We start from the raw sequence: 113261 nt of genomic DNA, 5'->3' as shown, positions 1-113261 counted from the left end.
AAATTATGAGATTGAATTATTGTATCTTTGTAATACGAGACTTTCACTTGTATGAGATTGATGTATTTTAAATTATTAATTATCTTGTATTTTTATTATTATTTCAACAAAATTAACGTTAAATACTAGTTCAAAATCAACATTGAATTTTTATTTTTAATATAAACTTAAAATTATTTGTAATCTAATTTTTTTAATTTTTTAAAAAAATTTAAAATATCCATAAATATCGATGAATATCCGTGAGTATTCAAGAAATTCATGAATACATGTTTAATAGATACTCGTGCGAATATAAAGTAAGTATGTGACCAATTTTCATTAACAGGTTTACTATTACCTGCCCCCATTGCCATCCCTAACTGAGTGGAAACACTTCTTGTTATGTTGGTGCTTAATTTTCTTAACATTTTAAGATTATGTTTATGAATTTAACTATAGTTTCTATATAACATAAACTAAATTCTATAATTTCAGATTCTATAAATTCAGAAATTTGTCAATTCTTAAGCATAAATAATTCGGCTATATGTATAGGTCGAGGAAACTGTAACTCAAGTCATTCGACAGGTTACTGCACATTAAATGAATTAAATCTGGCATTACTATAATTTTACTCGTTTTTAAGAGGCAGCTGTCATTGACATTGATTTTGATCCAAGCTGGTTTTAGGACCCATCAACGGTTAGAGTTGATTTAAGTGTAAACATATCCTAACCCATTCAGGGCATCTATTTATAACCAGGCTCGAACAAATTACGGACTTACACTTGCTTTCTAATACCGTGATACACGGAGATCAGCAATACATTAACCTTGTGGTCCAATTGACTATTACAAAAATAAACTAGTATCCACAAATTTAGTACATGAACCGAAGTGAGATTTTTAATCATAATCTGTCCATGGGCAACACTCCTTAAGGTGTGCTTCAGAACCCACAAAGAGAAATTTGAAAATAATAAATGTTTAAAATTGACACTTTGATTCGCACTATATCACAGAATCGCTATGTAATTAGGAGAAAGACACCTTCATTCCTTGCCAATGAAGAGTCTCATTTAATTATATTTTCAATCAACTTCCTAGTTTACAGGGTCACTTAGATACACTCATCCTTTTACTAGTACATTATATGAACGCATGACCACTTTAATTCTATTCAGCTGCATTCATCTTCTGAGTATCCCCACGTTGCCTCTAGAGCATTTTACATGTGTTGCTGTATATTATACGATTACCACTGCTGCTTTGAAAAGGTAAAGCTTCAAAGCAGAAAAAACTTCCTGGCTTGTATTTATATATTATTTCAGAATAACTGGAAAAACAGGCTAGTAGAGCCGTCTCCAAATGACCTAAGATCTGCGGGTTTTACCAAAGCCCTGCACAATGGGCAGGTTCTTTCTCTCTCAAACCTGGCAAAATAAGATAAATCAGGTGCCAGAAAACACATCTAGAAGCAAATGTCCATTACTAAATAGCAAAAAATTCTTAATCATGTTAAATTTGATATAAAAGACAAATAATATCAACGATTCGTCGGATGGATCAGTAAATCTCATATTCTACATAAAAGTAATTGAACAGTGCAAATGTAAAAGCAGGACACCTGGTGTCAACGATCCCTATCCATATATTTGGGTGCGTGAGTGAATATAAAAACAGGATGTAAAACCTGATAACCTCAATACTAAAATAGATTCACAAATCATAACAAATTTTTTAACAGACAAATATGAAGCGACATATATAACTATATTAAACCTAAAGATTGAAAATTCACATACTGGTAATCAACTGTTGAGCTAATTCTACTCGAGTGCAAATGACATTTACAAATCATTAAGCAGACCAGTACAAAAGAAAAACAACAGCAAAGCAATTCTCACCACTCTGAGACACAGTCTTCACAGAAAATATGTTTACAGCGTAGCAAGATTGGGGCATGCATCTTCTCCTGACAAATAGCACAAAGATCACCAGCTGCATTGACCTGCCATCAGATGAATTACTTACATGAACAACTTTCTGCTCCCACGCATGCATATAGCAGGCTATAAAGTTTTTAACAGACTAAAGTGTGCAAATGCCTATTGCTAAAATAATTGCAAATTCTGTATATAACTAATAAAGCAGTAATTTGCAGTGAAAACGGACAGACATTGAGACTTCAGTGATTGATTGACCAAATCCAAAATCAATGTTCAAAAGAAGATACACAAAGTACCTGCTCTGATGTTGCATAAGCCCCATAGTGCATTTCTTTTCGTGACAATGCCTTCACTGCAGCAAAGAAGGATTGCACCTGACAACCACGCCACAAGGTAAGATAAGAACCACTATATGCAAATGGATGCAACCCACAGATAGTTGACAACAAAAAACTGAGTACTTCATCGTGTCCACAAAAAATGATGTCATTATAGTTAGGGTCCCCCTTTTTCAGGAATAATTAAACAAACAGTAAATTAATATGCATTATACGAGAAAAGCTTCTCCAAACATCTCACTTCGGGAAAAGCTCTTCATTTGCGAGATTTAAAAATCATTTGGAAGTTTAAAAAATCAAGATTCTGAACCAAAAAAAAAATCATTTTCATCTTTTTCTCTGGATAGATTTTTTAGCTTTAGCAAAGAGCTAATTTCTACGGCTAACATTTTCAGCTTGATCCAACTCAAAAAAATGGAAAGCAAAAAACACAACTAGTTTCATATTTATTTAGTTTAACAAACAAAAGAAGTTAGCAGACAGAAAAAGATTCAAATAAATCAAAATATGCACAAACTGGAATAACTTTAGGGTTGCAGGCAGATAAATGTAATACAATGGGTTGAACTTGAATATTATTGTTAATAATTTAAGATTAAGGGGCAGAGAGAGACACTAGGGAGGTCACTCTTGAGTCTTGACAATCTACACTCAAATAAAATAGAATCCACATATATTTTATAAGACCAACACACCTTTTCAACAACAGACGTGAGTTTAAATGTTAGATACAATCCTGTCATCAGTGATGAAAAGAGGCTTCCATATTCTTTGTTCAGGAAGAAACGATACCAAACTGGTGTTGGCAACAAGGCACGGTAAAGCAGGAGGAGGTATTCAACTAAAGTCAGCATTTGGCCCTGACACATAAATGATAGTACCATCAGAATACAATGACATGTTAAAGATGATAAAAAATCCTGAACCAATAACTCTAGGAAATGTTACAAGAGATGGCAGAAACATGATGACCATAATATAACTAAAGAAATGAGCCATCTAAAAATGTTCTTCTATTCCCCCAACAGAAACGATCAGCTTCAACTTCCCTAGTGCTTCAAAATTTATTACCTCACCTGTTTACGATAATTTCGGCCACGGCTATTCTTGTAATACATCAACAATATACACTTGAATACCATTGCAGCCTGGCGCACTAAAGTATCTGACATTTTAAACCACAAATGGCAAAGCAATGAGGTTAATCATCCAATGAGTTTCAACCAAAGAATAAACAAATAATTCCAATATCAGCAACAAGTAAGAACCCCCATCACAAAAGCAGTTCCGTGCTAACATGTTAATTGCAGGCATACATCAGTTCGACAGAATTCAAACCAAAATGAATAAAAAAAGGCACAATTCATGCTTCAACAGAAGCATGGACAAAGGATACAAATTAGTCGCCCAGTTAAAACCCCTCTGCTGCTAATAGTGCCATTGTTAGTATAAATCATTCTAAAAAACTCAATTGCAAAAATATTCAATTGCAAAAAACTCAAACCACAAACCTAACTAGAAAGGAAGACTTCAAGAAAGACACACACATTTAATCTTTTTTTCTCAACCACTCGGCAGCATGACAATCGCAAAGTTGACATAAAAATAACAAGCCATCAACATCAAGCAATTAGCAACCTAGGCAATCGTTTGGGGTTGGAGAAACACACCATTCACCATGATGATGAAAAATAACAATCCATTAACATCAAGCAATGAGCAATGTAGGCAATCATTAAGGGGTTGGAGAAACACACCATTCACCATTATGATGAAAATCGCGTGCCAGAAAGGCGGTATATCCTTAGGAGGAAGCATGATCAAGGGATACATTAGATCATCATTTTGATACCACCAATAAACGCCAACGACATGAAGCGCGAACCCAACAGAAATCCCAATCAAAACCGGTATCTTCCTCTCTCCCTGCACCCACCAAAACAAACACCACAATTCTCAATCTCAAACACTAAAAACACCACATTGCCTCCCCACCCACAAAAAAACAAACGAACCATCACCTTCAGCGCAGTTTGTTTCCTCAGAATATCATTCGACTTGAAAAGCACAGCAGCAATCCAAATGGTCACAAAAAACCCTGCAACAACAACGTCAAATCAAAAACACCCCTTAAAAGGATTCATCAAAACCTTTCACCACAAACAATCCCTAACAACGTCAAATCAAAAACACCCCTTAAAGTGATTCATCGAAACCCTTCACCAAAACCGCACCTTGCAAATGCTGCCTGATGAAGACCACCAATAGAAGCAAGGAAAACGGCAACACCTGCTCAATCCACCTGGCGGCATGCTGAATGTCATATCTCTGGTAAGACGAATCCCTCCCTACACCATCGGATGCCGCCGCCGCCGCCGAGGCGGTATCCCCCTCGGCGTCGCCGCGAGGCGACGTCGAGGCCAACACGGCGTCGTTTCCCCCGGCGAGAGGGGTAGTTTCGTCCTCCCTGGGATGATGCTGATGATGATTGTGGTGGTGCTGCTGCTGCTGCTGCTCCTGCTCCGCGGAGCCGATGATCCTAATGGAAACCTCGCCGGCGTCGTTGTTGACGGCGTCGGGGGTGGGGTGGGTGTGGTGGTTGGACCTGGGGGGGAGGATGCCGGAATATTCGAGGAGCAGCGAGAGCGGGGCCTGGATGATGGTGGAGGGGGAGAGGATGGCGGAGTAGCGGCGGGGGGAGGCGGAGGGGGAGGAGGAGGGTCTGAAGAGGTCGGCGTTGTTCCCTTCCATAACCCTAATTGGGAAGCATGAAAGAGGGGTTAGGGTTAGGGTTAGGGTTAGGGGGAGTGCGGAGTGGGTCTCTGCTGTGGTGTGCAGGGAAAAGCGCCACAGAGAGAGGAGAGGGTAAGGGAGAGAGAGAGAGAGGATATAAGAAAAAGAGAGAAGCAACCATTTCGGATGCTATACTTCCTCTCTGCTTTATCTTCCCCGATTCACATTTGCCATTCGCTACTTACTCCTCAATAATATCTACTCTAATCTAATCTAAATTCTAATCTCTATTTCCACACATTAAATTTTAAAATCTTTGTATTTATGATATTTTTGGATTTCTACTTCTTTTCACTTTTTTTTTTTTTTTGCTTTTTTAAGGAAACTACAACTTTTATTTATTAAAATATTTTCAAAATAAAATTAATTTGCTCTGCAAGATTATGTAATTAATCTTACAAAATTAACAAATTTTGATTTTGATCCTTGTAAAAAAAAAAAAAAAAAAACATCTTTGTTCTCCGTCTTATAAAATTAGAATCGTTGTTTTTAGTCTTTTTTGTGATTATTGTCAATTACTTTTTTTTCGTGTCCATAGATATAATATGTATAGTATTTAAAATTGGCAATTAAAAGACTAATTTATGCATTAGTATTATTTTTATTAGTTAAATATTATTTTAGCATAGACAATAATCAAATTTGAAAGCAACATGTAACTATTTTTTATTTATTAAAAGGTTAAGTGATCGTACTAAGCGTAACTCATGGCTATTAGTGATATAATGTTGGTGTTTGTCACTTTTAATTCTTTTTATAGATCCTTAAAATAGATGTTATTAATCTACATTAAAATGATCAAGGATTAAAATAATGAATTTAGATTTTAGATAGATGAAAATTTTAAAAAAAAATTACAAAGATCAAAATCCAAATTTAATAATTTCACAAAGACCAAAAATAATGTTTATAAATTTTAGAAGGATACAAACAAAGAAAAAAATTTACAATGATCAAAATCAAAAGTCACTTATTTGACGTGAATTATAAACATATTTAAGTTAAAATATTGAGATCAAAAGTGAATTTAAGCCTTAGAGATAAAAAATTAAAAAATATATATATTCTAACGAATGATTGATATTTATTTTATTATTAAACTTCATTTGTATTTTTTTAATTATTATTTCAAAATATTATGAACTTAATGTCTTGTCACATAAGTTGTGACATGTCATGGATCAATGCTAAAATTTAACTGTGAATGGAGATCAAATTAACAATGGAAGCAAAATTTTGTATTTTTTTTAAATTTAGGGGATTAGGGAAACATTTGATACATGAAAAGTTTTTACTTTCTCAAGAATTAAATGTCAAAAATATTAGTTTTTCATGTTGGATTTGTTATTTAAAAAAAAATATTTCTAGGAAACATTTTTTCTCATGAATGGTTTTTACATAAGTTTTCAACAAAATTCGTTAAACTTCAAATCATACAAGTAATGTCTCCATAGTTTTAGTGTAAGATAGTATTACAACTAATTTTAGATAAAGGATATGATAGTCTCTCTCATGGTCTTTAAGTTATTTAAACACATAGGCTATTGCTTTCCATTTTTGCATAAGCACTCTTCCTAAATCCATCTTAGAGATATCACTAATCACCATAAAAGGGTTCATTAAGATTTGGCAAAACTAAGATAGGTGTAAAAGTAAACTTATCTTAAGTTATTTGAAACTATTCTCGTATGTTACATCACACATAAAGACTTGACTCTTCCTAATCAACTTAGTTAAAGATAAGGCCATCCAAAAGGAATCGCTTTTAAACCTTGTATGGAAACTAGGTAATATAACAATCTAAACACATTGAGATAAGAGTGATCCAGAGATTTGCACATGTGTGAGACTATAAGTTGATGATGACTTAAATAAATTAATTAACACTACCTATACCAACAAGATGCACCTATTTTTTGACAACTCATTACTCAAAAACTCTATGTTTAGGCATGCTTGACTTAAAGCTATTTAAGGATGGATAGCCTTCTAAAAATTTTTCCAAAAAAATGTATGAGTGAGAGTGAAGCATGTTGAAAAGTCTTATATTGATTTGTAAGGGGTAGTCGTTGATCCTAAAGGCGGTCAAACATTTTAAAAAGGACTACTCATAGAGGATTTTGATTGATGGAGGATTCTAACTAACGAGTAGTTGTATGAAGTGTCATGAAGTGAAGTCACTGAAATGTTATATATGAGATGTGTTATAGGTAAACCCAAGAAACTCCCTATTTATATAATTGACTTATAGGTCTCTTATTAATAGTTTGTATATTATATGATTTTACCTAGTTGATACCTTGCTTTACTAGATCTAAACTTCTAGAACTAAAGTCACTATTTCTTCATTTTAATTATACCATATTATAATTTTCATTCCTTGGATATATGTGTAATCACTCTCAACTTTCATTTTTTATTAACTACCTACCAACAAAGAAAATATAAGGAATGACACATATTCACAAAAATCAAAAGAAACTTCATAATATTCAACAACATAACTTGGTTAATTAGTTTAGAACAAATAACATTTAAGTGTAACAACATTATAATTTAAGGTTCATCACATAAATTCAAAGAAAACATGTAATAAATAATTTATTACACACAAACAATCACACAAGGCAAGACAAGAAGTTTGGAAATAACTTATCATTCTTCACTTAAAAAAAAATCAGGCTAGTCTTAGATCAAAGATCAAACAAACAATAAATGAGTTTTTCAATCAAGATGCACATGCATATTGAAATTAGGCTTCATAGGTGAATTGCAAAAAAAGAGGGTTAAAGGGTGATTGACTTTAGTCACTAATTTTGATTTTACCAAAATTTTCTACTTGATGAATAATAATGAGGTAGTCAATCTTAATAAATCATAATCAAATAATTAAAATTTATAGCATGACATAAAAATAAAGAGTCTTAAAACAAATCATATAGACCTCTTTAATCAACTTTTCTTTCCAATACCTCCAATAATCTTAAAACAAAAGTTCTTTACAAATTTGCTTTCATTTTAAATTTTTTTTAGTTTTGATATTAAAACAAGTAATCTTGATACATAAAATATTTTAAATTCACATAAAAAGGAAACTCGTCTCTTAAAATTCCACGATTAAATACAATGCTAATTAAAAAATCATTCATCATTAATTAAGCCTATCAAAAAAAGATAAAGAAAGGAAGGCTTCACAATAGTGTTGTATCCTAGAGTGCAATAGTAATAGGAAATGTGGGGTAGCCTCAGCCTGGCCCAAAAGGACGAGAAAGAACTTTGAGGCCTTTAGTTTTTGGTACATTAACCCACAAAATGACACTCCATAATGCCACTCGTCTCTTTAGCACTTGTGGGCTGCAAAAAGGAAACCCTACTTCCAATCGACAATAATGCCTACCATAACACTTAATTAACCCTATTAATACTATTTATTCCCATTCTAAATAGTGAACGTCCAATACCCAAAAAGAATATGTTTGAAAATCAGTTGAATTAAATTCAATTGACTTAAAAAAAAAAATACATTCACATTTTTTTATTAGCACGAGTATTTTTTTTAATATAATTTTAAATTGATATCTAAATATACACTTAAATATCGAGATATTGACTAATTATGATCTTCATTTATTATTATTGCAGAAAACAGATGATCCTCATCACCATAGAAAGAAAAGAAGAAGAAAAAGAAAAAAGATGTCCTCACAAAATTAGCTATGAATTCACGAATTATGAAACAAATCTTCTAAGTGATTCATTTTATGCCGATACGACTGCATTGTACATTCAATTCATTCGATTTCAAATCTCTTTCTACTTTTTTAGGCAATGATTTAACTAAAAGCATTATATATGGTTTGCCTTACGTTGGGTCAGCTCAGGTTATAATTTTTTATAACATAATGAAGAGTAAAATTATTCTTAAGCCAAATAAAACGTGACAAGCAATAAAGTAGTTAAGACATAACTTATTGGATTTACTTTACAAAAAAATCTAAACTGTTGAATGCAGAACATCCAATATATTAAAAATATTGCTTCTGGTGCTTTGGATTCTTTCCATTTCACCAAACAAGAGGGAATTAGGAAAAAAGAAAAGAAATTAAGAGTCCCTTTCCTTCTGTCCTTTTATGTTATTGCTTCGAAAGCATGAGGCTACAATGTCAATAATGTAACAAAAGTTGAAATTTTCATGCCGCGTTAAGTGTTTAATTATTACACTTTGTTGCTGTTTTATTCAGCCAAAACTTTTCAATCACAAGGTCGATATATAGTATTTTAGAAATATAAGTGCAATATAAATCACACAAGTTTAATGAAAGTGTGTATTGTAAATAATAATAATAATAATAATAAAACTTCTATATGTCAATTAATATAAAAACTACTATTAATATAATATTTAAAATGATTATAAAAGTCAATAAACTTATCTTAATTTGTGATTATATAATAGTATAAGTTATTTTACATAATCAGTGTATAGACTTCTCTTTCTTTCTCTAAATTATACACAACCCTATATATTTTTATTTCTTTCCTTGACTAGTCAGATCAGCAAATTTTCATTATTTAATTGGTTTGCAGAATATAATTAAAATGTATTATAATAATAGAATTCAAAAATCTTTTATTTTTACTCATTTATAAAAACAAATTTAAAAGAAGAAGATAAGGTTCAAGATTAATTAGAACCAGAATATAATAGATGCATGTGTGAATATACTTATTAGAATTACTAGTTCTGTGTACCCAAAAAAAAAATATTTGTATGAAAAAAAGTCATACTTTAAGATTTTGGCCAACTTTATAAAAGAAGTTAACATTTTGGAAGGATATAAAAATTATTCATATGATAACACATGACATGAACTCGCGAACAAAAATGTCGCTTTATGTATAAAAAGTAGTAGATTCATTTAATTTTTATATCCCTTCTATTCTAATTTGTTAAGCGTTAAAAAAAAAGTTAAAAACACAAATAATGCATTACAGTTAATCTCTAGGAATTTACTCATTCCTAAAAATAATTAATAAAAAAATTGTTTCTTGACTCTCATGCTATATGGTAAATAACTTTATCGGTCAATAAAATAGTGGAAGATACACATGCATGCATAACATAAATCTTGATAATGCAAATGATGAGTAGCTTCTAATTAGACATGAGATAGTTGGCTCCATGTGCATTGATGGTGGTGAGGGAGAATGGAGTTTATGTTTTTAAATTACTATGATTTTAGTTCAATGGTTTACTAGTTGGAAAGGGAGGTTTATATATGAAGTTTATGTGCAAAACTTATTACTATGATAACACATGACACGAACTCGCCAAAAAAAAAGTTGTTTTATGTGTAAAATTAGTATTTTAGTCTATGTAATATATAAATATATTTATTATATATAAATATAACTAAAATTTATAATAAATTGTATATGAAAAATATAATATTTCAATATATAAATTATATTTAAAATAAGTATACATAAATATTTTTAAATATATAAATTATATTTTAAATTTATGATAAATAATTTGTATTGTAAAAAAAATATTTTTTTATTTATTAATAAATTATTTTAAAATATTAATATTTAATTAATAAATAATCATGATAAAAAAAATGAATTAGATAAGAAATTTAAAAAGTTTCTATAAATTCTCTCGTTGAAAAAAACTTCTAAAAACACTATCGTATAAAATAAATGTTCATATTTAATATGTAAGAATAGATGTTACCACATGATATTGATGTTTATGTGTGAAGAAGTTTATGAAAATTGGCATGAGTTACATTGTTTCATTGATGTGATCATCATGTCATAATAATTTTTCTTGTTACTTAACTTATTTTTTTAAAAATTGTATCGATCAAAATATCGAGTCAATGATCGAATCGATGAATCACTAAATAAATTACATAATTTGATTATTATTATTTTAAAAAATATATATGTTATATATATATATGCAGGTATATATATATATATATATATATATATATATATATATATATATTATACCTATAAATTTCAATAAAATTTATACTATATCTTAAAAAAACTAAAAAATATTATAATCAATATAATATCAAGAGATCGATCAAATTATAAATCAATTTAATTGTATAAATTAATATATAATTTTAAATTAAAAATATACTCTATAAATTATTTAAATTAGTTACATAATAAAGTATATTGATTTAATGATCACTAAATAGTTAAATAAATTTAAGTCTCTACAAAATTAAAACATTGTAATATATAATTTGTGCATTAGTTATTAAATACTATCTTGTGTAAATTTAAAATAGAACTAATAACAGGTGATGTAAACATTAATGTTTTATTTAGATGAAAACATAAATAGAAAGAAGATAATATAGAAAGGTGATCTCAATAAAAAGAAAGAATACGAGAATCTCTCACCACTTTACTTATTGCAAACATGAAAGAAAATATGTATAAATAAGTTATTTTATAAATAAAAAAAATGATAAAAATAAAAAAGTTAATATAAAAACATATATTATTAATACTTTTTTTTTTCTCTAATGAATACCGAATGTAATAATATTTTGAACTTTTTATTAACTCAACTTTTATTATCAAGCTAACTTTAATAATTTTATATGACCCTTTATAGAAAAAAAAAATAGGAGAGTTTTTTATTTTTACTTTTTATTATAACGCTTCTCTCTTCTTGTTTACACGATGTATCAAATACGTGAAGTGATTTTTTTACTTTATCTTTAAAGTCCATTTCTTTTTCTTTTTCTTTCTTTATTTACAGTGTAGTTAAGGAATAAAAAATAAAAATATTAAAGAATATAACGTTTAATATTATAAACATGTAAAGTGCTGTAATTTTTAATATTTTATTATTAAGCATTCAATCATTATTTTTAAAATAATGAATAATAAAATCGATAATATATTACTTGATATTATATTATGTTATATATCCACGTGAAACTAAACTAATACTGTGGCAAGTGCTAAACTTTATTGCCACTTTGGATGACGTGATCTTGGTTTAGTGAACAAAACCTCAAATTCAAAATTAGAATATTCATTTTTCACCAATGTGAAACCAACCTCTTTCAGACATCCAATAGTCCACCACTCCAGCTGCAGTTTAAGGATTTTTTTTAATTAATATTAGATATATCTAACTAACTTATGTCTATCCTTTTTTCTGACTGTTTAATTGAATTATTAATAAAGGTTGGTTTAGTCGATAAAAATCAAACTCATGCTTTAAAAAAAAAAAGATAAGTTTGATTTTGGTCGATTTGAGAATTTTATTGTATATAATTTCTACTTCTTTTTATAAGTATAAAGTTTTGAGATTAATAACTGTATATTTTTTTAAAACCTTTAAGAACTCCATACATTATTCTCGTAGATGTCATTCTTAAAAAATGTTATGCAAATTATTTGTTCTTATTTTTTTTGACACGTCATTAATTCTACACTTTATAGTCATGGAAATTTTATCTTTTATTTATTATTTTTAAAGTATAGAAAATATATTAATATAACTAGTACTAGTGAAAAAAGAGGATATTCTCACACACTTTCTATGTCAGGTATTATCCACGTGACAGAGAAAGTGACGTGGTAACATACTTGTAAATATGTCAAAATATTTTATGATGGGTGTTGACTTATCCGTTATAGAATGTTCTTTCTATGACAGGTAAATCAACATCCGTCATAAAATGTGTTAGTTAATATTTGACTCCAACATTTTATAATGGATCTTGATTTATCCATCATAAAAAAAAAATTCTTTGATGGGTAAATTGTAACACTATAAGTTTTTTGTTAAGACTAAATTATTCATTTGGTTCTTTTATTTAATTTTTGGTTTTAATTTAGTCACATTATTATTAAGTGAGTCAATTTAGTCATAATTTATTTAATTGCTAATAATTTTTGATTTTTCGTTAGCCCCATTTAAATAATTAACAATGATGACTACGTAGATATGACATGGATTTATTGTAATTCTTTTAAGAAAATGTAATAAATCTAATAGTCCCTATGTGGAAACCTTAGAAGAGTCCCTCCCTTCTTCTCCCTCCACCCTACTCCTTCTCCATAACCTCCACCACACTTCTGAAACCCTCATAACATTATTACACCATTTGTCATTCAATCATTTGATATTGTTGGCGTCAAACTTTGTTTATTATAAGGTCCAAATTTGGAATCCTATAACACTACTATATTTTGCATGGGTTGAGAAACAGCAAACAGTATTAATATTAGCATTAACTTTAGACGTTGAACTGAACATATAATAGCCAACAGATGATGGTTAGGGTCAATTCTCAACTCTGTCCCTGGGGCCCTTACATTTGCATATTCTTCTTTTGTGAGAATTGTGCCCTTGAATAACAATTAATGTGTGAGAAGCGACTCTCTGTGTGTGTGATTAATATATGTTAAAATTAAGTTGGGAATAGTGAAAAGATTAGTCTCTTATTATAACATGACCAATCAAGATTTGATTTTCTCACATTCAATATCAATCTGTATCTTAAATACGTACTGATAATAAAAAGCATATTTTAAATAAAATTGTTTAAAGAGAATACATGTAAAAAATAAAATATAAATACATGTTGAATAGTGTAAATGTAAATAAAAATACATGTTGAATATGGTAACATAATTGGCTGTGCATATATTACATACATTTTACATGTTATATATATTATGCAATTTTCAATTGTTTAAGATATTTTTTTTTTTGTGTCGAAAACATTCTCAAGATTTTTTTCTCCTTTTTATAACTATTTTATTTATGATGGAGTCCTTAATATTTGATGAGTGTTAATTCTTTTAACATTGAAATTAGTAGGTGTTGTTATATGTACAATGCTATTTGGTTTTGCATTTAGAATTTTTGAATTCATATAATTTGAATAAAAGTTATATACACGAAATTTTACTACAATCATAATCAAAGTTTTTAAAATACATAACTGAATATACTATTTTATGAACGCATGCAATTTTTTTATTACAAATATTTGTTTGCTTTTTTGAAGAAAAAACAGATATGTAAAATTGACAAGCTAAGAGGATAGATCACATTAATATAAAGTTGTTTTTTCATTGAAAGATGATAAAGTATACATATTTTTACTTGATTCAAAATACACTATAATATTTAAGTCACTGATATTTAGAAATTGGTAGACATGATTAGGGTAGTTTTATTTGGAGACTTTGATCACATGCCAAGGACAAAGGCATGTGCACTTTGGCTCATCATAGTCATGGCATATGCTATTATGCATGTGTGTGTGGACCAGGAAATGGTCAACTTCCATGAGCTGACAATATGTGGCTATTCTTTTTTATTTATTTATTTATTAGTTTCATTTTTGTTTGTTAGTATTTTACAAAACTCACCACAGCCCAAAGCCTTTGTAATGGTCAATTGGTCATACTCATAATGGACCATTTTACATTCCACTTGTGAATACATCAAATTTCCATGAATCCCTTTAGGAATGTCTTGCAAAGGTGGTCTCTCCTCCCCTTTCATCTCTTCTTTTCTATATAAATATTTTAGTAAACATCAAATTTAATTCATGAAAGATAATAAAAGTTATCGATAAGTTTTTAAAATATTTTTTTTGTAAATTCAATTGGGAAACAGGAATTGCATTGCATTTACTGCTACCACAACTTTCCTAATAATTATTCATTTTCCGACCTGATTTTTATAGGCTAAGAATGAGCTCTATGTGGTTGATACCCACTTCTCATGATTAAGAAGCAGCACCAAAGCATCTTACCATTTCCACTTTATAATGCACTTGTTGTGTAACTTGCTTGAAGGTATTCTGATAGGATTCAAGCACAAGAAGAGAATTTAATTCAAAAGACCATGCATGTGAATTATGAGCCTTTATTCTATTCAATGAGTAGAAAGGGTGTCTTTGGTTCTTCACTTGGTAGGGTTTTTGTCATAAGCAACAATACTCCATCTTTGATGGTAGACAGTGTAGAAATTTTGAGACTTAAGACAAGATTTACAAAGACTTTTCATGTAATATTAATTACCAATCTTTATATTAGATTTTATGCCTTTTGAACTTCAAAATCATTTACCGACATTATAACTAAGTAATTATATTATTTCACTCTCAGTACATTAAATGGTTAATTCATATCTTGTTATTATTGATCTTATATAAGATTTTGAAAAAATTAATTTTGATTTTTTTTACAGTAATATTTGTTTTAGGTATTATCAATAAAATCTATAAGCAATGCATAAATTTGAAGAAAAAAAAGTTAATCTTTTGATATAGTTTAATACTTTAATTTAATCGTTAAATTATCTTTTTAACACTTTTTTTTATATAAATCATTTTAACACTTCTTTCACTACTAATTTCAATTATTTTCAAATTATAATTAATATTATAATATTCACTAAATCTTCAAACCAAGATTAATACAATACTTTCTTCTAACCATCCTCACTTTAAGTTTTAATTATTTTTATAATTCAAATAAAAGACGAAAAAGTGGTTTCATATGGTAAATATTGTTAAAGTAGAGACTCAATATAAAAAATAGTTTGATCTACTGGTTTTATATAAAAAAAAAATATTTAATATGAAAAGAAGTTTCAATTAAATGTATATTCCGGTCACTCACATCTTCATCAAAATGTTTTATACGAACTATACATCTTTAAAGAAATTTAGAAAACTCTATCCATTTTAATAGCCAACTTTTACGGAATTTAAAGCTAATGTAAAGTATTTTTTTTATTTATAATTATTAAAAAACAACAATGGCTCCAAAATGATACTTATCGCTATGCATATCACATAGAATCTTATTTAAGAAATTAACAACAAATAATATACTAAATACTTGTCCCAAAATAAAAATTCAAAATTTTTTACTTTCTCTTTTCAATTAAAAATCCTTCCTTCTTCTTTCTCTATAGTTAATATGATGTGATTGATTTAGGAGATTCAAGCTTTTGGAGTTGAAGATCTTAAATTGAAGTCGTGCGAAATTCTCTTCTTCTTAATCTCTTCTCGGTTAATCAACTAGAGGCAAGAGAAACTCGATGATAAAAAATTTATGGTGTATGATTGTTGTTGCTATCTAGAATCATTTGAATTGTAGTTGGACTTTCATAAATATATGAGATGAGAAGTTGTTGTGAGTTGGGTTCTTTAAAAGTATTTTTGGTGGAAATTTGGTGGATCTTGTTTAATGGTTGAATGTTGCTTGTTGAGCTAAATTTGAACTGTTTATGATATGTGAATGCTAAATATTATGTTGCATGTTGGTCCTTTTCTGAGTTTAAGGTGGATTAAACCAAAATGAGATTCTGTTATGTATGGAAATATCATCACGTTAAGCATGCTTCAGGGTGCTAAGAGTTGCTCAGGTTAAGGGCTCTACCTTGATCATGTTGGACACAATGGGTTAGTGAGAAGCTCTCTGACATGGTCACGCTGAGTGTGGAGATTCAAGGAGCTCGCTAACTTGGTGATGTCAAATCCAAGATGAGTGGTGCCAGGTGTGATCGAGATAGCGACTATCTACCTAGATGATGTTGGACGCTAGTGTGATGATGCCAAGTGTGAGTCAAGTAAATATGTAATTTTTTCTTTTTTCTATATTTTTTTAATTCTTTTAACGAGCTAGAGCATCTAGTTTGTTTTGACATGGTGGACCAACCCAACTTAACCTGTTTTCTCTTTCTTTTTCCATTTTTTTCCCCGTTTTGCCATCTCTGGACAAAAAAAAATGTAATACAAAAAATAGGATATGCACTAAAGTATTTTTACACTATTATTTAATCACAAATGATCATATTTTTTTTGTGACAATTACAAACTATTGCATATTTTGAGATATTTTAAAATGTTAATTAATTCGTGAAATTGTTTTGAATTTAAATTTAAATTCAAAATAATTATTTTATTAATTATTGATATTAAAGTCTAATTAATATAAGTTTTAATGAGATATCATAACCTAATCGTTGTAGTTTTAATTAATTTCAGTAACCAAATATTTTAAAATTAATTAATTTTAATTATCATGATTAATTATAACCATAACAGTCAATATCTCCTACTATTAATATTGAAATTCAGTAGGAGTCAAATATATCTAGTATAGTTCTCTTCTTTGTACTCTCTTTTTTGAGTTAAAAACTTTGTAGTTTTAGGACAATGTATTGCACATCTCAAGAATATAAATCGATTCGTGTTCTGAGCATTCATGGACAATAATTATGAAAAAAACATATATCACATTTTTTAATATTTTTATTATGCAAATTAATTAAACCTAAACTTTACAATTTAATAATATAAAAAGAATTTGTATGTCCTAATCTAGCATGCCACATGTCATTCAAATCAATCATATACGTAGAAGAAGTAGATTCATTTATAGCTTCTGAAAGGTTTAAAACAAATAGTCCTTGATCACAATATCCCTTTTGAACAAACACATTATTCTTAGTCATAATAATTTTGTCAAACTCAATGAAAACTTTAACCCCAACCTTACTTAACAGTGCTATAAAAATTAGATTAACTCTAATAGTGGGCACATGCAGCACATCACTTAAAGCCATTATTTTCCCGTATGTGAGTTTCATAAGTACCAAGGTACACATGTTTTTCTCCATTTTCCATAGAAGTGTAGGAGGTAAACACATTCTGTTACCACATATATGTCTAGTAGCTTTAGAATCAACTACCCACTTGCTCACATCGATCACAACATTTACTTAAGAAACGACCACAACAATAATATCATCTCCTTAAACTAGGTTGGCCCTAGGCTTAGGAGGATTGTCATTTTTTTGGCATTTTATATCTACATTGGAGTGCATAATGTTTTGGCTTTCCACAAACATAACAATTTCCTTTTTTCTTAAATGAGGGGTTAGATGCAACATTTTGTGGGACATTATTATGAAATTTATTTTTTGTGTTGTAATTAAATTTGTCATTGTACCTTTTCTGAGTTGGTTTATCTTCAATTAGTAGTTCGGGTACAAACTCATCCAACAATGTAATATTTTCAGCCTTTAAATCCTCAAGTAGCTTATGGTACTTGATAATTTAAACTTTAATGTTTTTGTCTTTGATCATTATCCAATGGTAGTAGTTGCCAGTGATGAATCATTGCCTTACCACATCCTCATCAATATATCTAAGGATGAGAGATTCCCAAATATCTTTGCTTTCTTTGTAGGAACAATACACATTGAACAAATCATTAGATAATGCACTTAGTAAAGTGTGGCAGCATACCTTATTGACTGGATTTCAATCTTCAATCTATTTGGTCGTTGCTGCCTCCAACAACCCACAACGTAGCATGCTACAAATCTTCTTTCTTTGGAGCACCAACACCAATCTCAAAAGGTCAGTGACAACACCAATACTTGTGACTAGTAGCAAATTTGGCATCTTTGTTGCATTTGATTTCTTCGTCCAAATAAATTTAACACCTGTTTTAAATGTTCACATTTGACTTTGAATGCCCCAACAATGGCTGGAGAGATTGCTTGTCTACGCCAATCCCAAATTTGGTTTGAGCATCTTTGACCACGATGCTCTTGTTCCCGACTCTTGCTTTTAAATCCTTGATCAATTTCATCATCCAAACAAAACAAAATTAGCATTAATGTAGCATAAAATCAAAATCAAAAGAATAAATAATTTTATTAATGACATTCCTTTTAGACGTGATCGATTTTAGACAAACAATTTGTGTTGTTGACTTTACTTCTCAATCATATGCCATCATTTAGAATCGGAATTTCAATGAGTCTTAAGATTTACAAGACCAAGTGCACTTAGTTGTGATGATGTATTTTGTTGAGAATTTTTATAGATAACTATAAGTTATTTAGATTGTTGTCCATGAATGCTCGGAACACAAACGAATTTGTACTCTTGAAGTGTGCAATACACACTGCTAAAGAACTTATCTGTAGACTAATATGAAAGTCTCCTCAATATAGTAAGAGATACCGATCATTGTGACTATAATTAATCACGATAATTAAAATTAATTAATTTTAAAATATTTGATCATTAAAATTAATTAAAACTATAATAATTAGACTATTATATCTTATCAAAACTAATATTAATTAGATTTTAATACTAGTAATTAATAAAATAATTCTTTTATTTAAATTTAAATTCAAAATAATTTCACGAACTAATTAACCTTTTCAAATATCTCAAAATATACAACACAATATATATTATAGTTTTTACTTTAATAATAATTATGTTACAAAAATACTAAATAAGTTTTTAATTAGTTAGTGTAAAAAATGTTATTATTGAAAATATATACTCATTAAATTCGATGTAAATACACTTTAACAATATTAAATTAATTAAACTAAATTATATATTTTAATATATAAAGTACATATAATATAATATAATATTTGCGTATTTCAAGAGAAGAAAATATAATTTGTTAAAAATTCAAAACCATTATACTAATATTGCCAGTACCATTGCATATAATATTTAGTTATTTATTTTATTAAGTTGTAAATATTCAAAATTTTCTTCTCATATCCTACAGGGTACACAGTACATGATTTCCCCATTAAATACATAAATTAAAAATATAACATAACGCTCTCAAGAGTCAAGACGCGCTACCGTTGCCCCCACGAATCCGCTTTCTTCAAGACCCTCAAATCCATGGAATTAAGTGCCCATTATTAATTAAATATATCTAATTAACTTCATTTTTCTCCGTAACCTACCCTAAATGGTAAAGATCCTGCCACGTGGCTAAACATTCTTTCATCATCGTTGGACAGGAAAAAAAGTTGTCAAAGATACAAAACTGCTTTTATTTTTGGTTGGCTAAGGTTAATTTTGACATTGATATCTCCTTCTTGTTTCAGAAGTGGTCACACTGTGCACAATGTTTTCTTTATTATCTAAATAAGTTGTTGCAATATTTCTCAATAAAAAAAAATCATTCATTCACTGCATTCAAAATTCAAATAATATTTTAAAAGATATTAAAAGGTTATCAAAAAACAAAAAAAAACCCAGACAGCAACCATGGAACATAATATTTGGAGGAGCCACCTGGTGGTGTGGTTAGGAGAAATTGGCATATTTGCAAATGAAGTGGGGTCATTGCCGTCAAAGGACATAAGTAATCATGTTTAGACTTTTAAGCCTCTATATTATTACATTTTTATTTAAGACTTATACTTTTTCTTAACAATTTTTTTATTCAAGTAAATTACAATTTTACAATTACAATTTCTGTCGTGTATCAAAATTCTTTTATGTCATAATAGAATTAGAGTGTGTCTGGATACACGTTTGAAAACCACGTTAATGGAGAGGTAAAAAATTTTGGCTTCTTATTTTCACGTTTTTGATCTCGGATGGACGTGATTAAATGTGTGAAAACGTATTTCCAAACACACTATTATTTTTGATCCAATAAAGTAGAAAATACATGGGGAAAAAGTGTTGCTTATAAAAAAGATCGAAAGCATTGTTTTATTGGAATCTTCTTGCAGCAAAACAAAATTTTTCACTTTTTTTTTTTTAAATGAGAAAGCCTTCTTATCAGCATTTATTTTACACACCTGATATTTTTGTTGGTACACACTGAAAAGGGGTATTAATGTACTTTAATATTTATATTACAACGTTTTTATTTTAACAAGAAGAACTTGAAACAAAATCATTTATATGTGAATAGGGACACTTTTATTCTGTTTCCCATTTCCCTTTCTTGCTCTTTTCCTCACACTCACAGTCACAGCACATTGCCTTTCTGTCTTTTATTATCATTATCATTATTTTTTCCTGGTTGCTTTGCTGGTGAGTACAAGTGTAGTGTGAATCTAGAACTCCATAAGTAGAAACTCATCTCAAACCACTCTCTCTTTTTTTATCTCACTCACAACTCAAAAAGTCACTAGCAACAGTTGGCATTATACACCAACACAGCACACTACAGCCTATTCTATAACTCATTTGCTACAGAAGCAGCTTGAGGCATTCACTCACATTCACTGTAGAAATCATAAAGAAAAGAAGGAAAAAAAAAATGAGTCTCGTTGTCCTGCGTAGCCATCCACCACCATCAATCATTAACTAGGACTTCACTTCCCATGTCTCCCTCAGTCATTTTCCTCTAGATTTATCAAATGGGGGGCACTCTCATAACCATGCCTCAACCAAGGATAATTTTCTTGAAGATTATTGTTGCCATCCTCAACAGCCCTTCTTCCCTTGTTGCCTCAACTTTGGTGTCGCTTTGAAGTGCAAGGTCTTCGTGTTTTCAGTTCCATCACATAGCTAAAAGAAAACACCTTTTTTTGGTCCAGGTAATAATACCCTTTTTTTCGCCTTGTTTTTGCTGAGTTGTGAGTACCACTGCCAAATCCAAAGGGGCCCTGGATCTTGTCTCTTGGAATCTCAATTTGATGAACAGCATTGATTTCAGCTTCAGGTTTTATTATTCTCCTAAAAATTCTACTTAAAGTTTGCCCAATTATTGCCTTAATTGCTGCAACTTGTGAAAGATTTGGTTGAGTTTGAGAGAGAGAGAGAGAGAGGAATGAAATGCTCAGAATCAGCAGAAGATTGCCAAGTATTGAGTGAATCTTTGCCTCTTTGGCTTTGTTGCCTTTTGCAAGGATTCTTGAGAGAAAAGAGTTTCATTGTAACGGTTGAAACGTTCAAAGCTGCTTTTATACTACTGCCCCGGGAGAATATTTTTCTTTATTACAGCAAAACGTGGCTGCAAGTTTCGATTTTTAAGACCCCTTGAAGAGATTTGTTGCTTATTTTTCCGTATCAACTATTCGTTAGTGATATATTACCCTGGATAACCACATTGAGCTGAATTTCCAAAATTCCCTAAATTTAGCATCCATGAAGCTTCTTCCAAGTCTAATAATGATGCTTGTTCTTGTTCTATACTTTGAATCACTTCCTAGTGTTAGGGCTCAGTCTAGTACTATTTATCCAGGGTCTTCTTCAACAAGGGAAGAAGCAAAGGCTTTGGATGCACTTCTCCAACAATATGCTTACAGGGCTTTGGTGAATCCAAAAACAGGTACCATTTACAACGCAACTCATCTTCCTTCCAATTTGACTGGGATAGAGGTTGCAGCATTGAGATTAAGGAGTGGAAGTTTAAGGAGAAAAGGGTTTCACGCATACAATGAGTTTGAAATTCCCAAGGGACTCATTGCGAGTCCATATGTGGAAAGGCTTGTTTTGGTGTACCAAAATCTGGGTAATTGGTCCACCAGGTACTACTCTTTGCCCAACTATACTTATTTGGCTCCAGTTTTGGGACTACTGGCTTATGATGGTTCAAATTTGTCAGCTACAAATTTATCAGAACTAGAGATAGATGCATCTCAGGGCCCTATATTGGTCAAGTTCAGGGAAGTAAAATCAGCCCCTCATGGTGCTGTTGCAAAGTGTGTTTGGTTTGGTTTGCAGGGTTCTTCCAATTTCAGCAATGTAACAGGAGGCAACACATGTTCTAGTTCCCAACAAGGCCATTTCTCTATAGTTGTTCCATCCAGTGCTACTCCAGCACCTTCTCCTGCTCCAAATGAGGGGCCAGCACCAAGTGCTCAGGGAGAAGGGGAGAAGGATAATAAAAAGGTGTGGATTATTGTAGGATCTGTTGTGGGAGGACTAGCATTGCTTGTGTTGTTGTCACTTCTGGTTTTGTGGATGAACAAGTACAAAAAGAAGAAGAAAATGCAACAGATGGAAAGGGCTGCAGAGGTGGGAGAAGCTCTTCAAATGGCTTCAATTGGGGATACAAAAGCACCTGCTGCAACAGTAACAAGAACACAACCAACCCTAGAACATGAATATGCACCATGACACTATATTTTTGCTTTGCACAATCTTCAGTTGCTCTTCCACTCATTCAAGTTAATTTACTGTGTTCACAAATTCTTCTAATCACACTTTTTTCCTGCCCCCGTTTGTTTGCTTAACATAGGATTTTTGTGTAAATCTGTTATCTCTTTTGTGATTCATTGTTGTGTGAATTAGTAGTAGCCAAAAGTGATTATTATGTGATAAATTCAGTTGTTCCATTGACAAAGAATAAAACTGTAGAACCTACTTGTTGGGTTATTTATCTTGCATTTACTATGCTTTTCACGTGGTAGAAAGTTGATAATTTGGTATAAATATTGTGGGCACGCAATGCTTATTCACTCAGCCACCAGTTTCCATCATTCCTGTTCATCCATTTAAGTGAGGAAGAGACCTCAAGGCCTCGATGCCATCACCTTGTTCCCGAGAAGCACACTTGGAGATTCTATGTGTACTCTTTGCTTGGCCTCTCTTGTCACTGTTTTTGTTAATAATGGTCTTACCAACAAATGGATTTAGGTAAGATGCAGTTTTTATGTTAATTATATAGTGTTTCCTTTCATGCACTATCAGGGCTATGAGAACACGTTTTACACTATCAACTAATTAGAAATCACTGTAGATATAACTTTTAAAAGAATTTAATGGTAATGTATTGATAATGTAAAATAGTGTTACATATTATGAGCCAAACAAATATCACTGGTGGTACTTATTTATTCTAAAAGTCAATAAACTCCCATAAAAAATGGTTTGTGATTGGATGATAGTATTAGAAACCATTGTAGATATAACTTTTAAAATAATTTATTGGTAATGTATTTGATAATGTAAAATAGTTTTACACATTATCGGCCAAACAAATATCATTGGTGGTACTTATTTATTATAAAAGTCAACAAATTTTCATAAATGATGGTTTGTGATTAGATGATAGTATAATTTATTCCCTCTTTTTACAATTGTTATTCTAAAAGTCAACCACATTACTATATATACATAATTTATTCCCTCTTGTATATGCAATATCAAGCAAAAATGTAATGGAAAAGCTTAGAAATTGACCATGAAGAAGCTAATGGCTTAGAATAATTAGAGTAGAAAATATAGTATTTAAGTAGCATCTGGTGATCATTGCATATTAAATTCGGTGTCTTGCATTTTGTTTCCAAAGGGACAAGTGGGCAAAGGAAAGTTACTAAAGAGAGGAAATAAATAAATACCAAAACCTGCTTTTGAGTGCTGGCATTTCAGTGGTCATCTACCCCTGAAAAGGACAATGTAATGCAAGCAAGCAAGTCAGGACAAGAAGTAAATCTGTATAGTTTTTGACAGCAGTGACTTCTTCCTCTTCCAATATTAAAAGTTTTTCTGAAACCATAAAACTTTTCAGCTTGACATTTTATTGTGCAGAGTCCAAAGACTGAAGACAGCACATGGCAAGCAGAACAATTCTTGTGCAATGACTTTCAGATTAGCATGTTTGAATTTCTGTTGTGAAAGTCTATGAACAAAAGACTTGTACTTTATAGTTTTTACTCGAACCATGGTTTTTTAAGTTCTTAATGGGAATCTAAATACAATAGAAGCAGCCCAAACACCCAAAAAGTTAATCACATTTAAATAATAGTGTTTTTTTTTCTCTTTATCAGTTGAAGTGCTACAATCTATATCTCTTCCTTGCCACTTGAGTAACACTGAGAAATATATTATGTAACAACTACTTGATTTGTTTCTATACATACCGTGAAGGGACCATAGTCATCAAAAAGCATAAGAATTTTGGACTTTAATTATAAAAGAAGTAACTTGGCGCCTTTTATTATATGTCAACTACTCAGTCTCTATAATAAACAACCAAACCAAACAAAGAAGAGAAATGGTTCTAGGTCGTATGAGATAAGATGACTTATGAAGGAAGGTATTATATTCACAGCTCAGCGCCACCAACACCTAACTATTAGTTTCAGTCATTGAAAATTCAATAATTTCTGTCTTATAATAGGAATATGTATATTTTTTATTCTAAAATTATTGTTTCACTCCATTCTTTGATGCTTGAATTTTGAGGCCACAACTCCACAAGGAGGGCACATAATGGAACAGCACATAAGAGCAATATGAATGAAACACTTGAACAATATTAAAACCTTTTTTTTAGAAAGGCTTAAATAGCTTTTTAATCATCATCATTATTATTATTTGTTTTAGTTTTACAATTTTATTTATCAGTTTGAATCCTTGAAAAATAGGATTTTTTTTTCCTCATTATTGAATTCTAGTTCCTATAACATATCGCCCATGTTGAATTTGTTCCCTTAATATACAATTTTAGGAATTAAAATTAATATAGTCAACGTATTGGAAGGATTAATTCAACATGGTCATGAATCAAAGTGGCTAAGTCAAATAAGGAAGATCAAAAACAAAATTCTATAATGCAATGATGAATATCGATAAAAAAAAATCTATAAGAACTAAAACAGAAAAGGCAGTATATTACACCATTAGACTAAAATGATATTTAACCTTCAAAAGTAAAAACAAAACATTTTAGAACTCGTGTTATATATGCAATTTTTTTTGTATTCTCCGTAATATTTTTTTTTTCTCATTCGAAAAGTTGTTCCGGATGCACAAAAGTATTTTTCTTAATTATTCATTTATCAAATTATTTTCCACCGTAACATAGTAACATGAGCAAAATGAGAGAGAAAAAAAAACTGGTTGTTGTATTGTGCCCCATGTTTTGCAAACCAGTACCACGAACCACTCACAAGGAAACAGAAAAAATGTGGTTTCAAATGATACGAGATCTTCTCTCCCTCTCTCTATTTTGATAGACCTAGGCCCAAGCATTTGTCACATTCAGAAGGTTTTTATGCTATGGCAAATTTTGGTCCTGTTACTTTTACTTGTTATAATAAGATGAACTTTAAACAGGTAAAATGTCGCTAGCAACATTTGATACCGAATACGCATTTATTTATTTTTAGTTGATCAAGATACCAGATTTCATTTTCCTAGCCTAGCTTCATCTGTTAAGCTTTGTTAAATACTTGCACAATTCTCTGAAAACTTGTACGACTTAAACAACTACGTTCTGAAAACTTGTACGCGTTAAACAACTATGTTGCAAATTCAGTACTAGCACTAGGGGTTAAAAGAACATATAAACCATTCGTGACACGTTTTGATAAATTTATGTTCGATGCCAACACTAAGTTTTCTTTTTAATTAAATTTATTTTCAAATGAGATTTGCTGGTTCCGTGTTGAATAAAATGGCATCATCTCTATCCATACTTGGTACAAATTGTAAACAACGTTGATACTCCGAGGCAAAACAGAAGTAATATAGGAAGAAGTTACCACGAGTATAGTACTGAAAGACATAACTAATCAAAAGCTTAATGTGTTAAAATGATAATAAAGTTGTTTTAATATATTACTTTGAACTTTTAATTAACGTCTAAGTTTTTATTGGCAAGAATTTCAATAATCAATACATTTTTTTTTTGCTAGAATCACATGTATCCGTTACTAATAACAACTCTATTTGAGTAAAAAATATTTCAAGATTTATGGGACTAACTCTTGAATGAAGCAATTTTTTTATTTTTTATTTTATTTTTTTTATATATATACACAAAATTTGAACACGATATTTTGCATAAAGAAAATAAGATATAGGAAACAGCTGAACCATTTACCCATTAAGGAATGGCCTGTAAATGTTTGACACTACAATAACTAGAGCTAAGAACTTTATCTTCCAACTAGATATTGAAAGAAAGAAAGCCAGCTAATAAATAGTAAATGCTTGATCTTTGAAGAGAAGAGAAAGTGAATAGAGGTAAGTAGGTAACTAGCTGCCTTACGAGAAGGGCTGGCTGACAAGTTGACCACTGGTTTTTAATACGAGAGAGAAGCAAATTATTTTGGAATAAGATCCTTATTTCTCAACAAGCATTAAATAAATAAAATTCCATCAAAATTTATGAAAATCCAAGAAAAAGGAAAATAAACATAAACTTCTCATATGACCTATTAACAAACAAAATTTGAAAGACCTAATATCATGGACTATTAATGTCTGTGTAAAAAAATAAGACTATAAAAAGTAAAGTGAATTATATATAGCAAATTGTTAATATAAAGTGTTTAGTGATTGGGGTTTCATTTCAGAAAAAAAATCGAGTTTAGTTTAATTTAATAAATCCTGACACTACTGTACGCATTTGAAGTTAATTAATATTACCTTAATTTTTCTTAGTAGTTCACATAAATACTCCTCATACAAAATGATAATAATAAATAAAAATTGGTTCAACAGTTTTCACTAGGTCTCCTTGAAAGTTGAAACCACATTGTTCTAAGCAGTGGTACATGTTAAATCTTGTGTCACACTGAAGGCCACATTTGCCATTTGGACCATTCTTATTTCCCATGAGAATCACATCCTACTTTAAAAATACTACAGTATGTCAGCGCAAGAGGTTTTACAATGCCCAACTCTAATCACAGAGTTGTGTATCCATAACATTTTGGCATTCATTTATTTGATATAGTAAATACTACTATACTAGTTGCCATGATAGCATTTTTGTTTTCAGAAATTTTTTGGCACTATGGATTAGGAATGTACGCTACTTTACATAATTATTCATCAACCGTTGACATCAACTAGCAAGATTTGTAGTCACAAGTCAAGCAAAAAATAGTCAGATTATAAAAGGCAACAAATATCTCCGAACTAAGTTTTCACAAGCCTATTTCAACCGCGAAGCTTAGCAAAGCAATTGTAATTGGAGCATATATATATTTATAAATCTGATGTTGAATTGCATACAAGAAAACAGACGGAATTTGATTCTAGTGATTCACACTGCTTCCCCAGAAAACAGCCAGAAATCCAGGCGAGCAGTTTATTTTCTTCACAATGACATTGGCAAAACAACCTGCATGTACCAGAACAAATATTATGGTTTCTATTATATATATCCATTATAATATATATATCCAAAACTTCAAGTACAAAGCAAATCAAATCTCTAGCTCAAAGTGTCTGTTAGAGCACTTCAAATTAAAGCTCTATAAACAATAATCCTTAATCAAGAAGGATATTATTATTATTGGTGAGAAGACAAGAAGAAATGATACAAAATCTCATACTGTGTTTTCAAGATAAGGGTGGAGGACAAATCCATACAAATTTTATATTCATCCATACTGATGCATGTTTACGTGAGCATTAAAAATATACAAAAATTGTCCTTTTAGTTATCAAAGTTATTCGCTACTAATTCTTTCCAAATGAAAAGATTTCACGAAAGAAAAATGAAGTACAAGGGCGTAGATGTTGTATAAAAAACCTATAGGACAAAGAATCACATGAATGACACAAATCTCAGAAAAAATGGATAATGAAACACATCCACAGCCACAAGATAAGAACTATGAAGGAGCTAGGAACACTAAGGATGCACAGACTTCTGAATAGCCATAGTGCCATACGCATCATGGGTACTTCTAGCTATATTTCATAACAATTTTACTACTACTTTTTATAATTTTACACACATTGGGATATCACAATAATAAGATAAATGATAACATTTTATTATATCTACAACAACAATAACTCGGTAAAATTTTGAAAACACCAATTTTCTCTTTTGATTTAAGATTTACATCTTATTGTTATTTCATGTGTTTTACTATGGCCTGTGTTGCATCCTATAATCTTAAAATGAATTTGACTTAACTAAGGCGACATTTGGATAGATGGAAATAAATGGAATAGAGTGAAACGAAACAATGAAATAAAACCTCCATCTCATTGTTCTGATATGTTATGATGAAAGGAAACAAAAATATTATTTCATCTCATTCCTCTCACCTGGGGGGTAGATTCCATTAGTTCCCACTATATTCCATCCTCATTTTACCAATCCAAACAATGAAACATATTACCATTATAATTCATTCCCTTCCCTTCCATTCTCACCCACCAATCCAAACACATCCCAAGTGTTGAATGGACTTTAAAAAACAAATAGCAAAGTTATAAGTATTGATTCAACAATCAACATATAAAATTGTAATAGAATCCGAGCATATATATACAACAAAATCACGAAACTATTAAAATCTCAACCACGAATTTTCAAACCAACAATCATACTTCCACATTTCCTCCCCTAAAACCCACCCTTCAAATCAGCGGAACCAAATTTAAAACAAAAAAAAAAAAATCAAAAAATTGACACATCCCACATCATAACGCGTATGGCATCCGTGCTTCCTAGAAGAAGACTCTACCATAACCTATAACCTCACAAACTCAGTAACCTCAATCATCTAAATTGTTTTGCTTTTGCATTACAACAACATCGCAAAAACCCCCAAAGTCCAAAACTAAACAAAATTTCTCCCGATCTAATTTCTTCTCCTTGAGGAGTTCGCATTGAATATTGATGGAAACCCTAGCGCAGAGTGAAATATGAAAAACGAGAATGGAGCTTACGGTGTCAATCGGAGGAAGAGGCATGTTCGACAAGCTTCTTGTCCCTTCGCTCCATAGCCACGTCCCACAAATCGTTCCCGATGTGCTTAGGCTGAAACGATTTCACATGAATCAGCAAGATCCAACCTAATTTCACGACATTGAAAAATAAAATAGAAAAAAATTACTCTGCCATGCGCGGCTCTGTGAATATAATACTGAGCGTTTCCCATAACGCAGAGCATTCCCGCTATGATTCCCAGCGGCAACACCGCTTCCATCCATCTCAAATTCATCTCCTCTTCTTCTTCTTCTTCTTCCTCTTCCTCACTCTTCTTCCAACTTCGCTCTCACCCTTTTCTTACTTTTTACTTAATGGGCCTCCTCCTCCATTCAAGCCCATTCATTCCTTTCTCTTTAATGGGCCTATCCCATACCCTGTTTGCACATGTCATCAAAATAATAATAATAATAATAATAAATATATATATATATATATATATATATATATATATATTAATTGTATTTATTCAATAATAACCTATATTAATCTATACTAATATATAAAGAGATACCTTTTTGATAACTACCTTGATCTCCACTTTTTTTTTTATCATTATACCCTTTTATATTAAAAAATTAGAAAAAAAATATCAAATTTAAGAATTTGAAATTAATAAATCATTTTTACAGGAATTACTTTTGGTTTTCATTTTTACATGAATCATTTTATTATGTATATTTTTTAATAATTATTTTTTTATGAGTAACTTCTTATTTTTTTTTTTATTTTTTTAATATAATACAGACACAAAATGACTTTTTCCTGCTAGTAATTAATAATAAATATTATTAAAAAAATTCCTTGTAGGTAATACTAGTCACTTAATTATATTAAAAATATTAAATTAAAATATAAGCTTTTATAAAATTTACACGAGCATCTCATGAATTAAATCTTCAATTAATACTAACATAAAGGACTCTTGAATTTTGTAGAAACCGAAAATGAAGAACATGACCAGGGGTCAACTTATTAATCCTTACTAATTTATATCATCCATTAGTAAGATAACATTCATTGAATCCTCTAACACATTCATTAAGACTATAACGATAATTTTTTCTTCTAATATTCATTTGTCTAATTAGTATAAATCTTTGACATTGTATGCACGAATATTGTGCAACTAAGACAAAAATTATATTATATTGGGATATTAGGAGTACCCGATTACTCTTTAAATGCAATATATAATTAATAATAAAAGACTATAAAATTAATTTCATTTTTTTTAAATATCCTACTGTTGCTTCTCAAATTAATTACATCATAAAGAATGATTTTTTCGTCACTAAAATGTTCACATGTTTAACTTTTCAACTGAGAAACTATACGTTTTTAATTAAGATAATGAAATATATATATTATACTATTTGAAAATTAAAATTTTTACCATGATTAAAAACTTAATATATATTCTACTATTTTAAAAGATAACGCGATATATATATATATATATATATATATATATATATATATATATATATATATATTCATATTTAATTATAATTGTATTTTCTTATATTAATGATAGAATATTCATACGAAATGATTATAATTATATTTTATTATATTAAAATCAAAATATTCATTTGAATGATTATAATCATATTTTTTATATTTGAAATTTAGTTAGAATTATATTTTCTTATGTTAAAGACAGAATATTCATACAAAATGATTACAATTAAATTTTCTTATATTAAATACAAGATATTCATATGAAATATTTATAATTACATTTTCTTATATTTGCTATAGAGTATTTCTCAAACCTTATAGTTGCAATAGATATTCATATGAATGCTATATTATACTTTCTCACGAAATAATTATAATAAATAATTAAAATAATATAATTTAAGGAAATAATGAAATTGATATAATTTTTTTAATTAAAATTGATATAATCACGTTGCAATTATTACGAAATGATTATAATAATTAACTAAAAAAAGTAAAATCATGAAAAGAAGTTGCAATTAGACAAGAAATTTCGCACTTTTCCTTTTATTATAATATATATATATATTAGAAAAAAAGCATTATGTGCTTTTTTAGAAAGTAAAACAAATGATTATTTTCATAAAAAATAGATAGTTATTATTTTTAAAGAGAGTAATTATTACTTTTATATATTTTTCCTATTTTAACCTTAAATATAAATTGATAGAAAAAAATATAAAGATATATTTGTCTATGAAAAAGTGAACATCAAAAAAATATTTCTTTTTATATATTAGAATAAATAAATTATAATTATAATAAAATAAAAATAAAGATATTATAGTATACTTTCTTACGAAATAATTAAAATAATATAATTTAAAGAAATAATGAGAACAATATAATATATTACAATTATTTGGAAATGATTATAATAAATAATTACAGAAAAAGGCTGCAATTGGGCGTGAAATTTCGTACTTCTCTTATTATTATAATAAAGAAAAATTAAAATATTTTTTTGAAACTATATAAACTTAAAGTATATATATATATAATGTTTTATTATTTTAAAATTAAAAATAAGACTCAAAATTATAGAAACTAATAGAGTATTTTAGAAAAAAGTAATAGAGTAATTAAATCTATATTGTATTACCATTTGTCTTGCACAAATAAAACACAAGTCATTGGCATAATGATTTCCCAAATGACACTATAAAAGTGAATTTCCCTTCATCACAAACCCTGCTTCAGTGATTACCCTACTCTATTGCTTCTACTTTCCTCAACTTTCATACATTAAAAAAAGGGTTTTTCTTCCAAAGGTTTAAGCTTGGTTTCTCAAGCGGCCATCATTTATTCCCTCACCAACCCACCATCCAGATCCAGGTAAGCCTCACCCTCTTCAAAAATCTCATCTTTGTTTCCAAATTTCCTTTTATTTTTTTATTTATTTATTTATTTTTATTTGTTTATGTATATATCTTCTCATGTTCATGAACCAACAATGATCTGTTGTTGTGATCATGACTGAATCATGCGAGATTCGTTAATTTGATCGCAAAGTTTCTCTCTTTGATCATTCCCCTTTCGCAGATCAAATGGCATCTATGGCTATGTTGCGTTTTTCTCCACTCTCAGGTGAACACCATGCACTTTCTTTCCCATCATCGCCATCACCACCACCTAAGCTTCAGAATCGTCCTTTGTACCTCTCCAATTTCACCCATTTGCCTCAAAGGTTGAAACTTTCCGTCGCCGGGGGCGACGGCGGAGATGGGGTCGGACGGGGCGGTGGTGGCGGTGGCGGTGGCGGTGGCGGAGGTGAAAGTTGGGGAGAGGGTGAAAATTCCAAAGATTCCTCTTTTGGGGTTTTGGGTCTGTTTCTGAATGGGTGGAGATCAAGGGTTGCTGCTGATCCACAGTTTCCTTTCAAGGTTTTGATGGAGGAGTTGGTGGGTGTGAGTGCTTGTGTCTTAGGTGACATGGCTTCGAGGCCTAATTTTGGGTTGAATGAACTTGACTTTGTCTTTTCAACTTTGGTAGTTGGGGCAATTCTGAATTTCACTCTCATGTATCTGTTGGCACCTACCATGACATCATCAGCATCCAACCTACCAGCCCTCTTTGCCTCATGCCCCAAGAGTCACATGTTTGAGCCTGGTGCCTATTCCCTTCTTGATAGGCTAGGAACCCTAGTGTACAAAGGCACCATTTTTTCTGTTGTTGGTTTTGGTGCAGGGCTAGTTGGAACCACACTCTCAAATGGTTTGATCATGATGAGGAAGAAGATGGATCCCACCTTTGAGACCCCCAACAAGCCCCCACCCACCATTTTGAATGCCCTCACTTGGGCTGGCCACATGGGGGTTAGCAGCAATTTGAGGTACCAAACACTGAATGGTGTTGAGTTCATGTTGGAGAGGGTGCTCAACCCCTTGGCTTTCAAGTCCTCAGTGTTGGTGCTGAGGTGTGTCAACAATGTTCTTGGGGGCATGTCCTTTGTGGTGTTGGCAAGGTTAACTGGTGCTCAGAGTGTTGGGGGGGAGCAGAAGGAGCATGAGGTTGCTTTGATTGCAGAGAAGAAGGTGGAATCAGAGAGGGAAGAGGGGTTGCTGAATGATAATAACAACAATAATAATCAATGAACAACACCATCAAACTGATGCGTATGGCATCACACACTTTGGCTTGTTTCATAGCGGTTTGTCTTTTACTGTGGCCAAGGTCGGTTGGAGAAGGTAAGGTTTTTTGTTTTGTGAAATTGTGTGTAGGGTTTACTTACTAAGGTTATGTGATGTGATGCACCAAATAAGTGAAGAGGGTGATTAAGGTTTGAGACCAAGATTATGGCATTTGCTGCTTGTATGTTGCTGAAACCTGCCTACCTGAAACAACAATAACATGCCAAATTAGTCTGGCCATGTATTGGACCCCCCTCCCTCCCTTTTGAAAACAAAAAATATGTAGGCCATGTAGATTTTTTATTTCAGCTCAAATAGTACCCTTTTGTTGTCTTTTTATAGAGACCATCCTTGTAAAACTTTTAACAATTCTAGTTTGAGGCATTGGCTAAATAATGATATTGAATTGTGTTGCATTAATTTTCTTTTCAAGTCAAGTTGAATTTTTCCTCTTTATTTCAATATGTAATTTTCCTCTGTCAATTTCTAATTTTACTAAAATGGATTAGAAAAATAAGTATAAGAATTAAAAAGATTTATTTTAAACATAAAGTGAAACTGTTGACAGTAAAAAGGTATTTTAATCTTAAAAATAACAGTTGGTCAACGTGTATGGAGTTTGTGGAATTTATTGGGAGTTTAATGGTCTTTAAAAAGCAGAAAAGATTAATGGTACGAATTATTTTTTGACAAAAATCTTTACGAAGAATTACAACCGTCATAATAGGTTTAGAGTTTATTTAGGGACCATCGTGAATTTATTACTTCTCAATTCGTACGGACTCGTGCATAATTTTTCGTCATAAGTAGCAAAGAACGTATCGTAACAGCAATAAATTACTTTTAAAGATTCTTAAAATATAACGGAAGTAATTGTTGAGGGTAACGATGTATTTTAAGATTTTGTAATTTTATGGATTTGTTTGAAACACAATTGAGGCTGTAATGTCAAGGTGTTTGAAATTTTTGTATTTGCATGAATTTGTCTACACTGTGCTTCTAGTTATATTTGTTTGCAATTTTGTTTTGTAATACCATGTAATTGTAACTTACTTCGTTTTAGAAATAAGTAAAGAATTATAAATTTAATATATTTAAGAAATAATATGCAATGTTGTCAAATATGGTGATAACTAAGAGTTAAATTCTAAATTTAAATTTCAAGAAAATATCTCAAACCAAGTAACTTAATTATATTTAAAATTATTTAATTATAGTCATTTCTCAAGGGCGTTGTTTAGTCTCACACTAATTAAAAATATTATTCAAATAAAACTTATATAGTTTACACAATTTCCATTATTCAAAGTAATCATGTGAGAATGAAGAAAATTTATTTATTTATTTTTAAAATAACAGTTCAAAATTATAATTGTAATTGAGGCCATAACATCTTGCTATTTGAAATTCTATTTATTTGATTAACAAAAGGTAGACTTGGTACTAAGAGGTCTACAATATTCTTGTAACCACGTGATTTTGTCAAAAAATAACTGCAGTGCCATTTATTTGTAATACCAAAGTTGCAGCATATATGCAACAATTTAAAATCTTGTCTTATAAAAAAGGAAACAATTATAAATTTAATGTTTTAAAGAATTAAAATCTGCTATGTTGTTAAATACCTTAAATCATGTAAGAAACTTATTTCTAAAAGTTTTTAAGAAATAACGATTTGGAACTGCAATTGAATTCCTATAATTCCATGAATTTTGTAAGATTATTTGAGTCATTTTCCATGAGTCTCTTTATATTAATATTAGATTTTTTATTTAGAGCGTTATAGTTTAGACACTTTTAGTAAAGTGTTTATAGTTTTAAAAAAAGAAAGTTAACACCATTGATCCTCCATTGAATATTGTGAACACGGAGGGTATTTTTCATATGATTCTCGTTCTTTTAAACAGCATTTGCTTTAAAGTTTTATTCCAATATGATAATTTTGAAGTAACTTTCATTTATTTTTATTTTTACTTTTATCATTGGTGTTGCGGGTTTATTCATGTTCGACTTAAAGTTATATTCCGATATGATAATTTTGAAGTAACTTTCAACAATATTTTTCTGGATTTATTACAGAAATCATTTCATAGAGGCATAGAGCAGTACAATTCTACCCTTTTCAAAATACCTATTGAGTCTAAAGTCTAAACCCCAAAGAACCAAAAAAAAAAACATAGTGATTAATACAAACGACTATTATGAGTATATGCAAATATTAATAAATTTTTTTTACCGTAATTATAAACACAAATTAATCTTTATTTATTAATTTTAAAATACAACATAAATTATATTAATAATTAAAAAAAATCACTCATAAATATGTAAGAAAAATTTGCTTACCTGATTGATTATTATTTTTTTTTGTAAAGATTGTGCATAAAAATTAAATTAAACTTTTATTATTAGCAGGTATAAATTTATATTAATCAGTCTGCAAAATTTGACCTAAATTTGTTACCTGAAAAATAAACTAAAATTTATAATTAAAGAAATGAACATTTGATTTTTGAAGGAGCATTAGTTATTGAAAAGCACCCAACAACCCAAATCATAAAGACAGTCCATTCCTCACTGCTTCCATCATTTTCCATACGTACCCCTTCAACGTCCATGCAGTTACATCAAATACTATGGATTTGTTTAAATAAATTTATCCAAAAATTATATTAAAAATAAATTAATTAATTAAACTTTTTTATAAGTTAATTTATAGAAACTATACCTTCTCCAAATTATGTTTTAATTTATATACAACTTAATTTTAACCTTAAAAAATTAAACTTTTATATTTTTAAAATTTTCTCTTTTAAAAATATTTATTTATTTATTTAATATCAAAACACTTTATAAACAATTCACTGAAATGATAAAATCATAAATTTTCTCCTATCTCGTTACTTTGCTATTATTAACTTCCAAACAAATTGAATTTTATTTTTCATTTTACTGCAACAATTTTTCTCACAAATTGAAATGGGTTATAAGTAATTATCATGCATATTTTGTGGTTGGTAAACAATTATGCAAAAAGTTATAGTTGCAATTTTATTACAATTTTTAATATCGTAAAAAATTACGGACTAATGCATATAATATGACCACAATTAGTGGTTGCAAAGACCTCAAAAATCCTTATATTGCAGCTGCAATTACGATCACAGACCGTTTTAAAAACCTTGCAACTGTGTCATAAATCTTCCTAAAAAAAAAGGAATAAAAGAAAATAACTTATAGGCCAGTAACACTGTAAAATATTGATTCTATTTGTACATAACCCGCCAAAAGAAAAATCACCTGTTTCATTTCTCAATAGTGTTTTACATTGTTCGGCAAATTTTGATCATGTGTAAAATGTATATACAAGTAAACACTGAAATATGACAGATATGAAAACTGTGCCTTCCTCTTAGCGTCCAGTTCAAATTGCTCTTTCTAGTTTCTTTACCAAGGATCTCTTCGAATTAGAGCAACCATGTTTCGGGAAATCGAATTACAGAAACGTATATAACTTTTACAACAGCGTAAGACTCTTATCTGACAGCCTCTGGTGCAGAATTGCAGTAAGGTGTATGTAAGCAAACCAACCTAGTGAATGTTAGACATAAAGTAGCAAACCCAATACCCATAATGAGGCCACAGGTGCTCTTCCGCTTATCCAAACTAAGAGCTCTCTTTACTACATTTCCAAAGCTAGGTATCAATCCACCACAGGCAAGAACCATTATGTGATCAAGACCACTATAGTCAATGCCAGTAAGAATAGCTCCAATTGCTGATATTGGACCCATAAATCCAATTATGGCAGCTGTTGCAAGAGAACCATGCCAGCTATCAGTGGCTCCAAATATGCAGCTAGCCACAGCCGCACCTCGAGGAAGTCCGTGGAGAGAGACTGGAAGGACCATGTGACGACCGAGTCCATATGCTTTTGGTGCAGCTACTCCCAATGCAAGTCCTTCAGCCAAGGCGTGAAATGCGACTGCACCACACGATATGAATGATTGAAGGGTGTGAACGCTAAGTGGGAAACCGGTGAGTGTAGGTAAGTCATTGACTGAAGCCTTTTTGGAAGCTGCCACCTTCAATACACCAGAGGTAGAAACATGGATGAAAGCGGCCCCCATTGCAAGAAGTAATAAAACGGGAATAAATCCCAATTTTGAAGACAAAATAAGCTGCACTGGACGCCAGGCACCAAGAACAAAGGCAATACCACATGCAGTGCCCATGAGGAGAGCATGCTGAAGATGAAAAGCAAGAGCAAATGCAACCAGAATAACCCCTCCAAGTAAAGGGCCAAGGCCAAAAAGTAATGAAACAAAAAAGCCAGAGGCATCCTCAGCGCTGTAACAAAGAAATCAAAATTTAGGGAAAAGAAAACAGCAACAGAAGAAAGAAAAGAGAGTAACTTACTGCATCTCTATATTTTGCAATTTAAAAACAAAGCAAGTATGTTTAGTACTATTTCATCCAAGAAAAAACCCAAACAACGTAATATAGCTGATAACCAGAAAGAAATCTCATACAAAACTCACTTGTAGTCATGACTGAAATTCTGAAAGAAGGTGCTGAGAGCTTCCATAAATGCTACAGAAAGGGTTGCAGCTGATGCAACCTGTGAAGCTGAGGCTTCCTATAATCCAAAAGGAAAAGAAACTAATTTAGATATATATATATATATATATATATATATATATATATATATATATATCTGAAAACACAATTAAATTAAACAGAAGTTAAAAAAAAAAAAAAAAGACAACACAATAAAAATGTGACTCAGCTGAAGTCCTGCAAATCCCATTAAGAGAACGGATGATATTTTTTCAGAAGAAAGTAATGCATACTCCAATCAACCTATACATAAGTTAAAGTTGTCATCCGCTTCACACCCCCTCCAAAAAAAAAGCTTTCAATTAGAATAATAGGGTTATTCATGGGTTAGGGGGTTTGTTATGTTAGTAATCAATCTTTTAGGGTTCATCTGATACCAGTACTTGACCTAGATTTAAATAGGAGCATTAGGTTAGTATTTGTTAATATGATAGAATAACTGCATGGGCTTCAATGAGTTCATGCATTACATGTTAAATGCTTCTAGTTATAGTGTTCATAGAAATTGGTGTTTAGGAAATAGCACCCACTTAAAGTAAGACTTGTAAATTTGTATGCGTGTTTGCTTAGCTGAGTGTCTTTTCAGTTCTCACTAAATGGCATTTCATGCCCCCTCCTTTTCTATCTCTCTAACACTAAATTCAACATGGAATCAGAGCAGTGCAATCACACTTGACCTAACCTTTCCACTGTCATGGTCCCAAAATATGGAACCTCTTTGATTGGTGCCTGTTTCAACTTGTTCTAATTTCCACTGGCTTGCTCTAATCCGTCCCAAAATATTCTCTCCAGTTACATGCTTCTGTGCAAACAGTTTTACTTCCACCTCTCCCCCTGGCCTCCACCACCACCACAACCAGCAACCTTTTCCAGCTAGATATGACCATTGGCTGACTATTCCACTGAACTTCTGGCAGCATTCCTGGTGAGATTAATCTCCAGCTGCTAGCACATTCTCAGATGCATCAATGTCCAGCTGCCACCTAATTTTGGGCTGTGTAATCTTGTCACCCTTCAGTGGAAATTGAACAAGGGTGTGCTGTTGCCTTTATTCTCGTGCACTGTGCAGTTACCAGTTGCAACTTCCATCATTAGCACTTAGTAGTATTCTCTTTCTTTATTTGGAAGAGCATTTTCCAACTACATTTATCTGTGCTACCTTTTACAGCAAAGACTCCAACAGAGTATTTAGTGGTCATTTATCTGTGCTGCCTTTATAATCATGTTTACCAGCGACCATACTCTCTCTCTCTCTCTTTTAACCTTTTCAAGGGTTTATTTGTAACAAGCTTATAGCATAAAGGTTAATAAACTTTAGCTTGAGGGGGAGTGTTAGATTAACTGCATGCAGTTCATATATCACAAATGCATTCAATAATCATAGGGATTAATTAGTGTTTAGAAGCACCCATCTATCCTTAGCCTTGTAAATTGTACCGTGAAGTGTGTGTGTGACTGTGTTATGCTGCATGTCTATTCACTCAAACCATTCCATCCTCACTCTAAATTCAGCATGTTATATGCAATTATGTTATCATATCTTAGACTATCCTTAATATTAGTTTTCCTATTTCCTCATCATTATTAGATACCAACTTATTACCATATTTCCTTATCTCATGATTTGTTTTTTATTTTGGTAGGATTATGATTAGTATACATAAGGGTTAGTGTTCTAGGTTTTAAGAAAACATCTCATTGTAATACATTATCATTATTATTATTATCCATAGTCTCTTTTCTCTCAATTTTTTCCTTCTATATAAAAATCCAATAATTTCAACACACATAACCCATTATTTTATATCATTTATTCAGGTTTTTTCTTCTTCCTATTTTGTTCTACAATTTTAACATGGCATCACAATGGTTTAATACTTGTCACCCCTGTTGTTAAAAATAAAATAAAATTACAGCACAGGGCAAGGTGGTTTGAACATTGTTTTAGAGGGATTGCACGAGTATTAAACCATTCACAAGCCTTTACCAAACAGCTTAAGCTCTCGGAGTTGATCCATGCCAAAAAGACAAGAATTATAATAAAACATGAAAAGCCAAATTTTAAGTCTTTAAAGTTTAAAATGCTGCAGGAAATGATAATATGAGAATATCTTTGGCGTAAAATTATAATGGGAAATAACCTTGAAAGCATCAGGAAGCACTTCCGCAACAACCATCCAAATCATGCATCCAGCAGCAAATCCCGTACAAAAAGGAAGAAACTTGCTGAATGCATCAGCACAAATAAACGAAGGAACAGCTACAATCGGCTGCATTAACATACAGAATAAGATGTAAGGAGGATAAGGTCAAAGACAGCAATGACAAGCTTAAAGTTAAACCCACATTGACATAAAAATTTGTTATCCTTGCATATGCTAACATTTATTTCATGAGTTCAACAAATGAAACATACTAAGACTCACCAATTAAACGTGTCTAGGCTACTGTTAAGTGCATGCAACTAGATCTATTAAACATCACAATTAGTCTATGCATTGCCTAAGGCCCAAATGATAGCAATATTTCATCCACTAATGAAGCAATTTATTTATTTCAGGCATTCAGGCATATTAAACCATTTAATATTCAATAAATTATTAGGACATAAGGATTAACAGTAACACTAAACCTCTTAGATGCCCACCAGCATTGCAACTTGGCACCATGAAAAAGCAATTTGACAAGGAATGTGATTTAATTACATACAAGAATATTGAGAATTTAAAGGACTCTACCAAATCATTGATGGTCTATGTAATAGTACAAAGAGTAGTTCTCTTAGGTTGGATGCCACTAACAATCAGTGAAATGCACTACTACAAATGGTACTGGCCTAATCATGCAACATATTACACCTCACTTGAATCAGATCAAGTCTAAAAGCATATCAAAACAAAATGGAGTAAATGAGACCCATCCAATCATTTTATTCCTAACGATAATGTAAGCACAGGGTTTACAGTGGTGGGCTAAAGGGAATGCAAAGTTATAGTATATACCTCATAAAGGTAACTCTTCATAGTGACATGCTGACTAAGCCAAAATAATTTTCTCCTTGATAAGTTAAGATAGTTAAAATCTTAAATTAAGGGCTACCTGGGGTAAAGATGTAATTATGCTCCATAACATGGCATTCTGTGGAGAGACACCCCTTGATGCCAGCACCATGCTCACAGCTAATCCCTCTGGTATGTTGTGTACCGCAATAGCCAGAGTTACCAACAGGCCTTGAGTGAAACCCTTTGACCCAGCAAATGATACCCCAACGCCAGATCCCTCCCCAAAAGAGTGGAGAGTCATTATTCCAATAACAAGAACAACTTTGGTAGCATCAGCACCTTTTAAATCCAACATGCTTACTTCCCCATATTGCTCAAGGAACTGAAGCCAAAACCCAAGAGAAAGAGTACGACACAAATGAGAAAGTTATAGATATAGGATTCGTAGAATAAAATTTGTGAATTACACAATAAAAATGCATCCCGGACTAACAGAAAAAGAGGAGAAGCACTCCACATAATTAATAATCACTTTGTTAATTTTGCTAACATTTGTCAAGCAGAAGATTGGTATGAAAATTCACTGAAAAATTAATAGAGGTGACTTGTACAAGTGATGTGAATAAGAACACCCATTGTCAATTTTTATTTTTGTTATCCTAAATCATTGTTGATGTGAAACTTATTCATATCAACAATGTAGCATCCACGCATAGAAACATCGAGGAACAGGACATGTACAATGCATAGAAGCAGTGCTGAAGAAAAACTGCAACACCAAGCAACATCTGTTAAGCAATATAGAGAAAGGAAAAATCATCATCACCTTTTTACATAGCCAAATAAAAATTCCACCGGCTAGAATTCCAATGACAACCCAATTTCCAGCACCATACTCCTGCCCTTCCTGTACTAGATCAAAGCTTGCAGCCAACATAACACCTGCAGCCATTCCATTGCACAAACCAGCCCACTGTGGATCAAGCTCCACAAAGAAGAAGGGCACAGCACCTAAACCGGTGGCAGCTGCCATTGCCAGTGTAAACAACGCGACCGTTGAAACTGAAACCTTACTGCTTCCACCCTTCCTACTACCCACCACATTATTGGCATTATCAAAATTAAAAACATTCTCTACACCAGTCCCATCAATTACATTAGTCCCTACATCTTTATGAGGAGCAGCTATGACCTTATCGGAAACTTGATGATCCAATTCCGCATTTGAATTCAAGAAAAAACTCAACAACAAAAACAACAAGGGAACACATAACCTCAGCCTCAGATTTGGAGCCATGTGCAAAATACACCACTATCTGAAGTAGCACCTCCTTTAAGCCAATAGCCCCAAATCAAAATTCCCAGCAGCTGCAACTACAACTCCATGAGCTTCTATTATCCCAGCTTATTTCAGAAAACACCCGTCAGTATCAATTTCCACAAAGAATGCAATTTGAAAAGGCACTCCAAATGCAAGAGGTCAGCATTTGGTGTAGGGTTTGCACCTCATGACCAACCTACCTGTTGATACAAATACAACACAACCCAAAAACCCAAAATTCATAAGACACAAAAGCATTGGGTTATATTTGAAGAAAAACAAATCGGAATTGAATAGTTAAAGGGTGAGGGTGACATACATGTTAGGGTGATCGCTACGGAAGGGAATCAAAGAGGCACAGAACGAAGGAAAAGGAGAAGACTTTATGAAAACCCTAATCCAATTAATGATAAGAAATTGAGAGCATCACGTTAATAGGAAATGGGAAATTGGGGAGACCGAAACCAGCGACTTAGCGCACGCAGAAACCGCTGCTGACGTCACCGGAATGTGACTGTGAACCGATTTGGCCACCACAGCCCCACCAAAACCCACGATGTAACGCTGATTTTCTAAATACCGATATTTTAACATTTTAAATATTTATTTTATATAACTAAAATTTATAATAAATTTCATATTTAAATATGCAAATTATACTTAAAATATACATAAATAGATTTTTTTAAAATATATAAATTATTTTTTGAATTTATAATATATTATAAGATTATTTTTATTTATTAATAATTTATTTAAAAATATTAAAATTCAATCCATAAATAATTATATGACAAATAAAAATCGAAATACATAATAAGTTAATTTTTTTAAACTCTCATTGAAGAATGTTTTCGAAAATGTTCTAGCGCAAAATAATAATTCTAGTTTAATATGTTAGAATTAATTTGAATAAACGTATAATTTAGTGAATTGTGGATGTATGATTTTTTTTTAAGAGATTAGCCCATTTTGGAATATTTGTATACAGTAATACAAGATATAAAAAGATAAAGAAATACTGATCTCCTTGTAAATAAGTATCGTCCTATTTTATACATTAAAAAATTAATAAATTAATAAAAAAGAATAGTACAAAGTTATTAAGAGAGATATAAATAAAAAAAATAAATTACTAATATTATATTAAAAAGTTAATATGATATTTATGTTAAAATTTATTATTTCTTTAAATATAATACTTATTATTATGATATAGAAGTATCTAATTTTTCTCTTGTTGTTGTCTTAACTAAGGGAAAGACATGAATCCTTTTTGTTTATTTTTCTTATTTTTATTTAGTTAAAATATTTTTTTTAATCTTTATAACTTCCCTTACTTTACTTTTTAGTTTTTATAATTTAAAATAACCATTTTTAGTTCATATATTTATCATTTTTAATCTCTATAGTTTAAGATAGATTTTTTAGTCTTTATATTTATAACTTTTTTTAAAAAAAATTTAGTCTTTATTATTAATTTTTTTATTAACATGACAAAAATATTAATTTAACTTTGTATCTCTAATATCAAATTTATTTTACTGAAATTATTCTAAATCATGTTTCTCTACGCTTTGTATCTCTTTTTTTACCTTCATCTACGTGTTCATTGTTAAAAATAATTCTTTTTTACCTTCACACAATTGAGATATTTACTATGAAGACACGATGTTATAAAAAATTAAAAATAATGACTAAAAAAAATAAATATAAAGACTAGAAAATATATTTTAAACTATAGAGACTAAAAATAATTAATAAAAATAAATATAAGGTTTAAAAATATCTATTTTAAACTATAAAAATTAAAGTATAAAGTAAGTAAAAGTATAATGATTAAAAAAAGTATTTTAACATTTGTATTTCTTCTTTTTCTTACTAAGGTTTTATTATGGATTTTCCTTGCACAAAAGTAGAGTAAAATAAAATAACTAAAAAGCTGAATCACCTACATCTCATTATGTATCAGCACCTAGATTCATTATGTGTCGATACACTCATTATCTTGCCTGTTTGTTTTTCATCTCATTTTTCTCTAATCATTGAACACTATTAAGTGCATCTACAAAGGTAACGTACATCAGGAAATATATCTTGCAATACCATGAACTATCATTCTATGGGCAATATAGATCTCAAACACACGAGCAGGTCAATCTTAATTGAATCATACATTAATTTAACACTATTAATTGCATCTACCATGGTTTTGTCCTTAATTTCATTGTTCTCATAGTCAAACCTTTTATTTATTTATAAAATCAATAAGTTGAACTACAAACACTTTTAAAGATTACACAAAAAAATCATATTCCACCACCCACAATAATTATAGCACGGTCAATAGTCTACATTCAACAACCAAAAACAGCTCAGCTCAAACTCAAAGTGCAAAGGATATGGGTGTTTTCGGGTTGAGTAAAAAACAGAATAGACCATGCTTAACAATGATGGAATCATGCCTAGGAAGGCAAGGGGTTGACTCCATCAAACAAGCTGATATACAGTTATCGTAATTGGATCAACAAGGTATAATGAATGTAATGACCCCAGACAGGACCACTTTCTGAGACTGGTGAAGAGAGTTACTCGTCCTCTCATATCATGTAGAATGCTGATGATGCCACTTGGCTATTATAATAAGAAGTAACATCGCAGAAAGAAAACTGTTCCCGGCAGCATCGCAATATTTTTTTCTAGCTCATCTTTGATGGGTCTGTGTGTGTTTTCATAGCAACAAATGAGTGCCAATGTTAAGAAATAAGAACCTCTCAATGAAATCGGACAGTAGGAACCCATACTTTTGTCTATAATGGAGAATATGATGCCAGATTGATAAGAATTTTGCCCTAAATTCTTTATGAATTATCATCTATATGTCCCAATTAAATCATACAGCAGGAGCATATGCTGGGTTCGGGAGATTGTTGTTTGAATTCTTTCCGAGTTGAGGCAAATTTCAGTTTAAGCACATCACAAGGTTATGCAAATTTCTGTTGTAACATCATCTTAGATTCCAATCTTATATCCTCAAGCGTCAACTGCCTCTTCCAATTTTCTGCATAAAAAACAAATACTATGTCATGGATCCTAGTACGACATAAGTGAGTAAGTGAGGAACAATGGCAGGAATAGACAAATTAGCCTCCTGAAAATGGAATGTTGGGAATATGCATTACATTCAATGTGAGAAATTCTTGTGTAAACTCGATTTATTTAAGTTGTGTACACACTAAGCTAATTATATGCTAAAACATCATTTTATATTAAATAATGGTACAAATTTTGATGCTAAACAACTACATTGTAATTAAAATAATGATGTGTCTTCATACATTGTGTATACTATCATTCTAAGTAAAAATCTCTCATTTATCAAAAAAAAAAAGAAGTTAAAAATCTCTCATAACTAGATTCAGAGTCTGGCAACATGTTAAGGATATAATCCCTGATCTATGATGTATCATGATAGACTCTTCTGAGTATTGTCACGGAAACAAGTTAACAACCGAGTGCCAAAGTTAATCCCTCAATACAATCAATTGGAGGGAAGCAAACCATTCTGTTGTCAAAAATTTTAAAAAGTATGCCAAAATAAACAAGCTTTATTCACTGGACACTATTTCTCACACAAGAAATGCAAATTAAAGAGTGAGGACTTCATACCTAAAAAGACTGGCTTAATTCAAAATTTTCAATTAATAGCATTTTGTAGGCAATTGAACGAGAATTTTGGGATAATTTTTAGCCAAAAAGAGTTATCTTAACAAGCTGGTAATTCAGTTATCTGTCTAAGCACACCTTTATAACAAAACAAACAGGACATTATAGTTTTACATAGCTTCAAAAGTTGCTTTCAGGTGCGAAGATAAGAAGGGAAAACAACCTATTTCAGTAAGGAAATTAACAGTATTCTATCAACCCTCATTATTATCCTTTATAAAACTTTAAAATACAATGTGGCTAAAGTAGAACAGATAAAACAAGAGTATCAAGTGGTTTCTGGTGCTACTAAATGGTTACCTTGCAATTAATGTTCTTACAATGTGATATAGGTTGCATCCTCATCAAAAGTTCCAGAAACACAACTCCAGTTATAGTGGTATATGGGTCAGAGCATATCCATACCAACACCAGTTTAAAACATTCTCATATCCGCCTTGGACTGCTTCAGTTGAGCCACTAAAATTGTCAGCAATTGGCATCAATCAAGTGCCAATTCTTTGAAAGCACATGCTTTAATTCCATCTATTTTAAATTTTGAATACAAACTTTTGAGGCTGCAAACGGTATAAGCATTAGATCTCTTTCTTTAATGATAATCCCAAATGATGCTGTCAGCAGATGAGCAGAATGTACAAAATTACTCGGTAGTGTATATTACAATTGCAATTTGTACTAATGAGCTTCTGTTTGACTGTAAAATACGGCCCACCAAAGTACACAGTATCTAAGCCCATCATGCTCAGGGACAGAGCAACCCTCTATTCCAACAGCTTTTTCAAATCTTATGCCATACGTGTTTCAAGGAATCACCAATAGTCCTTGCATGAACAGTAACCATCCTTAAAATGATGAAATCTATTAGCATCCCTCAAAATGATCTCCCTTCCAGTGACTTTTGCAATCAATTTAATCGCAGAATGGCAATCACCACAAACCCGCAAATTTTTCATAACTCTAATTGGCATACCTTCAGGCACTTTTAGGAGTCCATATGCTATGGCTACCTTTTCGCTATGATAACCCAAGCTATGTGTCTTCTCTTCCTCATCCACGTCATGAAGAACAAAGCTACCATCAGGACAGTACCCAGCTTCCCTTAACAATCCCCCTATCTTCTCCAACATTTTCATGATAATAGGCTGCTCAGGGTGGCCCTTGCTGTCGCCCCCAGTGAACATATGTACCTTTTTCTCCACCTCAATCCAACTACAGCCAGGCAATTTGATAACACTTCTAGCTTTTATTTTTTTCCTAAGGACTTCAACATCCCCCCATCTTCCTCTAGATGCATACATATTTGAGAGCAAGACATAAGGTCCAGCATTTTTGGGTTCTAGGTGGGCAAGTTTCTTAACTGCAACTTCAGCCAAATCTAGCTTCATATGGGTTCTGCATGCTCCTAACAATGCACCCCAAACAATAGCATCAGGTTCCATAGGCATCTCTTCTACTAGTTTCATTGCATCATTCACCTGCCCAGCTCGACCTAGCAAATCAACCAGGCAAGCATAGTGTTCAATTCCAGGTTCCACTCGATATTTGCATTTCATTGATTCAAACAATTCTAGCCCTTCTTTCACCTTGCCACTATAGCTACAAGCTGAAAGAACTCCAATGAAGGTAACATCATCTGGTTGAACTCCATAGGAGCACATGTCATGGAAAATATCCAAAGCTTCCTCTCCCAACCCATGCTGAGAATAACCCGTGATCATAGAGTTCCACATAACAACATCCTTCAAAGGAAACCTGTCAAAAACCCGTTTTGCTTTCACAAGATCACCACACTTAATATACATCGTAATCAAGACCGAGGAAACATATAAATCCTGATCAAATTCGCATCTCACCAACTGAGCATGGACCTGCCTGCCATGGTCAAGACTCGCCAGGCTGGCACACACAGAGAGAACACTAATCAACGAAGGGAAATTCAGCGCAACCCCTTCTCTCTGCATTCTCCCAAACAAACCCAACGCTTCCAACTCACACCCTTTCCTCTCGTACACCTTAATCATGGCACTCCAAGTTCCATCATCCCTCTCCTTCATTCCCTCAAACACATGCCTTGCTCTATCCACATCCCCATCAAGCCCAAACCCCATGATCATCTCATTGCAAGCAACAACCGCCTTCACCGGCATCGCCTCAAAAAGCTCCGAAGCCTCTCTCATCCTCCCACTATGAGTATACCCCATAAGCATAGCCGTCCAGGACACCTCATTCCTCTCCGGCATCACTTCAAAAAGCTTCCTGGCAACATCCACCCTCCCATTCCTCGCATACCCGGAAACCATAGCGGTCCAAGTAATCACATTCCTCTTCGGCATTTCATCGAACAGCGCACGCGCCTCATCCAATCGACCCTCCTCACAATACCCTCCAATCATGCTGGTAACCGCCACCACATCCTTCTCAGGCATCATATCAAACAGCCTGCGGGCGTCTTCAATGCGAGCCTCCTGCAGCAACCCACCAAGCATGACGGTCCACGACACCACGTTCTTGTGTGGCATCTGCCAGAATAGGCGCTCCGCTTCGGCGACGTCGCCGCCGCGCACGTAGCCGCGCACCATGGAGGTCCAGGAGACGACGTTGCGGTCGGGCATTGCGTCGAACACCCTGCGCGCTTCGCGCAGCATTCCGTTCTTGATGTGGCCGGAGATGAGGCCGTTCCACGAGACTGTGTTTCTGTGGGGCATTTTCTCGAACAGGTGGAGGGCCTCGTGCGGTTGGCGGGCTTGGAAGTACGCGGCGACCATGGAGTTCCACGAAGAGATGGTTCTGTGAGGGAGAGGCATTTCGTCGAACACCTTCCGTGCGTGGTCGAGTTGGCCGCTGCGAGCGTAGCGTGCGATGGCGCATGCATTGGTGCAGTGTGGTCTCACTTGCAACAGCGTGTTCCATAGCGGAGTGGCGCGACCATAGTGACCCATGTACTTATGAATGCAAAGCATGCACCATTACTGTTTCCTCCTTATAACCATCAATATTATTAAGGACACGTTCTAGTTCTAGTTCTAGTTCTAGTTCTAGTGCTCCATTTTGAAGGAAAAATCACGGGAATACATTTTTCTTCAAGCAAATATTTTTAATTTTATATTTTCTTTAAAATAATATATTCTTACAAACATAAGTATTTAATTTAAGTACACTTATAGTTAATATTTTTGTACACTTCCATTTAAATATAATTTGTCATGTATAATGAGATTGAGATTGAAATGTCTAATTTTTTTTTAATTTTTTTTATTTATAAATATCATATAATTTTCTTAATTTTAAAATGAAATTTTCATTATTTTTGTTGTCTAAATTTACGTCCACAAATACTATTAAGTATGTTTTTGTGTAAATATTTATAAAATTAATTACGAATGAAATTAATTGTAACGACTCGCCTGATCACACCACTTATTACAATCCAACAACAATTAAACAGAAGGATTAACATCAAACATTAGTCCGTCTAGAACATTATGCAACAAGTAGGTAAATCTCATGTAAGCAGTTATATTTGTAAGAAATAAAATGATTGTTCTTGAACATATATACATACTTGAGACAAAAGAAGTAACTACTATACATACGATAAACCTAATCGTTAGTCTAACGTCTATACAAAATCTAGTTACCTTAGGATAACAACATCCAAAAGAGAGTCACCTCCGATGTGACTCATCATCACACAACACCATTTGGCTCGCTAATCTTGTCCTACTCCCAAATCAAATATAATTATAGCAGTCTCAAACCATAAGAAAAAACACAAGATAAATTTGTGATACAAAGTTAATATCATACAACAACATGCAACATAAACAACTTAAAATGAACATCATTCATTACATCATATTAGGTCTCGTCGTACAACTTAAGACACTGAAACAACGTGTACAACTAGGTAACTTCATTATAGACAAAATACAACATATGGTCATTAGACAATATCACACTCACAACTTTCATTAGATAATGGCTCCTACATCTTTACACCTTCAACTTAATCACTTTCAGTTTGCACATATACATATTACCAAACATGTACAATTATATCATTAGTACATGATAAACAACATAGAACAACACAAACACTCATTTGATTATCATCCACCTCAATACCTTTAACAAAATGACATAATCTACATATATATAAATACAACTAATGTGTCATCATGTATATCAACTACGAAGATCTCTTACAACTGAGGTGAACAATTTAAGTGTCTGATCCCTATCGAATCATAGTGTTAGACCTATCTCAACTAAGTCAAGTATAGTACAGTGTCAAGCCTCATAAGAGAGGCAGGTATAAACAACTTAGTTTGATTTCTCATGTTTTGTCACTTAAACAAGGAAGTATGTTACTATGTTAAGGTAAAACAGTTTGGATATGAGCCTACCACGATATTAGCTAGCTTAACTAAGTCACTTATGAGATTAGTTCACCAACTACCCTCCAAATACCACAGTCCTCTGATAAGGTTAGGGATTTTAACCTCCGATTTCATACTTTACTTGGTTGATCGTTTTATACACATGTGTCTTGATCTTGCTCACACACGAATACCACATAAAACCTAAAGGAGACAATTGAAAAACAACTTACCCATTTAGAGGCCAACTTACCTATTGAAGGGTTCAACCGGGCTTTCGGAGCATAGCAATGTATATCTGCATAATGGGATATTAAATTCAAAAACATTTTTAACTCCCCTCTAGTTTCTACATATTGTAGCTAAGATATATATCTAACCCACATATCTATAGCTTATTAACTTAACAACTTATTCATCTTTCAATATTCAACTTAATAGCTTTAACAACATACAATAATGCAACATTCAACTTTCAACTTCACAACATGTCAACTTAAACAATGTAAACAACATACATCTTTACAACATTCGCATCTTGAGCAAACAACATAAATCAACTTAAGTAATTATACAACTTACAACTTTACAACACATTCAACTTACCACACACTCATCAAACCTATCATCTTACTTACATGACTAGTTCATCATTTTCAATTTTTAGTTTGTCATTATTTTTTTTTTCTTATAAATTAGTCATTGGAGTTAAATTTTCTTTATTAACTAATAATGAATGCTAATAAATCATGACTGATTGAATTATTATCTAATAGAAGACAAATTATATAACACATAATTTTTCTATTAATTCATGAACCGACTTTTTTTTATAAAAAAATAAATGTTATGAAAATAACTCTTTATTATTATGATTATGAGGAATAAAAACTCAATCATATAATTTGATATCTACTAAGAATCATATGAGCATCAAGTTAAGTCAATTATTAATTATTAGTACACATCATCATTTAATATAGAAAACTTAATCTTAATAACTAATTTATGTGATGAAAAATTAATAAAAAATTAAATTTTTGAAAAGAATTAAAAAAACTAAAAATTAAATTCTTAAAATGTTGGAAGACAACTTATTTAAAAAAAAATCACACGTGATAAAAAAAAAAGCAAACTCTATAAAATTAAGTGTGATGTAGTCATGGAAAAGATGACATGAAGATGTTAAAAGTTCTATAAATAAAGTATAAACTTTCATTAATGCGAATGTTGCACGAAAATATTTTTAAGATTTATTTTTCAATGCGAATATTTTTATAGATTTCTATAACCTATCTTTCATCAGAGTGCTTTTAGAAATTTTTATAATATTTTATTTAGTTCATTTTTTTATTATATCTATTTAGAAAATTAAATTTAATATTTTAAAATAAATTATTAATAATTTAAAATTTGTGTCACAATATAATTTTTATTATCTTAAATCTAAAATATAATTTATATATTCAAATATAATATTTATTTATATATATAATATATCAAAGGGGGAATGCTCCGGTGCCCTCTTATTTGAAGGGGTTTTGGTGTCCCTCAGTACAAAAGTTGGGTTTTTAGGGGCAATAAGGTAAATTGATCAATTTATCAATTTACCTTATTGCCCCTAAAAACCCAACTTTTGTACTGAGGGGCACCAAAATCCCTTCAAATAAGAGGGCACCGGAGCAATAGCCATATCAAACACTACATTCATTGCCTCAATAGATTAGACAGTTCGATAAACCTCCTTGTCCAACTTTTGTTGCGATGTTAAATTTGTTAGTTAGAAAATCACCATACCATTACAGCAAAACTCTCAAATAACATTCATTACTTTTTACTAATATTCAAAATAAATAACCTTTTATGTATGTCCGTTTTAGTAACTTCATTACAACCAAATGACAAACACTGCTTAATTTAGATAAGCATTTAAGTAGATGTACATCCAATCACAAAATGAGTTATTGAAGTGCCTTCACATTACCACTTTTCCAAGCTCTTCTATTTTCTAAAAAGCTCATTCAAACACTTTTACTTCATCTAGAACTTGATCTTACTTCACGAAACTTATTTAACTTTAGAGTTACAAACACATAGATAGAGTCTAGAATATGATCCAGTATCCGAAAGTATTTGTGTCTCCATGCCCTATGAAACAAAGAACCCCAAACTCCCCATAAGCCAACAACAAATCCAACTCCCATTCCAAGATAGAGTGAGTCATTTTCAGAGCCGTTTGGTCCACCTTGCTTTGCCTTGTGATCATTTTCTTCCTTAGAGCAATTCTTTGTTAAGGGAAGTCCACAAAGTTTGGGATTCCCAGCATAGCTCCATGCATCAAAACTCTGAAGCTGAGTCCCTAGTGGAATTTGTCCAGTGAAATCATTGTATGAAAGATTGAGATAACTTAGGAAAGACAGATTAGAGATAGCTGCAGGAATTTCCCCTGAAAGATGATTGTTGGAGAGATCAAGGGACTCCAAATTTTTCATGCCACCAATCTTGCTTGGTATCTTTCCCATGAAATTGTTTCTAGACAAGTTCAAGAACAACAATTGAGTGAGGCCAAAAAGTTCTGGTGGAATTTCTCCAGACAGGTTGTTTGATGAAACGTCTAGATTTCTCAATATTCCAGTGTCGTGATACACCATCTCTCGACCTTTCCAAAACAAATCAAGAGTGAACTGAAAATGACCTGTTCTTGCACCATCATTGGAAGTAATGTTGTAGACACAAGGAGGAATAGATCCAGAAAGTTTGTTTCGAGAAAGATCTAGTTGTAGTATAGAAGGGAGACTACATAGTTGTGGTGGAATCTTGCCAGTGAATTTATTGGACTTGAGTATCATCACTTGCATGCTCTCTGGCATCTTCATTGGTACAGCACCAGAAAAATTATTTCCTCCAAGGTTGATGAACACCAATGATGTAAAGTTTGACATGTCTAGTGAAAACTCCCCAGACAAGTTGTTATTATGCAAATTCATTTCAATGAGTTCATTTAACAAACCCATTGATGGAGGAATTTCACCACCTAGCTTATTGCTGTCAAGGAAAAGGAAAGCCAAACCTCTCCAATTCTCCCAACAATCTGGAATTACTCCGGTCAAAAGATTATCTGATAAATCCAAGTAACTCAATCTGTTTTTTCCCCTACCCGATTTTTGGCACAATAATTGGGAAATTGATCCAGACAAGAAATTGTTAGATGCATGAAAAATGGAAACATTTGTTGATATCCTTGGGAGCCCTCCTGTGAAGTTATTGTGAGCCATGAATATATATCCAGAATTTAGAGTGACGTTTGATAAGTCAGCACTAATTGCATTGTGGGTCAAGACGATTGCACCAATGTTACCTACAAAGCTCCAAAACCTATCTGCATTTATGGATGAAATTCCCGAGTAAGAAACATCTAGACTTTCTAGTGTCCTCTGAGTGTAGAGCCATTCTGGAAAAGCAGGACCTAGAATTGTATTACTCAAACTAATTTCATGAAGCTGAAAAGGAGGAATCCAGTTGGGGTCCAAATCAAATGCAAAAGCTGAATTCAAGATGAGTGATTCTAAATTGAAGAGTTTGGAAAAATGCTTTTCAGATAGAACACCTGACAAGGAACCTCCAATGTATAGACTCCTCAAGTTAAAAAGTTGGCCAATGGTGTCTGGAAGATTGCCAGTCAACAAAGTGGAGCTAACGGTTAATTTGGTCAAGGATGAGAGATTTCCTAGACTTGAAGGAAAGGAACCAGAAAACAAGTTATCGGTTAGACCAAGATGTTGCAGATGTTCATGTTTCCCTAACCAATCTGGAATAGGACCTGTAAGTTCATTGTTAACCAATCCTAAATATTTAAGATTTTGAAGATTTAACAAACTCTTGGGTATTTGACCCTGCAAAGTATTGAAATTAAGGTCAATATAGGAGATTTCACTGCTAATATTAAACAACCAATAAGGTAATTCAGAGTCAAAATAGTTCCCAGATAGGTCAAGAGTCACAAGTGAAGAAAAATTCACAAACATGACAGAAGGGCTGATATTGTTTAGATAACAACTTGCCAATCTCAACTCCAAAAGGGAAGGATGCATGGCCATGGTTTGAAGCCAGTTTGTTTCATTTTCAAGATTAATCAAACTGAGATTGAGCCATTTCAATGAAGAAAGTTGAGAAAGCCATTGAAGATTATCCAAATGAAGATCTTCATTAAAGGACAAGTCCAGGTACTTGAGGTTGGAGAAGTTAGCATAAGTATTAGAAGGTGTGAGTAGTGATTTGTTGAGGGTGTTTGGAAAACTTAGACCTGTGAATCCATTCAAGCTCAAATCCAAGTAAGTCAAGAATTCAATTTGAAGCAGCGATAGGTTGATTTCACCTTCCAAGTATTCTTGATTCAGATCAAGTCTTGTAACTCTTCTTGTCACGTTATCACACTGGACTCCTTTCCATGTACAACAATCTTCTTCACTGGACCAAGAGGAGAGCTTGTTTGAATTATTTACCACACCTTGTTTGAACATTAGCAGTGCAGTTTGGTCCTTTTCGTTGCAACTAAGCTTCATATTTACGCTACAAATGACATTGTGGAATGTCATTGCAGATAGCAAGAGTAGCAACACAACTGAAATTTGTGATGTGAAGCAATCCATGCTTGATTGATTAACTTGGGAAATGAGAACTCTTTTTTTTTTTCTTTTTCTTTTTTCTATGGTTGATGATTCTAACTACATATATTAGCACGTATATATAAAGTCCAGTCACGGTATACTTGTCATAGTAATGATATATTATTTATCTAAAAAAATAGAATATATTCAATAAAGTAAGCTTGGCATTAATTATTCTACACAAAAGAAATTGAAGCTTTCCTTATAATTTATAGTGCATCTATTCTAGCTTTAGCCGTCTCACTGGCATTTCCAAACTCACCTACCACCTTTCCACGTTCAATATTTTTTCGTGTGTATAATACTGCAAGTTGCTGTGAATGTGAACACAACCTGCGCTGAATGTGAACACAACCCACTATGAAACTTCGAGCATACTTCCTTGTCCACTTTTTTCAAGTTGTGACCCTTTCTGTAGAAACTATACCATGAACCATAACTAATTATTACTCACCACTGTTGTATGAGTACCTAATTTTCTATGGACTTGTTTTCTTTTTTTTAGTTTATAGTATCTTGTCCAATCTTTCTAAAACAATCAAGTCCAACCATAGTTTTAAAATTCGGACCGGTCATCGAACCGGTTAAAGTACTGAGTCAGTGGGTCAAAGGTTGAACCGGTGGGTCACTAGTTGAACCGCATGACTCAATTTTTATTTATTTTTATTAAAAAGTATTCATATTAAATATATTTTATACTTATAAATTTTAATAAATTCATATCTTATTTTAAATTTCAATTTTTCTATCTTATTTAAAATTATTTTTATTTTTATTTTGTAAAAAAATACATAAAAATTATATGTTAAACGATATATTAATACAAATTAAAAATATAAATAATATGTACATATATAATATGCTTGCAATTAATATCAGAAAATAATATATGTAATATTTACATAGATATTGCATTATTAAATATATAATTTAAAATTAATAATATACTATAAAATTTATTTAAGTTGTATATATTGCAAACAAAATATATTAGAACAAGTAGTCATTGTTATATTTAATAAGACTCCTTGCTTTTCATTAATAGATTCAATTTTCATTATTATTTTTGTAATTTATGGTCCCTTAAAAATTAAAAAAAAAAAAAAGTGGTTGAACCGGTTTGACCCACCGGTTCACCGGTTGAACCGGAAAATTGACCGGTTCAATCCGGTTTGAAACGGGTCGACTGCATAACCGATCCAACTTCAGATTCAGACCGGCTGGATCACCGGTTCCCGGTCCAACCGGTCCGACTGGCCGAGACGATCCGGGTTTTAAAACAGTGAGCCCAACGTCTATTTCTAGCTGACTTGGAGCGGACTTTGCAACCTGATAGCAGTGGCGGCTCTTACTACGAGCTCGTCACATCATATTTATTAGATATTTTACTTCCACTAATAATATAAGAAAAGTAAAGTATATAATTGGAGAGAAGTTCTGTATATTAAAAGTTGGTTTTAAAAAATTAAATTAGACACAATTTTACATTCTTAAAATGTTATATATTAATCATTATTATTTTTTTAATTATCCAACCATCCACATATGTATTTAATCATGTAGTCAAATGTAATATATAATCGAAGACAATTTTCACCTCATAATTTTATAAAGTTGAATTAATTATAAAACCATCATTAATAATAAGGGTATGTTAAAACACTTGAAAAAAAAAAAAAGAAATTAGGAAGAATTAAAATGAAATTAGTTATTTGGAGTTCTCTCATATTTTCTCCAAACCTCTTTTAATTTTTCGTAAGTTACTTTTAGCTTATAAAGAAACTAATTTTATTTTTCTTCTTATTTTCTTATTTTATAATTGTTTTTTTTTCTTTTCTTGTAAATGCTTATCCCACACCCATTGAAAATAAAAAGGTTGAGACAACTTGTGTGAGTTAAAGCAAATGTGATAGTATAGAAGGGCGGCATTTATCTGAGCCTATGAATAAAGTGGTCTTTCATGAATTAGTTTAAATTGACTTATTGTAGTTAGTCCTGTGTTTTTTATTTATTTATTTATGCTTAATTATTTAATAGCTTTATAATTTGTTATATGCTCTTCTCCTACAATGACTATGAACGTGTTTATTTTATAGTTGAGAATTTTTAAACATCCATTGAATTCAAAATTATTGGATTCAATAATTAAATAGATATTAGAAAGTGTGTTAATGTGAAAACTAATACACACTATGAGTGGCTAAAGACAGTTCCAGATGCTTAGAGTGTGTTTGAATGAAAAATTTAAATGGAGTAATTCATTTATTTGAAGAATTTTAAATTCTTTGAGATGAAATATTTTATTTAGATGGAGAATTTACAAATTTTTTTGAAATTTAAGCATTTGTGAAATTTTTTGAAATAGTTTCAAATTCTTTGAAATAGTAGAATTTCAAATTCTCTCAAAAAAAATAGAATTTGAAATTTCTCATATTTTTTTTCTTATTTCACTTATATATTTTATCTTATCTCTTATCTTTTATCTTTTATCTCTTCATGTTTTTAATTATTGAATGTTCAAAAATACTTTTAAAATTATTAAATATTATCTAATATTAATTTTTAAAATTATTAAATATTTAAAAATTGGTTAATATTTATTTTTATAAAATTTTATTTAAAAATATTAACATACAAATATATTTTTAAAATTATTTTATCATGGTAGAATCAAATTATCATATCCAAACTAATAATTTAAAATTTAAAAAATTTGAATTGACTTATCCAAATAAAATATTTTAAGAATGATAAAAATTAAAATCAATATAACTCAAATATTAAAAATTTTAAATTCCTTAAAATTTATAAAATTTCTCATCTAAACTAACAACAGCCAGCGTCCCAAGTCTCAAAACCATTAGCCTCAATGACAACTGTTTTTCGTCATCTTCGGTCCATTCATTTCCAAAGTTTTATAGAACGCAGAAAATAGCATTATCTAGCTACTCGTAATAGTTTGTCCCCATTATTTCAAAATAAACATATTTAAAGGTGTTTTTAATCAGTAAACATAAATTTACAACGAGAATAATAAAAATCAAACCTATTACTTCTATCTAGTTTCTCACTAATAGAACAACTCTACTGGTTGATTAAAGAGTGGTTTTAATAGAAACTATATTATAATTCTATTTTTTGTCAAATTTTTAGACTTAGATTAAAATACAAATGAATTATTATTATCTTGTAATGAGAGATGCTTTTGAGATTAAGATTAGTGTAAAGAGGGAGCGAAAATCTTCAAAGGCAATGGTGGTTAGGAAGAAGCAATTGAAACTCATAACTCATAAGCAGAGCTAGAATAATCAAAGATCTTTAGAGATTAAGTTTGGGGTCGTATTGTCAATTTGCCATTAAACAACAACTTTCAGTCGTGGGTTCGTTAGTTTAAATATAAAAATAGTTTTCTACAGAAGTGATTTTTATAAAAAGTAATTTTTTATGAAGTAGATAGGAGTTGTTTCTTAAAAAATAGAAAATTACTTATTAAAAAAAAAGTTTACACAAATACAACAAAAAATTAAAAAAATACTTATTTTATTAAAATAAACATTTTTATAAGAAAAAAGCTTAAACTATGTGTGTTTATATTGACATTCATAGCCTCTCAAACAGAAGTTAAACCAAAAGAAACTACAATTTGCTTCACACTTTTATACATTAGAAAGAGAGATTTTTCGTTTGAATCAACGCAAATAAATTCCCAATGCTGGATAACATAGTAATTTAATAACACACAACTAAAATAAGAGATAAGAAAATTAGATAATAAACATAATAGAAGAAACTTTACTGAAGGAAAAAAAATACAGAGAATACTACTACTAAGAGAAAGTTTTCAAAGTAGATAAAGAGAAGAGAAATTTTGAGGTAATTGTTAAAGGGACCAATTAGCCTTATTTTATAGGTTAAGTGTGGAGCTATAAAATAAATCCACCAATGTGGGACTTGTCTTTTTTTCTTCTAACAATTCTTTCACTTGAAGATTATGATTAAGCTAATCATATATTCACCCAACTCCTTCCTACATTAATCTTTCTTTGTCATTCCATGTTGCTTATGTTTCTTATAGGCTATATGAGGATCGACACCACGTAAACTTGTCATTGACCAACTTTGTCATCACATTTGCTAAGTTATCTTTGGTATGAATCTTCTGCATATCCACACTTCCTTATTCTACTACTTCACAAACAAAGTGATCTTGTATGCCTATGTGCTTTATTCTGGAATGAAAGGTTGGATTTTTTACAATGTGCGAGGCACTCTGAATGTCATAATACAAAATGGTCTTATGTCGTTTGTGCCCAAGTTCCTCCATTAGCCTTTAAATCCAAAATGCTTCCTTGCATGCCTAGGTAGCTAGCATGTATTCAAATTTTGTACTAGATAGAGCCATAACCGTCTGTAACTTGTACAACAACTTACTACCCCTCTAATAAGTGTAAACACATAAGTAGTAGATTTCTTTTTATCCAGATCACCTTCAAATTCGAATCGGCATAGCCTTTGTAATAAATTTTGATTATTCAAAACATAATGCAACATCTGAAGTTCCTTTGATGTATCTAAGGATCCTCTTAAATACATTCCAATGCTTTCTATTAAAATCTACCATAAACCTACTGATTACTCCCACTACTTGTACAATGTTTGGTCTTGTACAAATCATGACACACATAAGACTTTTCACTACTGATGCATATGATACTTGAGGCATTTCCTTCCTCTCCACTTTATTGTTAGGACTCATACTTAAGGATAATTTGCAATTGACAGGAAATGGGTAGAAATTGGCTTACAATATTGCATGTTGAAGCCCTGTAAGACTTTCACTAAATAATTCTTCTGAGAAAATCAAATCTTCCTATCTTTTTTGTCTTGGTGAATTTTCATCCCTAAAATTTTGTTTGTTGGTGCTAAGTCTTTCATATTAAACTCCCTAACCAATTGTGCCTTCAATTCTTGGATTTGATCTTTTTGTGGGGCCTACCACCAACATGCCATCCACATATAACAACAAAATAATGAAATCATTATCACAAAACTATTGTAGTATGTGTAATGGTATGAACTTAGTCTGTTGTGTCCAAGGCTAATAATGAAGGAATCAAATCTCTTCTACCAACATCTCAATGCCTACCTTAGATCGTATAGAGATTTAGTCAACCTTCAAACCAAGTTTTCTTTTTCTTTTTCTTTAAAGCCTTCTGGTTGGAGCATATATATTTCTTCTTCAAGTTCTCCATGAAGAAAAACATTCTTACATCAAATTGTTCAAAATGTAAATCAAATGCAACACATATAGCTAGGACAACTTTGATTGTGGTCAATCGAATAACTAGCAAGAATATCTCATTGAAATCAATGCCCCCTTTCTAAGCATACCCTTTAACCACTAATCTTGCACGATACTGCTCCACTTGATCATTGCCATCTCATTTGATCTTGTAGACCCATTTACACCCAATGGCTTTTTGACCTTTAAGAAGCTCAACAAGTTCCAATGTCTTGTTTCTATGTAAGATCTCCATTTTTCTTGCATTGTTATCATCCATAGAGAAGTATTTGAACTCCTCAGAGCCTTTTGAAAGGTTGATGGTTCTCCTTCTTCAATTAGAAGACAATATGCATTATGGCTTTCCATGATATAATCTGAGCGCTAAGATGCTTATTTATTGAAGTTCTTCATTATTGGCCTCATTTGGTTCTTGATCTTCATTCTCTTATTTTGCTTCAGAAGAGTCAACTTCTCTAGACTTCTTCTATATCACCATGTACTATAGTAGTGTCTTTGGTAATGCTGTCATTTTTATGCTCCTTTTGTAGTTCATTCTCTACAAAGACTATATTCCTGCTAACAATAAACTTATGGGTAGTGGGATCCTATAGGCGATACCCATTAACATTGTTAGCATGACTTAAAAATATACATTTTCTAGAATTTGGATCCAACTCTGTTCTTTCTTGGTATAGGACATCCAAACACATGTAAAGAATAATCAGTTGGTTTGCCTTTCCACATCTTTATTGTTGTTTTCAAACCAATTATTATTGACAATGATTGATTTATTATGTAACATGTAGTTTTAACTACTTTTGGCCAAAAAGATTTGGCAACTCCCGCTGTTCTCAACATAGTTCTTGTTCTATCTAAGAGAGTTCTTTTCATCCACTATACTACACCATTCTGTTGAGACATGTGGCACTGTGAATTGCCTTAAAATACTTTTTTGCTTGCAAAATGCCAAAAAATCACCATCTACATATTTTCCTCCGTTGTCTATTTTCAAGCACTTAATTTTCTTCCCAGTTTCAAGCTTCACTTGTTCTTTAAATATCTTGAATACTAGAAATACATCTAACTTCTTATTGATTGGGTACACCTACATTCTCCTATAGTAATCATCAATAAATGATAAAAGTATTTTACTCTTCCCAAAGATACTTTCGATGATTCCCATACATTAGAATGGGTCAAGTCAAATATGACTCTACTTCTCGTAGTTATTTTGGCAAACTTCAATCTATGTTATCTGCTTGTCAACAATGCTCACAAAATGGTAAATTTACCGTTTTGAGCCCTAGTAAGAGATTTTGAGCCCTAGTAGGAGATTATGATTTTTCAAGCCTATCTCTAACATATGACCAAATCTAAGATGCTACATTATCGTCGCTTCCTTTTAACTTGTTGTAATTGATGTATTTGCTTCTTGCAACATATTTCCCAAAAGCATGTATAGATTGGTTGTGATCTTCTCTACTTTCATCGCTAGAAATTGCCTTTAACTACCTTTAAGACCTACCTTTTATGTGGATATTGCAACTGAGGTCATCCAATTGTCTAATGGACAACAAATTTTTCTTCAATCCCTTTACATGTTACCCCTTGAATTGTTTGAACACTACCATCATACATTTTCAATTTGACAATATCGATTTTAGCAATTTCTAAGGCATGATCATTTTCCATGAACATGGATCTTCCTGAGATAGGTTCATAAGTGCAAAACTAGTCTCAATGTGGAGTCATGTGCTAAATTACACCTAAATCCTGTATCCAACAATCATGTAGTTGTCTCCCACCTCTAAAACTTATTATTGCTTCACTGTACAAAACTTTCCCACCTCTAAAACTCATTATTGCTTCACTATACAAAACTTTCACATCATTTGAGGTACTCACAATGTAACCTTGAGAGGTTAATGCTTCTAAGTTCTTCCCTCCACTCTTCTTATGCCAACAATCTTTCTTCACATGCCCTCTCATACCACAATTGTAGCATTTGAGATTCTTTCTTACCTGAGATTTCAATCTACCATGATTTTGACTCCCACTAGGATCACATTCCATTGATCTCCCTCTCATTATTGTTAATGCTTGTGCTTGTTTAGAATTTTCCAGCCTATCTTCTTTATTCTTTTACCTAGATTCTTTTTCAAGAATAGATCTGGCAACATCCTCAAAGGATAGACGACCAATGACATTATTATTTGTTATAATGATGATGAATTGATCACACGAATCTGGAAAACTTTGAAGTAGAAGTTCTACACATTCATTTTCTATTATGTTGAAAAATGATGTTGTAAGGTGAGGGAATAACGTATTCAAATTGTTGATGTGGTCTGTTATTATCATGGACTCACTCATTTGAAGAGTGTAGAGTTGATGAGTGTGTCCCAAATCTCCTTCACAATCTTCTTCTTTGCAACACTAGACAAAACTAAATATGCCATTGCTAAATGAAAATTAGCAACAACATTGTCATCCATTTCTCTCCACCTTTCATCTATGATATCTGTGAGTTTGCCTTCAATTCCACCAAGACAATTATCTTTCCTTAAAATTGCTTTTATCTTTAATTTCCACAGGGAGAATTTATTCCCTTTAAAATTCTCTATCTCATATTTTGTTGCCATGATTTTTTTATATTCTTTTTCTCTCAATTAAATCGACTTATGCAACTTCCACCATGAATTTTATCACCTACTTGATCAATGATGATAGACCGTGAACTAGTACACACCGGGTAAGTTTCCAAGAAAGAGAGGTGAGTCACTAATGGACACACTTAAATACTAAGTTTTTTTCTTGGTAGAACTTTTTCCAGATTTGCACTTTCATACTACCACACTGTATATCTAGCAACAAGAATAATTCTTTTTTGACGTGGCAGATCAAATAATACAACACCCACAAAACATACTAAGAATAAGAATTTTCTCCAACACTATACTAGTGTGCATCATAGCAAAATAATACCAATAACCTATTAGCCCTAATACCATTGTTAGGTACTGGAGTAACATAATAACACACAATTAAAATAAAAGATGAGAAAATAAGAGCAAAAAGAAACGATAAACAATATAAAAAAAAAAATTTACTAATTGGAGAAATTATTCCACTCTTCACTCTAAAATTCACTCCTTAAAATAGAAGAATACTACTATTGAGAGAAAGCTCTCAAAGTAGATAAAGAGAAAAAGAGAAATTTTGGGATGATTATTAAGGGGACCACTAAACCTTATTTTATAGGCTAAGTGTGGAGCTACAAAATAAACCCACCAATGTGGAACTTGTTTTTTTCTAACATCCAAATATACCCTAAGTAGTTGAAATTAGGTTTTCTTTCTTATAAAGCTCAAATGAGGTTTATCTTGTTACTTTTATTTGGAACTCTACTTAAAATGTGAAATGCTATAATCATTACTTCTCGTATATCCTTTTTGCTAGAATAGAATAGAATAAATGGTTTTTACAATTTGTTATAATATCCTATTTTTTCTTTCGGTTATACCATTTAGCTGTGGGAATAAGGAGTAGTTGTTTGAGTAATTATGCCGGTAAACTCAAAGAGGCTAGGATTATAGAACTCTCTTCCCCTATCACTCTTAAGGCATTTAATAAAGTTCTCATGTTGAAGTTCTAATTATGAATTAAATATCTTAAATTTATCTAAGACTTCATCCTTTAAATGTATTAAATATACATAATAATATCTAGTACAATCATCTATGAAATCACAAAATTTCTATTCTATTTCCAACCATGGTAGGTCAACCATGCAAATCACAAACATATGAAAGAATTAAATCTAATATTTTAGAACTTCTTTCTACTCTTTTAAAAGAGAGTCTAGTTATCTAATTAGCATACAAGTTGTTCATTCATTAGAAATTCTATTTGGTTTAGGAATCAGACTAAATTAATCATATCATCTATAACATGTCCCAAACTAATATACCATAAATCACAAGAGTCAACAATGAATGATTAACTCTCATAACTGAAAATAACAGAATAATAAAACGTGATACCATTGTAGGTAACTAACTAATCACTGGTTTATTAACCATTAATATTAGCAGTAATGAGTAAAACTAATCTATAACACAACACAAACTAGCATTTTAAAGTTAATCGACCTTAAAATACCAAAAAAACAACACTCCCTTAATTTTGACAAACCACACCGACTCTATTGGTTGTAGATATTTTTAAAAAAAATAAAAAAAAATGTAGTTGTTGTATCATTCTCTTTTTCTTTTGACAACCAATTCTATAGGATGTGCTTACAGTAACGAGTACAAAATTTACAAGGTCCCAAATGGGAAGTGTAGTGATAGCTAAGTCCCTAATATACTTCCTACCTTTATCATTAATCAAAATCTAGGTATAAAAGAATATAATTACATTTTTTGTAACATGTCAGGGAAACTAGCATAGTTCAGCATCAGCGAGGAACAATGGTGGGAATGACATCACTGACAAGATCACTTCCTGACACATACGAGGACATGTGTTGTTCCTCTCTTGTAATATGGGATCCTGATGCTGATGATGAAGATGCCATGTTACCAGAACTGTCTAAGCTAACATCTGAGAAAAGAGTTTCGGTTTCAGGCAATACTGCAATGATGTTTTCCAGTTCCCTCACTACATCTAGCATTGATGGTCTCTGCTCTGGATTGTCTTGGCAACAACTGAGGGCCAGAGTTAAAAACTTGTCCAAGCATTCAGATGGATATAAACCCATTTTGCTGTCTATGATGGAATATATTGTGCCAGATTGTAGAGCCATGTTAACCTGATATAAATTGTGTACCGTTGTTAATAATGGTTTGCTTAAGATGTTAATTAGAATACACTATCTGTGTAATCTATTTTTATGTTTTTATTCAATTATGAGTTGTCATGCATGAGAATATTGTTGGTTTTTGTAGTTATTACTTTTAAAGTCGTGTCTAAATTATTTTTATTTATATTTTCAAATTCAAAAATTACAAGGGTACAAAGTAAATTAGTTTTTAAAATCTCTCTACTCCCTTTTTAAATCAAATGGGAAAAAAGTTATCTTCCCTTCTCTGAACTAAACAAGCCTGTTATGTTTGGATTGGTGATAGAAGATAAAATGAAAAAGGATGAAGTAGAAGGGTAAGTTGTTTCATTGTTTGGCTTGTAAAAACAGAAATGTAACATAAAAGAAGATGGATTATGATCCACCATTACTTAACCCTAATTTTCTTTCTCTCAAATTTCTATTTGATTCCATTATCTAGTACCATTACCAATCCAAGCATAACCTAAGTACTTCATTGTGTAAACATCAAAATTAACTCTTGTTTATTTAGTATTTCGTTGTGAATGGTTTGTAAAAAAATAGGAATCTGAGAATTCAAATGTACCCTTTTTTTTCAGCACGTTGTGCTGGCATTGTAATAAAAAATTTCATGATAATTTTCACTGTCCAGTGTTTTTAGTGATTTTATGATCAGATATGAGACACAGAAAAGTAGAGAGTAATGAAAAACAAAGGAACCTCGCGGACAATGTTTTTCCCATGTGATATTGGTTGCATGCCTGTCAAAAGCTCTAGAAACACAATGCCCAGGCTATAGACATCACTTTTGTCAGTCAACTTATGAGTCAACAAATATTCTGGGTCAAGGTAACCCTGCAGGCAAATTACAAAGTGATAATTAAATTCTGACTGCATTGCTTTTTACAATGTTAGTAGGAAAAATAGACACAAAATTACTCCACCACCAATATCAAATAATAAGAACAAACTTAAACTGCATGACAGCAACTACAAAAAAAAAGAAGGAAAATAATAACAAGTGTCTCGAGTACGCAGGTTATATATATACATTTTTAACAAAAAATGATGTTACTTAACCAATACCCTTCAAATACTCATTAGCAAAGCTTAGAATTTAGATACTAAAAGGAAAATGGCAGGGCAAAAGTTTGAAGTCATTGTGTAGAACTTGAGCGATTCAGAAAAGGTAAGTGGGGACTAATTCTTATGAAGTGGCTCACACATAACTGAGTACAATGAGTGTGTTAGGAACATTACAAGGGTTAGCTAAGACAATCCAGAAAAAAATCTCATAATTAATTTGCTGAAATTGCATAAAAGTATAGGTTGAATAATTTATGTAACTAAAAACTTCTCAATATGACTTCAAGGCTTAAATGTTGAAATTGGAATTATTCCTTAATTTCCTTTAACAAACTTACTGGTGTTCCTTTCACCACTGTTGACACATAATTAGGAGCAGTTCCTTCTTCATCTGAGTATGGTACAAGCCGTGAAAGTCCAAAATCGGCCACTTTAGCAGTAAACTTGGAGTCCAGAAGAATGTTACTGGCTTTAATATCTCGGTGGAATATAGGAGGGTTAGCCTCTGTATGCAGATATAGTATTCCTTTGGCTGCACCCATTGCAATTCTCAACCTCATAGTAAAATTTAGGCTTCCCTTGTTTTTTTTACTTTTACCTGTCACCACAATATCCATTAACTTTTAAGTTAGAACATGTCTATTGTATCATTGAGAACATCAACTATCCCAAATTATGTACTATATTATCATTTCCTTTCCTTTCTTTCATGCAAATTTCTCTTCATTTTTTAAATGAGTTAATCATCCATACACTGCCAGTGTAAAGTTTTTTACACCGACAACTAATCATATCTTTTAAATTATTTTATTTTATTTTTATTTCATTAAATAAGCAAGTGACATGGCACTATTAAAATATATGATTGATTGTCAGTGTAAAAAAACTTTACACTGACAGTGTATAGGTGATTAACTCTTTTTAAATTTTGTCTTGTTCTCTACTTCCTAGGATGAAATGACAAAACAGTAATGAATTATTTGGAGACTGACACTAGGATTATGATTCATGATTTATTTTGTTTAACATGACTACCTCCACTATTAGAAGTAAAAGATGATACTTTAAAGAAGTATTCAGTAGAATGAAGTTATAACTATTCGAAATGAAATTTTCACAAATCAATTCAGTAAAAGCATATCAACCATAAAAAATTCACCAGTTCAGTCAATATGCCAAAGTTCAGATTTGAAAAGCTAAATTAAACTTATTATACAAATCCTAAACATTTACCAAGAATATGTTCTAAGTTACATGAATATATAAAATATTTTTATGAATGAAGCATACAACTGGAGAGAAGAAAACATGAAGAAGGAAAAGAGTTATGCACAAACCAAATAAAAAGTAGGTATCAATATATTTGAAATATAAAGAATTGCTAATTTTAATGCAGAAAATCCCAACAATTTCATACCAGAAATCCAGTCCCTTAGGGTGCCATTGGGCATGAATTCATAAACCAGCATCTGAACCAACAGAAAAGAGTATATGAGAATAATACTGTTATCAATATCAAATGTCAAGTTAATGTGGAAAAATTTATGTCTAGACTCAGATTATATTTGTGATAAGAAAAAATAAGCTTCTCTAAATATATAAAAAAAATGGAAAATTTCAAGAAAAGAACTACAGTACATATTGACATAACTTAAATATCTAGTGACAGATTCAATATAGAAATTTGTTACAGCCTTCAATTCATTTGCCCCTTATTAGTGATAAGTCCATCTTACATGTGAGCTTAACAGACCAGACACGCCAAACCAGATCAAATGAAAGAACAAACATAAGAAAAGGCTTAAAGCCTTAAACAGACTAAAGAAGACAAACAGAAGGCATATTAGCTCAGGAACTAAGAGATTCAATCCGACTTAACAGTTAGGTTCATTCTTATCTTATGCTATGGCATTGTTTAATCATTATGCAGATTCATGAAGAACAAAATTATTTTGTCATTTACATTTGAATTATCAAATAAAAACTAGGTACAAAATGATATAGAAAACATAAAGAGTAGCTATAAGTTAGATACCTGCTCTCCTTCTTCATTACAGTATCCAATCAGTGAGACAAGATTTCGATGATGTAATCTTGATAAAAGCTCAATCTCAGTCAAGAACTCTTTTTGTCCTTGTAAGGAACCTTCTTCTGCTCGCTTAACGGCCACAAAAGTTTCATTAGATAAAATGCCTTTATAGACATTCCCATAACCTCCTTGGCCAACTTTAGTTGAGATATCAAATTTTTTAGTAGCAAGAGCCAATTCTTTGTAAGTAAATATTTTCATTCCATCTATTTTGATTGACATATTAGAGGCTGCAAAAAGAAATAAGAATTTAAGTCTCTTTCTTCAAAGATAATGCGACAATGATATAATCTGCTGAAAGCCTTAATACTTACACATCCGTTTCCTGGAAAACTTGTGCTGGTATTTCTTATGTCTTCTAGACATCAGGAGAATGATTATTGCAGATATTGCTAAAACACAAGCAACTGCTGCTATTACAGCCGCAATTATTATGCCCGTGCCAATCTTTTTCTTCTCTGAATCATTAAGTACTACAACAATAAAATGAAAGTTAATTATAGAAACTCAGCAAAGAGAGTAAATTTTATTAACCAATTTCGAATTACAAAAAATTAAAACTGTGACTCTATCTGAATCATCATCGTAAATGCTAATTCTAGATGGAAACAAAGGTAAACTACTTCTGCATTGACATTTATCTTTTGTGGATCAAGATATCTCCCTTTTTAACTTTTTTTAATTCAAGGATTGCTTTGAACTTAAGAGGAGAGATTTCCTCATCTTTGCAGTTTACAACCGAGAATAAAGAAGGATATAGACAGTTATGTGACTTCTCCTACTTGTATACAAACAAAATGTCACAAAACATAAGACATATACCATTAAAAAACTAAAGATTATTATTTTCAACTTTCAAGCAACATCTCGGATTAAATCAGATTTCCAATTGTCAATATCTAAGTTAAAAATGGTATAGAATTATAGAGAATTTATAATAATGTGAAGATGAAAATAATAGAAATATTAATAGTGTGCTATTTCTTTGCAGTGTGCATATTAAATTGCTAATCACTTCTACTGGCAGCAAAAGATATTTCTTTTAGAATTGTTGTGTTAAACAGTACACATATTTGGTGGGATGCAATGATAATAATTGGTCTAGTTAGCATGAATTTGTTATGCATTTTATAAGGTAACAATAAGTAATAACATGTTGAGTTTAAGAAACTTACAATCTTCATAAGGTCCAAGAAGAGTGAAGTTCAAGAGTTCATATGGTCCGAAAAAATCAGTGCGAGGAAAGTGCCATGATGAAAATAACCCTTTAATACGACGGACCTCACTTGTATTGAACATGTAAGAATGGGAATCATTATAGGAAGGGAAGAGTTTCAAATACATTCTAAGACGAGGCCCCTCTTCCCAAGCATATGAATCTATTGATAGTTGATCGTGGTCTAAGTTTAAGGATTTAACTATATAGTGTTCAAAACTAGTTTTATAGGGAGGAAAGTAAGAAAAACTTGGACTTTTCAGCCTGTATCCAATTCTTAGAGGTGCTGCACAAAAGCATTGAACTGAGGAAGATGGGGCATATTCATAAAAGGCCTTTACTGGACAAGCTTGAATCGGACAACCAGTTGTTGAGTTTGTTGAGTCTTGTTCTGCCTTATCTTCTTTAGGTCCACAATATTGACCAATACTATGTATGTTAGAATTATTGCAGATAGGATTACCAGAAAGCCTTCAAGGAAAATAAAAAAAAATGATAAGAAATTTATGCCACAGCAAAGGCAAAGCATAATTGTGACAATATTTTTCATAGTAAAAATGAATAACATGAATTAAAAATTGAAATGTATGCAATATTATGAACATGATATCAACTGTAGAGAGAGAATCAGATCATGTGTTTACATGATCTTTAAGTTAACCAAACATATGTAATAAGAATACCTCAAGGTAACATTTTCCGGGGGGGTTAGATTTCCTAAAACATCCGAAAATAAGTTGTTATGGAGATCACTGCAAAGATACAACAAACATAATGAATTTACATTGAAAACAATATAATCAACATACTAGTTAGTTTAAGGCAAAAAGTCAACATTCCTTGGAACTGAAGTAGTAATCCAGATAAAGAAGTTACATTGTAAGTTTAGCTTTCTCATTAAAGGACATGTTCTGCCATATGCTAGCAGGGACGGAGCCAGACAGTAAATTGTTTGCAAGTGACCTGAATTTGGAAATGGAAACAAAAAATCAATCCAATATGCAAAGAATTGCACTTTTACAAAAGTTTGTCTAGATTCTATATGGCAATTTGCTTCTCATAAATGGACTTTTATTTAAAAAACTTCAAGATATTGTTATGTAATAATTAAATAAATATTATGTGAAATACAGGTTGAGTATCTTCTCACAAGTTTTGAAGATGAGGATATGAGAAGCTTCGAGGAATAGATCCGTTGAGACGATTATTGGACAGATCACTGCAATAGGGAAAAAAAAAAAATCAGCACGTCAAACTCAATTCTGTCATGTCGTGCATTAGGATAAATAAATATTGTGAAATAGATAAGGAAACCAAAAACATTATGAATACAAAATACATAAAAAAAAAAAGTTTGTTTCTTTACATACATAGTTGTCATATTGTCTGCCAGTTTCTTTGATGGTATGGGTCCGGTGAACTGATTCCAGCTAAGATCTCTAAAAAACATGAACCAATCAAATATGAGTTGGTAGCCAAAACGGGAAAAAATGATTTTACTATCATTACTCATCAGACACAATATAAAGCAAAACCACTAGATATACTCTTACAAATAGGTAAGCTGGGGTATTGAACTGAAATCAGGAATAGCTCCTTGCAGACTGCAGTTTCGTAGACTTCTGTTAAATCAAAGAGGAAACATTAGCTCATAAATTATCATAATTTAATATCTGTAACATCCTACAATAAATGAAAAACAAACGAAAGGAGAATTAGCTATTGCTAAGAATACTTACAATTTCACTAGCCTGGTTAAGTTTACATAGGTAGAAGGAATTTCACTCCCACTGAAATTGTTGTTATCAAGCTGGCTGCAAGGGAAACAAGGGAAAATATGAAAATCAAAGACTATCTAAAACCCTATTTCTGGCGAGGTAAAGTACACATGAGAGCATATAAATTATAAAATGAAGTTCATAAATACAGCAAAATTAAAAGGTGTAGAAGCAGAACGTACAGTATTGCCAAGCCACGTAACCTGGAGTATTCTGGAGGAAGGTATCCAGATAAGTTATTGTTGTCCACAAGCCTGTAAAGTCATTTCAACAATCAGACACTAAAAACTTGTAAAAAGGGTCAATTCAGAAATGCATCCAGGATGCAGTGGAAGTTTTGAACCGCTGTAGAAATGTAAAAAGATGACTTAAATACTCACAAGTGCATAAGATTTGATAGCTTTGAAAGTGTGGATGGAAGTTGACCACTAAATGAGTTGTTGTTCATGTGACTAAAAATATACAAAGTGAAAAAGATTAAGTACACGTAATAAATCCATCTCCAAGCAAGTGTATTCGGCTACAATATCCACTTACAGGTGTCTAACATTGATCAAGTTGGAAAATGACTCTGGTATAGGACCTGACAATTGGTTTTCATCTACCTGGAATCTATTCATATTTGAAAGGTTGCCAAGCTCGTATGGTAAACTACCAGATAACTTATTCCCATTCAGAAGCCTGCATAGAAAATACATCAGAAAAATCATAAAATTTCATATATATGTTGGAAACAGTATTTGATCTGTTGCCTGATTGCATCGTAAAATTTCATAGGTTGCAGAATAATGCGTTCAATTCTATTCAATTATGAACGCTAAAATACATAAACCTGAACATCATCAGAAATTTCCCCCAAATAGTAGCTTTAATTTTCCCAGAAATCTTTCGTATATTCAAGTAATTAGACTCCTCAACTGAACTTCAAACTTAAGTTACAAAGACACAATATGTTTATTTTGCATTTAAAAGTTATAACAAATAAGGCTAAGCAGTAGTCCAAATTTAACTTCCAATACATGGATGATGAGTAATAAGATTCGCATTCTAAAACAAATAGACAATATCAATCAAGACTGACAATACCACCATAAAATAAAACTTAATGAGTATCAACACTAATAATTCATCTTCATTGGTAAAGTTCTTACAAGAGTGTCAATGATTTAATATTTCCAATCTCCTTTGGTATTGTGCCTGTCAGATTGTTCCACATGAAATCCCTTCAAGCATAAAACAATGAAGATATTAGTATGTCATAAACATCACCATTGGTTCTTCTGATACATATTTTGTTTCCAATTATAAAATGACACAACTCACAGTATCTCGAGCTGGGATAGCTGACCAAGCTGAGGTGATAGAATTCCCGAGAGATTCATTGTCATTAAGTAGCTTCAGTAAAATTGGGACAACAGAAAATAATCAAAATTTAGCAATCCCTTGATTATTAACTTTCTACGAATATTAATACTTCATAATATCCAAATAATAAAATTAAGTAGGAGGAAAAAGAAGCCATACATCTCACGAACATGGAAGTAGCCATCAGCTCCCTTATCATCAAAACACCAAACCCCAGTCCAGTTTCTTGCACATGGATCACCTTTATTCCAATTCCTGAGGTTGTTCATAGGATCAATCAAACTTTTTTTGATGTCTATCAGCGCATTAACTACAAAAATGAAAAATTTTAGGTCAATTATTAAGGTTAAAAATTTTAAATGCCAATCAAATAACAAGGAAGCATCAGACATAGGAAAATGAAATGGAACACACTTAGAACACTTCCTCTCTAAGCTAATCATTATAAAAAATATCAATCCATTTCTATCAGAAGGAAGAAAAAAAAAGGGGGATAACATAGTGAAATTTTCCAACTTGGACTGAAATTTTAATCTGAGCTTTCTTGTACAGTGCCCAAAATCACCGGCCAGAAAGAACAAAGTGAAACAGAAAGATTCAAAAATTTGAAGGCATCAAACAAATTCACCTTCAGAAGGATCTGTTCTCTGTGAAGCAGCTATGAAGGTGATAAAACAAAACGAAACAGCCAGGGCATATCCATGAATCCTCAGACCCGGCATCACAGTATATCCTGAAAGAGAAACCAAATGGAAGGATTGATGAATAAACAAAGAACTGAGACATTAAATGCAAGGAATAAGATTCATTCATACCATACATTCAGAACATAAAATGAGTACTTTATTGATCCAAAATTTCCTAAAACAAGGCAAAGTAATAGCTACAAACCCACTGCAAACCCTGCCATCATGTCATTTTCCCAACTAGCAGCAATGAAATGTAAAAATACAAAAATAAAATAAAAGCAAACCTCATACAATAACAAAGGGTTATTTTTCTGGTTGGAAAATTGGAGGAAGTTCAAAGGTGGCAAGCTTGTGGTGGGAGTTAACTTTCCCACGTAACTAAAACACAAAGCTATAACATTGAAGCTTATGTTTGTAAGAATTAATTATCACACACCTCAATAGTCAATTGCTGCCTTAAGTGAATTCCTTATCCAAAAATTTAAAATGTTACACACACAGAGAGAGAGAGAGAGAGAGAGAGAGAGAGAGAATCTTACTTAGGAAGGTGGGGTGATTCAAAGAGTCAAAACTTACAGATTGAACAAGCTTGAAATCAGAAAAGTGGAGTGAAAGGCTTTGGATTAATGGAAATGCAAAGTCAAAAAGAGAGAGCCCGTGGGGAACTTATGAGCTAGATCATTCTGTCACCATGAGATAATGATGATTCTAATTGATTCGTTGAAGGCTCAATGGAATATATTTTTTTTCTTTCTTTCATATGTCAGTTGTTAATTCATTAAAATAATCTGAGAAAAAATCTGTCAGAGTTTGTGAGATGGCACTGTCGTCGTGGTTGGTGCATCCACTTTCTTTTTAGTCAAACACACCAAATCGGAACACGCCAATTTCCTATTCATTTTAATAATGAAACACTCTGCATCATTTTTTTAATATCAACCTACAACGCCCGCCAACTCCTCCACTACCATGCACCGCTACCTTATGTAAAATGTATCATACCAACATCATTCATCGTATTTAGAAAAGTGCTACTGTTAGATGGGTGTATTGGATTATGATTTTAAAGGACTTTTTTAGTTAAAAAAAATTATACGGATTTTAAAAGACTTTACAGGATTTTTATGACTTTTAAGATTTTACAGGATTCTACAAGACTTAAAATCAGGATTTTAATAGATTCTGCAAGACTTTTAAATCAGAATTTTAATGGATTCTATGGGATTTTGTAGATTTTGTAGAATTTTCGTGAATTTTTGACATTTGATAAGATTTCAAAAAAAAATTCATACATTTAAATTTAAAAAGAGTCAAAGACAAAAATAATAAAAAATAATAATGTCTAGATAAATAATAATAATAATAATTCTCCATAATATCTTATCTTCTTAAATAGCATTCACCCATATATCCATAATTATACTAGTCCTTCAAGCATTAGCGTCTTTTCGTTCTTACTCCTGAGTTTGAATAATAGGTTCAAAAGTATGATCTTCATTAACTGGTAATGTTGAAGATGAAGGTTCATCTACCGCTTCAATTGAAAATTCATCAGAACGACATTCTTTGCGTAGAAAGTTATGTAGTGCACACATACTAACACAAGTTCTACTTTTGTCTTAAATAAAAATGGAGGTGCTGACTTAAAAATTGTGAACCTTGATTTAAAAATACCAAATATTCTCTCGATCACATTCTTTAAAGACACATGACGAAGATTGAACAATTCTTTCTCATTTTCAGGATCATTACCCTGACTTACAAAATCTTGTACATGATATCTTACACCTCGAAATGGAGCTAAAAATTGACATCGATTAGGAAATCCACAATCCACCAAAAAATATTTACCTAATTACATATGCAATATATATAATATTAGTATAATTATTATTATTATTATTATAATTATTATTATTATTTAAAGAATAAGCATTTAGATATAGAGAATATATATATATATATATATATATATATATATATATATATATATTATTTTAGTTATATATTATATGATAAATTTTAACAATATTTATAAATGTAAATTATTCTAACAAATATTTTAACAATATTTCCTTTTTTAAAAAATAAGCTAATGAAGGCATAAATCTTAAACTCTAAAAAATTAGATACTGCAATGTCTTATGTTAATTTTCTTTTTTTAAAATATAAAAAAGTCCTAATTTCACAATATAAAAATAAAAAGAAAAATTCATAGTAAAAAAATAAAATAATTGTTGAGTCATAAAAGGAGGAGGGATAAGAGTAACAAACTTAAAGGAAGGAGAGAGATCACAGTTTTTATGCTGAGAGGGTTCTTCCCCTAACTAAGATGCATTTTCATCTCATTCTACTCCCAGAAACCCTAACAAATTCATCTTATATATATATATATATATATATATATATATATATATATATTATGGAGATTATGATATCAATTTCATCTTTCACCTTTTTCTTTTCTTGATTTGTGTTATAAAAAAATATCACTTAAAAATTAAAATTTCAAGCATTTTTTTGTGTTATATAAAGGAACAAATTCAATTACATAGAATAAAATAAAGCAAGCCAATTAAAGGGAACGAACAGAAAAATAGAGCAAGTCAATGACACTATCATTTACATATCGGAGTTTCACAAAATAGGGGAATGAGATGAGAACAGTACTACAATATTATATATGAGCAATGAACAATAGTGCAATATTATTAGCAGAGAAAAAATGGAGAAGACAAGAGCATAGAAAAAAAAAGATGAAAAACTCACTTGAAAAGTCACTTTAAACAATCTTTCAAAATGATGAGTTTGGATGGGATTGTTTTATGAATTTGGTATTTATAAATAACACTAGAAAGTCCTTCAAAATCTCTCTCATACAATAATCCTTTAAAATCCTTATATTTTTGAATACCAATGGATTATTTTTAAGTTGTAAAAAATCTCAAATGAATACCAATGGATTTTAATGGACTCTTTAAAAAATCTTGAAAATCCAAATTGAATACTACTGGATTATTTTTAAGTGACATAAAATTCTGGTTGAATACTAATAGACTTTTTACTCAAAAAAAGTCTTTTAAAATCCTACGAAATTCTAAACCAATACACCCCCCTTAATTAACTTGTCTCATATTTAAATTTTAATATTGAATTAGAATAGACTATGTTGTTAAGAATAAAAGAATACCAATTATGTATGTGTTTGTAATCAGACATAAATTTATTGATATTAATAATGAATATTTTGTGTTAATATTATAATTATTTAAAAAAAATGTTTTTTATTCATGTATATAATACTAGGGAAAAAAACATTATATGTCTCTATTCTTTAAAATAAATAAAAAGACAAATCACATAGGGAATATTACTTAAAAAGAATAAAAGATTTGAGACAAAAAAATATATATTAAAAGAGAAAGAATGATTTAAATTTTTAAGTAAAATAAAATATAGTAAAATAATTTATATAAAAATGAAAATCAAAGTCATCAAAGAGGATAACTTCTTTATATAATATTTCTGATTTCTATCATGACAAAGATAAAGATTATAGTCAACATATTTAAAAGAATTAACTATTTAGCATATGTGTTTGACTTTGCTATTAATTTTCACTTTTAATGTAATAAGGAAAATTTGAATGATTTATGCAAAATTTATTCAATAATAAAAAAAGATGAAGAAGATAATAATAAGGCGTTTCTCATTCACATATATTTCTTATATACAAAATTGTCAATATCTGCTTATGGATATTTTATACTGAACTTCTGTATTTTTTTTTCTTCTTTTTACTATGATAGTCTTCATATGTGAGCAAAAATATGCACGAAGTGCATGTAACAAGCATTTTTTTTTTCTGCGTAAGAACAAATTTACTTTTGGCAAGTGTTAATAAATTTTAATAAAATATACTTCATTATTTATTTTATTATATATATAAAAACTCATGACCCAATTTTCATGGAATGAATATTATTACTACTATAAAATTATTAAATTAAAGTTTTAAAAAATAGATACAAATATCAAAATTAGAACGATAGCACTAATTACCCTTCACTCAAACATATGAAATGGAAATATTGAATTATTGGTATTTTAATCTGTGTAATGTATAAAAAAGTTTTTAAGAGATTCACTTCACTTAATAACTTATATTATAAATTAAATTTTAATAATTTAATAATTAAAGTAAAAAAATTTAATGCATAAATATTATTTATAATTTTTTAAAAAAAATATTGAATACTTAATTTTATTAATTTAAATTAATTTTATTAACTAATCGTAATTTGTAACACTCTTTGCTTAAAATCTTTCCTAGCAAAAAACATTATTAAATGAAAAGCAAAACGATGACTAGTGTCCAAATTGTGCATCAAATTTCACGAGGGGTATCATTGATTAATAATGGTGTAAAATGCAGAACACCTCACCTAATGTGAAAGCTGGCATGAAATTTGTTTTGTCTAAAATATAATACTATCTATCATCACTTTTTTAAGTTTTACTGTTTCAGACGTGGAAACTGGTCCTCATCAAACACCAAACCCCACCACTTCAATATGTTGTGTCCTCATTTGTTCCGGTTTCTCTAAATTGTCTTTTGGAATCAATCAAACTTTTATGCATGTGGATGTGATGTACCACACATTTTCTCAAACATTATTGGAGTCTTTCAATATACAGGTAAAACTTTATTCTACTACACACAAAATAATATTTAACACCAAGTGAAAAACAGAAGAAAAAACAAAAGGGTAGAAGTGTCAAATGGAAAATCTCAACTCAATTAGGTTGTGAGTTGAGTTTAAGTTTACTTGAACCTATTAAAAAATTATAATTCTTTTTTTAATTTTATTTGTCTTTGATTGTCTCCAAATTTTACAATCAAATATAATTAAAATAAATAAATATTATGGAACCCGTAATCTAAATCAAATGTTTAAAATGTTAAATTTGATATGCAATTTATAAGTTCATTAATAATAATAATAAAATAAATTTATTATTATTATTAATAATAATAAAATAAGTCCATATCAACAATATTAAAATAAGTATACAATATAATCACAAATAAATTTTAATAACTAAATTAATCACACATGCAATATCATAAATCAATGATAATAGGTAAAAGACAATAAAATATAAGTTAACCCAACAAGTCAACTTGACAACCAATCCAATCAACTCATCATTTAACTTATTGGGTTCGCAAGTTGGGTAATATGAATTTGAGAGTTGAAAAATGTAACTTAATCTAATTTGATTGAGTAGGTTATGTGAGTCATCTTATTGGATCAAATATATTTTGACAATGTTAAATATAGGTATGATAGGTGATATAATGTGATCCAGAGATAAATAATAAAAAAATAAAGAAAAAAAAGAAAGACATATTTATGAGATGTCTAAAAATATAAAAATATAAGATGTCTAAAAATAATTACTTATAAAAAAGAAGTACATGACTATTTATTGGTTGACCTTCAAAGAAAAAAGTTGATTAACACACTATAATTACCAGAGTTCCTCTCTTTTCCAACTAGATATGGAATTTTGATCCTAATTCTCTGTTTTACGGTTTAAAATCACATACAAAGAACAAGGGGAAATCAACCATATGAAAGGAATGAACAAAAGAAGTATTCATAAAGAGTGTAAAGAATAATTATAAGTTTCATTCATATGAAAACCAAAAGTAAAAGAGAACAAAAAATGTGTGGGAACTAGTAAGCCAAAAAATTCTGAAGCCACGAGCATCACGTATATGATCACCAATTAAACGGGAGAGTTGTTGGCTAAATCATTCTCACGCCAATCACCTTCTTGCTTGCTTGTTGAATACAACATCTTATACTTTCACTTCATTTCTTTTTCTTTATTCTAAAACTAAGGTGTACCTGCCGAAGGGTACACTAGTAATCTTCTCGTGTTCTGGGGGCCGAATGACAGCTCCGATCGAATACTCCGGTGAAGGGGAGGTACCTGCAAAAGGCACTCCAATGCTCAAGTCAGGACAAAGCACAAATATCGATAGCAATTAATGAACAGTGACGTTACCTTGTGACATGAGCTATTTATACTGACCCTTATGGGCCCGGATTCCCATGGGCCCTGCACAAGATTACCATATTAGGTAATACGCCTCTAATCGGCTTATTAGTGTGATTAACTCTTAACCCTTGATTAAGGATGACTCTTGTCCCTTGATTAATGATAATTCACATTCACTAGGTATCCAATGGCCGATCAGCCGTCGGCAACCTGGTTCGGCCCTTTGGGTGCCGGTTGGATGTCGGCAACCTGGTTCGGCCCTTTAGGTGCCGATCGGGTATCGGTCAACTGGTGGCCGAAAGGCCTTGCCAGTACACTTGCCCCCCAGCCTTGGGGAAGGTGTACCTTCTTCAAGGGTATAGCGGTTATGATGTAGGAGAAGTTGAAAGGTTAGGGTCATCTCTGCCGTTGGATCGTGTGGATTCATTGGTTTTAGGGTTTTAAAGATTTGAATTTTCCCGCCATTTTCCATGGCTATATATAGCCTTGCGTGGTAGGGCCTCTCACGCGTATCGCTTTCAGCCGAATAGCATCATTTGGGCAAATCCGATACAACAGCGCACGCTGCGTGACCGTTTCAATCTCAACTGCCTGGTAAGTTTTATTGGATGGCTACTGCTTCCGAGAGCTCTTCGGCGAGTGGGGTTCGGTCGTCATCGTCCGAGGGGTCGTTGTCTAGGGAGACGTCGTCGCCGAACGGGGACAGGTCTAGCGAGGATGTGAGTACTTCCGAAGAGGCCTCAACCAGCGGTAGTGAAGAGGTGCCGATCCGCGTGAAACGTGTTTCCAATCGGCAAAAGTATGGGCCTTCCGAGGTACCTGGGTACGAGTGGGTCAATGGAGAAGTTACTTCCTACTATTCTCGTTATCGAGATACCACGATGATAACCAATTTATTGGGGTACACCAAGTGTTTGAATTTCGATGCTGGCGAGAGTCCGTATCCGATTGGCGTGTGTGCTTGCCGAAACAACGCATTTCCCGATCCAGATACGGTATGCTTGGACAGGCAAGCCGATAGGATGGCCTCGTTTTATATTTATGATTGCCTTCTGCGAGATCTCAAGGTAAAACTACCATTCGATGAGTTCACGATGGGAGTGCTCAAGGTTTTGAACGTTGCGCCGACACAACTGCATCCGAACAGCTGGGCCCAACTTCAAGGTTTCAAGCATCTGTGCCTATGTGTTAACATTAGGCCGTCACCCCTACTTTTTCTTTCTTTCTATTCCTCCCGCCCTTCGGATTTGGCCAAATGGGTGTCTCTTAGCCGAGTGGGCTCTCGGCAGCTATTAGATAGCTTTACGTCCTCGTATAAGAATTTTAAAGCGGGTTTTTTTTAGTGACCATTCGTCTGAACGGGAGGCGTTTCTTCTTTGGAGCCGACGACAAGAATTTTTTTCCGCTGTTCTGGACCCGTGCCCCTCGGCCGTATGATGTAGTGCCGAATGAGATGCTCACAGCCGAAGAGCAAAGGGATTTGCAATTTTTACTTCAACTTCCTAGGCGCTTGCCGACTAAGTCTTTAATAAACGTAGTTGAATCTTCCCGATGGGAGAACGATTTGATAGGTATGAAACATTCTTGTTTCGGCCTTTAAGTTAATTCCTATTGATGTTTACTTGGTTATTGATGCAGGAATCATGGTGACGAGTGGTACCGATGAGTTCAACATCCGCAATCTTTTGGCTGGTCGAATTCAACAAGCTAAGGCCTCGGGGGTTGTGGGAAGTTCGGCGCCTGCGCAAACGCCTCGTCCAGTACAAGATGATCGAAGTCCGCCTACGCCGGAACGAAAGCGCCGAAAGGTGAAGAAGGGGAAAGAGGTTCTTCGGGAGGGGCCGAAACGAAAAAGTAATGAGGAGAGGCCGGAAAAAACCAAGAGATTTAAGCACTCGGCGTCCTCCCCAGGTGGGACAATTATTTGCGTGCCCCCCATGCTGATGTCGAGGGCCTTTCTGAGTGAAGACGTCACTGCCGAATCAGTGGTTCGGTCTAACTCAGTCTCGGATCATGGCCGTGAGTTCTTAGGCCAGTTGGATACCGTGGCGAAATGGAAATATTTCTGCGAGGTGCAGTCTCGGTCATTGGCACTCGCGCACCATCTCGCTATGGAGCCAATCGGCGAGTTGCTTCAACTGAGGCAAAGGGTTGAGGACGCCGATAAGGCCACAGCCGAGGCTCTGGCGGCATCTGAAGAAGCATCAGCAAAGAGTCGTCAACTTGCGGCCGAACTTGATGTACAGCGACGCAACAATGATACTCTTCGGCTGGACATGCAAAAAGCCGCGAACGATGAAAAGCGCCGACTGGAGGAAGCTAAGGCGGAACTGGAGCGAGTAAAAGAGCAAGCCAAGGAGCGTATCGTTGCTCAGCATGAAGCTGGGTTTCGCCATGCCCTTCGGCAAGCACAACACTTCGGTCGGTTTAGGGAGGGATTTGAGTTTGACATGTCGAAAGATTTCTATCAAGGGTCTTTCATGTCTTTCCAAGATATGCCCGAGGGGGCCGTCCCTGACAATGACGCGCCGAATGAAGACCGCGAGGATGAAGAGACCCTTGATGCTTCGGATGATGAGGCTGAAACCCAACAGGAAGAGCCGAACCAAGATCAAGAGGAAGAGCCCGAGGTGCAAGATGACGCGGGCAACAACGCCGAAGAGTGATTATGTTGTATGGCAGGCCGATAGAGCCTTTTTAATTTGACTTTAGTGTAGGTTGATTGTAGTATTGGCCGATAGAGCCTTTTAACGTTTGTTAATGACAAGTACTCGTTTTTTGAAGAAACTCATCATTGGATTGTGTATCTTGCCCTTTTATTTTGATTGTTTGAGTCAAAACCGAATGAGGTCATTCGGACTTGATGCCTTTTGGGGTCAAGATCGAATGGGGTCATTCGGACTTGACGCTTTTTAAGTCGAGACCGAATGGGGTCATTCGGACTTGATGCCTTTTGAGTCAAAACCGAATGGGGTTATTCGGACTTGATGCCTTTTGAGTCAAAACCGAATGAGGTTATTCGGACTTGATGCCTTTTGAGTCAAAACCGAATGAGGTTATTCGGACTTGATGCCTTTTGGAGTCAAAACCGAATGAGGTTATTCGGACTTGATGCCTTTTGAGTCAAAACCGAATGAGGTTATTCGGACTTGATGCCTTTTGAGTCAAAACCGAATGAGGTTATTCGGACTTGATGCCTTTTGGAGTCAAGACCGAATGGGGTCATTCGGACTTGATGCCTTTTGGAGTCAAGACCGAATGAGGTCATTCGGACTTGACGCTTTTTAAGTCAAGACCGAATGGGGTCATTCGGACTTGACGCTTTTTAAGTCAAGACCGAATGGGGTCATTCGGACTTGACGCTTTTTAAGTCAAGACCGAATGGGGTCATTCGGACTTGACGCTTTTTAAGTCAAGACCGAATGGGGTCATTCGGACTTGATGCCTTTTGAGTCAAGACCGAATGGGGTCATTCGGACTTGATGCCTTTTGAGTCAAAACCGAATGAGGTTATTCGGACTTGATGCTTTGAGATTTTGAAGGTACGTCCTTAGCCGAGTTGGTTACTCGGGAGGGAAACCTTTGTTGAGTCTTGAAGGTACATCCTTAGCCGAGTTGGTTACTCGGGAGGGAAACCTTTGTTGAGATTTGAAGGTACATCCTTAGCCGAGTTGGTTACTCGGGAGGGAAACCTTTGTTGAGATTTGAAGGTACATCCTTAGCCGAGTTGGTTACTCGAGAGGGAAACCTTTGTTGAGAAGGTACATCCTTAGCCGAGTTGGTTACTCGGGAGGGAAACCTTTTTGAGATTTGAAGGTACATCCTTAGTCGAGTTGGTTACTCGGGAGGGAAACCTTTGTTGGGAAGGTACATCCTTAGCCGAGTTGGTTACTCGGGAGGGAAACCTTTTTAAGTTTTTGAACAAGTAGAAGAGTAAGAATAACCAGGACATGAATTGCCTTTCATTGATATGTGCCTCGTTAAAAACCTTGTCGGCCAAAACCTCTTTTCACTTTTTTATAAGAGGAGAAAAGACCGATCAAGGAAAAGAGTGCACTCTGTATGTATACAGCAGATACTAACTTTACACAAAACATTGCTAACTAAAATAAGCCTTCAAGTGAGTCGAGTTCCACGTTCTTGGAATGACCTTTCCCGAAAGCTCCTCAAGCTTGTAGGCACCATTTTCTAGAGAGTGACGGATTCTGAACGGGCCGTCCCAGTTGGCTGCCAACTTTCCTTCGCGGGGGTTACGCCGGGCCGATCCCTGAACGCGCCATACTAGGTCTCCTTCTTTGAAACATCGCTTTGCCAGGGTGGAATTGAATCGCCTAGTCATCCTTTGCTTGCATGCTTCGGCTATGATACGTGCCTTGTCACGGACCTCATCTATGACATCAATTTCTGCTCTAAGGGACGAGTTGTTGCTTTCTTCGTCGAAATGCAATCGACGGAAAGAAGGTTCACCTACTTCCACAGGTATCATGGCATCAGTGCCGTATGTTAATCGGAATGGGGTTTCCCTTGTTGTGGATTGAGGCGTGCATCTATAAGCCCACAAGACTTCTAACAGTTCTTCGGCCCATGCGCCCTTAGAATCTCCCAAGCGCTTTTTCAACTCTGTTAAGATAACCTTATTCGCCGCCTCGGCCTGTCCGTTCGACTGAGGATGTTCAACCGATGTGAATCGGTGCCGAATGCCTAAGTCTTGGATGAACTTGTTCAACTTTTGATCTGTGAATTGAAGACCATTGTCCGTTACAATGGCGTATGGAATGCCAAAACGCGTGACAATATTCTTCCACAAAAACTTCTGCACCATACCAGCTGTGATTGTTGCTAACGGTTCGGCCTCAATCCACTTTGTGAAGTAATCGATTGCGACCAACAGAAATTTGCATTGGCCTTTGGCAAGGGGGAATGGACCGAGGATGTTCATTCCCCATAGTGCGAACGGCCAAGGGGCGCTAATGCTATGTAACTCTTCAGCCGAGGCATGAATAATATTCCCGTGGCGTTGGCATTGTATGCATCGCTTCACTAATTCAGCACAATCGGTTTTAAGAGTTGGCCAATAGTACCCAGCTCTTAACACTTTGGCAGCTAGAGTTCTTCCACCCGAGTGAGAACCACAAATCCCTTCATGGATTTCTCTCAGCACGTAATTTGCTTGTGTTGAATCAATGCATTTTAATAATGGGGTGGAGAAGCCTCTTCGGTATAACTCACCGTTTACGATTGAGTATCGGGCCGCCTGTGTGCGGAGCTTCTTGGCGACGGACTGTTCGGTTGGCTGTTTTCCCAACTCAATATAATCCATTATCTCGGTCATCCAGGTCTGTTGAGGTTCATTAACCGGCATACATTCAAGTGGTTTCACACTAGGGGTTGCGAGGTCAAGATGCAGAGTAGTTCGGAGTTGCCCCGATTTTCGGCTACTGCTAGCTAGCCGAGCTAACTGATCGGCGCGTTCATTGTGTTCTCTAGGGGTATGCTTGACCTGGACCTCATCAAAAGCGCTTTGTGCATTCCGAAACATATGGTAATATTTCAACAAGTTAGGGTCTTTCACCTGAAAGTGATCATTGACTTACTCTGAGACGATTTTTGAATCTGTCCAACACACTACTCGTCGAGCACCAACTTCTTGGGCGAGTCTTAACCCTGCCAGTAATGCCTCGTATTCAGCCTGATTATTGGAGGCCTTGAATGCAAATCGCAGGGATTGTTCGAGTACCAATCCGGATGGTCCTTCGAGGATCACCCCTGCTCCACAACCTTGGTTATTTGAAGACCCATCTACATGCATTGTCCATAGGTCACTTACAAAATGGCCTTTCGGCTGCAACTCGTTCACGAAATCAGCCAAGCATTGAGATTTAATAGGGCCTCGCGTTTCGAAGGTGATGTCGAATTCCGAGAGTTCGATTGACCAAGCCATCATTCGGCCGGCCAACTCTGGCTTGCGCAGTATCTTGGCAATCGGGCAGTCAGTCCGAACCACCACATGATGAGACTGGAAATATTGGCGAAGGCGTCGTGCCGCGTGCACCAACCCTAGCGCCACCTTCTCCAAGAGTTGGTATCTTGTTTCGGCTTCTTGTAGTAGCCGGCTGATAAAATACACAGGTCGTTGCTCGCCGTTTTCTTGCACAATAACGGCACTTATGGCTTCGTTTGATACACACAAGTACACCACCATATCCGCCTGCGGATCGGGTTTAGAGAGAACAGGAGGGGAGCCGAGACGTTGCTTCAACTCCTTGAAGGCCTCTTCACAACCGACGGACCAATCAAACTTCTTAACCTTCTTTAACAAACCGATAATAGGCTTGGCAATCTCGGCGAGACATGGTAAAAATCTTGAAAGGGATGTGAGTCGTCCGGCCAATTTCTGAACCTCCTTGAGGTTTTGGGGACTTCTCATATCAATGACCGCTCGACATTTATCAGGGTTGGCTTCAATGCCCCTCACCGAGAGCATGAAGCCAAGAAATTTTCCACCTGATACGCCAAACACACACTTATCCGGATTGAGCCGCATGTCAAATTTGCGGAGTTGTTGGAATACCTCGGAGAGGTCAGTTATGTGCTGTGTGATGCCTTCGGATTTGACAACCATATCATCGACGTATACCTCCATATTCCTGCCGAGCTGGCGTCGAAAAATCTTGTTCATCAATCTCTGATAAGTTGCTCCTGCGTTCTTTAATCCGAAAGGCATTACTCTATAACAATAATTAGCTGTGTCAGTGATGAAAGCCGTCTTTTCTTCATCACCGGGATGCATTCGGATTTGGTTATATCCCGAATAGGCGTCAAGGAAAGAGAGGACCTTATGACCCGATGCACCATCAACCAACCGATCGATGTTCGGGAGTGGGTAAACATCTTTTGGGCATGCCTTGTTGAGATTCGTATAGTCAGTGCACATTCTCCACTTGCCGTTTGGCTTTTTTACCATGACTACATTTGCCAACCACGTAGTGTACTGAACTTCCCGGATAAACCTGGCCTCAAGTAACTTTGTCACTTCGGTTTCGACTGCCACTTTTCGATCGGTTCCCATTTTTCTTTTGCGTTGAGCAACCGGTCGTGCTTCTGCACATATTGACAATTTGTGACACATAACATTCGGATCTATGCCAGGCATGTCGGATGGTGTCCATGCAAACAGGTCCTTGTTCCGATTGATCACAAGGCTCAAGGCTGAGTGATCTTCCTCGGACATATCGGCGCCGATGTATGTGACTTGGGTTGGAAGTATGCCGAGTTGTAGCTGGATCTTCTCATCAATCGGTTCGACGCGCTCTTCGTCATTCATTCTTGGATCGAGATCCCATGCTTCAGATTCGCTTGATGCCGAAGGGGTTACAACATGAACTCTCTTGGATTTTTGTTGCCTTTCTTCTACGGGAGATACGCGTAGACTGGCAAAATAGCATTCTCGAGCCGCCTTCTGATCGGCATGGATTGTAAGGATCTGCCCCTTGTTGGATGGGAACTTCATTGCCAAGTGCGGCGTCGAGACAATTGCACCTAGCATGTTCAACGATGGTCGTCCGAGGAGGATGTTGTAGGAGGTGTTAGCATCAACCACGATATATTTTATCTGAATTTCCCTGCTTTCCTGTTCGTCAAAACAAAAGCGGGTGAGAAGTTTAATGTATCCTTTGGTGCTTACCCTTTCACCTGCAAAACCGACCAGTGGATCATCATAAGGGATTAACTCCTTTTCCGAAATACCCAACTGTTTGAAGGTATTCCAATATAGGATATCTGCCGAACTGCCCTGGTCAATCAGTGTTTTCTTGACGATGCAATTGTGAATTTCTACACTGATCACCATTGGATCATCCTGCACGGGGTCGATGCCTTGAAAGTCGGCATCAGTGAAGGTTATGGTTGGTAATCTTCGTGAGTGCTGTCTCTCAACAGCGTGAACCGACCGAATAGCGCGCAAGTGTCTCTTTTGTGCTGAGGAGGTCGAACCACCCCCGGCAAATCCTCCTGCGATTGTATTAATCACCCTCCTTTGAACGGCCGAGGGATCGTCCTTCCTATCCCGAGACCTACTTCGGCCTCGCCGTGTCCTTTCTGAGCTATCATGCCGATGCCGATCCTGGTGTCGCGGCTGATATGCTGAGCGAGGTCGAGATGAGCCTGACCAATCAACGAAGCTGTGAAGCTGTCCCTGCTTGATCAAATCTTCTATTTTATCTTTAAGGGCAGCACACTCTTCGGTAGAATGTCCACGGTTACGGTGGTATCTGCAAGACTTGCTGGTATCGGCTCGTGGTGGGGTAGAGGTCCTCTTCGGGATTGCTAGCACTTCAGATGTCAGGGCTTGCTCTAACACCGTTGCCCTGCTGGCGTTCAGGGGGGTGTAATGAGAGTATTTCAGACCTCGAGTGGGTCGGTCTCGCAGTGTTATGTCTTTGCCTTTCCCCCTGAATGGTGGTTCCGATTGCTTTTCGGCCTTGCCCCCTGATTCAGCACGGGCCTGACTGCGGTATTCGGCCAACTCTTCCATTTGCATATACTTGTCGGCTCTCCTTCGTAAGTCGTTCATGTCCGAAGGAGGTTTTTTACAAATGCTATTAACGAACGGCCCTGGCTTCAGTGCCGTTGTGAGGTGATGGAGTGCTACGGCCGGGTTGAGGTCTCTGATTTCCAATGCTGTTTTGTTAAAACGATCCATGAAGGTCCGAAGGGATTCCTTCTTGTCCTGCCGAAGACTCACCAATGAAAGAGAGGTCAAACTGTGGGGACGGCTCGTTGCGAACTGGATGGTAAACTGTGACGACAAGGTGTTGAATGAGTCGATTGAGTTAGGGGGTAGCCGAGTGAACCAACTCAAAGCCCTGCCTTTGAGAGACGTTGGAAAGATCCGACACAAAGCCGCATCATTCGTGGTGCTCAAGGTCACCTGCGTGAGAAAAACATCAAGGTGCTCATCAGGGTCAGTTGTACCGTCATATTTATCAATCGGCAAAGACTTCCAATTATCCATCAAAGGTAACTGCATGATAGACGGTGTAAACGGGTGTCGGTGTGATCCCACTGTTGCTACGTCGGTTGGACGTCCAACAGTAGGAAGGGCCGACTGGAACTTTTCAGGTGCCGCAGCCGAAGCGTGAAGGGCCGAGGTATGGAAGTCATGAGAGTGATAGGATCCTTGTGTTTGAGTATTGGTGGGCTGGGTAGGTTTCCATGAGGGATCCTGATTTTTTAACGCCTCGTTTTCAGCTCTCAAAGCCGAAATCTCCTTTGCATCCCTCTCCCGCTGTTGTTTCATTGCGGCCATCTCCTGCCTGAGCAAACGCACGGCCTCGGAGAGATCGGTTTCGTCTTCAACTTCTACGTGTTCCTCCTCCTCGGTTTGGTGATTTTCTGTGTTCATTCTCCTTGTCTTCGTCATTGCCTTGCTCGTCGAACTTCACAAGTATCTCGGTTCGGCCCCACGGTGGGCGCCAAAATGTACCTGCCGAAGGGTACACTAGTAATCTTCTCGTGTTCTGGGGGCCGAACGACAGCTCCGATCGAATACTCCGGTGAAGGGGAGGTACTTGCAAAAGGCACTCCGATGCTCAAGTCAGGACAAAGCACAAATATCGATAACAATTAATGAACAGTGACGTTACCTTGTGACATGAGCTATTTATACTGACCCTTATGGGCCCGGATTCCCATGGGCCCTGCACAAGATTACCATATTAGGTAATACGCCTCTAATCGGCTTATTAGTGTGATTAACTCTTAACCCTTGATTAAGGATGACTCTTGTCCCTTGATTAATGATAATTCACATTCACTAGGTATCCAATGGCCGATCAGCCGTCGGCAACCTGGTTCGGCCCTTTGGGTGCCGGTTGGATGTCGGCAACCTGGTTCGGCCCTTTAGGTGCCGATCAGGTATCGGTCAACTGGTGGCCGAAAGGCCTTGCCAGTACATAAGGTATTTTTAATCGATAAATAATCATCTTATACAAGTTGAAATCTTTTTTTTTTTCTCTCAAAGTGGGAGGATTAATTTCCTTTTAATATTCATGTATTATGTATTGAAAATTAAATATCAGAAAGAAAACAAAAATAGAGTGGGAACTGTAAGAGTATTGCAAATTTACTACATTAAGAAGAAATATTGGGATAAAACAAATCCTACGAATAAATAATATATTCTAATGATTGTAAAATCTTTTAGGTGATCTTTAAAATTAAAATTATAAAAATTTAATTTTAAAATGAACAATAAGAAAATATCTTATTATTGTAGAATTGTGTGTGAAATAATTTTATAAAAATAATTTTTATAAAATATCATCTTAGACATTTATTTGATAACGATTACCGATAAAGTTATCTAGTGATAGTTATTTGACTTAATTGTTTATAATTAAGCAAAACGTGAGAAGCTCATTTATTGCGAAAGTTGTGATAATATATTTGTTTTATATTTATTTTCAGTGTCGTTTTCCAGATATGAAGCCTCCTTCACCCTGCATTGAATGTCCATGAGTTACACATTAGACTCCCATTTAATATTGTTAATCAAATTAGTACCTGCAATTGCACGGAGATAATAAAATAAAACTAGGACTTTTTTTTTTTTTATTTTCTAAATAAATTCTTTCAATATCTTATAATAGCTTTTAGGAGATATTTAATAGGGGGAAGTTTTTTCTAGAAATTTCAAATCCTGAAAATCAGATTCAGGTTCTTAAAAATATTTATATAAAATTTTTAAGAATTAAATATTTTTATGTTTGATTATAAAAATGTAAATATTTTTTATAAAAATATTCTTTATTAAAATAAATTCATTGAATATATTTATTTACTCAAATCTTATTACAAATATAACATTAAATTATTTTAAAAAGTTGAAAACTTATTGTTAAAATTATTTAAATACAAAATTCAATAAAAAAATAAACAAAAAAAATATTATACAATAATTAAGAAGGATAAAAATATATTTTTTATTTTATTCAAATAAATGAATAAATAAATTAAATTTTTTTAACAAATACTATTAAAATATAGAAATAAAATAATTATTAAAATTAACAAGGTTAATAAATAATAAAATACGAAAAAGAGAGAGAGAGAAATAAAGACATGGAAGGGAGAGAGAGAAATGAAGAGGGAGAGGAAGAGTGAAAAAGAGAGGAAGAGATAGGGAGTGAGAGTGAGCGAGAGAGAGATGAACAGGGGGGTGAGAGTGAGAGAGAGAGAGAGAAAGAAAGAGAAATAAAAGGAGAGGGAAAGAGAGAGATTTTTCTATTTTAAAAAGATGTTGTAATCTTTTTATATGCATTAAACTTTCAATCTAACAGACCACTAGGGTTAGCCTAGTGATTAGGTAGGAAGGGATTAGGGTAGTTAGAAGCATGAGAACATAAATTCAATCATCTTTATAATATTTTCTATCTTTACAAAAAAAAAAAAAAACTTTCAATCTAACTCAAGTTTCACCCCTCTGAAATATTTTTGTAAAAAAATAGGATAATTTTTTTTGAAAAACTACATTTCTGAGAATTTTTTTTTAAAAAAAAATAGCTACAGCCATAAGAAATTAGATTTGATTCCCAGAAATGTAAAAGCATTCTACTTACCAAATGTCCCCTTGATGTTTTGTGTAACTTACATCAAAAGTTTTAGGTTAAAACCCTTATTTGGTCCTTTATAATATTTTTTTGTTTCAATTTAGTCCCATTTTAATTTTTTGTTTCAATTTGGTCCCTAATAATTTAAATTATTGCAATTTGGGACTTCCGTCCAAATGATTTAAACGGAGTTAATTGTTGGCCACGTGGATGTCAAGTGGATGCCACGTAGATGCATACGTGGCCGCCAAATTTCATGAATACACATGAAACCAGAACGGGTTGTTTTGCTTGTACATGTTATGTGTTAATTTTGCAACTGGAACGGGTCGTTCCAAATGCAAATTTAACACACCATGAGTGCACCAGAATGGGCCGTTCTGAAACCAGAACAGGCTGTTCCAAATGCTTTGTACCTTGGGTCTTTTTTCGTGCACAGTTCTGAAACCAGAACGGCTCGTTCTAGAACCAGAACGACCCGTTCTAGAACTAGAACGGCTCGTTCTGGTTACAATATTGGTGTGTTAATTTTGTACCTGGAACAGCCCGTTCCAAGTACAAAATTAACAAACCAACAGTGCAACCAGAACGGACCATTCTGGTTCCAGGTGTATTCAAGAAATTTGGCATTACGTGACATCCACCTGGCATCCACGTGGCCAACAGTTAACTCCGTTTAAATCATTTGGACGGAAGTCCCAAATTGTAATAATTTAAATTATTGGAGACCAAATTAAAACAAAAAATTAAAGTATGACTAAATTGAGACAAAAAAATGTTATCAAGAACCAAATAAGGACTTTAACCAAAGTATTATCTATTTTGAGGTTAAGTGGATTGACACATTTTTGTACTATTTAAATAAATTTATCCAAAAATACTTGTAAAAAAAATAATATAATCTTTTTTATTAGTTAATTTGTAGAAATTATCTCGTATTAATATCTCTATAAACATGATTTTAAGTTATATATAAATTAATTTTAGTTATAGAAAAAAAATTATTTTTTCATCTGATGGTGATTTTAAAAAATTTATTTAAACAAATCTTTTGTCATTAAAAGATACCTCAATGATTTAAAAAAAACAAAAAGGAGATTTATAAATTAACATTGGTCTCAATTTCAATGTGATGATCAATTTCATTTCTAATATAGAGTACTCACAATACGCAATCTTCCGTACCAATAAGAGAGAATAAATCTAAAAGAATATTTCTTATTATTTTTCTCTTATACGAATGCAGAGTTTTACCCAGTGATAAAGTCTCAAATAATTAAAAACAAGAAGTAAGAACAAGTGAACATCTAGAAAAGATAATTAATTTGTGCATTTGAAATGACTTGGAGTATAGACAAGGACGGAGCCAAGGGGGGACCTACGGGTGCCACGGCCCCCCCAACAATTTTAATTTTTTTTATATACATATATATTACTATATGGCACCCTCTATTTTTAATATAAACTCATATTTTTAATATAAACTCATATGTATATTACTATATGGCACTCCCTATATGGCACCCCCAGTATTGAAATCCTGGCTCCGTCCCTTTATAGATGAACTAATCTGTACTTTCTTCCACTTGCAAAGTTCTATGTCATTTGCTTTTGGTACACGGCAGAGACTTCTCATGCAAATTTCAATTTCACATTAGTGGGAGAGAGAGAGCATCTTCTTGTGTTCAAACTTATTTCCCTTTACCATGACCACATATTTAAAAAGGATACTTGTTAATTATAATAACTATTATTTTGACCTAAACCTAAATTATTATTTAGTCCTTGTAGGAGAATATAAAAGGATTGATAATATCATGTTTTTAGTATTCAAAGTTGAGCAATGATGGGTATATGATAATTATATCATTTTGTTTAATAATAAAAGTGATTTGTGACATTGGATTGGATAGAGTTGAAATAGGATTTTGGTCATGCTAAAAAAAGAATTGTGTAACCCCAAGTCATATACTCATAATCATATGCAATGATGAGTAATAAGGCAAACTCATACAAGAAATCACTTGCAAACAGGAGTAAAAGATCCAACAGTTGCTTTGAGACAGTTTTCTTACTTGTTTTGTTACAAGAACGGAAAGTTGTGTGTTGTGTAACTAAACATAGTGAGAGAAAACATTGAATAATTTCAACTTTTAGCAAATTGAAGTAATTAAAAGTTCAAACCTTCCATATTTACATAAAAAGGATACAGGTCAAAGATGCCGTAGACCGTAGCATATTCGTACGTTATAGTACCATAGTAATGTTCAATGGTCAATATTAGAAATTCCAATTGTAGATCATAAATTATAAACTATTCACCAACTTGGTGCATGACTGATTTTCCGTGGGAACAAAACCTTAGGAACATTTGACCTAATGTTAAAATTCTTATGTTTCTCGTAATGTATGTAATGATTTTTTTTTATAAAAAAAATCTCGTAATGCCTATAAGACTGTAAGAGCATTTCTAGTGAAGGTTGCTTATAAGCAACCTCCTGTACCACATTATTGTCACATCAACCCCATTGAAGATGTTCTAACAAATAATTAAAAATCACATGATAACATAACTTTATGTGAATTATCATATAATTTTACAATAATACAAACATTCTCAAATAAATAATAGATGCATTGAAAGTGATTATATATATATATAACCACTAGAGTTAGCTTAGTTAGAAGTATGAAAACCTAGGTTCAATCCTCACTGCAACCATCTTTGTAATCTTTTTTATCTTTACAATATATATATATATATATATATATATATATATATATTATCATCCAAAATATATAATAAATTTGTTAATTTTTTTATAATAATTTATATAATCAAAATATTTCATGCTTATATATTTTATTTTATAAGAATATTTAAAAATTATCAATATTTGTTAGATCAATTAATATTTTATTTTATTTTCAAACTTTAAAATCTTAAAAGAATAATTAATTTTTAATATTATTTTTTATTATTTAAAAAATTTAAAATAAAATCATATAAAAAATATGTATATCAAATCAATCTATCACTTTTATATATATTATAGATTAATTTAAAAGTTATATAAAGAATAGTTTGATTGGTTAGCATTATTAAAAAAAATTTATACTAACTCAACATACAAACATAAGTAAACCGCTAACTTTATATAATACAACAGCAAAAAAATGAGAATCTATTTATAATCTATAATAATATATTAAAAAAAAATATCACTCTGGTGTCTACTTTTTAAAAACCGTTTAAATCCTTCTATTGTATTTTAACTTCTTTCTCACTAATATATCTTTTAAAGATCAAATAAGAAAAAATGTGTATAAAAAAAAGGTTCTATTTTATAATGATAATTTCCACCTTTTTTTTATCAAAAACATTCATTTATTTACAGAGTACCTTTTTTTCTCTGCTAGTGTATATATATAATAAATCACAATCAGTAAGTTTATAACTGACCATTTTCAGGTTTATCAAATATAAAGCAGACATACTAATCAAAGCCGTGTTTGAAAAGTAGCAAAACTTTGGAAAAAAGAATAACTTACTAACACCTAATGAACATAATAATTACAGGAATGACGTATTACAAGTAATAGGTAAATTTGCCACTGCTTCTCTCTAGTATACTTCATGGTTGCAAATTGCAATGTTAACATAACCAAAAGCAAGCTTTCTGGGGTTCCAATTAGTGATTCGGGTACCAAAACATGCCTTTTATGCCCTCTGGGTCAGCTTCAAAGCCTAAATTGCGATAAAATTCCACAACTGCATTCAACGTACAAAAGCAACTAGTGAGACTTCAAAGTCCCCACTTGCAATACCATTAAAGAACATGAAACTCCAAGCTGCCAACCAATACCAAAGTTTGAACCAACTAGGATGGAATTAGGCGATAATCTATACAGGTTGGGCCAAGGATAAGACTAGAAAAACTTAAGCTTTAGAGGTACTGACAAAATTATTTGTCATTAGTTTTTATAAAGTAAAAAAACTACATATGATGACAAAAAGGTCTCATATTTTAACAAAAAACTTTGACATGTACCTTTCTCATTTTAAGAAAAAAAAATTATCTATCAAAATTTGCTTTAAGTCCCACTTATGGTTAAGCCAACCCTGAATATAAGAAGCAAATGTTGTAGCATTTAGTTGGACCAAAAGAATAGGATTGGTCTAGACTGGAGGCAATGATAGTAAAAGAAGAATTTTGTTAAGGAAGTTACATGGGTAAGACTATTCCTAAATGAAGGTTCTATAAGGTGGCCTTTAAGAGTTATGACATTGATTCGTATCCACTTAAACAAAATCATAGAAAGCATGACACAGGCCCACAAAATAACCAAGCACTTTTAACAGATAGACCATCTTTGACATGTTGCACAGAATCTTGTAATTAACTATCAACATCAATGATACTATGCATAAAGGCTGTTAATATTGCTGTACCTTGACTATCTGCAAACAGAGTTATATTGCCGATGTCCCTTTGCAGAAGAGCTCGTATCAGTTTTTCTACAAGAGCTTTACCAAGGCCTTGGCCCTATACAACACAAACAGCGTCAATGAGCAGCACTGCAGCCCATATATTACCATAATTTAAGCTTAAATTGGAACATGACAAAAAGAGGTACTCAAGCCCAAGAACAATTTGGCAGAATGCTTGAATGCATTGCCATATGCATTTTTCAATTTATCCAATAAAATTGCAGATTCAAGCATGTAATTGCTTCCGCTATGGCTGTGTTTTTGTGAGAGTTTTGAAGGAGAACAAGTAGAGTGGTTCTTAGTGGAGTAGTTTGAAATAGAATGGAGGGGAACAGTAAAGAATAGCCCTTGATTGTTAGAAGTTTTTAATGAGGGAGTGAATGGAAATCTCCTCTATTGTTAGCGGGTCATAGGGGTAAGTAATTATGAGTGGAGTGAATCGCAAAATTAATTTCCACTGCTACCCTTTTAATTTTTATAGCTCATTTTATTGTTACTGAATATTTGTCTTTACAACAATTGTATATATCTGAATTAATCCCAATACATATAAAAAATAAAGTTCTTCATACAAAGTTATTTGGACAGAATATAAGAAATTTTAAGATCTTAATATATTTTATATCAGATAAAAGTATTTGTCTGTTTTGTGCTAAAGCAAAAGTGTTAGTCTAGATCCATTAAACAGTAAAAAGTAAAATATAGCACTTGTTGGTTACCAACATTATAGAAATTATGTGCATCGCTGTGAAAGTACACAGTAAAGCATACTTGCACAATATACACATCAAAATTAAAGTGATGATAAAATAAAAAGGTAGAAAAACAAGTGAAGGGAAGACTTCCAAATGGAAAGGGAAAATTTTCTGCAGTTCAGATAAAAAAATTTGTTCAGAACTGATAGGAGAGAAGGGTAAAAGGGTACTTGTTGGGATGAATTAAGAAGAGGCGTAGTTAAACTTAAAAGCAGTTAGTTAGAGGGGGAAAGTTTGATAAGTAAATAGAAAGATGTAAGGGAAGAAACATCATTCAGAATTGTTAACATTCGGGAATCAAGCATGAGCTCAGTCGTGAAAGGAGTTACCGTTTATGGAGGAGAGATTTTTCTCCTTGTTCTGTACATTTTCAGTCAAGCAATAAAATAATTATTTTCTTTTCTCCATTTTCCACAGGGGCTTCCTAACAGAACGGAAATATTTTGGAGACAAGCCACAAACTCTTGCTTAAAATAAAGATATAAGGAGAGTTTGAGTGGTAAGAAAAAGGTTCAAATAGTAAATGATCATATAAAAAGAAAAAGGGAGAAGTGATCCATTCCAAATTCCTCAAACTGGAGGGTATGAATGAATAATTGAGAGTTTAAGTGGTATGGAATGATTTGGGTTCCCTTCCTTGGCCATTCCACTCCATTTATGCTCCTTTTACCACTCCACTCCATCCATTCAAATATAGCCTAAATTTAAGTGCCTTTATTTCCTCGGCACATCACAGAGCATAAATATTGACATGGTAAACTTTCTTTGACCATAAACTGAATGATGCATCAAGTAACACATGCAGCCTACAATGGAAGCCAGGCTGCTAATTCATTTCTAACTAAATCCTTATCATGATCACTACATTAGACTAAAAATATTATAGTATGCATGAACTTGAGATTTTGAATATTCCACTTTTGGTAGTCAACTTTTTCAGTAACTGGCACAAGAGTTATTGTTCAAAACTCATGTTTGGTGACAGAAAATACCTGGTAGCCAGGATCAACTAGGACATCCCAAATGGTGGCGTTGAAGGCATGGTCAGATGTAGCGCGGGCCATGCCAATTAATCTCTTCTGTTCATTCCCCTCTGTTAAATAACTTCGCCAAGTATACCAAGATGTTCATCAAATAGGTTTAGATAGCTATAAGAATAAAGAAAAAGCTTAACCAGCCAACAAATTAATTTAGATAGAGTAAACAGCCAGATGTCATACTATTTTTACCTGACCCAGGTGACTTTCTTATAGAATGCAGTGAGGCCACTATATAGCTATTTTTCAATGCGGCAGCTAATTTTGACAATGGTCTCCGAGGCCACCCTACCTATCAAAGAGATGAACCATTTATTATGCCAAGGGTGTTCTTGATAAAATAACTAAGTCTCAGCACTCAAGTTTTAGTGATAAAAATTAACAACTGAATCTGTAAATTATGATGTTAAAAAACTATTGTCATGAATAATGTACATTGGAAAAAAGTCCTAGCATTGACAAACTAAAATAATAATCTAGAAAATTGACCAATCTAGATTAAAAAGTCTTTAATGTTGTTACACAAGTTCCTCTAATATGATTTGCATGTGTAAATTTCTGCAGAAAAGTAACTTCAAAACTAGCATAACACAATTGCTGCCTTACAATAGAAATTAGAATTATCAACACGTGACATAAGACACATTAGATTAGATACACACCTTGTCACAGAGGGCTTGAAGGTCGTAAACATCAATATCTCCACCTGAAGAAAATATTATTTGCTCAATTGTCCCATCAGGTTCTGTCTTTTCCACAAGGACAAACTCTTGAGGCAGAGGCTCTTCATCTTCTTCATCCGTGGAGGGTGGATCAATGACTTGTGTTGTATTATTCTTCTTCAACCTGAAAGGGGAACAAATCACTAAGTCAAGTATGTTTTCAAGATAAGAGATACACTAATCATCAATTCATCATACATGCTACACTGTATAGACTGTCTTGCCAATCTTAGTGTTCAATAGCAAGGAACAAAATATATATATATATATATATATATATATATATATATATAATATATGTGTGTGTGTGTGTGTCTATATATATGTATATATTAATCAAAGGGAAAATGCGTATATGTAATTATGTGTAACATTTGAGAAAATTGTAGCTCCCAAAGCAACGAAGTACATGTTTGGCAATAGCTCATTTTTCATAAGCCCTTCCAGAAGTTGACAATTCTACGTGATTTTGTCTTCAAAATAAGGCGAAGCAAATAAAAACAAAGTCGTATGAAAAATATAAGAACCGCTCAAGCAAGTTGAATGAAGAAACCACTCCAAATGGTTATTGGCCATGTGTTTGGAAATTCCTTCTGTTTCCATTTTTTGTTTTCACTTTGTTTGAAGGTGAAAATAGAACATGAAAACATGAACTAATAAAAAGTTATATTCACAAATTCCTACACAAATTTCTGCAAAACAAGAAATAAAGTGGAAAAAAAATATTTTTTTTTCTCAAATTAAACAGCTAGTCAGAATTTCACAAAAATAAGGCACAGAGTGGTCAATTTCCTGTGAATATGCACAATATTTGTACAATACAAGTGTAGTGCCCTTTTTGTTTTCCTTTTATTTCCAAAATGGAGAATAAAAATTGAAGGTACCCAGATTTAATTGATTCCCAGAATCCAGCCTTGAGCTGAAAAGACTTGAACTTTCTGGTTGCTGCAACCAACAGAGAAAGCATGAAAGTAAATAAATTATGATAAATAAATAAAATGAACAAAGAGAAGAAGCCAAGACAGTGAGTGAGAGTGTGTCTGCCTGTTGTAGCAAAGGAGTAATTGAGATTGGAAGGAACTAATAATTGAGTTTGAGTAGACAGTGGATAATTGGCATGAAATGGAACAACCGAGAACCTGAAAGAACAAAAACACACATGTATAATAATAATAACAACAACAATAAAAACAACATTTGTACGATGTAGGAGATAAAGAAAGAGAACTGACGAAGAAGAAATAGCATTGAGATTGAGGGTTAGCATTGTGAGAATGTGAGAGAGATGATGCGTGTCACTCTTGTCCACCCAGATAGTAGTTGATGACTGATGATGCATGTATGTGATGCTGATGATGATGATGCTATGCGTATCTCTCTCGCCAGCCACATTTTCTCCTTCTCATCTCAAACTGGGCCATCACCTTGGGTTTCATTTTGTGGGCCTTGCCCATGAGTTTGTACCCAAAGATTACTGTTCACAATTTCCATTTTGCTATTTATACCCCCCACTTTGTATCAAGCCACATCTACCCTAATTTTAATTGCACAATCAATGCATAGAAATTAAACTCATTAATGTAAAATTACTCAAATCCCTTTTTCTAGTCTCGTACACCACCACCTCTTCTTCAATTTTTATTCTAGAAGTGGTAAAATAAGTCAAACTAGCTGCACTATCTCCAACCAACCAAATAAAATGTAGGATTTTAACTTTAAATTTTAAATTAAATAAAAATATTTAAATTGATTAAATCATGATTTGATGTGGGCTTAAGATGCAAAAGACATGTTAAAAATCCCAAAAAAAATGAACTTTTGCGGGATTTGAATTTCATTTAAGACTTAAAAATGAAAACTTCTTTAAGTCAACCCACTATAATTCATAATTCACAATGGGTCAACTCACATCAAGTTGGATAATCATTTTGCCACCTTACTCCTCAAACCTTTAATATAGGGAAAGAGATGGGAAAAAAAATTGTCCGGTATGAGAAAAAGAGGAAAGAAATATAGGGAAAAAGAGAAGAAAAAAAAAAGAAGAAAGTAAGTAAGAAATAGAATATTAATGGAGTTGTTTGATATGAGAGAAATAGAGAAGTTGAATTTTTAAAATTAAAGAATTATAGTAATTAAATATTATAATAGTAATGACCCAATAAAAAGGCTATGATTTTTTAATCAAATATGTTGGTCTTTCAAGAATAATACATGATTTTTTTTTTACAAGAGCATTACATGATTAGTAAGATATGATGGTTTTTTTACAAGAACACTTGAAGCTAAATATATAACTTACCTATATTAAAATCTAATAAGAGGAGAAATGAGCTAGATTTAGAGAGGAGAATGTTACATACCTAAAGAAAAGGTTGTTCTCAACAAAGAAATCAAAATGGAGCTTGAGACAAAAGTTGCCTCCAAGAAGAGATTGAGAAAAAAAAAAACTCATAGGTGTTATGTACAATTGTGTACCATAAAAGGGTATTTTAGTTTTTTCTAACATTTTAAGTCATAGATTCTATGCACTTCTCCTCATATTAGAAGGAGAGTTTTTTCACATAAGACTTACACATATTTGAATTGGACTCTCTCTTCTTCTCTCTTTCTAAAGATATTCAAAGCATGTTTGGAATTCATTTTGAATTCAAATTGACGTAAATTTTCAAAAACAAGTATATATAGCTTATGCATCAATTATAACAATTTGACTTGAATACATAGGTGGATGTGGGTCATAAAATCATATTCAAACACACTATCAATATTTTAACTTCCTTCCACTTTCTTACTCTTCCATTCATTTTTTCATCAATTTCCCTTTTCCCAAATAGAGTGTAAGAGATATTGTATTTAGTTATCAATATCTTTTTTCAACACATTTTTTTAATAAATTAATAAATGATCCCTATATTTAAACTTTGTTGAGCTTTTTCTAGACTATTTTCTTTTAATTATCAATACTAGATATTTGATTTAGTTTCATTTTCTTTAATCCGAGAATACATTTCAATACGATCTAAAAATCACATATTTAATCAATTCCTTTAGACCTTCACCAGTCTATATCTTTTATAATTAGTAAGTTTTGGCACAATTTTTTCCTATTGGGTAAAACATTTTAGAAAATTCTATTATTATTATTATTATTATTTATAATCATACTTATTTATATTTTAAAACAGGTATAAGTTATAGTCTAACATTTAATACATTGAATTTAATGCACTTATTAAAACTACACGTGTTTTGTGGCAAAACCATTTATTTTCTATTAATCATATATTTATTATATGTTTATTTACACAATGGAAAAGAATATATTCATTAATTAATATTAATACCATAACATTTAATAAGTTATTATATAGAAACTTCTGAATAATACACTGGAGCTGTATTTTTTTAAAGATTTATTACATTTTTTTTAATAAAGCACATGGTGGAAAAAAAAGTTTACGATTATTTTTTATAATAGGTTTTAAATTACTTAGACATCATTATATGCATGATACAAATTATGGGGATTTTTTTTTTAATGATTTGAAATGTCTCACTCCCTATAACTTTTATAATATTGTCATGACTTTTCAAACTTTTCAAAACTTGAAAATAGTTAACACTGATATGACCAAAAGTCAAATCAATACCTTTATCGGTATCAGCTTCTTTGTATATTCTTACATTTTTTTTTTTACAGAATGGCTCGAAGAATTTCTCTTTAACATTGTTCCTGGCAAATAGATTGGAAGATCAAAGTTTGTGTAATACGATTGTGGAAAGTTCCTAATTACCATAATCACATGTTAAGAAGTAGTATTGAAATGATTTTGCTTGATAAAAAGGTAACTCATATCTTTTCGGTATGGTTAAAACCCTTGTAATATTTTTTTTTTTAATTTAGTCCCATTTTAATTTTTTGTTTTAATTTAGTTCTCAATAATTTAAATTATTATAATTTGAGATTTTCGTTCAAATGATTTAAATGGAGTTAACTGTTAGTCACGTGGATGCCAGGTGGATGCCAAGTAGATGCATAAGTGGATGCCAAATTTCATAAATGTATCTAGAACCAGAACGGCCCGTTGTGCTTGCACATGTTATATGTTAATTTTGCAACTAGAACGAGCCGTTCCAAATACAAATTTAACACCACCATGAGTGTAGCAGAACGGGCCGTTCTGGTGTTAGAACGGGTCGTTCTAGATTCAGAACGGCCCGTTCCAGAACGCCAACTTCATGCATACGTTGACTAAAATGCCGCAATGTGATTCAAAAATTGAAAATAAAAATTCATAACATATCATAAATTCAAAGACAGAAACATGGTTCAAAAACTGAAAACAAAAATTCAGAACATAACATATACTAAAAAAGTTCAAAGAAATTATTGAGAAAGGAAATTATCTGGGTAACACTGAAGGGAAACCCTAAACCATAAAAATTCAGGTTTAACCTCCTCAAGAACAGGTTGTTATTGTTGGGGTACATCGTCAATGACTTCAAGGGGAAACACTGTTTCGTTTCATCCTTGACTATATAGTGTCAATTTGGTAGTAAGTGGTTCACTCCAGTTTGATTAACAATGAAATAAAACTTACTACCATTGTCCTTAATGATACACTGCATCGTCCTTAATGATACACTGCATCGTCCTTAATGATACATTGTATAGCCCAAATGTTTAGCAATTGAAGTTATCATTCCCCATTGACAATATTACCAAATCTAGTGTTTGAAATGCTTTGTACCTTAGGTCTTTTTTCTTGTACGATTCACAACCGTAAACTATAACCATCGACCATTCTGGACCAGAACGGCCCGTTCTGGTTACACTATTGGAGTGTTAATTTTGCATCTAGAACGACCCGTTCCAGGTACAAAATTAAAACACCAAGAGTGCAACCAGAACGGGCCGTTCTGGTTCCAGGTGTATTCAAGAAATTTGACATCCACCTACGCATCTACGTGACATCTACATGGCATTCACCTGACATCCACGTAACCAACAGTTAATTCCGTTTAAATCATTTGAATGGAAGTCCCAAATTATAATAATTTAAATTATTAAGGACTAAATTGAAATAAAAAATTAAAATAAGATTAAATTGAAAAAAAAATATTATAAAGGATGAAATAAAGATTTTAACCTTTCGGTATCAATATTGAAAATGAGTTTCTTACTTTGGAATGTTATTTTCGTCTAACTTGCTAAGATTCAAGCCTCCATAAAAAGGAGTTTTTCATTTTTTCCAATATTTGAGTTAATATCGGAATATGGATCTTTACATCTTATGTTATGTCATGCATAATTTATTCGTCACACAAAATGATTATTATTATTATTTTTTATCTATAAGAAATATTTTAAAGACGCAACTTATGATGTATGTATGTATGTGATGGTGATGATGGTATACGTGTCTCTCTTGTCAGCCACATTTTCTCCTTCTCCTCTCAAACTGGGCCATCACCTTGGGTTTCTTTTTATGGGCTTTGCCCATCAGTAGTCCAAATGGATCACTGTTCACATTTCTCATTTTGCTATTTAAACTCCCTTTCTCCCTTTCCATTTTTTAATCATACTGGTATGAAATTTCTATTATTAAAAATAATGACTATCTTTTGTATAAATATATACAAGATAAATATTTCTCCTCTAATATAATCTATTTCATACCTAATATTTAATTTTTGAATAATTTGATTAAAAAAACACAAATCATTATCACTTATTCTAATTAATTGATTAATAAAATTGTTATAAAAATTAACTATTTATGATAAGTGGTTTTTTTAATAAGTGGTTACTATAATCAAATCATAACAATTTTTTTACAACCATTTTTAAACATATTAAAATTTAATTTTAAAAAAAATAAAATGATTGATTAAAAAAATAGATGTTAAGAAAAATTTCTAAAATTATTATTGAAGAAAAAAAATTAAAAAAAAGTTTTTTTTTTTTTGAAGAATGATCTTAAAAATGCTTTCATTATAGATAATTATTATATTTTCTAAAAGAGAGAATAATTAAAACATAAAATAATTATAAAAATGCATCAAGTATAAAATCAGTTTTAATTTTTTTTTAAAATTAGTTTTGCTTATAACTTATTATATAACCAAATTTAGTTATAACCAGTTATATATATATATATATATATATATATATATATGTATATAAGTGTGTATATCTATTCGATTTTAAATATAAAATTGATTATTTAAAATTATAATCAGTTTTATCAAATTAAAATGGTCATGTAAAACTAGTTATGGTCTGAGTGTAATAATTGCATTCATAAATGGTTATTAAATAGTTATGGTTAATTTCCTTTGACCTTAGATCTTCCCCTCCCCTCAAATCCTCACCCTTCTCCTTTCATTCTTGTTCACTCTTAGGTTTTTCATTTTCATAGTTTCGCTTGCTCTCATTACTAATATTGAACTGATAATTAGAACCTTTAAAGTTGATGTCCTCAATCATTGCGGATCATGGAAGGCCACAATTGGATGATCATTATATAAAATATATAATCATTCATCGTAAAAGGTGACATAATCCATTATGAAACAAGCTTATAATTGATTATACTACTATATTATATTTTAAAAAATATAATACCACTTCAATAAAAAAAGGATAAAATAATAATTGTGTATATATTATTTATTCTTACATAAAAAATTTAATTATATAAAATATAATTTTAAAATATTAATTTCACTCTATTAAATAACTACAAATTTTATTTTATTTCTTATCAAAACAAATTTTACTTATTCCATCTCATTAATTTCTTTCAATTTCTTCCTGTCCCCCAAATAAGTCATAAGGTTGTGGTGGATCATGGAACCAATATAATATAATATAATTAAGAAATAATTATATTCTTTTAAGCATATGATCAAATTCGATCTTTAAGTCATATGTATGAAAGAACATAGTTAAAGAAATAGTTTTTGACCATCAACCCATGAATATACTACCCATCCAAAAAAAAATGTGGATAACAATCACAAAAGAAGTTCCAATATTGTTCTTTTATTTTTTTATATATATATTTTTTGGAGGGTCTAGTTTGGATTTAACTTGTCTTTACATGTTGCTTTCATCATGATTAATCTAACGATTCAATGCAAATAGATCAAGATATCCATGATGTTACCAGGATATATAGGCGAAAAGACATACTCAAGATTACTCTGAGCATCCAAAATTGGAAGGCTTGTACAACTTCATGATTTCACGGAGGAACAACATTATTTTCAGCTAATACTAGACGAAGTGCTCATGCAATGCACGACCGTAGAAATTTTAAGAGGCTTTGTAATCACTAATCATGAAATAAGATGCTTCCACATTTTTGAGACAATAAAAAACTAATGCTTCCATATTTTTATCAAGGATAATACTTACATAGAGTGTCATCCGTACTATTAGTGTCATTCTTCAATCAAATAAAATGTGTAATAAAAGATTTTATTAAATATCAACACATATTATTAAAGTAAGGCTTCAATTCTGATCAAAGAGATATTTATCCTGGATAATGGGTATAGTTACATTATTTGGAATAATATATGAGGTAGACAAGCATAACATAACATATATATCAGCGAGGAACAATGGTGGGAATGACATCACTGACAAGATTACTTCCAGACACATAAGCATACTTGTGTTGGTCCTCTCTTGCCACATTAGATCCTAAAGATGATGAGGGTACCATTTGACCTGAATTATCGAAGGTAACATCTGGGTAACTAGTGTCACTTTCTAATAACATTGCAACAATATCTTCAAGTTCCCTCACCACATCTAGCATTGATGGTCTCTCTTCTGGATTGTCTTGGCAACAACTGAGGGCCAGAGTTAAAAACTTGTCCAAGCAATCAGATTGGTATAAACCCATTTTGCTCTTTATGGTGGCATATATCATGCCAGACCGACAAGCCACTTTAATCTGACAGTGATACCAAATTGTGTGTCGTTACTTATATTGCCTTGTTTACTTGTTATTAATTCCTTTCTACATGCTATGCAAATAATCAAATAACCAACAATTCAAATGTGAAATTTTTCTGCACATTGTACTTCCGTAATAACCTCCTATTGTTTAATATTTACAGCAATATCCGTTGTAGAGGATACACAGTGGAATATTTTTCAAGCAATCAACAATCAATATATTGTTGAAGGAGTGTCAGTGTCAGTTAAGGAAAATTAGTGTAAGAGTAGAAAAAACAGGAGGTTTATATGCAATTTTGCAAAATATCATACTATCAATGTAATTAATTTACTCTAATAAATTTTTCCTTGACATTTTTTATACAAAATATTTTTAGTGATATAGTGATCTAACATGGCAGAGAGAAACAGTAAAGATTACCTCGTTAACAATGTGTTTCCCACGTGATATTGGTTGCATGCCCGTCAAAATCTCAAGAAACACAACTCCTAGGCTATAGACATCACTTTTGTCGGTAAACTTATGAGTCAACACATATTCTGGGTCCAGGTAACCCTGCGGAAAAAATAGTATTGATTTTCAGTGCTAGCTAGGAAAGAATGGACTCAAAAATTGCAGCACCCCCATGTATATGACTTAATGATAAGAACAAATTAAAAGTACACCATAACATTTTGTTTTATCAATAGACATTGTTTATGCAGTCTCTTAAAGTTAACAATTAAAGATTAATCAATATTCGCAAACTTGACTTTTGTTAATTAAACATTATTTTAAAAATAAAATTTAGTTAGAATTTTTTAAATGTGATTGGTAATGTTCTCTAATCAAAATAATTTTTCTTCCGCAATATGTGTAAATGTATATTAATGAAATTTACATTAAATACAATGCATATTATTAAAATAAAACTTTAATTTTGATTGGAGAATAATATCAATTACACCTAAGAAACTGTATTAAGTTTTATCATTATTTTAACACCAAAGATAATCGATCATAAGCTTTACAAGCAACACTATAAGGGTAGGAAATGACAAGCCAGAAAAATCTCAAAATTGCACAAAAAAGTATATGTTGAAATATTTAATTTTAATAAGAAATTTCTCAATATAATTCTAGGCCTTAAGTATTGAAATCATTCAAAAAAATTCTTTGACAAACTTACTGGTGTTCCCTTCACAACTGTCGACAAGTACTTGGTACCACTTCCTTCTTCATATGGTGCAAGACGTGACAGTCCAAAATCAGCCACTTTAGCTGTAAATTTGGAGTCCAAAAGTATGTTGCTGGTTTTTATATCTCGGTGGAATATTGGAGGGTTAGCTTCTGTATGCAGATATAGTATGCCTTTGGCTGCACCCTTGACAATTTTCAACCCCATACCAAAATTTTGTCTTTCCTTGCTTTCTTCATTTTTACCTGTCAAGCATAGTATCTATTAACTTTGGATCATATCTTACATGCATCATTGACATCACTAAGATTATTGCTACTATCATGATTTCTTTTTTCAACATGACTGCCTCAAATACTAGGAGTAAACGATGAGTGTTTTTAAAAGCATTCATATAGATTGAATTTCTATCTATTGAGATATTATTTTTCCTCACACATCAAGCATAAAAAACTCACCAGTTGTGCCAATACAACAGAGTTCAGATTAGAGAAGCTGTTAAACTTACTATAAAATCCTAAACATTTCCCAAAATGATATTCAAAATTGCTTGAGCATATATAATATTTTTGCAAATGAAACCCAAAACTGGAGAGCTGAAAACATGAATATGAAAAGGAGATAATATGCACTAACAAAACAAGGTGGTAGATATATCTATTTATATTTCACATAGGCATAGAATTTCTAGTTTTAATATAGAAAATTCCAACAATTTCATACCAGAAATCCAGTCCCTTAGGGTGCCATTGGGCATGAATTCATAAACCAGCATCTGAACCAGCAGAAAGAATAGATGAGAACAAATTATTAATTGTAAACTGTCTAGCTGATATGTCAAAACATGTCTAAGAAAAAGATTACAAATTTCAAAGATAAGCTTTCTTCAATGTATTATAAAAGATAGAAACATCGAAGAAACTAACTACAGTCTATATTGACATAATAAGAGTATGTAGTCAGTAGTGACAGAATCAATATGGAAACCGGTTAGAGCATGCAAATCATGTGCCCCTTATTAGTGAACTCATCTCGCCTGTGACCAGGAGCATAACAGAACAGACACACCAAACCATATCAACAGAAAGAACAACAAAAGGTTTAAATAGACTAAAGGAGACAAACTGGATGCATATTGGTTCAGGGACTAATTGAAAATTTCTCTATCTTTTTAAGAAAACTGCCTTAATAGTTAGAGGAATGTACCTTATGCTATGGCATTCTTTAATCATTATTCAGATTCATGCACAACAAATTCAAATTCTTCAACAACACTAGTTTCAAGATAATACAAATAACAAAATTGTAGCAACTAATATATATATATATATGAGGAGGGTTAAAACGACACCGGTGTAACTTTTACTAAGTGTTACACCATTCAATAACTTTATATTAAATGCGAATTTTGTAAATGTAACCGTTAAATTAAAAGTTCATATCTCTTAGATTATATATACAAAATTTTATATTAATCCAAGATGATTTGATATTTTATTTTTATAAAACAAAATTGACGTAATATATTCATTTTAAAATACACTAAAATATGAATATTTTGATCACCTTCAAGTTGTTGTTCAATTTTAACAAAATTTGATATACACATATAAAGTTATGTGAACTTTCAATCTAACAGTTGGATTTACAAAATTCACATTTAATTTAAAGTTATTGAGCGGTGTAACACTTAGTAAAAGTTACACCGGTGTCGTTTGAACCCTCCTCTCTCTCTCTCTCTATATATATATATATATATATCTTAAGATCTCTCTCTCTCTCTCTCTCTCTCTCTATATATATATATATATATATATATATATATATATATATATATCTTAAGAACGTGAGTTTTGACCTAAAGGTCAGTACTGTAACTTATATATTTTATTTTAGTCATATTATTAGTTGATGTCAAATCTTCAATACTAGTATATTTTGGCCATATCAGAATTTTGTGAAAAATACAAACAACACTCACATGATACTACCATACACCATAAAAACTCAAAATAAAGAAGGTGAATATCATAGAAATACATTCTAATTGACTTAAAAAGATAATAAAATGAATTACAAATATCCCTATTTATAGATCCTATTGGATTAATCATATATATAACTAACTTCTTAACGAACTAATATTATATACTCTAATAATACCTGTTCCTTTTCTTCATCACAATATCCAATGAGAGAGACAAGATTTCGATGGTGTAATCTTGATAAAAGTTCAATCTCAGTCAAAAACTCTTTTTGGCCTTGTAAGGAACCTTCTGCTGCTCGTTTAATGGCCACAAGTGTTTGTGAGTGCTTGTAATCGTACACGAGAAAAATGATAAAGGAAGAATTTGTGAAAAGAGAGAAGAAGAGAAAGATCAATAAAAACCTCAAGAATATGATTTCATATATCAGTACCGAAACATCTGAGAGTTGGTTATATATACAGTACAAACGACTAACTTTATCTAAGAGATAAGATGTGAAAATAACAACTAATCCTATATCTAATAGTAACTGAAACAACTATAACTAGATAAATATAGAATGAAGATATTATCATTCTATTTCTAATAGTGTTCCCCCAGATAAAATGCCCTTATAGACATTCCCATAACCTCCTTGGCCAACTTTAGTTGAGCTGCTAAAATTGTTTGTAGCAAGAGCCAATTCTTTGAGACTAAATTCTTTAACGTTGTCTAGTTTAATAGATACATTGGGGGCTGCAAAAAGAAATAGGCATTTAAATCCCGTTTTTCAAAGAAATCCAAAATGACACTGTAGCAGAAAACCTTGGAATACTTGCACCTACCTTTCTTGGATATCATGCGCTGGTATTTGCCATGTCTTATAAAAACCAGGAGAATGATTATAGCAGATGTTGCTAAAACACAAGCAACAGCTGCTATTAAGACAGCAACTAATATATCTATATCTGTACTACTTTTACTCCTCTTCGAATCTAAAGCAATAAAATGGAAGTTAAATTAGAGAAACACATACAAAAGTTAACCAAATCTAACATCAAAGGTTAAAAAGAGAGATTTATAACCAAAGTACAAAGAGGGACACAGATGATTTGGTAGCTTGTCTTTGTACGTGCAAAACATGCACACATACATTTTTTTTATTTATATATGATAGGTATATAACATTAAAAGTCAACATCAATATTTTCAACTTTGAAACAACGTCTCAAATCAAACCAGTTTCCAATTGTGATCAATATTTATATTTTTAATCCTTCAAAAGGAAAATTTATACTATTTTTATCTTCTTAGTCAAAAATGTATCACATTTAATTCTTAAAATATAGTTTAGATAATGCTTAAAAGTGTCATCTAGACCACTTTCACAAAAAATGGTAAATTTCTAAATATGAGGAATCAAAATCAAACAAAATATTTGCGATATTAAATGTGAACTTAAAATTTTTTAGAGACTCTAAAAACATATTTTATCTTTAAAAGAAGCTTTCTATTCTCCATAATAATATTGGTTTTTGGATTAGCTGTGAAAAAATAATATTTTATAATTTATTATTGATATAATTAATTAAATGAAATAATTTTTCATTTGAATATATTAAGTGAAAAGTGTTTCTAAAATATTATGTTTTGTTTGAATCGTAAATTTTTATAGCAAAAATACAAAAAAAAAGGATTACGTTTTTTATAATTTTTAATTTTATATGAAAAAATAGGTGATGCAACGAACATGTAAAGTAATTTTAGACTATCATCTAATCTAATAAGAAGTTATCATTTATTATGACAAGTTAATTGTTGACTTTTATAATAAATAAGTAAAAAAATTGTTTCAATAGTAGTATTTAATTGGTTAACAGGATAAAATAGTATATTATCATTAAACTCATTTTATATTTAAAATAATTAATTGTTAGGGATATAATGAGAAAAACAAAAGTTAGCTAAATAATAATAGTAGTCCTATTCAAATATGATAAGAGTGCATATGCATTGCCAATAACTTCTACAAGTAGCAAATGAAAATTCTTCTACAGAAATGTTGTTAAACAGTTCATGCATGTGATGGGATGCAATGATGCTAATATATACAACATGGCATAAATTTGTTACACACCTTAATAGGATGACATAAAAATGATAAAATTTGGAGATTAAGAAACTTAATTACCATTTGCATAAGGTCCGAGAAGAGTGAAGTTGAGGAGTTCATGTGGTCCAAAAAAATGATTGGGAGGAAATCGCCACGATGCAAATATGGTTTTAATGCGATGGATTTCACTTGCATTGAACATATGGTTGGGATCATTGTATGACGGAAATAGTTTTAGATACATGGTGATACGATATCCATCTTTCCAAGCATCTATTGATAACTGATAGTTGTCTAATTTTAAGGACTCAGTTATATATAATTCAAAACTAGTTATATAGGGAGGAAAGTAAGAAAAACTTGGACTTTTAAGCCTGTATCCAATTCTCAGAGGTGCTGCACAAAAGCAAGGAACTGGGGAAAGGGGTACATATTCATTATCCGGTTGACAATCTTGAATTGAACATACATTTGTTGGATTTGTTGGGTTTTGTGCTACTTCATCATCTCCATCTCCATCAGGTCCACAATATTGACCAATACTTTCTATGTTAGAATCCTTGCAGATTGGATTGCCAAAAAGCCTTCAAGAGAGAAAGGAAGAAATGATAAAAAATTTATGCAAAGATATAGAACATAGATACGATGACACAGACATTAGGATATAGCAAATTTTAAAATTCATAGGACATGACACGGATATATAATATGTAGATAATCATATAAATCATGTATAAATGGCAAAATTAATCATTCTTATAAAAGGTGATGACAATGGTAATAGAAGTGTGCAATGGTGGTAGTAAAAGCAAAGCTAGTGTACTTATGGTGGTGACCAGTAATGTAGTAACAATGGTATTTGTAATAGGAATAGTGGTAGTAAGGATAATTATAGGGGAAATAGTGGTGGCATAAAAAACCCAATAGCAAAACATAGTTGTGACAATATTTTTCATAATAAAAGTGAAACGCATGAAAAAAAATTTAAGCATAAATATATATGATATTGTGAACACACAATTTAAACAACAAAGATTGAGCGTATGTATTGAGAAAACCTTAAGATAACATTTTTCGAGGGGTTCAGATTTCCCAAAACATCCAATAGCGAGTTGTTTTGGAGGTTACTGCACAGATAGATAGGAAGAACAACATAATCAAAATACATTACTTAAAACAGTAAACTCCATGTCAAAATTGTTTTGTTTGATGCAATGACTTAATATTCCTTTAGAATGTAGAAGTAAGCTAGATTCAGAAGTTACATTGTAAGTTTATCTTTAGAATTGATGGCCCCGTTCTGCCATATGCTAGCAGGGATGGATCCAGACAGTAAATTGTTCTCAAGTGACCTGTGTTTAACAACAACAACAACAACAACAACCAAGCCTTTATCCCACTAGGTGGGGTCGGCTATATGGATCGAACGACGCCATAGGGATCTATCATAAATCATCTCTCTTGATAAGGCATTGATCTCCATGTCCTTTAGCACTGTTTCCCCTATAGTTTTTCGAGGCCTTCCTCTCCTTCTAGCTCCAACAGTAGCCTCCATCTCATCGACCCTCCTCACCGGTGCGTCAGCCGGT

At 32.3% G+C, this 113261-nt stretch overlaps 11 protein-coding genes across 17 annotated transcripts; 2 read left to right on the top strand and 9 right to left on the bottom strand.

Moving 5' to 3' along the window:
• Positions 1–832: 832 nt before the first annotated feature.
• Positions 833–5244, bottom strand: LOC109788957 (RING/U-box superfamily protein). The gene is made up of 8 exons (XM_020347821.3): positions 4504–5244; positions 4291–4367; positions 4027–4195; positions 3346–3434; positions 2965–3129; positions 2228–2305; positions 1890–1993; positions 833–1415 (listed from the first exon to the last, which is right to left on the bottom strand). Exons 1-8 carry the CDS (start codon positions 5018–5020, stop codon positions 1310–1312), a joined length of 1305 nt encoding a protein of 434 aa, XP_020203410.1. The 5' UTR covers positions 5021–5244; the 3' UTR covers positions 833–1309.
• A 15629-nt stretch (positions 5245–20873) lies between these two features.
• LOC109788960 (uncharacterized) lies at positions 20874–23259 on the top strand. Its single transcript, XM_020347824.3, has one exon. It carries the CDS (start codon positions 22027–22029, stop codon positions 22999–23001), a length of 975 nt encoding a protein of 324 aa, XP_020203413.1. The 5' UTR covers positions 20874–22026; the 3' UTR covers positions 23002–23259.
• Positions 23260–27636: 4377 nt separating this feature from the next.
• LOC109788958 (NADH dehydrogenase ubiquinone 1 alpha subcomplex subunit) lies at positions 27637–29860 on the bottom strand. The gene is made up of 3 exons (XM_020347822.3): positions 29697–29860; positions 29530–29620; positions 27637–27961 (listed from the first exon to the last, which is right to left on the bottom strand). Exons 1-2 carry the CDS (start codon positions 29802–29804, stop codon positions 29534–29536), a joined length of 195 nt encoding a protein of 64 aa, XP_020203411.1. The 5' UTR covers positions 29805–29860; the 3' UTR covers positions 27637–27961; positions 29530–29533.
• A 2382-nt stretch (positions 29861–32242) lies between these two features.
• On the top strand, positions 32243–34125 carry LOC109788963 (protein RETICULATA-RELATED 3, chloroplastic). The gene is made up of 2 exons (XM_020347826.2): positions 32243–32410; positions 32618–34125. The coding sequence occupies exon 2, from the start codon at positions 32623–32625 to the stop codon at positions 33667–33669; it is 1047 nt and encodes a 348-aa protein (XP_020203415.1). The 5' UTR covers positions 32243–32410; positions 32618–32622; the 3' UTR covers positions 33670–34125.
• Positions 34126–36982: 2857 nt separating this feature from the next.
• Positions 36983–43199, bottom strand: LOC109788955 (ZIP metal ion transporter family). Its single transcript, XM_020347819.2, has 6 exons — positions 42968–43199; positions 42154–42848; positions 41425–41709; positions 40467–40595; positions 38247–38344; positions 36983–38055 (listed from the first exon to the last, which is right to left on the bottom strand). The coding sequence occupies exons 2-6, from the start codon at positions 42622–42624 to the stop codon at positions 37242–37244; spliced, it is 1797 nt and encodes a 598-aa protein (XP_020203408.1). The 5' UTR covers positions 42625–42848; positions 42968–43199; the 3' UTR covers positions 36983–37241.
• Positions 43200–44858: 1659 nt separating this feature from the next.
• Positions 44859–49423, bottom strand: LOC109788953 (pentatricopeptide repeat-containing protein At1g56690, mitochondrial). The gene is made up of 2 exons (XM_020347817.3): positions 46675–49423; positions 44859–45709 (listed from the first exon to the last, which is right to left on the bottom strand). Exon 1 carries the CDS (start codon positions 49332–49334, stop codon positions 47184–47186), a length of 2151 nt encoding a protein of 716 aa, XP_020203406.1. The 5' UTR covers positions 49335–49423; the 3' UTR covers positions 44859–45709; positions 46675–47183.
• A 3129-nt stretch (positions 49424–52552) lies between these two features.
• On the bottom strand, positions 52553–55575 carry LOC109788962 (receptor-like protein EIX2). The gene has a single exon (XM_020347825.3). The coding sequence runs from the start codon at positions 55400–55402 to the stop codon at positions 52790–52792; it is 2613 nt and encodes an 870-aa protein (XP_020203414.2). The 5' UTR covers positions 55403–55575; the 3' UTR covers positions 52553–52789.
• A 9312-nt stretch (positions 55576–64887) lies between these two features.
• On the bottom strand, positions 64888–74561 carry LOC109788950 (Leucine-rich repeat protein kinase family protein). Of its 7 annotated transcripts, none has more exons than XM_083072902.1 (21): positions 74329–74561; positions 73692–73796; positions 73223–73373; positions 73022–73093; positions 72850–72921; positions 72236–72379; positions 72079–72150; positions 71881–71952; positions 71660–71734; positions 71474–71542; positions 71291–71359; positions 71071–71139; positions 70797–70883; positions 70604–70672; positions 69880–70391; positions 69019–69177; positions 68651–68934; positions 68033–68084; positions 66954–67213; positions 66250–66384; positions 64888–65517 (listed from the first exon to the last, which is right to left on the bottom strand). In XM_083072902.1, exons 2-21 carry the CDS (start codon positions 73783–73785, stop codon positions 65164–65166), a joined length of 2871 nt encoding a protein of 956 aa, XP_082929028.1. In that variant the 5' UTR covers positions 73786–73796; positions 74329–74561; the 3' UTR covers positions 64888–65163. The 7 variants fall into 7 exon arrangements, with proteins under 7 accessions (XP_082929028.1, XP_082929027.1, XP_082929031.1 ...); XM_083072901.1 differs by having other exon boundaries at positions 74292–74560; XM_083072905.1 differs by lacking the exon at positions 74329–74561 and adding an exon at positions 74189–74207.
• Positions 74562–85414: 10853 nt separating this feature from the next.
• On the bottom strand, positions 85415–89245 carry LOC145957496 (uncharacterized). Its single transcript, XM_083073762.1, has one exon. The coding sequence runs from the start codon at positions 89243–89245 to the stop codon at positions 85415–85417; it is 3831 nt and encodes a 1276-aa protein (XP_082929888.1).
• A 5614-nt stretch (positions 89246–94859) lies between these two features.
• On the bottom strand, positions 94860–99825 carry NSI (nuclear shuttle interacting). The gene is made up of 8 exons (XM_020347814.3): positions 99672–99825; positions 99484–99578; positions 99324–99384; positions 98380–98563; positions 97910–98009; positions 97673–97773; positions 95887–95980; positions 94860–95205 (listed from the first exon to the last, which is right to left on the bottom strand). The coding sequence occupies exons 1-8, from the start codon at positions 99776–99778 to the stop codon at positions 95126–95128; spliced, it is 822 nt and encodes a 273-aa protein (XP_020203403.1). The 5' UTR covers positions 99779–99825; the 3' UTR covers positions 94860–95125.
• A 5798-nt stretch (positions 99826–105623) lies between these two features.
• Positions 105624–108880, bottom strand: LOC109788949 (putative LRR receptor-like serine/threonine-protein kinase At1g06840). The gene is made up of 3 exons (XM_083072897.1): positions 107584–108880; positions 106836–106970; positions 105624–106409 (listed from the first exon to the last, which is right to left on the bottom strand). The coding sequence occupies exons 1-3, from the start codon at positions 107797–107799 to the stop codon at positions 106059–106061; spliced, it is 702 nt and encodes a 233-aa protein (XP_082929023.1). The 5' UTR covers positions 107800–108880; the 3' UTR covers positions 105624–106058.
• Positions 108881–113261: the final 4381 nt, after the last annotated feature.

Source organism: Cajanus cajan, chromosome 4 (assembly GCF_000230855.2).
Source record: "Cajanus cajan strain Asha chromosome 4, NIPB_CcT2T_4, whole genome shotgun sequence".
Classification (NCBI taxonomy): Eukaryota; Viridiplantae; Streptophyta; class Magnoliopsida; order Fabales; family Fabaceae; genus Cajanus; species Cajanus cajan.
Note: the sequence above shows the minus strand (reverse complement) of the source record. Positions and strands in the feature narration are given on the sequence as shown.

Coding starts and splice junctions, on each gene's coding strand:
- LOC109788957 (XM_020347821.3), bottom strand. CDS start 5,020: ATGGAAGGGAACAACGCCGACCTCTTCAGACCCTCCTCCTCCCCCTCC. Junction 4,368..4,503: donor CATCAGGCAGCATTTGCAAG/GTGCGGTTTTGG, acceptor TTGTTGTTGCAG/GGTTTTTTGTGACCATTTGG. Junction 3,435..4,026: donor TTTCATCATAATGGTGAATG/GTGTGTTTCTCC, acceptor TTAAAATGTCAG/ATACTTTAGTGCGCCAGGCT.
- LOC109788949 (XM_083072897.1), bottom strand. CDS start 107,799: ATGGGGTTGAAAATTGTCAAGGGTGCAGCCAAAGGCATACTATATCTG. Junction 106,971..107,583: donor CAGTTGTGAAGGGAACACCA/GTAAGTTTGTCA, acceptor TTTTTTCCGCAG/GGTTACCTGGACCCAGAATA. Junction 106,410..106,835: donor GGAAACACATTGTTAACGAG/GTAATCTTTACT, acceptor TATCACTGTCAG/ATTAAAGTGGCTTGTCGGTC.
- LOC109788953 (XM_020347817.3), bottom strand. CDS start 49,334: ATGCTTTGCATTCATAAGTACATGGGTCACTATGGTCGCGCCACTCCG.
- LOC109788960 (XM_020347824.3), top strand. CDS start 22,027: ATGAAGCTTCTTCCAAGTCTAATAATGATGCTTGTTCTTGTTCTATAC.
- LOC109788963 (XM_020347826.2), top strand. CDS start 32,623: ATGGCATCTATGGCTATGTTGCGTTTTTCTCCACTCTCAGGTGAACAC.
- LOC109788962 (XM_020347825.3), bottom strand. CDS start 55,402: ATGGATTGCTTCACATCACAAATTTCAGTTGTGTTGCTACTCTTGCTA.
- LOC145957496 (XM_083073762.1), bottom strand. CDS start 89,245: ATGACGAAGACAAGGAGAATGAACACAGAAAATCACCAAACCGAGGAG.
- NSI (XM_020347814.3), bottom strand. CDS start 99,778: ATGCATCATCAGTCATCAACTACTATCTGGGTGGACAAGAGTGACACG. Junction 99,385..99,483: donor TTACTCCTTTGCTACAACAG/GCAGACACACTC, acceptor TGTTGGTTGCAG/CAACCAGAAAGTTCAAGTCT. Junction 97,774..97,909: donor AAGAAAGTCACCTGGGTCAG/GTAAAAATAGTA, acceptor GTTATTTAACAG/AGGGGAATGAACAGAAGAGA.
- LOC109788955 (XM_020347819.2), bottom strand. CDS start 42,624: ATGGCTCCAAATCTGAGGCTGAGGTTATGTGTTCCCTTGTTGTTTTTG. Junction 38,345..40,466: donor TGCTTCCTGATGCTTTCAAG/GTTATTTCCCAT, acceptor TTTGGATTATAG/GAAGCCTCAGCTTCACAGGT. Junction 38,056..38,246: donor AATTTCAGTCATGACTACAA/GTGAGTTTTGTA, acceptor TCTTTGTTACAG/CGCTGAGGATGCCTCTGGCT.
- LOC109788950 (XM_083072899.1), bottom strand. CDS start 73,976: ATGATGGCAGGGTTTGCAGTGG. Junction 68,085..68,650: donor GTAATGAAGAAGGAGAGCAG/GTATCTAACTTA, acceptor CTGTTGGTTCAG/ATGCTGGTTTATGAATTCAT. Junction 66,385..66,953: donor CAGTGGTGAAAGGAACACCA/GTAAGTTTGTTA, acceptor ATTTGCCTGCAG/GGTTACCTTGACCCAGAATA.
- LOC109788958 (XM_020347822.3), bottom strand. CDS start 29,804: ATGAATTTGAGATGGATGGAAGCGGTGTTGCCGCTGGGAATCATAGCG. Junction 29,621..29,696: donor ACAGAGCCGCGCATGGCAGA/GTAATTTTTTTC, acceptor AAATCGTTTCAG/CCTAAGCACATCGGGAACGA.